Here is a 133,524-nt window from a genome sequence, read left to right on the forward strand (position 1 = left end):
AATATAGCCCTGACCTCGGGCATTGGAGCGCTGCGCTGCTTCAGCACGGTTAAGAGTGGTGGTTTGTAGCGGTGGACTCTGATCTGGAGATCCGGATTTGATTCCCCTCTCCTCCACATGAGCGGCGGAGGCTAATCTGGTGAACTGGATTTGTTTCCCCACTCCTACACATGAAGCCAGCTGTTGACCTCAGGCTAGTCACAGTTCTCTTGGAGTTCTCTCAGCCTCACCTACCTCATAGGGTGTCTGTTGTGGGAGGGGAAAGGAAGGTGATCGTAAGCCACTTTGATTCTTCTGTAAGTGGGAGAGAAAGTCGGCATATAAAAACCAACTCTTCTTCTTCATTGGAGAGGTTGCCATTTGGTCACTGTAATCCTTTGATCAAGCAAACTGAAAATAACTGTCAGACCTTTCTCACTTTGGCACGGCCAGACATTATGCTTACGGATGGTTTGTATAAACCACAGTTTGTGCCACAAACTGTGGTTAGTCTACCAGAAGGAGGCAACAAATCCCTGTTTGTACATAGTCCAGTTTTGTTTGCTTCTTGTCTCCTCCGGGGCTGCTTGATCACTTGTGGGTTCAGCTCACATCCAGCTCTCCTCTTAGGATCAGGAGTTTCTTATTGCGCAGAGTGGTGCCCCGAGCTTGTCCGAGCTTGGAAGCTAAGCAGGGTCGGCCACAGTTAGTATTTGGATGGAAGGTTATCAAGGAAGACCGGGGTTGCTACACAGAGGCAGGCAATGGCAAACTGCCTTTGCTCCTCTCTTACTTGGAAGGCCCTGAGTTGGCTACAACTTGAAGGCTTCTTCTTGGGGCACACCCAAAAGGTTGGGTATCCCTTATCTGGACTGCCTCAGCAGATGACCCCACGTTCTGCCCTGCCCTCGGCGATCCTAGAAGGCAGATTTAGGAGATTACCAAGGTCAGAATGGAGATGCCCCTGTAAATCAGGTGAAGCTGAATCTACTGTGCATGTCTTTTTCAGGTGCTCTTTCTACCAGGAAGTCCGATGCAAGCTAATTTCCCCTCTCCTTGATCTAATAAAGGATAGCTCTGAGGAAGAGAGGCTGAGGAGTCTCCTATGGTCAAACCAGAGGGTAAAGCAAGTAGCGAAATTCTGTGCCGCAATATATAAGATCCTCCAGACAAAGCCGGGGCTTGGTACTTTAACTTAAAATGGAGAATGTTTTATTAATTCAAGGTTTGTTTAGATTATATAAATTTAGGGTTGCCAGGTCCTTCTTTGCCACCGGTGGGAGGCTTTTGGGGCGGAGCCTGAGGAGGGCAGGGTTTGGGGAGGGGGAGGACTTCAATGCCAGAGTCCAACTGCTAAAGCGGCCATTTTCTCCAGGTGAACTGATCTCTATCGGCTGGAGATCAGTTGTAAAAGCAGGAGATCTCCAGTTAGTACCTGGAGGTTGGCAACCCTACATAAACAGTCTACGAATTGTATATCCTATAGTTTTAATTACTGTATATCCTCCAGTTTTAATTCTGTAAACAGGTTTGTTTAGATTATATAAATTTAGGGTTGCCAGGTCCCTGTTCGCCACCAGCTGGAGGTTTTTGGGGCGGAGCCTGAGGAGGGCAGGGTTTGGGGAGGGACTTCAGTGCCATAGAGTCCAATTGCCAAAGTAGCCCTTTTCCCCAGGGGACCTGATCTCTATTGGCTGGCGATCAGTTGTAAAAGCAGGGGATCTCCAGCTAGCACCTGGAGGCTGTAGGAAGAATAATACCAAGCTCAAAGTTATTTAAATTGAAATTTATATTCTAACAGTGCATAAGTGAAACCGATATAAACATCATACAAGGAACAAAATTCAAGGAACAAAATTAGCACAAAGTAGCTGTATACAAACGCTACAAATTTTGCAAGGTGACGATGTCACAGAGTAACAAGGTAAGAATAAATAACAATTGTATCAAAATCTTAATCTTATTGCTTTTCAGAGTCAATCAAACATGAAGGAGCAGGGATGTTTGATTGACTTTGAAAAGCAATAAGATTAAGATTTTGATACAATTGTTATTTATTCTTGTTACTCTGTGACATCGTCACCTTGCAAAATTTGTAGCGTTTGTATACAGCTACTTTGTGCTAATTTGTTCCTTGGATTTTGTTCCTTGTATGATGTTTATATTAGTAAGTTTCCTTTGAATTTCGGTTTTCCCTTACGCACTGTTAGAATATAAATTTCAGTTTGAATGACTTTGAGCTTGGTATCATTCTTCCTACAGCTAGTTGAACTAGTGCAGTTTTGGTTTAGCCCCTGGAGGCTGGCAACCCTACACAACCCTACACAAACTGTCTATGAATTGTATATCCTACAGTTTTAGTGACTGTGTATCCTCCAGTTTTAATTCTGTAACTGATACTTTTTTATATATAATTTTTTTATTGTTTTTTCATACATTCGATACAATCAATTAACATTACCTTTCAATCTTTTCTAATTCTCAATTAAGAGTAACATATAACATATAACATATAACAATTATCTTCCCCTGCTTTGACTTCCCCCCTTCCTTCTTCTATCTCTAACTTATCTTCGTAACCCTCTTAGCGATTATTTTCTACTTCTTTATAAAAAAATTTTTTTTTTGTAAAACCTTCTACGGTTATTAAAAAAGAAAGAAAAATAGAAACAAGAAAATTAACCTAGTCTAAGTTGTAACCTTTAACATTTTGCACATTAAGTTCATTTTTGCAATAAACAATCCACGCCTCCCACTCCTTAACAAATCCATCATTATCTTTTTGATTTATTAACTCAGTCAATGTTGCCATTTCTGCTCGTTCAAACATTTTATGAATCCAATCAGTCCTGCCCGGTATTAATTCTGCGACTGATACTTTGATGGCGCTTGCCGCACCCATGAATGAATCGGAATCGTCCTGGGGCAGGCAGTTCCGCAGTCGAACTCTGCACCGGCCTGTCCGGCGGCGGCAGGCTGGAGCGAGCATCGCAGGCCGTGCCAATCGCCGGGGAGAGACCCCCAGCTGCAATTTCTCTTCCCCCCCCCTGCCGCCGCCACCGAGGCTCAGGCTGGCTCCCCGGTCCTGCCCCTGCATTGACTTGGCCGGAGGGTAGGAGCGGGGAGAGAGCTGCGCCTTGCAGGCGGCGCCACCGCTGGATTTGCCCGGCTGGCACATCTGGTGCGCTGCCTCTCTCCCTCTCCCTGCCTGCCTGCCTCTTAATCCTGTATGTAAATGGCAGCCAATGGATGCGCCTCTTGAGCGGGGCTGGGATTAGAGCCGGGGCGAATGGCTGGCAATCTTACTGGGATTATAGAACAAAGAGCCTTCCCCCCCCCCCAGCCTCCCCTTTGGTTTCTCTGCAGCCCCCGGGAGCAGGGGGTGGCTACATGGGGCCCCCCTCCCTGGCCCGGCGCCCCCCTCCCTGTAGCATCCATCCCCCCTAGACAGCCAGGGTGGGAATTACCCCCTCTCCTTCCTCAATCCCCCCCTCTCCTCCTCCTTTCTCCTCTCCTTCCTTCCTCCTCCTCCTCCTCCTCCTAGCAGATTAATTCAACCCTGCAATCCGGGCGGAGCTGGAAGAGATCCCATCTCTGCGGTAAGAGAAACTTTCCACCGCCCCGTTGGCCCCCCCCAGGGGGAAAAAATCCCCTTATTTCAACAGAAGGGGGGGGAGAGATAAAAATGCCCCCATCCCAGCGTCGTATTGTAACTCTTCTAATTTTCATTGATCATTGTAGGGTGTATTTTTTTTTTTTTTTTGCAGGTGTGATGCGGGAGGGGGGGATGTTGGGATTATTCGAAATTAAATACATGGAGGGTGATGGGGAGCCAAAGAGCTTTTTTGGGGGGGGATCTTCCGACGAGGGGGTGGCCTGTTAGAACCCCATTGATAAATCTGAATGCCACAATCTAGATGTGTGTGTGTGTGTGGGGGGGTGTTCTGGTGTCTTGCATGGATTTTGCAGTATTTTTCCCCCTCTTCTCTCTCTCTCTCCCCCCCCCCTTTGACAGAGGGAAGGCAGTTTAATTCAAGTCGAGTCTGCAGGCAACCTTGCTGGTAGATTGGGAGGGTGTATAATTACACATACATCTATATTTTTCTTCTGCTGCAGTTGGGTAGCGAGCTCAGGGAGAGTCTGGCGGAGGAAAGTGAGTTGATCATTTATGAAATCTCTCCCTTTCCCTCGATTTTGCTTTCTTGTTTTCTCTCCTCCCCCCTCCATGACACTTCCCTGCTTTAAAACACTTTCTCTTTCCTCTGCAAGCAACCTTGTACAATATATAACACCCCCCCATAACTTCATCTTTTTAGTGCTTCTTGTAAATCACACATTTATCCTTTAACGTTAGGTTTTTGGTGTGGATTTGTAACGAATCGTGATGATTATTATTTTCATTGGATGTTTTTTTTTTTTACACCCTGAGGTTATTTTTTTAGCCCTTCACTAACAAGTTGAGTTTATTGTTAGGAGGATCCCCCGCCATGTGTACAACCGTAAAATAAGAAGACTCGAACCTTCCTAGAAGTCACTAGAGGTGTCCCCACCCCCGTGAGGGGCCTGCTTCTGCTTGAGGTGCAGAATGAGAAAAAGGCACTCTGCACATGCTTAGGGGCTGTGTTCTCTGGAGTTCAGTCCTGCGTCAGGGTTCTGGGGATCAGCATTGGATGAGTCTTGGCTCGGGTTAAGCACTCACCCCCCCCCCCGATGTTTTTTGGTGCAGAAAGATCTTGGTTTAGCTACAGAATGGCACTTCATGCAGAAGGTACCGCTGCTGGGGTTTTTAAAAAAATAAGCGGCGCTTTAAATGCTCAGAAGATTGTGCCTCGGGGTGCACGTGCGCGACTTTTCTTGCATGTGATCGCTTCTATCTTTCAAAAAACCCCGGAAAGGGTGCTTATTGCCTTGGCATGAATAGAGCATCCCTGGCTCCCCATGTCTAAATTGGCATTGGCGTGGGCAGCCTGCCGCGTGTGGGCTGCATCGTTCAGGTTTTTGACGCTTTGCGAGAAGATGAAGCTTAAAAAAAAACACACACACACACATTTATCCATGCGTAGGGAGAGGCTGGGGGGTGGGGAGGCGGGCGGTGGAGTGTAGAACCACAGAGGCATGCTTAAAAATAGAAACAAGTGGTTTAACTGGCCAGGCACTCCCTCATTTTTTTTTTTTTGGACAAAACCGCTAACCAGGCGCAGAGAAATGCATCTCTCATGCTGTCCCTTTCCGCAGGGAAATGACTGGTGTAGCCCTCGTGGAAAGGAGAGGAGATTCAGCTCTGGAGGGGGAGAGAGTTTCACTTGACAGAGTGCTTTTCTAATTTGGACCTAGCAAGGAATTTGGGCGCCCTGACCTGGATGGCCTGGCTATCCTGATCTCGTCAGATCTCAGAAGCTAAGCAGGGTCAGCCCTGGTTAGTATTTGGATGGGAGACCACCAAGGAAGTCCAGGGTTGCTATACAGAGGAAGGCACTGGCAAACCACCTCTGTTAGTCTCTTGCCTTGAAAACCCCATAAGGGGTCGCCATCAGTCGGCTGCGACTTGACGGCACTTTACACACACACACAAGGAATTTGGGCAGCAAGAGCAACGCATAGAAGAGTTTCTGTTGGATCCATTCCCTACGGTATGGCAAATGCACCAGCACGTTTCCGATACTGGTTTGACCTGTGATGGAAGTTTTAAATTCCCCTTTGCGTTATGATGGGTGGTGCATCTGTTCAGTAGGTCAGAAGGTTTGTTACCTTCCTGCTTGGCAAGAAGGATGAGTATGTTGCTTTTGTGTTCTCTGATGGGGAGAGTAACACCATTGATCAGTTAACGTTTAGACCAGACACTGTGGGCCTCCTGACTCTGCCATGGACTTGTTGGTTTCTGCTGCACCTTGTAAAATGGGAACAAGAAGTAGAAGAGTTGGTTTTTATACCCCACTTTCCTCTACCTCAAAGTGGATACAGTCCTTTCCCTCACAACAAACACCGTGCGATGTAGGTGGGGTTGAGAGAGTTCTGAGAGAACTGTGACTGGCCCAAGGTCACCCAGCTGGCTTCATGTGGAGGAATGGGAAATCGAACCTGGTTCTCCAGATTAGAGTCTGCCACTCATGTGGAGGAGTGGGGAATCAAACCAGGTTCTCCATATTAGAGTCTGTCACTCTTAACCGCTACACTTTTTTTTGGGGGGGGGGGAATATCGTATGTGGAATATAGTATTGTACAGCACCTAACCCTTTAAGTTACTTTTAAAATCACGTCTATCTAGTACAGGGGCCGGCAAACTCATTAGTCAAAAGAGCCAAATATCAACAGTACAACGATTGAGACTTCCCAGATACATCCAAAGCATGCTTATTGTTACTACTATTACTATTGGGGAGAGGCTGTGGCTCAGTTTGTAGAGCATCAGCTTGGCATGCAGAAGGTCCCAGGTTCAATCCCCGGCATCTCCAGTTAAAGGGACCAGGCGAGTAAGTGATGCAAAAGACCTCTGCCTGAGACCCTGGAGAGCCCCTGCCGGTCTGAGTAGAGACAGTACTGACTTCGATGGACCAAGGGTCTGATTCAGTAGAAGGCAGCTTCAGGTGTTCATATTATTACTTGTCTCAGACATATGAAGCTTCTGTTCTAAATCATTGGTCCATCTAACTCAGTCTTGTCTCCTATGACTAGCAGTGGAACTCCAGTGTCTCGGGCAGAGATAGGCCTTTCCCAACCCTGCTATCAGAGATTCTTTAACTCGTGTTGGCTGGGGATCTTCTGCATGTAAATCATGGGCCAAGTTAGGCCACTGATCCATCTAACTCAGCAGAAGAAGCGTAGGTTTTTATACCCGGCTTTTCTCTACCTTTAAGGAGTCTTGAAGTTGCCTACAATCCCCTCCCCACCACACAACAGGCATCTTATGAGGTAGGTGAGGCTGAGAGAGGACTGGGAGAACTGTGACTAGCCCAAGTTCACCCAGCAGGCTGCATGTGGAGGAGTGGGAAATCAAACCCAGTTGTCCACGATTAGAGTCCAGTGTGGTGCAGTGGTTAAGAGCGGTGGTTAGGAGCGGTGGACTGTAATCTGGAGAACCGGGTTGGTTTCCCCACTTCTCCATGAAGCCAGCTGGATGACCTTGGGCTAGTCACAGTTGTCTCTAAACTCTCTCAGCCTCACCTACCTCATAGGGTGTTTGTTGTGTGGAGGAGAAGGGAAGGTGATTGTAAGCTGGTTTGATTCTTCCTTAAGTGGTAGAGAAAGTCGGCATATAAAAACCAGCTCTTCTTTCTTGGCTGTTGGTTTTTGTGATGATATCACTCACTTTTGCAATCCTACTAATGTCCACCGTTGGCTGGGATATATATAATACACTAAAAACTCTCTGTCACCTCTGCCTGCAAGTACCACCACCAGGCCAACTGCCGGCTGAAGTCTTGCGTTGTCATGGAATACGCACAAACATTCAGGGTGAGTGTGTCAGCAAATAGTATTTTATTTTCTATTTTTGGTTTTTATTGTAAGCTTTCTGAAGAGCCAGGTTGGCTGACAAAACAGGTTATAAAATGATTTATCTGTCTAAAAATATCCCGTTCTTTCACCCAAGATTTCCCTACCTTGTCCATGCCTGTCTGTACAAGATGTCCTCTGCTCACGCAGAATGATCTACAGTTAGTATACACTGCCCTGGCCATAGTTTGCTGACAGGATTCTCACGATTGACTACAGTGACTAGACCTGGAAATGGGTTTATGTAGGGCTCACATCACCTACTTTCCTGGTCCCTTTAACTGGAGATGCCGGGGATTGAACCTGGGACCTTCTGCATGCCAAGCTGATGCTCTACAATCAGGAGTTCATATTGAGAGCCGGTAAAAAACTGGCTTGCTGGGGGTAAAGTGTGGACGAGTGGGGAAGGCAATGGCAAACCACCCCATAAACATAGTCAGCCTAGTAAACGTCGGGATGTGACGTCACCCCATGGGTCAGGAATGACCTGGTGCTTGAGCAGGGGACTACCTTTACCTTTTAGAAATCTAGCAGCTGAGGAGCCACAGCAGTTTAACCCAGTTGGTATCAGTTTAAGCGGTTGGTAAAGAGCGGCCAACTTTAGCCTGGAGAACCGGGTTCGATTCCCCACTCCTCCACATGAAGCCTGCTGGGTGACCCTGGGCCAGTCACAGTTCTCTCCGAACTCTCTCAGCCCACGCGGAGGCAGGCAATGGCAAACCGCCTCTGAATGCCTCGATGGCGCACGCGTGCACACATCTCGCGCAGGTGCAAAAAAAGACCCTGTGGTGGCCTCCCTCAAAACCAAACGTCTGAGAACTGAGCTTTTATAGCAGGCAGTGGTCCTGGGTTGGCCCTCCAGGACCACAAGGTGTCTGGGTGATGGCTGCGTCTTGATTTCAACAGCCTGCAGTTCTCCCCGGCGACTGGTGGCAGTCTGAGGAGCAGAGGCCTCTCTCTGACACGGAAGGTAGCCGGTTTGAACCCCGTGATGTGGAACACCTGAAGAAAATGTACTGCCTCCCCGCTAGCAGCGATGACAGGAAGAATCTGCAGGGACGTAGAGAACGAGGTTTTTTAAAAATGAAAACCATCCCTTGGCAGAAATAGAATGTGTAAATTAAGCCTTGTGCTAACTGGCAGAACTCTGGTTTCGAGCATAGGTTATTAATTGCTGGAGCCATTGCACGTGTTCCCTTTCCCTTTATTTACTGGCACCTGCCCTTATTAAACTGCGGTCCCTGTTTTTATTCCTACTTGAGGATGGTTTGTTACGATTCCCCCCCCCCCCCATGCAGATCCTAGAGCCAGCATGGTGTAGCGGTTAAGAGCGGTGGTTTGGAGCGGTGGACTCTGATCCGGAGAACCGGGCTTGATTCCCCGCTCCACCTCATGAGCGGCGGAGGCTAATCTGGTGAACTGGGTTGGTTTCCCCACTCCTACACATGAAGCCAGCTGCGTGACCTTGGGCTAGTCACAGCTCTTTTAGAGCTCTCTCAGCCTCACCTACCTCACAGGGTGTCTGTCGTGGGGAGGGGAAGGGAAGGTTTGAGTCTCCCTTAAGTGGTAGAGAAAGTTGGCATATAAAAACCAACTATTCTCCTCCTCCTCCTCCCTTCTTCAGAATCTGTAGAAGGGAAATCTTGGAGCCAGTTGCATCGATTTCTTGATCACAAATGCATGTAAATAAATGCTAACGCACCATGTAGTGTGCAATCTACCATTTCGCATGCTACAGCTGCTGAGTTATATTTGGACTGTTTTTAATCTATTTTAGGACAATTTTACGGCGCACCCTCCCTCAAGTGTATCTTTAACCCAATGAGTAAACCCCTTTCTGGCAGGTGGTTACCAAGTAAATTAATATAGCAGAACTGCAGGAAGAGTGGAGCCGTTTGAGATGCGTAGTAGCGTCTTGGGTAGGTAGGGCTTAAGCAGCGAACCTGGATATGAGAATTAGGGCGGTGTACAGGTGTGGTATAACTGAGCCCCGTGGCACAGAGCGGTACGCTGCAGTACTGCAGTCCAAGCTCTGCACATAACCTGAGTTCGATCCCGACGGAAGTTGGTTTCAGGTAGCTGGCTCAAGGTTGACTCAGCCTTCCATCCTTCCGAGGTCAGTAAAATGAGCACCCGAATTTCTGGGGGTAAAGTGTAGAAGGCAATGGCAAACCACCCTGTAAACATAGTCTGCCTAGTAAGCGTCGGGATGTGACGTCACCCCATGAGTCAGGAATGACCTGGTTCTTGCACACCTTTACCTTTACAGTGTGGTATAGTGGTGAGAGTGCTGGTCTAGGATCTGAGGGAGCGAGGTTGGAATCTCTACTCCCATGGAAGCTTGGTAGTTGACCTTGGGCAAGTCATATTCTCCATCTTAACCCACCTGTGAGGATAAAATGGAGAACGCTGTAAGCCACTTTGGATCCCCATTGGGGAGAAAGGAGGGGTATAAATGAAGTGAACAAATATTCCTGGATTCCTTTCTGAAATACTGGAGAGTAGGCCCACTCGTCTTGGCAAAGATCTTATTTTAGATGGTACTGAGGCATGACTCAAATAGGGTTGCATGTTGCCTCTCCCCCAATGGGCTAACCTTCTCTGTTTTTATTTGGGGACAGGGGCAGTTGCCAGAAATGCAAGGGGAGAGAACATTTCTTTCTTCCTACAATTTATTTTTTAAAAGAAAGCTTATTTGAGCTGGTAGATCTGGTACTGGGCTCTTAGAGAGCCATTGTTGTGTAGTTGTTAAGAGCAGTGGTTTGGAGCGGTGGAGTCTAATCTGTAGTACCAGGTTTGATTCCCCACTCCTCCACATGAGTGGGGGATGCTAATCTGGTGAACTGGGTTGGCTTCCCCACTCTTACACATGAAGCTAGCTGGGTGACCTTGGGCTAGTCACAGCTCTTTAGAAGTTTCTCAGCCCCACCTACCTCACAGGGTGTCTGCTGTGGGAAGGGGAAAAGAAGGTGATTGTAAGCCGGTTTGATTCTCCCGTAAGTGGTGGAGAAAGTCAGCATATAAAAACCAAGTCTTCTTCTTTCCTTGGGCCCATTTTAACACACTTGATGTTATGTCATCTTCTACTCTGGCATCTTTCCCCAGATTCCAGAATTTATGGTATGAAGAGGTAGCAAATCTATATTGAGCCACTGTGGTGTTGGTGAAGCTCACTAGGTAACCTTGAGCCAGTTACATGTTCTTCGCCTAATCTACCTCTTAGGGTTGTTGTGAGAATAAAAGGGGAGAACTCTGTGTATACTATCCTGAGATCCAGGGAAGTTTACAAATGTGATGGACTGTAATATTACTCAGGTAGCACTTCCAGCTTTTCGACTGATGTTGAAAAAGCTATTGTCTGGACGTAGGTTCCTCGTATGTTAAGGGGGGGGTACGTTAAGATCTGGACTTGGCTATTAGCCTTTGGCTCCATACTACAGCATCTGTAGGGCACACAGAAGGTACCATGTCCAATTCCTGGCATCTCCACTACAAAAGGATCCGGTAACGGAAGAAGAAGAAGAGTTGTTTTTTATATGCCAACTTTCTCTACCTTTTAAGAAGAATCAAAGAGGCTTACAATCGCCTTCCCTTTCTCTCCACACAACAGATACCCTGTGAGGTAGGTGGGGCTGAGAGAGTTCTGAGAGAGCTGTGACTAGCCCAAGGTCACCCAGCTGGCTTCATGGGGAGGAGTGGGGAAGCCAACCTGGTTCATCAGATTAGAGTCCGCCGCTCTTAACCACTACACTGCAGGTTATGTGAGAGGTCTCTGTCTGGGACCCTGGAGAGCCGCTGCCAGTCAGAGTGGACAGTAGTGACCTAAATAGACCAATGGTCAGACTCAGTGAAAGCCAACTTCCTGTACTCTTACGGCTTCCTTGCAAGTGAAACAGTGTTTGTGAGCATCATTGATGTGGCTGCAAAAAATTGAGTCTGTAGGCACAGGATAATTTTATTTGGAAATGTTACATGTCCCATTTTATTTACTGCTCAAAGACTAACAGGTCACAAGCAAAGAGAAAAATAGTATACAAATTAACCACTAAATAACTAAATTAATATGTAACATTTCATTTTAAATTTATTATTTTAACTGTGAGAAGAAGAATCTATATGTTGACTTGCTGTACCATTTAAGGGAGACTCAAACCAGCTTACAATCACCTTTCCTTCCCCTCCCCACAAAAAAACCTTGTGAGGTAGGTGGGGCTGAGAGAGCTGTGACTAGCCCAAGGTCACCCAGCTGGCTTCCTGGGTAGGAGCAAGGAAACAAATCCAGTTCACCAGATTAGCCTCCGCCGCTCATGTGGAGGAGTGGGGAATCGAACCTAGTTCTCCAGATCAGATTCCACCGCTCCAAACCACTGCTCTTAACCACTACACCCCGCTGGCTTTAACTTAATACAAGTTAAAATTTAAAAAGTAATACCATTTAATGCCACGGACAAGAATTTTGTCACCATCAAGGACACATTTGGATCAGCATCTGCTAGCAACTTGCCTACAAGCTCTTGCTTTGTATCGGGACTCCATTTTTGAATCTACCTATAGATCCATTTCTCACGGGCTGCAATTTTACATGTTGCTTTTCCAGAAACCTGCTTTAGGCGGCTGACAATTAGAACAATAAAACAAAGCCGTGAAAAACAAGCCAAGCCAATTACAACAAGCCACTAAAAAAACCAGCCTTGAGGAGAACCAGCTGTCTTCGGGGGTTTTCTTGGCTCCTCACTCGGCCTTTTAAAAAGTTTGTAAAGTCTGCTGCCTTTTATCGTTTACTTAGAATCATAGAGTTGGAAGGGACCACCAGGGTCATCTAGTCCAACCCCCTGCACAATGCAGGAAATTCACAGCTACCTCCCCCCCCCCCACATACCTCCAGGGACCAGAAGATGGCCAAGATGCCCTCCCTCTTATCATCTGCCTAAGGTCACAGAATCAGCATTGCTGACAGATGGCCTAAGCTCAGGAAAGTCTTTATGGAAGCTGAGGGGGAACCTATGATGGAATGATTTTGCAACTTGAAATAACCAACTTATGCTGACTTGAAACCTCTTGTGGAACTGGTACACTATACTTTTGAATGTCTTGTCAAACTTGCCTAAGCTGAAATGTGTAGCTAGAATAAGCTTTATTATTTTTGCTTGCTTGCTTTTCTGAACCTTTGCTGTGAAACTGCAATCTTCTTAATAAACTTGTTAGCCTTTAAATGGGCGTTAGTGACTTTTGTTTTTGGTGGTTCCAAGCTAAATCTAAGGCCTGAAGCCTTTGGCTTGCTACCGCATTTTGTAATCTCTTTTGAAGGTAAAGCCTCTCCCTGCAGGGTCTCTACCTTGCAGGGCAAGCTTGCTATTGTAGTGCTAAATAACTGGCAGAAGCTTTGCCCTTAGGCTCTGCTAAGTGTAATCCTTTTGAAGGGCTGGTGGCAGATCTACCCGCTAAACTCAGAAAGGATGCTCTCTGAGTGAAGCGTCTTGTGTGAGCAGAAACTTTTGTCCATTTGCCTGTTTGGGCCCCTTTGCCTGGCGAAGGCTGGCAAGGTACCCTGCAAGTGGCAAGGTTGTCTGCATTCTGACCCAGATAGGAGCCTCCCACTTCGGTGATCCTCCGTGGCAGATTCCTGAAAACACCTTACGCTGAAAGAGTCTGCAGATGTGGCGTAGGATGTCCTGACTCCCTGTCGCATATTCTTTTGGGCTGCCATCTTTATGATTCCCCAAGAGGAAACCTCATAAAACGTATAGTGTAGAACTTTTCCTCAAATAACACGAAAATAGCTGATAAAGATCCTGAGATAACCAAAAATGTGGCAAAATTTCTGACAATTACAGTCAACCAATGGGAATCTAGTCGAAAGTAGAATCACAACATTAAGGAATGATTTATATTAATTTTATTTTACTTTAACTTTTATCCTTTTATATACAGCACATTGTACTATGCCAATAAAGGTATTTGAAATTTGACAGATGGCCATCTAACCTTCAAAACCTCCAGGGAAGGAGCTCTTACCACCTCCCAAGGAAGCCTGTTCCACTGAGGAACTGCTCTAACTGTTAGAAAATTCTTCCTAATGTCTAGACAGAAACTCTTTTGATTGAATTTCAACCCGTTGGTTCTGGTCCAATCTTCTTGGTTTACTATATTTTGTTTTCTGGACAGGAAACACCCTCCTAAAACGCGCCCCGATTAGCGTAGAATAAAAGACATGCAATATAATAAAACAGAACAATGCAACGAGGAAGATCTTTAGATCGTAACTGGCTTTCCCGCTGCAAATTCCAAAGTAACCTGCAGCGTGAGAAGAGCCTGCGCCAGTAAATCTGATAAAGCATAAAAGCCTCCCTAAATAGGCTGACCTGGGTAACCCAGGCTACCCTGACCTGGGTAGTCCCATCTCAGGCTAGCCTGATCTCAGAAGCTAAGCAACCAGACCACCAAGGAAATCTGGGGTTGCTATGCAGAGGTAGGCGATGGCAAATCACCTCCGTTCGTCTCTTGCCTTGAGAGCCAGTGTGGTGTAGTGGTTAAGAGCAGCCAACTCTAATCTGGAGAACTGGGTTCTGTGTGAACCTCTGCCCCATTCAGTTTACTACTGTTTACCCAGGAATTTATTGCATACCTTCCTAACACTTTTCAGTGAAATCACCTTGGCTTTTAGGCACACACATTTCCACCCATTTTATATGGAGCTGGCAGCTATCCTTGCTAAGGTTTCACATATGCGTTGTGTGTTCTAATCTCTCTTTGCAAAGGGGGAAGATGCCCCTGCCCTCCGGGGGTGGGGAAGGCTCTTAGAAGCCAGTTTATTCTGTGGTCTGCAGCAGCATTGGATCTCTGTTTAGTTTGCAAAGAGAGAGCCAGCGTGGTGTAGTGGTTAAGAGCGGTGGTTTGGATCGGTGGACTCTGATCTGGGGAACCGGGTTTGATTCTCCCCTCCTCCACATGAGCGGCGGAGGCTAATCTGGTGAACTGGATTTTTTCCCTTGCTCCTACACAGGAAGCCAGCTGGATGAACTTGGGCTAGTCACAGCTCTCTCAGCCCCAACTACCTCACAAGGTGTCTGGTGTGGGGAGAGGAAGGGAAGGAGAACGTAAGCTGGTTTGATTCTCCCTTAAGTGGTACAGAAAGTCAGCATATAAAAACCAACTCTTCTTCTTCATCTTTATCTTCTTTGTGTCTTTACTCTGCCAGTTGACGGAGGCTTGTGAGGGTGACCTGGAATTTTTTGGAACTATGAAGCCGGATAGCAGGCGCATTGTCTAGGACAGGGGCCGTATGCGGCCCCAGAGGACATTTTCCGTGGCCCTCGGTAGCTCCTGGGCCAGGGGTGTGTGTGGGGGGGAGGCGTGGAGGCTGGGGCTGGTTGCGAGGGGCCGGCGTGAGTGTGTGTGTGTGTGGGGGAAGGCTTTTCTTTCTTCCTCTTTTTCCGTCACTCTCCTTTCTCTCCCTCTCTCCCTCTTTTTCTGTCTCTTTGTCGGTCTCCCTCCATCCTTTTTTCTTTCTTCCCCTCCCTCCATTTCTTTCTCCCTTTCTCTCTTTTCCCCTCCCTCTTCCTCTTTCTCTGTTTTCTTTCCTTCCTCCCTTCCTTCCCTGTGGATCGGCTGTGGGCTGGCGCCTCGTTTGCTTGGGCCCACCGCTGGCTGCCCTCCCACCTGGAAGGGGGGAGCGGGGCTGCCCTCCAGGCCTTCTCTGCGTGGCCTCCCCTGGGGTTGCCAACCTCCAGGTGGTGGCTGGAGACCTGGCAACCCTAGCCTCCCCCCCGCCGGGAGATCTACACCTGGTTATGGCCCCTGAATGATGTTATAAATGTGCAAATGGCCCTTGGCAGGAAAAAGGTTCCCCACCCCTGGTCTAGGATGACCTCCCCTTTGCAAAAGGAAAAACAATTTCGGCGCTTAGGGTGACGGCACGAGATACTAATCAGGATCCAAAGTGTATTGTGAAACCTCTTTGGCTTGAGCGGCCTTTTCTGATAAGGCTCCGGGTTTTAAATTCCACTTACTTTCCAGCACCGAAAACATAGATGCCTGTGGCTATATGTGGGTCACATGGAACTGGCTCCCTGATTTTAATCTAGATACTGGCCGGAGGAGCCCGCAATTGAGTTTCTATTGTCAGTCCTGGTCTGTTTCCTCCTCCCTCTCTGACTCTTCCCTTTCTCTGTTAGCGATGTCAGCGGTGGGGCGGCAATTTCTATTTGTTCATTAATTTATTATATGATTCTATTTGTCGCGACTACAGAATCCCATTTAAGCCATTTAATTAAGGCTCTGTCATACAAAATGCGACGCAGAATCTAAATATTAAAAGAAAGACCTTGAGTTAAATCCTTTTCAGTTATGGAAGAAGAAATGATCAGGGAGAAATAAGGCTTAATCCTGATGTCGGATGTCCCCAGTTCTGGCTGCCATTTGCCCTATTGTGGGGGTTAGAACAGGTTGAGGCTGCAATGGAAGACTCTAAACTAAAGTATACTGGAGATCCAGTCGTGAATCTTCTAGCAGCATGGTGTAGTGGTTAAGAGCGGTGGTTTGGAGCGGTGGACTCTGATCTGGAGAACTGGGTTTGATTCCCCACTCCTCCACATGAGCGGCGGAGGCTAATCTGGTGAACTGGATTTGTTTCCCCACTCCTACGCACAAAGCTAATTGGGTGACCTTGGGCTAGTCACAGCTCTTTTAGAGCTCTCTCAGCCCCACCTACCTCACAGGGTGTCTGTTGTGGGGAGGGGAAGGTGATTGTAAGCCGGTTTGATTCTTCCTTAAGTGGTAGAGAAAGTCGGCATATAAAAACCAACTCTTCTTCATCATCTTCTTCATCATCATCGTCTTCATCATCATCATCTCTGGTTTGACCCACAGTCTCTCCTAAATGCATTTACTTATGGCAGTCTTAACTCACCTTTCTCCCAAAGGGGAGTCAAGGCAGGTTGCAATATTAATTAAAAACCACAGTAAAACGTGATAGGATCTCAACCATAGCCCTAAAAAACAACAAAAGGTGAACACAGATCCCTGCTCCAAGCTACCTTCTGTGGAAGCTTTAATAGGCGTGTCCATCTGCATAATTCGCTTTTGCCACCCCTCTGGAAGGACATATATTGGTATAGTTACCTAGATGAACCAGAATTGCCAACAGGCTGCTGAATTCTATCCATCTATCCCTCTCCACTGTCCCAAACTGTCTGCAAAAGTTCAGTTTGCGTAGGAGTCCTGGGCAGCTTAACCATTTTTATATTAACCAACGTAATGAATGTTTAGAGCAGATTCCAAGTTTGCCTTTGCTACCCTATCTTTATCGTAGATCCAGAAGGACCCAGAAGTCAAGGCATATTTAGTTACGTTGCTTAGCAGATCCCTTGCTCTTTTCAACAGCTCTTGCATCTTACTTGGAGTGAATTCCAGAGGGACAGCTGGATTACTCTGCTTCAGCAAAAAGAGAGAGAAAGAGATTCCGTTGGGATCGAACTCAGGTCGTGAGCAGAGCTCGGACTGCAGTACTGCAGCTTAGCACTCTGCGCCACGGGGGAAACAAACCTGGTTCACCAGATTAGAGTCCTCCACTCAGGTGGAATAGTGGGGAATCAAACCCGGTTCTCCAGATTAGAGTCCACCGCTCCAAACCACCACTACACCATGCTGGCTGCTGTAATAAGCCTGTTAGTCTTTAAGATTACAAGAACCTTCGTTTTTAATAAAGCAGCGCTAATCGTTTGCATTAATGAGCCCACCGTTCCAGAAATAATTTATTTGTTTCATGTTTGCATTCGGCACTGGGGTGCTGAGGCAGAAGTAGAGTACCTGCTTCATGTGCAGGTCTCTGCTTAAATCCTCGGGCTTTCCAGTTAGAGAATTGCAGATAGTTGTCGTTCGGGAAAGACCTCTGCATGCCTGACCCCCACAGAGCCACCGCCCAGTCAGTGTAGACATTGCTGAACTAGATGGACCAATGCTGTGGCTTGATATAAGTCCCCTTCATATATATGAGACTAACCATGCAATCTTAGGCAGAGTTATTCCAGTCTAAGCCCATTGAGGAAAAGAGGAAGACCCAACAAGAGATGGATTGACTCTATAAAGGAAGCCACGGCCCTCAATTTGCAAGATCTGAGCATTACAGCGCTATTGGTCGAGGGCTTAATATTTGTTCAAGTTCATGTGTGTGTGTGTGAATTTCTCTCTCTCTCTCTCTCTCGTCTGTCTGTCTATCTTTTAATTGCCGGTATAAAAGGAATACAGTATTAGCATAGGTGATTGACACGATTAGAAATGAAAAGAAGAGGAAGGGTCATTCTAACTTTAATTCACCTTCCATAATCTTTGAAATGGCTTGGATGCATGTTGCATTTCTTTCTGGTTTGTGTATGAGATGAAATCATGCTACCTCCCATAAAAATCTGATATCTTAGCTCTGCCTTTGATAGCTCTAAGTGGACGTGTCAATTTTTCTGCCATAGCTATTTGCCACAATCCAGAATACCAAAAATGTAACGTTAAAAATTCTGCCGTGGCTCAGTGGTAGAGCATCTGCTTGGCATGCGAAAGATCCCAGGTTCAATCCCTGGCATCTCCAGTTAAAGGGACTGGGTAAGTAGGTGATGTGAAAGACCTTTGCCTGAGACCTTCGGGAGCCTCTTCCAGTCTTAGACAATACTGACTTTGATGGACCAAGGGTCTGATTCAGTATAAGGCAGCTTCATGTGTTCATGTATTTTTTATTGTATTATGTTAACAAAGCAGGGGCCCAAAGTCTGGAGTGGCTATTTTCCTTGGTTTAGTTTGCAGTGCCCCTAATTCTGTCGATATTTCAGCATGCTGTTCCCACAGGAAATAGTTAGGATTTTTGTTGCTGAAGTTCAGTTGTCCCTTATCAAAGCCCGGCGCTTCCTTTTTGGGAATCGAGCTTTCATGGAACCCCGACGGGCTAAAATGTGCATTTCGGGCACTGCTTTCGGATGGAATTTCCGCCGCGTCGGATTAAGCTTGCGGAGCTTCTGAAGGCCTGCTCGCTTGGCCTTGTGTTGAAATAACTGGATCGTGGAAATTGCTGGGATTTTAAACCGTGCTCCTGAGGCCTGTTTGTAGAAGTGGGACCGCAGCAATGAGTTGATTTTAATCACTTAGATGAACCCATGAAACATTTCTGCTAAAAAGCCCCGTCCTGAATCACTTGGCCGTCTTTTCAAGCATATTTTTTGCCATCAAATCACAGCTCTTATAGCAACCCCGTAGGGTTTTCAAGTAGTGTTACCAGGTTCCTCTTCGCCACTGGCGGGAGGTTTTGGGGGGCGGAGCCAGAGGAGGGCGGCGTTTGGGGAGGGGACTTCAACGCCATAGAGTCCAATTGCCAAAGCGGCTATTTTTTCCAGGGGAACTGATCCCTGTCGACTGGAGATCAGTTGTAACAGCAGGAGATCTCCCACTAGTACCTAGAGGTTGGCACCCCTAGTTTCAATGCAAAGTTCGCTTGTACTCAAAACAACCATTTATTTATTTAAGACTGCGTTTAATTGAAGCAGTCATAAATGGTGGTTTTTAAATTCTGGTTTTATGTTTTTCAGTGGGGTTTTTTTTTTTAAATATATTTCATGAATAGCGGAAGCTGCTTTGAGATCCATAGGGAGAAAGGTGGCTACCGCATCTTTTAGGTGAAATAAATAAATAAACAAGCACAGTGACTATTTGCCACAGGTTCGCGATGCTCAACAGTCCACACTGGAACCATTTTTGAATGTTGATGCTTTTGCAGAACAGACAAAGCCCTGGTTGTATCGTTTGGGCGCTTCGGCTGTGGTTTTAGGGAAGGCAAAACAGAGGCTTGTTTTATGATTATTGCGCATTTTAAGCAAGGCTCAGATCAGCAACGATGTGAGCTGCCGAACGCCGGCCCCAAGTGCTCCATCTTTCTCCCTCTGTCCGTGGTAATTTGTCTGTTTTTCTCTTCCCTTCCTCCTCTCTGGCCGCCTGCCACTGAGCTCCCTGACAGTTTATTACGGAGCCCACGGAGAGTGTTTCTTGTTCTAAATGCATCGCACGGGATGGGAGTCTGTGCCAAAGCTTTTGAAATCCTGGCAGAAGCCGTGCCGTTAAAAAAACCAAGCGCCCGGCGCGCTATTAATACAAATCTTGCGGCGGGAACAGGAGGCGGGCGACCTTTAGCGAGGCATTAAACATTTATTAAAACCATTAGAATTAGTGTCAGGTTGTATTGATTAAAAGGAAATAAAGGGAGGGCCGCACAGCTGGTGCAGAGGGAAAGCTGCAGTGAGAAGTGACACAGACAGGGGGAAAAGCACTCAACGTGCTCCCTATTCTCTTGTTTTCTTCTCCTTGACAGTGATTTATTCTGTGGTCCAGCAGTATCCTGAAGAGAGTTTCTCAAACTTGACAACAGTAAGCTTTCCAGTGGCTGGGAACAAATGCCTTATAAACAGGTATATGCCTGCTCTGGGTTGGGAAATACCTGGAGATTTGGGGGGTGGGATCTGGGGAAGGTGGGATTTGGGGAGGGGGCCTCAACAGGGTATAAGATCATTAGAGCCCACTCTCTAAAGCAGCCATTTTCTCCTGGGAAACTGATCTTGGTCATCTGGAGATCAGTTGTCATAGTGGGAGATCTCCAGGTGCCGCCTGGAGGTTGGCATCCTTATCCTGATCACCTGTGGTGAGTGAGAACTGCCTCCAGGTGAGCAAGTGTCCCAGGACAGGACCATGATTTATTTATTTATTTGGTTTATATCCCGCCCTTCTCCGACCAGGTTTACAACATATTCCAACAAATTAAAGCATAACAAGGTACAGTTAAACATTCTCCAACATCTATTAAAATTCTAATGACACCCTTAAACCATCACAATAGCGGGAGGGGCAGCTAACCAGAGGGGAAGGAATAGAAGAAGGGAAAAAAAACAGGCAATCTCGATAAAGAAAGGGATGGGGATTAAGAATAGGCACATGTAAATAATAATACTAATAATAGCTAAAAAAGCAGGGAGGGAGGCCAGAAAGATGGAAACTGTTGCTGTCCTCAGCCATAGACCTGGTGGAACATCTTGGTCTGTAAGGTCTAGAGATCAGTTTCCCTGGAGAAAATGGCCGCTTTGGCCATTGGACTCTATGGCATTGAAGTCCCTACCCAAACCCCACCCTCCTCTGGCCCCGCCCAAAAAACATCCTACCGGTGGAGAAGAGGGACCTGGCAACCCTACTTCCATGGGGTATAGAGCCCATCTTCCTAAGAGTCCATCTTCCAAAGTGGCCATTTTCTCCAGGTGAACTGATCTTTGTGTGCTGGAGATCAGTTGTAATCCCAGGAGATCTCCCGCTACCACCTGGCGGTTGGCAACCCTAGTCCCAATAGTGTTTGGGAGCTTCTCTGAGAGATACCGGTTCTCCTCTCTGGAGCTGGCTGGTGGTTTTTTCTGTTTCTCTAACTGCTATTTATTTTGGGAGCCTGAAGTTTTTTTGTCAACCTTAATCCGCTAAAGGAGATTTGAAAGGGGTTTGGCCTTAGGGCAAATGGCTTGTGTCCTTTCCTCCCTTTAAAAGCCTCCTTCCTTTTTATTCTTTAAAATGTTTTTTGTTTGTAATTCAGCAAGATTATGCTCTTGTAAAAAGGACAAGAGTCACTGGAAAAGTCAATAATGCTAGGAATAGTTGAAGGCAGCAGGAAAAGAAGAGGATCCTACATGAGATTGATTGACTCTATAAAAGAAGCCACAACCCTATAGTTTGAAAGATTCATAAGGGTGCTGTTAAGTTGGACAGCACTACACACACACACACACACACACACACACACACACACACACAGGTGGGGGTGGAGAAAAGCAGCCCCTTTTACTATGGTGTGTGAAGTGTATGGTTGTCAGCCTCCAGGTGGTGGCTGGAGATCTCCCGCTATTACAACTGATCTCCGGCCAACAGAGATCAGTTCCCCAGGAGAAAATGGCTGCTTTGGCAATTGGACTCTATGGCATTATACCCCTTTGAAGCCCCTCCTCTCTCCAAACCCTGCTCTCCTGCTCTCTCTCCACCCACCAATTCTCCAAGTATTTCCCAACCTGGAGCTGGAAACACGATTGCAGTGGCAATGCATGTACAAAGTTGCCGCTGCTTTAAAAAGACACTGTCTTTATCTCTGTGGGAATTACACCTGTATAAATCCCGCCCTACTAGCGGAGAGGTATGCAGACCCCTTCATGATGAAACCCACCTTTGTGTGTTATGTGCCATCAAGTTGCTTCCGAGTCTTATGGTGACCCTATGAATTTATGACCTCCAAAACATCGAAGACCTGAGCATTAACAGCCTTGCTCAGGTCTTGCAAACTGAGGGCCGTGGCTTCCTTTATTGAGTCAATCCATCTCAGCTTGGGTCTTCCTCTTTTCTTACTGCTTTCAACTTTTCCTAGCATCATTGTCTTTTCCAGTGACTCTTGTCTTCTCATAAATGCGACTAAAGTATGATCGCCTCAGTTTAGTCATTTCAGCTTCTAGGGAGAATTCAGGCTTGATTTGATCTAGAACCCACTTGTTATTCCGTTGTAAACTGCCTTGAGTTCCTGTCAGGTAGAAAGGTGGCTAATAAATGTTTTAAATAAATAAAAATAAATCAAGTATTTGTCTTTTTGGCAGTCCGTAAAACCCTCTTCCAACACCACATTTCAAATTAATCAACTTCCTTCTTATCAGCTTTCTTCATTGTCCAACTTTCACAGCCATACAATGTAATGGGGAATACCATAGTATGAATTATGGTATGGGGAATGGTAATGGTATGGGGAATACCATAGTATGAATTACCAAATGTTATCTTCAGCACCTCGAACTTCAATAAAGTCACTTTCTTTCTCAAGACTGTAATCTTTTCCCTCTCCGATATTCATTGATCTCTCCTGGTTTTAGCAAGCAGCCTCCAAGGATCACAGCCCTTTACAAATGTTTAGTTTTCCCCCACTTGTATTTTTTAAAGCACCCCCCCTTTCACCAACAACGTCTTTCAAAGAGCGCCACCCTGCAGTGTACCAAATTACATTTGGTAATGATAATGGTAATGGGGAATACCATAGTATGAATTATCTTGGTCCCCGGCGACACTTTCTTACACTTAAGGATATTTTCTTCGTCATGGCTGCCCTTCCAAGTCTCAATCTCCTCCTGATTTCTTGGGCCTTTTATGCATGGCTGTTTCCCTCGCCGTCACCCCTCCGACGACTTGGGGTCTTCGTTTTGATTATGCATGCCCTTTCTGACCATCAGAGGTCATCTTGCTCCTCCCTGGGTTTCCCCACGTTTTGCCCGCGTTTTCAAATTTGAGATAAAACAGGTCCCTGAAAACGCAGGTGAAGCACAGGGGGAGAGCATGATGACCTCTGATGGTCGGAAATGGCATGCATAATCAAAACGAAGACCTGAAGTCATTGGAGGGGTGACGGTGAGGATAAACGGCCATGCATAAAAGGCCTTGGTTTCATTCTCCCTTTTGGTTGATGATTGAGCCGAAACTCCAACAGTTTCAGTTTCTTCATTGTCATCCTTAAAGTTGCGCGGTTCCTCAGTAGTCATTACTTTTGTCTTGTTGTTCAGCTGCAGTCCTGCTTTGGCACTTTCTCCTTTAACCTTCATCAGGAGTCATTTCAAGTCTTTTATTGTAATGCCAGTATTACAGTGTCAATTGCATATCTCAGATTGTTAAAGTTCCTTCCACCATTTTTCACCCAACCGTCTAAATCTAATCCAGTTTTCCTTACGATGTGTTCTGCATATAGATTGAACAGATAAGGAGATAAAATACATATGCCACTATGCAAATCAAAGTTTGCTTAGGTCAGGGATGTAAAATTTCTGGAGCAAAACAGGATAGGGGGCAATAAGGGGCTTAGTGGTGTTGTTGTTTTTTACTTTCGAGGAAAAACTTTGAAAGAAAACAAATTCTTATTTGGAGTTTGGTATCCACAGTGGACCAGCAGAGTGAGAAAAGGATGCCGACAAAGATCTGAAGTGATTGAGGTCTGGTTCACACGTGCATGAGGAAAGAGGCAATGTTTAGGTTCCAGCCTTGAATCTCGCTTTTGCATTAAAAAACCCTGGTGAATAGAAAACTAACACAGGAGGGAGGCAGAGTCTGTGCCCCCCCTTGCTGTGCTGTTTTTCTGTTTTCAGGGACTTTTTGACATAGCAGAGCTTTCCAATATCTAGGGTTGCCAACCTCCAGGTACTAGCTGGAGATCTCCTGCTATTACAACTGATCTCCAGCCGATAGAGATCAGTTCACTTGGAGAAAATGGCTGCTTTGGCAATTGGACTCTATGGCATTGAAGCCCCTCCCCTTCCCAAACCCCTCCCTCCTCAGGCTCCGCCCCAGAAACCTCCCACCAGTGGCGAAGAGAGGCCTGGAGATCAGTTGTAATAGCGAGAGATCTTCAGCCACCGCCTGGAGGCTGGCAACCCTACACTTCAAACATCACAGTAAAAGGGACTGCTTTTCTCCACCCACACCTTTGTGTGTGTGTGTGTAGTGCTGTCCGACTTAACAGCACCCTTATGAATCTTGCAAACTAAGGCTTGTGGCTTCTTTTATAGAGTCAATCAATGTCATGTAGGATCTTCTTTTCCTGCTGCCTTCAACTATTCCTAGGATTATTGACTTTTCCAGTGACTCTTGTCCTTTTTACAAGAGCATAATCTTGGTGAATTACAAACAAAAATCATTTTAAAGAATAAAAAGAAAGGAGGCTTTTAAAGGGAGGGTAGGAGATCACCAGCCACCAGCTGGAGGTTGGCAACCCTAGTTCTTGGTGGCTTTGTGTGGTGGTGTGAAGCGATTTCATCTCTATCCTCCATTTGGGATCACTCCTGGCAGCTCTTTCCTGGCAGTCATCTTTCACACTGGGAACAGGATGCAATTGCTTTGCTGCTCATCTTCACCTTTTTATCAAGGGGAAAAAATGCCAAAACAACAACGTGGGAAACTGATTGAGAACAATCAAAACAAAACCACAATTTTGGGCTTACCCAGCTCTGGATCTCGAGGGCTTTGACCACAAGGACAGGTGTACTGGCCTAGATGTCCCTCTTTATCCTACTGAGCTGTAGCAAGAGATAATTAAGATGGTATCAAGGCTCCAGCGCCCTGCTTTATGCAGCGAGTCCTTTAGATCTTGGCCACCCACTGAACATGACTTCTTGGTGGTGGTGGAGAAGCAGTGAAAAGTTATGTTGTTGCATGCAGGTGGTTTTTTTGGCTACACCAGGTGTGAATTCGAGCCTCTTTGCACCGTTTTTTGCATGTATATATTCTCTCTGTTGCTGACATAAGAAGAGTCCTCCAGGATCATGCCAAAGAGCCCATCTAGTCCAGAATCCTCTTTCCAACAGTGGTCAGCCAGATGCCATCAGGAGGCCCACGAGTTGGGCACGAAGGTGACAACTCTCCCTGTTATTGTTCCCCTGTATCTGTTGGTTCAAAATATTTGGGTATCACCTCTCCGCAAAAGTGTTCCAAGCGGTTAGTGACGTAAGGCAATAGCAACCCAAAAATGCCAACTAAAAAAAAAACACAAGGCACCAAGAATTTTGACATATTATAAAACATTTCTCAGTGATAGTCATGCTTCTGTACACCGAAGTTCAGTTCCTAACTCGCATGGCTAATAAGGACATCTTAAGAACACAAGAAAAGCCCTGCTGAATCAGACCAAGGACCCTCAAGTCCAGCAGTCTGCTCACACAGTGGCCAACCAGGTGCCTCTAGGAAGCCCACAAACAAGACAACTGCAGCAGCTCCATCCTGCCTGTGTTCCACCGCACCCAAAATAATAGGCATGCTCCTCTGATACTAGAGAGAATAGGTATGCATCATGACTACTATCCATTTTAACTAGTAGCCATGGATACCTCACTCCTCCATGAACATGTCCACTCCCCTCTTAAAGCCTTCCAAGTTGGTAGCCATCACCACATCCTGGGGCAGGGAGTTCCACAATTTAACTATGCATTGCGTGAAGAAATACTTCCTTTTATCTGTTTTGAATCTCTCACCCTCCAGCTTTAGCAGATGACCCGTGTTCTAGTATTATGGGAGAGGGAGAAAAACTTCTCCCTGTCCACTCTCCAAACCGTGCATAATTTTATAGACCTCTAACATGTCTCCCCTTAGCCGCCTTCTTTCCAAGCTAAACAGCCCTAATCTTCCCTTGCTGGACTGGCTTAAAGTCTACCGAGTCCATCGTCCTGATTCCCAGATGCCTGCAGGGAGCCCAAAAGCAAGGCGTGAAGGCAACAGACCTCCCTTGCTTTTGCCACCTGGAGTTTTGAGGTACACTGCTTCTGAACATGGAGGTTCCCTTTCGCCATCATGCCTGGCAGCAACCAAAAGGAACCTTCCTTTTTCATGAATTTATGATACCCTTTTAAAGCCACCTAAGCCAGAGGTTGTTTTTGTACCTTGAGGCAGGAAATTCCACAAGTCAAATCCTTCTTATCACTTATCTGGGTGGACCATAAGTTAAATGTGAGCAGCCAGCGTGATGAAGCAACAAAAAAGGCTAACGCGATCTTGGGGTGTATCAACAGAGGAGCAGCATCCAAATCGCAAGATGTCATAGTCCCACTGTACACTGCGTTGGTCAGGCTGCAACTGGAGTACTGTGTGCAGTTCTGGAGGCCTCACTTCAAAAAGGATGTGGACAGAATCGAGCGGGTGCAGAGGAGAGCGACGAGGACGATCAGGGGCCTGGAGACCAAGCTCTAGGAGGAAAGGCTGAGGGTCTTGGGAATGTTTAGTCTGGAGAAGAGGCGGTTAAGGAAGAACATGATTGCTCTCTTTAAGTATTTGAAGGGCTGTCACTTAGAGGAGGGCAGGGAGCTGTTCCTGTTGGCAGCAGAGGAGAGGACCCACAATAATGGGTTTAAATTACTGGTGGAAAGGATACTAGGAATTTATTTATTTTTTTACAGTAAGACAATGGAATCGGCTCCCTAGGGAGGTGTTGAGCTCCCCTTCGCGGGCAGTCATTAAGCAGAGGCTGGACAGACACTTGTCAGGGATTCCCTAGACTGATTCTGCATTGAGCAGGGGGTTGGACTAGATGGCCTGTATGGCCCCTTCCGATTCTGTGATTCTAACCTACTTCACAGGTTTGTTGTGAGAATAAAATGGAGGGTAGGGGGTGAGGTATGCCACCCTGAGCTCCTTGGAGAATGGGTCAGGAGCCTGTGGATCAGACAGAGCACAAAAGAGGCCTTTAGAGTATAAACGGCATCCAATCCCGTTTGCATACGTCGCTTCTTTTTCTCCCTCCCCTTGCAAATCTGACGCACCGTTTTCAGCTTTCGGTTTATCAAAGGCTGCAATTTTCTGCTTAGAGCTGTGGGGTTCCCCTCCTCCCCATTTTTAGTTCTCAACCCCCCCCCCCCGCCTTCTAGGTCCCCAAATGCCACAAGGCAGGTTTGGTTTGCTGGATTAAAGGCAAATAAATATTTATGTGCTATGCAAATAGCTCTTGATAAGATACCAGCGCCGTTGAGAATTGGGAAGCCGTTGAAGTTGGGGATGAGATTAGGCAGTGTTTGTCAGCGTACCAAATTTCTTATTTTTTATAAGGTTTATTTCTCCTCCCCCCTCAAAAAAAATATTCCTAGAGGAATGAAAACGAAGGGAAAGTAAACAGTTGTGGGTCTTAAGTTGCTCAGGTATGCATCAGTTAAAGATGCATCTGTAAACAGTAGACTGATGGGGCTTGAGAGAGCAGGAAAGGTATTTCCCGGGAAACAGTTAGCACCCGAGGGCTGGCCTTTGGAACAGTTCCATAAGCAAAAGGAAACTTGTGCTCTTGGTGATGGGTGAAGAGAAAAAGATCATTGACAGTTGTGTTCCACTGCTGAGGTTTGCTTTCTGCCTTCTGATGATGAGGAAGAAGAGTTGGTTTTTATATGCCGACTTTCTCTACCACTTAAGGAAGAATCAAACTGGCTTACAATCACCTTCCCTTCTTCTCCCCACAACAGACACCCTGTGAGGTAGGTGGGGCTGAGAGTGTGTGACTAGCCCAAGGTCACCCTTGGAGAAGGAGAAGAGTTGGTTTTTATATGCCGACTTTCTCTACCACTTAAGGGAGAATCAAACTGGCTTATCAATCACCTTCCCCTTCCCCTCCCCACAATAGACACCCTGGGTCCTGGGAGGTAGGTGGGGCTGAGAGAGCAATAATAAAAGCTGTAATAATAAAAGCTGTAACTTGCCCAAGGTCACCCAGCTGGCTTCGTGTGTAGGAGTGGGGAAACAAATCCAGTTCACCAGATTAGCCTCCGCCACTCATGTGGAGGAGAGGGGAATCAAACCCAGTTCTCCAGATCAGAGTCCACCTCTCCAAACCACCGCTCTCAACAACTACACCACACTGGCTCTCACACCATGCCGGTGTAGCCTTGGGAATGAGGTTGAATGAGAGCCAGCATTTTATAATGGTTACAGTCTCAGGCTAAGATCTGGGGAACTCAGGTTGCAATTCCCACCCAACTCTGCCGTGGAAGGTGGCTGGGTTACGTTGGGCCATTCTTAGCTTAACGTACCACAATTGTTGCGAGGGTATGATGAAGGAAGGGAGAACAATGTGCCAAGTCTCTTTGCCTTCCCTTCAGGGAGAAAAGCAGGGTATAAATATCTAGAGAACCAGCATGGTGTAGTGGTTAAGAGGGGTGGACTCTAATCTGGAGAACTGGGTTTGATTTCCCACTCCTCCACATGAGCGGTGGAGGCTAATCTGGTGAAATGCGTTTGTTTCCTCCACATGAAGCCTGGCGGGTGAACTTGGGCTAGTCTCAGTTCTCTGAACTCTCTCAGCCCCACCTACCTCACAAGGTGTCTGTTGTGGGGAGAGGAAGGGAAGGTGATTGCAAGCCGCTTTGAGATTCCTTAAAGGCAGAAAAAAGTGGGGTATAAAAACCAACTCTTCTTCTAAATTACTGGATCTCACATCTAGATAGCAACTGCTGATCTGGGAGGGAGAGGAGAACTGTGTTGTAGGCTGGGTTTAATCCTCATTATGGAGAAAAGTGGGGTATAAATAATAAAACCTTTTTGTGTGTGTGCTGACAAGTCACAGCTGACTTACGGCGACCCCATAGGGTTTTCAAGGCAAGAGATGTTCGGAAGTGGTCTGCCATTGCCTTCCTCTGCACAGCAACCCTGGTTTCCTTGGAGGTTTCCCTCCAAATACTAACCAGGGCTGACCCTGCTTAGCAGTGAGATCTGATGAGATCAGGATAGCCTGGGGCTCTCCAGGTCAGGGCAAATAAATCCTAGCCCTGTGTTATAGTCCAATTGTCTGCATGGTGTAGAGGAGCCAGCATGGTGTGGTGGTTTGGAGCGCTGGACTCTGATCTGGAGAACCGGGTTCGATTCCCCACTCCTCCACTGGAACAGCAAACGCTAATCTAGTGAACTGTGGGTTGGTTTCCCCACTCCTACACATGAAGCCAGCTGGGTGATCTTGGGCTAGTCACAGCTCTCTTAGAGCTCGCTCAGCTCCACCTACCTCGCAGGGTGTCTGTTGTGGGGAGGGGAAAGGAAGGTGATTGTAAACCAGTTTGATTCTTCCTTAAGTGGTAGAGAAAGTTGGCAGATAAGAACCAACACTACTTCTTCTTCATTTTGAGCATGCCACCCAGTACCTGTTTGTGCCATTTGCTGGCTGTGGTTTTCTTTCTCTTTTGTGTCTCTTCTCGTCTCACATGAACACATGAAGCTGCCTTATGCTGAGTCAGACCCTTGGGCCATCAAAGTCAGTACTGTCTACTCAGACAGGCAGCGGCTGTCCAGGGTCTCAGGCTGAGGTCTTTCACATCACCTCCTTGCCTAGTCCCTTTAACTGGAGATGCCGGGGATTGAACCTGGGACCTTCTGCGTGCCAAGCAGATGCTCTACCACTGAGCCTCAGCCGCTCTCGTTTTGAAGCAAGCTTCTAGTCCTTGTTGATCCAGAGATAGGAGGCCAAATGCATGTAGGCTGCGTCCAGACCCGTCACTTAATAGAAAGCAAGCCGGCTCCTACCTTCCTTCCATTGTTCCAGCCGAAAAGGGAACTGCGATTGACAGGCTTCCTTCTACCTCCCCTCCTGCCGGAGCTTTGTTGTCGTCTAAGGGAAGAAAACCTTGCATGAGCTGAGTGAAAAACAGAGATGGGTTAGGAAAAGCAAATATGTTTCCTCTGATGTTTCTCCCCCAACTTCTTGCATTCGTTGCCAGCAGCAGGCACAAAGCCAGTGGCGGAGGATGAAACGTGAAATGTGCACAATTTGCATAATTAGCGATTGGGTTTGCAGAATATGTAAATGAGGCTGCCTAAGAGATGGGGAATTGTACAGGGCCATCATAGAATCATGCCCTGACCTGGATGGCCCAGGCTAGCCTGATCTCATCAGATCTCAGAAGCTAAGCAGGGTCAGCCCTGGTTAGTATTTGGATGGGAGACCACCAAGGAATACCAGGGTTGCTGTGCAGAGGAAGGCACTGGCAAACCACCTCTGTTAGTCTCTTACCTTGAAAACCCCATAAGGGGTTGCCAGAAGTCGGCTGCGACTTGACTGCACTTCACACACACACACACACACACACACACACACACACACACACACACACACACACACACACACACACATCATAGAGTCATAGAGTTGGAAGGGACCACCAGGGTCATCTAGTCCAACCCCCTGCACAATACAGGAAATTCACAACTACCTCCCCCACCCCACTCCCAGGGACCCTTAATCCATGCCCAGAAGATGGCCAGGATGCCCTCTTTCTCGTGATCTGCCCAAGGTCATAGAATCAGCATTGCTGACAGGTGGCCATCTAGCCTCTGCTTAAAAACCTCCAGGGAAGGTGAGCTCACCACCTCCCGAGGAAGCCTGTTCCACTGAGGGAACATCCTAGCCACACGCTGGAATAGTGTGCCCATGGATTGGGTGGATTTGGCACAGCACATACTGCCCTGCTTGGACAGCTGGCGGTGGAGTTGGAGTGTGGCTTGATCCTGCTGTTGCATTGGACAAACAAGTGACAAATGCAACCCTCTACCTTTCCTTTCCTTCTTTGCTCCTATGACCCATAGGTCCTGGGCAGTTATTTCTTAGAGGGAAATACGATTGCGAGATATTTTGCCATGGCCAATGTTATATTTGGATCTCTATCCATCAGCAAAAAGGGGACTGTTTTGTCTCTTGTTATGGGGGCAGGAATTCTCGCCAATATGGGGGTGATCCATTTATCTTGGTGGCGTTTAAAGAGGGGGCATTCCATCATCTGATGAGATAACGTGTCAGTTTTCTTTGAATTGCATGAGACAAGTCTGTCAGAATATGGTAGATTTCCATATCTTCCATTTAATATTGCTGAGGGTGCAGCATTTAAACGGGCGAGCATAAAGGCTCTTTGGAAGGAAGGGACTGTCAGATTGTAAAAGTATAGTAGAGTTATCAAAGGGGGAGGAATGCCAAAGAACTGAGTTGAACATACTCTCCGGGCATGCATTGTGGAATTATGGTGCTCTAATTCTTTTATGCATCTCTTAATAGTTAATATAGAGTATCGTTCTACCATTGACACCGAGCCCCCCAATTGGTTCCCTATTTGTCCCATTTGGACTTTGCCACTGTGATCCGTATGATGGTCATCTCCAGTTTAGACTACTGTAACATGCTCTATGTAGGGCTACCCTTGAAGACACTTTGGAAACGACTATTAGTCCAGAACACAGCAGCCAGATTGATGACCGGGTCTTCCTGTTCGGCTCATGTATCTTCGATCCTGCAGCAGCAGCGCTGGCTCCCAGTTGGTTTCTGGTACCAATTCAAGGTGACCTGTAAAGCCCTAAAAGGTCTGAGACCCTCATAACTTTGGGTTATAAATTGAACAAACAAACAAACAAATCTGGTCCTCCTTCAAAAATCTCTACATGGCACCTGTTGGGTCCAGGGTACCCTAGAAAAATACAATTGTCCTAAAACTAGGACTGCTCGCCTGCCCACAGGTGAAACGTGTGTGTCATGGATGTGTTGACATCACTTCTGGTCTCTGTGTTTGCAATTGTTAGGGAATTTCCCCCAAATCTCTGTCGTCTTTATTGTGTCAGTGATGCTTCCCCTCTGCATATTCCTCCCCCACCCCCTGTGCACTAGTGAATGGCTTACTCCCACCCTGGCTTCTTAAACCCACAGCACAAGTGATTCGATTTAATTTGCTAGCCTGGAATTTCATAAGTCTTAATTCTGACAGTGGGCTGTAGCAGTGCTTAGGTCTTGGTAAATATTTTTTTTCCCCCATTGTTAATTGTTCTTTCCCCCACCACTCCTAATGAATTAAATCCTATTGTTCAGTGGTAGCATGCAGAGTCAGTACCAAGGCTTCCCTGAATCCTTCCTAAATCCTAGCTGGTCACAGCCGTTTATTCCAAAAATCCCTTTTCCAGGTCCAATAGGTTACCGCGTTTTCATTTTCCTGCAACGCCGTTAAAGTGTGGAGACCCTTCACATTGCTTCTGTTTGTAATGCCACACGGTCTACAGGAGACAAAATAATTTCCCAGCAGCATACAAATTAATTTTCCTTCTCTGTGCCATGTTTCTTTTTTCTTTTTTGTAGAACAGTTTTTGGTATGAGGTGGGCTTCAATCATAAAGTGGCTTCAGATAATTTTCTCTCTCTTTCCTCTTCCCGTTATACCTATTTATTTAAAAATTGGTGGCGTTCTGTTACTTGTATTGGTATCCTACCTTTTAAATATCTATTTGCCCCTTCTCATGCCATTGTTCATGGGTATTGTGGTCTATTGATTTAGGGTTAGAGTTGCCAATCTCCAGGGGATGCAAAAACAATCCACACAAGGCTCAGTTCTATACATATATTCAAAAGGAGATAGTCCAACAAGAGAACATTATACAAAAATATCAAAAGACAAGTCAAAGAACAATATATACAACAAATCTATGTCTAATGTTTCTCTTTGAGTCTTAAAGACTTTCCAGTATAATTTCAGTCTTTGTAAGAGCTGGTCCCTCTTGTTTGACTGTCGCTCACCTATAGAGATATAGCTTGCACCACGTTTTGTATTGACTATCTCCTTTTGAAATTATGTATAGAACTGAGCCTTGTGTGGATTGTTTTTGCATAGCCTATTAGCATCGCACTGTGAATTGTTTTGATATACCTAGAATCTCCAGGGGATAGCTGGAGATCTTATGGGATTACATCTGATTTCCAGGCGACAGAGATCAGTTCACCTGGAGAAAATGGCTGCTTTGAAAGGTGGACTCTATGCTATTATACCCCATGGAAGTCTTTCCCCTCTCCAAATCCCGCACTCCTCAGGCTCCATCCCCCCAAAGTCCAGGTATTTTACAACCCAGAGCAGGAAACCCTATTTAGGGTGAAGTAGTGTGGTGTAGTGGTTAGAGGGTTGGACTAGGATCTGGGAGACCCAATTCAAATCCCTACTCTGGCCCAAAACGCACCAGGTGAACTTGGGCCAGTCAGTGTCTTGCAACCCAATCGACATCATAGGGTTGTTGTAAGAATTAAGTGAAGAAGAGCCAACTATGTATGCTGTCCAAAGCTCCTTGGGTCTGGTTGCCAGTTCTGGATTGGGAAATACCTGGTGATTTTGGGGGGTGGAGCCTGGGGAAGGCAGGGGAGGGACTTCAGTAGGGTATAATGCCATACAGTCCACCTTCCAAAGCGGCCATATTCTGCAGCTGAACTGATCTCTGTTGCCTGGCGATCAGTTGTAACCCGGGAGATCTCCAGCTACCACCTGGAGGTTGGCAGCCCTATCCTTGGGAGAAGAGCAGGATGTTGTGTATAGATTCAGATGATCTACGGCTAGAATTAAAGATGGAAGCAGGCACACTGGCACAATGTTTACTCATATGCAGAGCTGGCATCTTGCTTTTTCTGCCGGTGATCTAATTGATGGCAGTCGAAGGCATGAAGGGGCTGGATTCAGGCATCCGGTGGTCACCTTGATGGCTACTTTCTATACTTGTACCTCATTTACTGAACTCTGCTAATCTCCTAGCGAGGCCTGGAGTTCTCTTGGAATTACAATGGATTTCCAGACTACAGAGATCGGTTCCCCTAGAGAAAAATGTCTACTTTGGAGGGTGGACTCTGGAATGTATACCCCGCTGAGGTCTCCCCAAACTGTGCTGTCCCTATGCTGTACCCTAAATCTCCAAGAATTTCCCAAGCCACCGTTGGCAGCCCTGACAGATTTAGATTTAACTGGAACCTTATCTGTTGGAGATCCCGTTTCGGATTGCCACTCTGCCTGTGGATAACCTTGGGCCAGTCTTTCGGCCTGACTAGGGTTGCCAACCTCCAGGTAGTAGCTGGAGATCTGCTATTACAACTGATCTCCAGCTGATAAAGATCAGTTCGCCTGGAGAAAATGGCCGCTTTGACAATTGGACTCTATGGCATTGAAGTCCCTCCCCTTCCTAAACCCTGCCCTCCTCAGGCTCCGCCCCAAAAACCTCCCGTCGGTTGTGAAGAGGGACCTGGCAACCGTAAGCCTGACCTACTTCAGAAGGTGGTTTTGTGATGATAAAATGGAGAAGAGAACAATGTTGTAAACCCTTTTAAGTCCCCATTGGGGAATAAAGTGGAGTATAAACATTTTGCTGGACCCGCAAAAAGGCTATTAGTATATAAACTATTGAATAAAAGGGTAAAGGTAAAAGTAGTCCCCTGTGCAAGTACTGGGTCATTCCTGACCCATGGGGTGACGTCACATCCCGACGTTTACTAGGCAGACTATGTTTATGGGGTGGTTTGCCATTGCCTTCCCCAGTCGTCTACAATGTACCCCCAGCAAGTTAGGTACTCATTTTACCGACCACGGAAGGACGGCAGGCTGAGTCAACCTGAAACTGACTTCCACTGGGATTGAACTCACATCCGAATTCAGGTCGTGAGCAGAGCTTTTGGCTGCAGTACTGCAGCTTATCACTCTGTGCCACGGGGCTCTATAAACTGATTAAACTATTATTGAAATGCATCTCCCCCCGCCCCCGACCTCCCCAAACGAAATGAAGTGAAATACCATGCTGTCGTATATGAACCAGCTCCTTAGTAGCTTTTTCTGTGCAGCCTTTCCAAAAACCCAGCCAGGTTTGATTGTGCTTTTGCTTAGTGTATTTTTTTTAAATTTTACGTGAGTTATTTTATTTTATTTTTATTAATTTTTATTAATGTTTATAACATAAAACAAAACAAACAAATACAATAATAATAATATAAAAAAAATTAAAAGAAAACACAAAAGAGTATCTATATATACTTATTGGTACATTCGTGGTTGCAATATTATAAGATCCAAAAAGATACCCCGTCGACCCTCCACCCACCTTAAAAAAGTGACCCATCCCCCGACTTCTGAAGAAGTGTCTTAACAGTTTTAAACATTACAAAAGAGTATCTATATAAGAGTTTTAACAGTTTTAAAAATTACAAGAGAGTATCTATATAAGAGTTTTAAGTTTTAAAAATTACAAAAGAGTATCTATATAAGAGTTTAAACAGTTTTAAAAATTACAAGAGAGTATCTATATAAGAGTTTTAACAGTTTTAAAAATTACAAAAGAGTATCTATATATACTTATTGGTACATTCGTGGTTGCAAAACTATAAGATCCCAAAAGATACCCCTTCGACCCTCCACCCACCTTAAAAAAGTGACCCATCCCCCGACTTCTGAAGAAGTGTCTTAACAGTTTTAAAAATTACAAAAGAGTATCTATATAAGAGTTTTAACAGTTTTAAAAATTACAAAAGAGTACCTATATAAGAGTTTTAACAGTTTTAAAAATTACAAGAGAGTATCTATATAAGAGTTTTAAGAGTTTTAAAAATTACAAAAGAGTATCTATATATACTTATTGGTACATTCGTGGTTGCAAAATTATAAGATCCAAAAAGATACCCCTTCGACCCTCCACCCACCTTGAAAAAGTGACCCATCACCCCACTTCCGAAGAAGTGTCTTAACAGTTTTAAAAAGACCTATTAACAGTAAAATATAAAAATATTAAAACTAGTTTCTATAACTCACTAATTAAAGGAGTAAAATCCATTTTTGCCCGTTTATCCCAATATGCGACGGCCTTTGCCCAAGTTTTTTTTTTAAATGCTTCCGTATCTTTTCCGTGTAGGAATTCAGTTAATGTGGCCATCCTCATATACATCCATCATTTCTCTCTCCAGTCACGGACTGAAGGTTAACGTGAGCTATTTTAAAAGGTGCGTTATATGTCGTGCCTAATTATTTCTTTTGCTATTTTCTTTCTGTGGGGAGAGTGGTAGAAATGGGCACGGCGGGGCTCCCCCGGTAACTCTGGCTCCCGTGTCCCTTAACCCTTCAGGGAACCCACTTCTCCCCATCACGAAACAGGACTCATTATTTCCTTGCAGGGCGGCCTCGGGTACAGATATACGTATAAAAACCCTGCTTGCGGGAGCTCTCCGACTAGGTGGAAAACAACGGCCTTTTCATTCTGCCTCTCGTGGTCCTAGCCAAGCGGGCGAGAATAAAGATTTACAGTGTTTTGGGAGATTAAAGGCCCTGGTTACATTGTTCAAATACCACGAGATTAGTTTCCAAGGCGACGGATGCCAGTTGCCATAGGCACCATGGGGCCTGGAATTAAGATTGCGGGTTTTTCCACCCAGGTCACGCAAGCGGTAGCTGAGCAGCCCAGTTGTTGGTTTTGTTTTTTTTTAAAGAGAAAACTGTGACCGAAATAACGAGAGTTTCGTCTTTGCGATCTCAAGAAACCCGACGTTGGGGATTGCATTTCTTGGCCCTCGTCTTTTATTTGGATGGAGGCTGCGATGTCTTTCCAAGGAATCTTGGTGGGAGCTCCGATTTGTGGATTCATTTATATATATATATATATATATATATATATATATATATATATATATATATATATATATATATATATATATATATATATATATATTCCAGTTAATTTGGCCATCCTCATATACATCCATAATTTCTCTCTCCAGTCACAAATTGAAAGTTAACGTGAGCTATTTTAAAAGGTGTGTGTGTGTGTGTGTATATGTGTGTGTGTATATATATGTATATATATGTGTGTGTGTGTATATATGTATATATGTGTGTGTGTGTGTGTGTGTGTGTGTATGGAGAGAGAAATTATGGATGTATATGAGGATGGCCAAATTAACTGAATATATATATATATATATATATATATATATATAACTGAATATATATATATATAACGAATCCACGAATTGGAGCTCCCGCCAAGTTTCCTTGGAAAGACATCGCAGCCTCCATCCATATATATATGGATTATATATATATATATATTATATGGATTATTATAATATATATATATTATAATTATATATTATAATATAATAACAATTATTAATAATAATAATTAATATTATCAATTATTAATTATCATTCAATTATTAATAATATATATAATGACAACCGTGAGAAAATTAATAACGCCCGTTGCCACCGCAGCCTCTCTGGGAGAGCCACGTTTGCAAGGCTCTGCCTTGGTCCTGTTGAAATTTTGGGGGGAAGATTCTCCTCTTTTTCCTTTATGTGGGACTGTCCCCGTTCCGTCTCTCAGATTTTCCTCCCTCCGTCCCTCTGTCTTGCCTCATTCGGGCAATGCCGAAGCTCCCCCCCCTCCACCTTGGGAAGTTTGTTCTTCCTGCCAAGTGGAAGGGGAAGACATCAGTAGCAACGGGATCACCACTTAGGCATTTGGAGCTGTCAAAATTTGTTCCTACGGGACACGTGGTTGTAAGAGCAGGGCCCGTCATTTGCTTCGTCCTGTTCCACTTCGGGATGGCACCCCAGTCGATCTGACTGGGCAAATGTTGGGTAAGTGACCGCCTTTCACTAGCGAATGTTGCCGAGCCTGTCATGAGCCCCAAAACGCCGCTGGGTAGCCAGCAGCTTGCAATTTATTTCGTTCCAATTGCGAGCACATGGGGCAAAGCAGCCCCCCCCCCACCTGCTACAGCCTCAGGTATCTCCGACATAAACAGGCACCTGTGGCAAAGGTCACTTCCTAAACAGTTTTAAAAGTTAATTTCTCTGTTTCAAAGTAGCAGTTATTTTGTTTCTGCAATTGGCACAGGCCCCTCTTTTTGTTTTGTTTGTTTTTTGTTCTAATAAAGGCTTTTAAAAAGACTTCCCTGTTATCTAACAATTGATCAATGGAACAGTTTTTCCTCTGTTTGGATTGGGAAGCCTGTTTTGTAAGCAGGGTTGCCAGCCTCCAGGCGGTGGCTGGAGATCTCCCGCTATTACAGCTGACCTCCAGGCGACGGAGATCAGTTCCAATGGAGAAAATGGCCGCTTGGGCAATTGGACTCTATGGCATTGAAGTCCCTCCCCTCTCCAGACCCCACCCTCCTCAGGCTCCGCCCCCAAAATCTCCAGGTATTTCCCCACCCGGCGCTGGCAGCCCTAACTGTATGGCATATGTATCTGCAAGTTTAAAGCATGAATGCCTACAAGAAAAATTGTGAGTATACTAAAGACAGAGCCTGCTGCAAACTGCTGCACTCTATGCTACCTTAGCAAATGTATTCTACTTTTTGTCGTCTTGAGAAGTATGAAAAAAAAAGTTGGAAACAGAAAAACCAAATGTTGTATTTAAGAAAAGCAAGCGCTATAATCTGCACAGGAAACGTCTCATACAGTCATAATAGGGCATTGAAGTCCCTCCCCTCTCCAAACCCCGCCCTCCTCAGGCTCCGCCCCCAAAATCTCCAGGTATTTCCCAACCCGGAGTTGGCAACCCTGTTTGTAAAGAAGAGCCACCGTTTATAGTTTGGTGTTAATTTGGAAGTCCATACTAACCAAGTTTTGTGTGACGGGAGCGGAGTGCACATGCCTGAGGCTCATTCTACTAATGGCCAAACTGGGGTTCGATGTTTTTAGCCATCTAGTGTGAACATAGTTGATTCTGGCTGGGATGGATTTATGAGAGGTGTCATCTTGGAGGTTGGCGTCTACCATGGTAGATTCCGTTTCAGTCACCTTTGTTGGCATGGTAGATTACCGGCTGAGGGCCACAGGCCAGCACTGACCCACCACCAACCAGTGGTTAAGAGCGGCAGACTCTATAGTCTTTGATCTAAATCCTTATTTACATTTTATACTAATGTTGTATTTAGGCATAGTTTTAAAAAGTTGGATAGGACAGGACAAACTATATTATTTAACATGATGGGGGGATTAGTTCCGCTAGCAGAAGTTTATACAATGTATTTTTTGATGGAAGCGGGTGAGGGGGAAGTCACTTTAGTGTTAAACTAGCAATATCATTAGAACCTTTTATTATTACTGACGTTCTTTTTGTATGAGATATTGTTTCATATACTGATATGATATTAAGAAAAAAAAACTTTTATTAAGAGCGGCAGACTCTAGTCTGGAGAACCGGGTTTGTTTCCCCGCTCTTCTATGGGAAGCCTGCTGGGTGACCTTGGGCCAGTCACTGTTCTCTCCAAACTCTCTCAGCCCCACCTGCCTCACAAGGTGCCTGTTGTGGGGGGGGGGAAGGGAAGGTGGTTGTAAGCCTTTTTGAGACTCCTTAAATATAGATAAAAGCGGGGTATAAAAACCAACTCTTCTTCCCCCTCTTCTTCTTAATCATCTGCTTGCACTGGGGCATGGGCTTGCCCCAGAGGCCCTTGTGACGTTGGAGGCAATTTTGGGGCAGGCTCCCATTTCCTGCTGGGGGAGATGCAGAGTTTGATTCTTTTGCCAGTGTTGCTAGAAGCTTACAGGGGCCTGAATGAGTTGAGCACTGCTTCCTTTTCCAGAGTGTGTGTGGGCTAGGGTTGCCAGCCTTCAGGTGGTAGCTGGAGATCTCCCGCTATTGCAACTGATCTCCAGGCGACGGAGATCAGGTCACCTGGAGAAAATGGCCACTTTGGAAGGTGGACTGTGTGGCATTATACCGCACTGAAGTCCCTCCCCTCCCTAACCCTGCCCTCCTCAGGCTCCACCCCCAGAATCACCAGGTATTTCCCAGTCTGGAGCTGGCAACCCTAGTGTGGGCACATATGCCAAGGAATAGCGTGCTTAATTTTGGGGACCTTGAAGGGATCTTGGCCAGGCCTCCCCAAAATCTGGAGCTGTCCTTGAATGTCCTATTTTGCTCTATCTTTGGCTTTAATTATTATGATTGATGTCCTTGCCATGTTGTTGGAAAAAGTAGGCTATAAAATACTTTGAAGTTGGCTGTGATTCTGTGGGAGGAGAAAGGGGATCCGTGGTTCACAGTTTAAAAGTTGAGAGTTTCCTCTGTGATATTCCCCCTGCTGCTTTCTTCTCAGAAACGGTTAGAAATGCAGTTGAGTTTGTAGTCTCAAACATGAACAGCAACCCAGATAAGAATACTGATCTTTCCCTCCCATCACATGTGTACTGTTTCTTAATATTCTGTTGCAGGCAATTTCTCTCTGAGCTCTTAGTTAATGAACATCCTGTGACATCACAGAAGCTCAAAGGGCTCACAGAGGAATGACATCCAGTTTTAAAACCTATATATAAATGATTCCTTATGTGGGGCATGCTGTTTTCTATATGCCAGTATACAGCTTTTACTAATAATGTATAGAACAATTTTAATTTATAAAATGCTTCTTTATTTCTTTGTTTAACCCTACAAAAAGCTTGTGGGATAGGTCAGAATTATTCCCTTTTCATAGACAGAAAATGAATCTACTGTAGAGGGGAGTTTTTGACTTATCTTTAAGATGGATTTTTTAATTCATGAAATCTAACTGCCATTACATGTATGTTTATAAAATACAATCAGATAATAATTCTAGTAACTCCCCCTTTTTAGGATATTAATATGCAGTTTCTAAGAACCAGACTCTTCTGCTTAGGTATTCTTGAAAAGCCGCAAAATGATATTTGAATCCGCAAATGTTTCTCTCTCTCACCCACCCTTTTCATAAATACCCTGCTTAGGAGTTTGGTGTAACTCAGAAGCTTGCATCCTGCATTTGAAACTCTAGCTGGTCCAAATAATAATAATAAATATTTCATTACCTGTGACTTCAGAAGGTATGCTTTGATTGGAAAGGAATTTAACAACCTCTCCTGGGAATGCAGAAAGCAATTTTTGTGATTAGCAAGGTGCGGGTGAGGAAAGAGGGAATAGGCTGCTGTTGATGAACAGAAACGGGCTTCGTTCACTAACAGACCCTGCTAATTTTAGTCTTTTGAAGCTGTCTGCTCTAAGGCGTCTGTTTCTAAGAATTGGGGAAAAGGTTCTTGGTTTGCCATTCAAGTTCCAGGGTGAAATAGAGTTGTCAAACATGACTGGTTTGGTAACCAGTATTGGTCTGGTAACCAGTCAAAGGACTTGTAACATCGGTAAATTCTAGATTCTGCCAGGTTCCACCTGTAACCTTCAGTCATTCTAGCACTATACATGTTGCCATGTTTTCCTAAACTGAAATGTCCCCTGTAGAGGAAGGTAGCAATATGCTATTTGTAATTTTTCTTTTGGGGCAATATCTTTGACAATTTGCAGAGCGTCAGTGGTACTGCGTGACATTTTGCATCACCATGATAGCTTGCTAGAGGAGGAAGCTGCTGTTCTGCTTTTGGATTAGGGTCGCCAACTTCCAGGTGATAGCTGGAGATCTCCCGCTATTACAACTGATCTCCAGGTGACAGAGATCGCTTTAGAAGGCATTATACCCCATTGAAGTCCCTCGCCTCCCCAAACCCCGCCCCCCTCAGGCTCCACCCCCAAAATCTCCAGGTATTTCCCAAACCAGAGCTGGCAACTCTATTTAGGGTGTGCTGTAACACCATCACCATAGATGGCTAGGGGATGGTATTACAGCTGTGAGATCATTTGGGCAGGTGACACATTGTTTATGATTTGAAAAGGTGTGTTTTGCATTATCCAAAGTGGCTTATAATCAGCCAAAGGTAAAACCAATACAAAACACAGAAGTACAATTATACTGACAACAAGGAAAACATGCACAAGCCCGATAAAAACAGCTAGCAGTTACATTTGCCATGCAGTTGGATGACTGTCTGAATTACTAGTCTGTAGAGTTAATATTGGTTATGGAGGTAGGGTTGCCAGGTCCCTCTTTGCCACCGGTGGGAGGTTTTTGGGGCAGAGCCTGAGGAGGGCGGTGTTTGGGGAGGGGACTTCAGTGCCATAGAGTCCAATGGCCAAAGCAGCCATTTTCTCCAGGGGAACTGATCTCTATCGGCTGGATATCAGTTGTAATAGTGGGAGATCTCCAGCTAGTAACTGGAGGTTGGCAATCCTATATGGAGGTATTCTACCAAGCCATAGAGATTCATGTCCAGAGTCTTCCTTTTGGATTCCATGTTTATTCTCCATGATTTTCAACTTTCATTACAATACTAAATGGTGTTTATAAATTTTCAAAGCTTTAAATAGCTATTTCCAAGGGGTTTCTGTTTGTTTTTCGTTCACACATGGCATGGTTGTAGGGCAAGGTGTGCATATATATGTATATACAGACTTTTGGGGTTCTTTTTTCTCCATTCTTGAAAAAAATCATGGGACCAGTGCTTATGCGCAAAATGGAGGCAACATAAAACAAAACAGAACAAAAGATGTGTATGTAAAGAATGCATGCAGAGAATATGAAGATAATTTAAATGTATCCACATTTAAAGGATTGTTTGCATGGAGGGATTTGGTAGGCTTCTGTCTATAGAAACAGAACAAGTCAGTAACTGGGGCGAAGCTAGGGTTGCCAACCTCCAGGTGGTGGCTGGAGATCTCCCACTATTACAACTGATCTCCAGGTGACAGAGATCAGATCCTCTGGAGAATATGGCCGCTTTGGCAATTGGACTCTATGGCATTGAAGTCCCTCCCCTCTCCAAACCCCGCCCTCCTCAGGCTCCACCTCCAAAAGCTCCAGGTATTTCCCTACCTGGGACTGGCAACCCTAGGCGAAGCAGCAGCAAGCATAGAATATTTCCAAATGACGCACTGTTAGCTGTATTTATGGCTTCTGGGACTAAGGTTTTTTGCCGTGAAGATTTGGGACCCATTCTCAGAGAGACAGGTTGAACCCAAAGGGCTTGCGCTCGCACTTCCTGACTTCTTGAAATAATTCTGCACATGTCTGCTTGTGGTAACTTCTTGTTATAAGTATATCTGAGAGGGAAGGTCATAATCTGACACTAACAGCTTGGCTATGTCTTGCATTTAAGTGCATACTTAATCTTCATGTGTGTGTGTGGGGGTAGGATTGCCAGGACCCTCTTTGCCACCGGCGGGAGGTTTTTGGGGTGGAGCCTGAGGAAGGCGGGGCTTGGGGAGGGGAGGGACTTCAATGCCATAGAGTCCAATTGCCAAAGCTGTCATTTTCTCCGGGGGAACTGATGTCTATCGGCTGGAGATCCATTGTAATAGCAGCAGATCTCCAGCTAGTACCTGGAGGTTGGCAACCCTTGTGTGAGGGGAATAGTCCCCCTCTTTCAAGTCCCACAATTTTGCCTTAATACGTTCAGGTCAGAGAGCCAGTGTGGTGTAGTGGTTAAGAGTGGTGGACTGTAATCTGGAGAACTGGGTTTGATTCCCCACTCCCCCACATGAGCGTCGGACTCCAGTCTGGTGAACCGAGTGGGTTTCTCCACTCCTGCATATGAAGCCTGCTGGGTGACCCTGGGCTAGTCACAGTTCTCTTCGAGCTCTCTCAGCCTCACTTACCTCTCAAGGTGTCTGTTGTGGGGAAAGGGAGGGAAGGTGATTGTAGGCCGGTTTGCAACTCCTTAAAGGTAGAGAAAACCAGGGTATAAAAACCAAGTCTTCTCCTCCTCCTCCTTCTCTTCCTCCTCAGACACCATGTGATACAATTCACATGGAGGTTTTCCTGGTGCTGAATTGCAACATTCCCCCCACCCCCATTTGTGGCATCATCAGTCCCCACACTGTGAGTTGTAGGATTTAGGACACTGAGGATGCAGGAACCCGTCAGCACAAATTTAAGAAGTGAACAAACTTCCCTAGGCTGCCCCCAAGCATTTCGCCTCAGCTCGAATCAAGCTCATTACAATATGCACTATCCCTCTACATCCTTTGCAAGCAGTCTTTACAACACCAACTGACTGGATTATAAAGACTCAGATTTCCATTCTTTACTCATATCTGACGTTGGGAGCTTTGATGCTTGAAAGCTTACACCTTATGTAGGGGAGGGGCAATGGCTCAGAGGTAGAGCATCTGCTTGGCATGCAGAAAGCCCCAGGTTCAATCCCCGGCATCTCCAGTTAAAGGAACTAGGCAAGTAGGTGGTGTGAAGGACCTCTGCCTGAGACCCTGGAGAGCCGCTGCCGGTCTGAATAGACAGTACTGACTTTGATGGACCAAGGGTCTGATTCAGTATAAAGGCAGCTTCATGTGTTCATGTGTTCACCTTGAAAATCTTGTTGGCCTCTAAGGCAGTGGTCAGCAAATTCATTAGTCAACAGAGCCAAATATCAACAGTACAATGATTGAGATTTCTTTTGAGAGCCAAAACGCCTTTTAACAACCATTCATGCACAGGAGGTTTTGCCTTGGATTTGCCACTCTCTAGATGCACATTTTTCCCATCTGCATTCTCAAAACTCTGCAGGGGGGCTTATTGTTGAGTTTTGAGAATCTGGATGGGGAAAATGTGCACCTGATTGGCAAATCCAAGGCAAAACCTCCCATTCATAAATGGCCAATAACCCCCCATGCAGAGTTTTGAGAATCTGGATGGGGAAAATATGCATGTGAGTGGCAAATCCAAGGCAAAACCTCCCATTCATAAATGGCCAATAACCCCCCCATGCAGTTTTGAGAATCTGGATGGGGAAAATGTGCATCTGAGTGGCAAATCCAAGGCAAAACCTCCCATTCATAAATGGCCAATAACCCCCCATGCAGAGTTTTGAGAATCTGGATGGGGAAAATATGCATCTGAGTGGCAAATCCAAGGCAAAACCTCCCATTCATAAATGGCCAATAACCCCCCATGCAGAGTTTTGAGAATCTGGATGGGGAAAATGTGCATCTGAGTGGCAAATCCAAGGCAAAACCTCCCATTCATAAATGGCCAATAACCCCCCATGCAGAGTTTTGAGAATCTGGATGGGGAAAATGTGCATGTAGAGAGTACAAATCCCAAAAAGAGAGTACAAATGAATCAAACATGGCTTTGCCCCCCGGGCCCTGACGTCCTCCTCCTCCTCCTCACCGCCGCCGCCTGGGCTCCTTCCTTCTTTCCCTCCCTGGCCGGCGTGCCGTCCGCCCGTCCTCAGCGCCTCGGCCTCCTCTGCCAGCCAAAACCAGCGCGAAAAATCCCACCTCCTGATTGGCTGCCGCTGCCCGCCTTGATTCCGCTGGCCCTTGAGCGCCGCGTGCAAAACCCGGCCGCACTGTGAGGGGAGGGAAAGGGGGGGAGGAGGAGGAGGAGGGTGCTTTCCAGAGCCACACTCAAGGGGCCAGAGAGCCATATGTGGCTCGCGAGCCGTGGTTTGCCAACCACTGCTCTAAGGTACTACTGGACTCGAATCTAACTGTTCTGCTACAGACTACCCTGTGAAAATAACTTCCCCATACGTTTCCCTTGTGGTGATCTGTCCTGTATGTACCCTAAGCGTAGACGAATTCAGCACATATATTTGCAGTATGAACTGTGCCGATATGTCTTCATTAGGGTACGTGCACAAGAGGAAAGGCCTCTAAATAATTATTGCTCTCATCCTTATTCCTTCAAGATAGGTTTGAAATCAGGGACCGGGCAGCAATGACGGGGATATGTGACTGGGACTGCTTTGCCTCTGCATGGGGGGAGGGTGGCTTTGCCTTTGATGTCTCTCTAGCCTATCACGGAAGGGGAAAAGATCCCAAGGGAGATTTATTTATCCCTTTGAATTGGAAGCAGGAGTGTATCCCCTCCAGATCTTCTAGAAAGCCTGCTGGAACTTGCCTTTTCCCCATCTGCAAAAGTATCCGCCTTTTGAATTTTTGAGCCGCACAGAGCGAGAAGAAGAAGAGTTGGTTTTTATATGCCGTTTTTCTCTACCTTTTAAGGAAAATCAGACCAGCTTACAATCTCCTTCCCTTCCTCTCCCCACAACAGACACCTTGTGAGGTAGGTGAGGCTGAGAGAGCTCGACGAGAACTGTGACTAGCCCAAGGTCACCCAGCAGGCTTCATGTGGAGGAGTGGGGAAACAAATTCAGTTCCCCAGATTAGAGTCCGCCGCTCATGTGGAGGAGTGGGGAATCAAACCCAGTTCTCCAGATTAGAGTCCACTGCTCTTAACCACTACACCACACTGGCTTGAGAAGAGACCTGAAGCCAGATATCGCTGGATAGTGTAATGCTGGTCCCCTTGTTGGTTCAAGCACTTGAGCTTTTCCTTGGATGGAAAGTGCTCCAACCCATTGACAGTTATAGTATCCATTATATTATTTATATATTGAAGATGTTTTTATCCTGTCATTCCTCCAAGGAATGCAGAATAGCGTAGATTCTTTTCCTGGCTACCATTTTATTCTCACAAAGCCTTACCTTGTGAGTAGGGACTTCAATGCCATAGAATCCAGTTACCAAAGTGGCCATTTTCTCTAGGGAAACTGATTGGGGAGGGGCCGTAGCTCAGTGGTAGAGCATCTGCTTGGCATGCAGAAGGTCCCAGGTTCAATCCCCGGCATCTCCAGTTAAATGGACCAGGCAAGTAGGGGATGTGAAAGACTTCTGCCTGAGACCCTGGAGAGCTGCTGCCGGTCTGAGTAGACAATACTGACTTTGATGGACCAAGGGTCTGATTCAGTAGAAGGCAGCTTCAAGTGTCCATAACCTTATAAAAGAGGGGCTGTGGCTCAGTGGCAGAGCATCTGCTTGGCATGCAGAAGGCCCCAGGTTCAATCCCCGGCATCTCCAATTAAAGGGACCAGGCAAGTAGGTGATGTGAAAGACCTCTGCCTGAGACCCTGGAGAGCCGCTGCCGGTCTGAGTAGACAATACTGACTTTGATGGACCAAGTGCCTGATTCAGTATAAGGCAGCTTCATGTGTTCATCTCTGGATCAGTTGTAACAGCAGATCTCCAGCTGCCACCTGAAGGCTGGCAACCCTACTTGTGAGGTAGCTCAGAGAGACTGCAATTGGCCCAGATGGGCACAGGGCATTTTATGGCAATTGGGGATTTGAACTTGGGTCTCCCAGTCCCAGTTAAACTTTCTAATGTTGTATCACTGGATCTCTGACTGGCTCACTCTACAACGAGGTGACCCAACTGCAAACACTGTCCCAAAAGCAGCCACCCTCTGTGTGCCACGTATCACTGTGTCCTGCTTAATTTGGCCAGAGCAACCTGCCCTTCCTGACTTTCCCTACGTTCTCTCCCACCATTTACCTGTGCAGTTTGGCTGGCTTGCTTCCTGTCAGTAGCGAAGTACCAACGTTTGCCTAAGTGACTAGCAAAAGCACAGGTGAAACCCAAATCTGGTCTACAAAACTTTGCTTGTCATTGTTCTGTTTTTTAAAAAAATGTGGTTTCCACAGTATTTCCCCCTTCAATTTTGTTTGACTGTTTGTGGTAATGAGCCAGCAGGTCTCCGCGTAGAAGCCATTTTCGCTGGTGGTCTTGGAAATTTCTGAGGCAATGTTGGGATGTCAACTGTGGCCTCCATCTGAAATAACAAGGCTCTAGCAACAACGTTTGCCCTGACCTGGATGGCCCAGGCTAGCCTGATCTTGTCAGACCTCAGAAGCTCAGCAGGGTCAGCCCTGGTTAGTATTTGGATGGGAGACCACCAAGGAAGATCAGGGTTGCTGTGCAGAGGAAGGCACTGGCAAACCACCTCTGTTAGTCACTTGCCATGAAAACCCCAAAAAGGGGTCGCCATAAGTCGACTGCGACTTGAAGGCACTTTACACACACACACACACAGAGAGAGAGCAACGACGTGGAGGTTGTGGTCGGCTTGCATGCCAGATACTATTCAGGTCCCACAAACTTGACAGACCAGGTGCCATGTATGGACTTAGGGAATCTGCCTGTGACAGTGAGGAGGGATGAAAGTGTTTTTTGGGGGGGTGAGTGCTGGCCAGCTGTACAACCTGTTGGCCCTGGCAACCGAAAATGGGGGGATCCCAGAAAAGGAACCAGCAGGGGTCTAACTTTACTAGCCTCAAAGTGAGGTAGGGTTGCCAGGCTGAGGGCTTGGGGAATGGGGATATGAGATTCTGGCAATACCTAGGGTGATGTGATGTCACATCTGGGTTTCCCTGGGAGTGATGTCACACCACACGTGCAATGCTGGCGGTTATTTTTATTTTATTTTTCTCCTGCTGCCGCTTGGAGTGGCGGTGGGCGACAAGGGTTGCCGGTGGGAGGTCTCCTGCTGCAGCGGGAAACATGGCAACCCTAAGATGGGTAGGGTTGCCAGGTCCCTCTTCGCCACTGGCATGAGGTTTTTGGGGTAGGACCTGAGGAAGGCAGGGTTTGGGGAGGGGAGGGACTTCAATGCCATAGAGTCCAATTGCCAAAAGCCATTTTCTCCAGGGGAACTGATCTCTGTCGGCTGGCGATCAGTTGTAATAGCAGGAGATCTCCACCTAGTACCTGGAGGTTGGCAGCCCTCATGATGGGGCCAAGAGTTGTGATCTCCCCTCTACAGAGATAAGTTCCATTGGAGAAATGGCAGCTTTGGAGGGCGCATTATGTGGCCTCAAATCCTGGATGAACACTCTGTCCTCCCCAGGAATTGCCTCCAAATATCTAGGAATTTCTGAACCCAGAGTTGGCAACGCTACGATGGAGAAGGGGTCAGTATCCCCCACACCGAGAGGCAGTCTCGCCCTGAGGTTCACAGAGGGTTGCCAGCTCCAGGTAGGGAAATACCTCTAGATTTTGGGGTGGAGCCTGAGGAGGGTGGGGTTTGGGGAGGAGAGGGACTTCAGTGGGGTATAATACCACGTTCATCTTCCGAAGTGGCCATTTTCTCCAGGGGAACTGATCTCTGTCGCCTGGATATCAATTGTAATAGCAGGAGATCTCCAGCCACCACCTGGAATAATGCAATAATGTGATCCTTTCCTCATACGAATATCGGAACTCTCAGTTTTAATAGATCATCTTGATTGAAACCGGGAGACTTTTTTAAAAAGACATGCCTGTCAAACAATTAAAGACATCTTCACTTGTTAACTGTGCAGATATTAATAGATTAATTAAATAGAAGCAATCTGCATACATTTGCGTGTGAAAACATTCCTTCTTAAGGGAAAGGGTTCCATACTTTGTTTTAAGGTGAGGCGCTCATGTCTCACCCCAGTGCCTGACAGTTAGAGCGGTTCCTCAGTGGAACAGGCTTCCTCGGGAGGTGGTGGGCTCTCCTTTGGAGGTTTTTAAGCCGAGGCTAGATGGCTAGATCATGAGAGGGAGGGCAGAAAGGGTTGCGTCAGCACATGGCTCTCGCGACCCTTACTTACAAGCCGATTGCCACTTTGGGGTCAGGAAGCAATTTTCCTCCTGGCCAGTTTGGCCAGGGATTCCAGAGGGTATTTTTTTGTCATCTGCTGGGCATGGAGCAGGGGTCACTGGAGGTGTGGGGTTGGAGGTAGTTGTGAATTCCCTGCATTGTGCAGGGGGTTGGACTAGATGATCCTGGTCGCACTATATTTCCCCCCTTTTAATATACAAATCCAATGCCTCTGTGACTGACATAATGCCTTTTTTACTAAGTGATAGGGACCCCAAGGCTACATTGTCAGTGGCAAGATTTGTTTCAGTCCTTATATCCCTCCAACACTAGATATATGCTGCTCAAGATCAATTGATCAAGGAGCTTCTAAGGGATGAAAGGAAAGGAAAGGAAGATGATCCTGGAGGCCCCTTCCGACTCTGTGATTCTAAGCTACTGACTTTAGAGAGTTATGCCACCCTGAGAGTGCGAGATAAATGAGGATGCCGCTGATAAAATGGCCGCTTTAGTTTAATAATAAATCTGCAAAAAAGTGTGTTAATAAAATCTGTAGTTTCTTGGGGTTTCTCCCTATGATTTGATGTGCTTCTTTTAAAAAATGCTCTTGATCAGCGGGTAGAGCCCAGAAGTTGGGGTTACCAACCTCCAAGTACTAGCTGGAGATCTCCTGCTATTAGAACTGATCTCCAGCTGATTGAGATCAGTTCACCTGGAGGAAATGGCCGCTTTGGCAATTGGACTCTATGGCATTAAAGTCCCTCCCCAAAGCCCGCCCTCCCCAGGCTCCTCCCAAAAAACCTCCTGCTAGTTTTGAAGAGGGACCTGGCAACCCTAGCTCTGGTCATAGTATGGTATGTCAGTCACCTTAATTTTTCTCTTACCAAGGGAAGGGGGGTTTGCATGAATTGAAATACATGCAATATTTTCTTTCTTATCAAGCCTAAACATGTTTTACTAGTTTAACAAGAAGAAGATGAAAAGTTGTTTTTTATACCCTGCTTTTATCGACCAAAAGGAGTCTCAAAGCGGCTTATGATCACTTCCCCCCCCCAACAGGCATCTTGTGAAGTAGGTGGGGCTGAGAGTTCTGAAAGAAGTGTGACTAGCCCAAGGTCACCAAGCAGGTTTCGTGTGGAGAGGCGGGGAATCTAATCTGGTTCTCCAGATTAGAGTCCATCACTCACGTGGAGGAGCGGGGAATCAACCCCGGTTCTCCAGATTAGAGTCCGCCGCTCATTACCACTACACCACAAAAACGACACTATTTACAAGTTAGCATATAACATTGTACTATATGTAGGGTTGCCAACCTCCAGGTGGTGGCTGGAGATCTCCCGCTATTACAACTGATCTCCAGGCGACAGAGATCAGTTCCCTGGCCACTTTGGCAATTGGACTCTATGGCATTGAAGTCCCTCCCCTCTCCAAACCCCACCCTCCTCAGACTCCACCCCCAAAATCTCCAGGTATTTCCCCACCCGGAGCTGGCAACTCTAACTGTGTGGCATATGTATATGCAAGTTTAAAGCATGAATGCCTACAAGAAAAATTGTGAGTATACTAAAGACAGAGACTGCTGCAAACTGCTGCACTCTATGCTACCTTAGCAAATGTATTCTACTTTTTGTCGTCTTGAGAAGTATGAAAAAAAAAGTTGGAAACAGAAAAGCCAAATGTTGTATTTAAGAAAAGCAAGCACTATAATCTGCACAGGAAACGTCTCATACAGTCATCATAGGGCTAGCAGCCATATTTGAATATCAAACTTAACGTCATAATACTGAAAACATTGAACTTTTCAGTAGGATGCTATCAACATGCAAATTTATAGCCTATTATTTATGGACAAAATAAGTCACATTTAAACACATATATGCTTGCAAATACATTGTATATGTTTACGTTATGCACAGGAATGATTAGCTAATGCTGTAGATTTACATTAAAAATATTCACGTGTTCTGAGTAGCTAAAACCTTTTATTTGAAAACTTTTCACTCATTGCAGAACAAATATTTCATAGGAGCGATTTCATTTATTTATTACAGCCAAAGGCCAGCATGAAATATTAAATATAAGGTTTGGATAAATGCTATCATAGGAGTGATTTGAAAGTTCTTCCTTCACATTTTTCCTGGACACATTGCTTTGAGACTCCTTAAAGGTAAAGCAGGGTAAGGAGCCCCATGGCGCAGAGTGGTAAACTGCAGTACTGCAGTCCAAGCTCTGCTCACGACCTGAGTTCGATCCTGATGGAAGTCGGTTTCAGGTCGCCGGCTCAAGGTCGACTCAGCCTTCCATCCTTCCGAGGTTGGTCAAATAAGTACCCAGCTTGCTGCAGGTAAAGGGAAGATGACTGGGGAAGGCACTGGCAAACCACCCCATAAAACAAAAAGTCCGCCTAGTAAATGTCGGGATGTGACATCATCCCATGGGTCAGGAATGACCCGGTGCTTGCGCAGGGGACCTTTAACTTTTTAAAGTAGGGTATAAAAATCAATTCCTCCTCCTCCTTCGCATTTGAATTATAATCTGTAATTCTGGTTTCACCAACTAACCATGGTTACAATCATAGCCCATGGTTTATTCAGTTTGAACGGAGCTGGTGAATAACTACTAGGCATCCTGGTGTGTTTTTTAAGCGCTACCCTTTTTTAGGAGATTCATACCCTGCCTTGCAGCGTCCAAGCACTGTGGAAACCAAGAAGGACCAATCCCAGTGCAGTCCTTCTTGCCATTTCCAATCTAAAATAGAACTGGGTTGCTGCGCCTTTTTTTGGCAATACATAGGGTTGCCAACCTCCAGGTACTAGCTGGAGATCTCCTGCTAATTCAACTGCTCTCCAGCCGATAGAGATCAGTTCCCCTGGAGAAAAAGGCCGCTTTGGCAATTGGACTCTATGGCATGAAGTCCCTCTCCTCCCCAAACCCCACCCTCCTTTGGCTCCGCCCCCAAAACCTCCTGCCAGTGGCGAAGAAGGACCTGGCAACCCTAGCAATACAATACCTTGGGCATGATTTTGTTGTTTTTAAAGTGGTTGCAGTCCTGTGGGTTTATTTCGTCAGGGTTTCCCCCCCCCTTCCTGGTGATTCTGGAGTAAGTCTGCCAGGAAGGTCAAATCCTGCCCTCTTTGCAATCAATAGGCACTTTGTTACTGACTTGGGGGTTGGAGCAATGTGTGTGTATTGGGGGGGGGGGGTTAGAAAGAGAGAGAGATTAATCTTTAATTGCTTCTTGGCTGCACTTCAAACGGGCTTTTTTTGTAATAAGATTTTCCATTGTGACCAGAGTTGCTAGAGGATATAGGTCATTTTTTCTCAGCTTTTTGTCAAAGTTGCTATTCTCTCCCTCCCACCCACCTCCCGGTCCCCTTTTTATAAAACCTGCAGTGGAGCCTTTTGGGGTTGAAAATATACAGGTAGTTAAAACATGCGCTTGAATGACGTCTTTTTCTTCACCTGATGGATTGTTCTTCCTCCCTCCTTCCCGGATCTGGCTTTGGTGCTTTTAATAGGCACATGGGACCAATTATTTATTTCCTGAAGAAATGAAATTTTCGGTTGGGTTGGGATCTGCTTTGAATTAGCGCAGAAAGAACCCTTTGGTTTTTAAAAGGGGGCAGTCAATAAACATTGATGCAGTTTTGAATGGCAGTTAGAAGACCCCCAATTTTTTAAAAAAGGGAAAAAATCAGATCGAAGTATTCATAAGAGATGAGCTTTGTAAAATCCTTCTATGCCTCTGGATTAGGGAAAAGCCGATGCCGCCATTTTTGTTTTGTCTCAGTATGTAACTGCTGTCGCTCCTTTTATTTATTTAGATATTTGTATCCTGCTTTGTATTTGTATCCTCCCCAAATTTGGGTGGGGGGAACCAAAGCAGATTACAAGTAATTCTCCTCTCCTTCGTTTGATCCTCACAACAGCCCTCTGAGGAAGTTTAGGCTGAGTCTGTGTGACTGGCCCAGGTAGGGTTGCCAACCTCCAGGTAATAGCAGAAGATCTCCTGCTATTACAACTGATCTCCAGCCGATAGAGATCAGTTCACCTGGAGATAATGGCCGCTTTGGCCATTGGACTCTATGGCATTGAAGTCCCTCCCCTCTCCAAACCCCGCCCTCCTCAGGCTCCGCCCCAAAAACCTCTCGCCAATGACAAAGAGGGACCTGGCAACCCTAGGGTCACCCAGCAAGCCGCCATAGCTGAGTGGGGATTTGAACCTGAATCTCCCACTTACTAGTCTGGCAACTAACTAGGGTTGTCAACCTCCAGGTAATAGCTGGAGATCTCCTGCTATTATAACTGATCTCCTGCTGACAGCGATCAGTTCACCTGGAGAAAATTGTCGCTTTGGCAATTGGACTCTATGGCATTGAAGTCCCTCCCCTCCCCAAATCCTGCCCTCCTTAGGCTCCACCCCAAAAACCTCCTGCCAGTAGCAAAGAGGGACCCAGGGGTAACTGGGGGTGTGGGGGGGAGGTAGTTGTGAATTTCCTGCATTGTGCAGGGGTTGGACTAGATGACCCTGGTAGTCCCTTCCAACACTATGATTCTGTGATTGCAAGTAAGAAGTGTTGGGGAAGACCCTTGCTGTGCCCAAAACCCTGGTGAGGGGCTGCCAGTCAGAAGACTCAGCGCTGAGCTAGATGGGCCCATGGTCTGACTCAGTATAAGGCAGCTGTATCTGTAGATTACATATATCTAAAGATGCTTCTTATTGTGCTGTGAAGGCTCCCCTCCCCCTCATTCCAGATGCTTCCTCCCTCACTTCCGTCGGCTGCTGCCGGAAACCTGCCTCTAACCGTTAAAACCGGGTCACGTCGCTTTTGCTCCACTTTTTTTTTTCCATCCCAGCGTCTCTGTTCTTTTGTAATCCTTTGTCTCTGGCTGCTAGAGAAAGTGATTCCGAGCCTTGGCAGAGACGAAAGGCTTTGTATCTCCGAGAGGTCCAGACAAGATCTGTGTGTCTGCTAGCAGCGATCAGAAAGAGGCAGATACCAGACTGCAGCCCTTTCTTTGAATCTTCACCCCCCCCCCAAAAAAAACCCCCATCTAAATCAGGGGTGTTGAACTCATTTGTTACAAGGGCTGGATATGACATAAATGCCACTTGACCGGGGCATGCTTTGCCAGCCCAGATAGGGAGTGGTGGGGGGCTGCCCTGGTTGGCTTGCGGGCCAGATAAGAGCTGTCAAGGGGCCGTATTTGGCCCATGTGCTGTATGTTTGACAGACCTGGTCTAAATTATTCTCTAGCTCTGGAGTTTTGCAAAAGTTTTCTAAGCTAGCCAGGAGGGCTAGAAGCTTGAGGGGACTTTTTATACTTCAATGAAAGTTATGGTTTGGGTGGGGTAGAATCTCCTGTTCAGACTTTTTTCTCACTTCACGTCTGGCTTGTTATATAGTCTTGGATGTCTCGATGCAATGCTCAGATGTGTATATCAACAGAAGTATAGTGTCCAGATCACGCGAAGTCATGGTATCACTTTACTCGGCTCTGGTTAGACCTCACCTAGGCTGACCATACGTACCATTTTGAGCGGGACAGTCCCGTTTTTATCATGTTTCCCTGGGTCCTGTCCTTTTAATTAAAATGTCAATTTTGTCCCGTTTTGCACCTCATTACACTTCCAACGTTTGTTTCCTTCAGTTTTGACATTTGTTTTACTGCACGCAGGCATGGCTGGGTAAATTCGCATAGAAAAAGTGATAAGATCGGTTTGCACTCATATTACATAACCCCTGTCCCGTTTTTGCCATCCCAATGTCCCGTTTTTGTCTCAAGGAAATATGGTCAGCCTACTCTCACCTAGAGTATTGTGTTCAGTTTTGGGCACCACAATTTAAGAAAGATGTAGATAAGCTGGAACGTGTCCAGAGTAGAGCAACAAAGATGGTGAGGGGTCTGGAGACCAAGTCCTATGAGGAAAGGTTGAAGAGGGGATATGATAACCATCTTCAAGTACTTGAAGGGCTGTCATATAGAGGAGGGTGCCGAGTTGTTTTCTGTTGCTCCAGAAGATTGGACCAGAACCAGCGGGTTAAAATTAAATCAAAAGAGTTTCCGTCTAGACATTAGGAAGAATTTTCTAACAGTTAGAGCGGTTCCTCAGTGGAACAGGCTTCCTCGGGAGGTGGTAAGCTCTCCTTCCCTGGAGGTTTTTAAGAAGAGGCTAGATGGCATCTGTCAGCAGTGCTGATTCTATGACCTTAAGCTGTTCATGAGAGGGAGGGCATCTTGGCCATCTTCTGGGCATGAAGTATGGGTCACTGGGTGTGTGTGTGTGTGGGGGAGGTAGTTTGGAATGTCCTGCATTGTGCAGAGGGTTGGACTAGATGACCCTGGTGGTCCCTTCCAACATGAAACCAGCTGGGTGACCTTGGGCTAGTCACACTCTCTCAGCCCCACCTACCACACAGGGTGCCTGTTGTGGGGGAGGGGAAGGTGACTGTAAGCTGGTTTGATTCTTCCTTAAGTGGTAGAGAAAGTCGGCATATAAAAACCTCCTCCTCCTCCTCCTCCTCCTCCTTCTATCGGACAGAGCAGGCTTTGGGTGGGCTCTTAGTGGTTTTAGCAGCAACAGGCTAGCATAGCTTTCGGGATTTGCACATTTCAAGACAAGGTTTTCCTGTGATGAACCAAGAGAGATCAGGAAATATTTGGTCTAAGTGCAACTGAACGTGCCGTGGAGACTTGGCGGTTTGCAAGTCTGGCCCAGAAATACAGGCTTGTTCTTAAAAGACAATGGCAATAGGTTTATTGAATGGTAGAGCCACGTAGAGCAGCTAGAAACAAATACATATATCCATTAAGATTTCAGTTAAGGGAGGTCTTGGACGTGAAGAAAGTATGCCTGGCGGCTGCCCCTTCTCCCTCTCCCCTCAATGGCCAGAGTTTGCTGCTGGAGGGAGAGGCTCTCTCTGCTGACGTTGGATCCAGGCATGAGGAGGAGGCATCTGGCAGACGCTACTCTGGAGAACCAAGTTTGATTCCCCACTCCTCCGTGTGTACAGTGGACTTTACTCTGGAGAACCAGGTTCAATTGCCCACTCTTCCACATGAAGCCAGCATGGTATAGTGGTTAAGAGCCAGCATGGTGTTGTGGTTAACAGCAGTGGTTTGGAGTGGTGGACTCTATTCTGGAGAACCAGGTTTGACTCCCCCACTCCTCCACATGAGCGGTGGAGGCTAATCTGGTGAACTGGATTTGTTTCCTTGCTCCTACACATGAAGCCAGCTGGCTGACCTTGGGCTAGTCACAGTTCTATTAAGAGCTCTCTCAGCCCCACCTATCTCATGGGGTATCTGTTGTGCGGAGGGGAAGGGAAGGTGACTGTAAGCTGCTTTGATTCTTCCTTAAATGGTAGAGAAAGTTGGCATATAAACACAAACTCTTCTTCCTCTTTTTCCTCCTGCGCCCCCGCTGGGTGACCTTGGGCCAGTCACAGTTCTCTCTGAACTCTCTCAGCCCCTTCCTCACAAGGTGCCTGTTGTGAGGAGGGGAAGGCGATTGCAAGCCGCTTTGAGACTCCTTAAGGGTAGAGAAAAGCAGGGTATAAAAACCAACTCTTCTTCTTCTTTGAAACAAACAGTAAAGGGATGGGGCCATATGCAGAGGAGGGTTGATGCCCAATTGCAGTGGTTGACTGTTTCCTGGCTGTTGTCTGTGCAGACGCTAGATGCCTCCTGCAGGTTAATTCAGCGTACTGATCCGTAGTAGGATTGCATGTAGATAAGACGGCAGGCAAGGGTGCATTCTGCTTTTCAGAACAAGTTGGGGGAGGGGATGCCATTTCCCCCCACCAAGTAACATAATCTGATTCTTGGGTTCTCAGTTTATGGAGGACGTACGTAGGCTCTAAGGCACGTCTGCTGCTTAGCTTGCTTCTCTGCTCCACGCGCTTCCTTTTGTCCGCTGCATCCTAATCTCCTTGCCCTGCGGACCGTTCGATCTCAGGCCCCTGCGGCGCCTGGAGCCCTCTCTTCCAGTTGCGGCCTCGTTAGCAGATTGAGTTAAGCGGAGCTGGCTTCATTCTGATTCTCCAAGCAGCCGCCCCGAGTCTCAACAAAGCCCCCCTCCTCCATTTTGCTTCTTTAGAGATTTACCTGTCTCTCTTCCACGTCCGCAAGCTATTTGCTTCCCACGCACACTTTGATCTGTTTTGCAGCATGGGTCGCGTGGTTCGCTCGGGTCGGCGTTGAGTGACTGCTGGACGAAATGCCGTGCCCGTTTGAACTGGGATGCCCAAAGCCTGGCAGCAGGGTGTTTTGCCCCTTTTCTGAAAGGTACGCCCCCCAGCCTTGACCTCTTCAGGCCGGACCTAGAGTAATATCCTGGCTTTGATCTGGGCTTGGCTGGGGGTGATTGAAGAAGAAGAAGAAGAAGAGTTGTTTTTTATATGCTGACTTTCTCTACTGCTTAAGGAAGAATCAAACCAGCTTACAATCGCCTTCCCTTCCCCTCCCCACAGCAGACACCCTGTGAGGTAGGTGGGGCTGGGAGAGCTGTGACTAGCCCAAGGTCACCCAGCTGGCTTCATGTGTAGGAGTGGGGAAACAAATCCAGTTCACCAGATTAGCGTCCGCCGCTCATGTGGAGGAGTGGGGAATCAAACCCGCTTCTCCAGATCAGAGTCCACTGCTCCAAACCTCCGCTCTTAACCACTACATCACACTGGCTTTGATTGCTGATTTAAATTCTTATGTTTGCAACAAATTCACCCTGGAGCCTTAAGTGAGCTGTTTTCTTATCGTCTCAGTCTCCATGTCTGCAATATGGAGGGAATAACGCTGACCCGCTTTGCCGGACCGTTGGAACACATTCCTGTGATTGCGTGTGCAAATACTAAATATTATTGCCTTAGCTCTGTATTTTTATTTTTTATTTTTTTTTGCTGTTGGAAGTTTTGGAGGTATTGCTGTATGGACAGATCACACAACTGCTGTACAAAAGAAGTCTAGCAGTCCTGTTCCTGGGTCACAACACTTCGAACCAGGGGAGAGGGGGACTGTCTTCATTGGATGCTCTCCCGTTAATAAAAATAATTCCCTGTACAGAAAAGTAGCAGGTCCCCCCAAAGAATATATTTTTTGTGTTCAACAGCTGTGTTTAAGTGCCATCAAGCCACTTCCGACTTAAGGAGACCCTATGAATTAATGGCCCTGACCTGGCTGGCCCAGGCTTGCCTGATCTCGTCAGATCTCAGAAACTAAGCTGGGTCGGTCCTGGCTAGTGCTTGGATGGGAGACCACCAAGGAATACCAGAGTCACTATGCAGAGGACAGCAAGGGCAAACCACCTCTGTTAGTCACTTGCCTTGAGAACCTTACTGGGTTGCTATAAGTTGGCTGCAACATGAAGGCACTTTACACACACACAACTGTGTACCCTGATCTTGATAGCCCAGAAACTAAGCAGGGTCGGTCTTGGCTAGTTATTTGGATGGCAGACCACCAAGGAATACCAGGGTGGCTACGCAGAAGAAGGGAATGGCCAACCACCTCTAATCGTCTCTTGCCTTGAAAATCCTACTGGGTTGCTAGTCAGTTGTGACTTGATGGCGCTTTACATACATGAATTCATGACCTCCCAAAGGTCCTGTCATTAACAGCCTTGCTCAGGTCTTGCAAACTGGCTTCCTTTATAGAGTCGGTCCATCTCTTGTTGGGTCTTCCTCTTTCCCTGCAACTTTTTCTAGCATAATTGTCTTTTCCAGTTACGGTTGACTTCTCATAATGTGACCAAAATACGATAGCCTCAGTTTAGACCGCTACTGCACTCCAGCAACTAAGCAAGGAAGAATGCAAACTGGGCTTTACTGGTTCAAGCCCAGGGTGCAGCATTTAAATTGTTGGGTGAGAACTGGGCAGACGCGGGTTCAACCTTGCGGTGCCAGCCACGCATTTTGTGATCCAGTTTTTATGTATGTTGGTTTTAGTACCATGTATGCTTCATATTGTTCCTATTGCATCAGTTTTAATGTGTGTAATCCGCCTCTCCTGGTAGGTTCCCTGGAGGACTCTTCGTTCAGCTAGTACCAATCTTTTGGTGGTCCTTGGTCCGAGGAGTGTCCAGCTGGCTTCAACAAGGGCCAGGGCTTTTTCTGCCCTGGCCCCTGCCTGGTGGACTAGCCTCTCTAGTGAGACCAGGGCCCTGCGGGACCTCAAAGAGTTCCACAGGGCCTGAAAAACAGAGGTATTCCGCCAGGCTTATGGTTGAGGCCAGCTAGGGTTCCCTATATGTAGATGCTGGCTTCCCTAACCTCCCCACTGTGGTAATACCTTTTCTATTCAATCTGGTATTATCCCACCTGCTCGCCCAGCCGAAGTTTGTGTTTTGTGAGTCATACTTTAAAGGGGCCTTAGGTAATCTAGGATAATGTTTATATCGGCGGTTCCCAAACTGTGCGCCACGGAGCACTTGGTGCTCCAAGAAACATCTCCTAGTGCTCCGTGAAGAGATTGGAAAGAAAAACACTACTGTCGTTCGGTTTAGTAGATGGGTGCTAGGTGAAAATTAGTTCTCCATGATGAATTTCTCTCCTGAAAAGTGCTCCATGACTCAAAAAGTTTTGGAACCGCTGGTTTATATATTTTGTAGGGCTATTTTTTTTTTTTAGTGCCATGATAACTTTATTGCCATTGAGACTGGTGTGTTATGTGTGTTTTTCAGTAATAGAACACTGCTGTCCATTTGTATTTCCACAATGCACACCTCAGTAAATCGGTAGCATACATTTCCATTTGTCATCAATAGATGTGCTAATTTTTCCTCATTTGACAATTGGAAAATCACATCTGAAGACCTGACTGCTGTCAACAACGTAACTACAAGGTTGAGCAGAGAGAGTAAAAACATGTTTTTGTTTTTTTAATTATAAATATTTACTGATTTTGTAGGGCTATTTTAAAATGTTTTAATGCTTTTACTGATTTAATAGGATTTTTATGTTCTGTAAGCCGCTCTGAGCCTGGTTTTGGCTGGGGAGAGCGGGGTAATAAGTGGAAATAATAAATAAAAAAGTAAAGTCTCAGCAAGGAAGGCAGACTAAATGAAGCAAATAAAACAAACGTGCCCAAACTTGAGCTTCTGGTATTGCTTTATTTCAGGTGGCGATGGCACTGTTGGGGAAGCTCTCCGACGGGCCACTGAACAACTCCAGACCCGACCAGTGGCACTTGGTGTTCTCTCAGAAAGACGAAGTCATCACCAGTTTAGTATCTGCCTTAGATTCTATGGTGAGTCTTTTTGAATATTATTTGTTTATTTCTACCCCCCTTCTCCCCCCCAACAGGGACCCAAGGTGGATTTCAATGTTGTTCTCCGTCATCACCACAAGAGTAGGTTAAACTGATAGGGGAGGAGACGAGATCGGGGTTTGCCTGAGGCACTTCGTTTGTTTATTGCTCATTAGCAAAACCATGAGCAAATACATAAGCAAATACGCATAAACGTATAAAATACCTAAAATTCATAAATACGTAAAATACATATAATAAAGTTATACCAGTTCAACATTACCTCTTGGAGCAAAATACCTGTATCATTTAGCAGGACAATTTTAAAGCCATTACTTGAGTTAAGTATTTTGCCACCTGATAAATTGTCTCGGTATCTATCTCTAGATCTGATAAGAGAAAAGGGACGATCCAGAGTTCTAAAGGAAGATTATACTTTGTTAGAATGGGTATGATCCAGCTGGTTCTCTCCTTATTCCAATTCTTACAAAAAAGAAGGTTATGAGGAAAGGCTGAAGGAGCTGGGTATGTTTAACCTGAAGAGGAGAAGACTGAGAGGTGACATGATAATCATCTTCAAATACTTGAAGGGCTGTCATATAGAGGATGGTGCCGAGTTGTTTTCTGTTGCCCCAGAAGGTCGGACCAGATCCAACGGGTTGAAATTAAATCAAGAGTTTCCATCTAGACATTAGGAAGAATTTTCTAACAGTTAGAGCGGTTCCTCAGAGGAACAGGCTTCCTCAGGAGGTGGTAAGCTCTCCTTCCCTGGAGGCTTTTAAGAAGAGGTTAGATGGCCATCTGTCAGCAATGCTGATTCTGTGACCTTAGGCAGATGATGAGAGGGAGGGCATCTTGGCCATCTTCTGGTCACTAGGGATGTGGGGGGAGGTAGTTTGGAATTTCCTGCATTGTGCAGGGGGTTGGACTAGATGACCCTGGTGGTCCCTTCCAACTCTATGATTCTATGAGTTCTAAGAAGTGGATAACCTAGGGTTTCATTTTCACCAACTCCACAGTCACACAGGCCTCACTAAATGGGATTTTTAGAAAGCAGCCATTTAAAACCTGTATGGGGACTGCATTTAGTCTTGCTAGGGTGAAAGCACATCTTTGAGTTGGGGAAGTTAAGAGATTAGGGTATATGGGAAGAACTTCTGGTGGTGAGGCACTTAAAGTGGAAGCGAAGTGGAATAGGCAAGGGGAGGGTCTGCCGTTGTTTTCATCATGGGTGGAAGCTGGTTGGGCCAAAGGAGCAGGCGAGGCTGGAAGAGAGATTAGCCGGCTAAGTTGGTGTGGATGGGTGGTGGGCTATGGTGGTGCCGTTGCTGGGCGTGCTCTGGGCTGAGACCCCGCTGGAGATGCAGATCTTTGGCTCAGTGCCGCTCTTCTCTTGGGCCGTCTACCTGTGGAAGGTGCTGCTCACCTAGCGGCAGAGGTCTGTGTACAAGACAACAACCCATGTGACATTGGAGCTGGGACAGGTAATGGATGTGGAAATGTTTGAAAAATCTCGCCTTTGTCAGTTGGATAAAAGTGCTTTCAGCTTTTGGTCAGGTCTCTACTCAGAGGTCGAGGGCACTGTGATTCTTCTGTGTGGAGGAATTCATTTCCTTTGGTCTGTACCTGGAGAGATCTCTGAATACGCTGGGTTCCCCAACTGTGTCCCTTTTACAGTAAGGCATAATGTAAAAGACAAGATGTTGCAGAACAAACGTTCCCAAGCAAGCCAGGGTGCAATTCGGCTCAAGATCCTGTCGTGAGGCAGAAGAGGTTTCAACCTTCGCACCCCCCTTGCTGTTTTCATGAGCTAAAATGCTCCCTGTGTCATGTTAGATACCATATTTCTGCCTTGGGGATCATATTTGGGTGGAAAGGTGGCATATAAATGTTTTAAATAAATAACGTTTGATTTGGGCCTGGTGCTTGCTTTGGAGGGGAAGGCCCTGCTGGGAGAAGTGTTGTGGTTTAAAGAGGCCCTTCTTGCAAGAGCAACTGCCCTATGAGGAGTGGTTAAAAGGCTTAGGGCTGTTTTGCTTGGAAAGAAGGCAGTTAAGGGGAGACATGATAGAGGTCTATAAATTATGCATGTTAGGGAGAGAGTGGACAAGGAGAAACTTTTCTCCCTCTCTCATAATACCAGAATGTCTGCTGAAGCTGGAGGGTGAGAGATTCAAAACAGATAAAAGGAAGTATTTCTTCACACAATGCATTGTTAAATTGTGGAACTCCCTGCCCCAGGATGTGGTGATGACTGCCAACTTGGAAGGCTTCAAGAGGGGAGTGGACATGTTCATGGAGGAGAGGGCTATCCATGGCTACTAGTCAAAATGAATACTAGTCATGATGCATGCGTATTCTCTCCAGTATCAGAGGAGCATGCCTATTATCTTAGGTGCTGTGGAACACAGGCAGGACAATGCTGCTGCAGTCATCTTGTTTGGGGGCTTCCTAGAGGTACCTGGTTGGCCACTGTGTGAACAGACTGCTGGACTTGATGGGCCTTGGTCTGATCAAGCAGGGCTTTTCTTACGTTCTTATGTTCCAAGTTACTGTCTTGCTGGATCAGGCCAGGTGGTCCATCCTGTTGGAGGAGTATTCTGCTCCTATCAGTATCCTACCAGTACTAAATTGCATTGGGATAGTGCCGGCCCCCACCTCCCTGCATCCTCAGAACACCTTCTAGTTGGCCGTCAGGTCTGAATTGAGCCCCATGAGCCTAGGACCTATGTGTATTGTCACACAAAGCAGAGTTTGTACACGGCAATTCTGTGATGCCCAGAGTATTTAGGGAGCAAGGCTGGTAGGTACTATTATGATTACACTGCTACTGTATGAGCACCTATGCAGGGCTCTGGTAATCCTCGTGCGAATCAAATTACATCCCTCTTTTTTTTGTCTGTACTAGCTTCCCTTTTGGACCTCAAAACCACCTCCCTCCTGTTCTCTAATTACACAGATGATTTTTAAAAATCATATGTTTATGAGAGCCAGCATGGGGTAGTGGTTAAGAGCGGTGGTTTGGAGCGGTGGAGTCTGATCTGGAGAACCGGGTTTGATTCCCCACTCCTCCACATGAGCGGCGGAGGCTAATCTGATGAACTGGATTTGTTTGTTTCCTCGCTCCTACACATGAAGCCAGCTGGGTGACCTTGGGCTAGTCACAGCTCTCTTAGAGCTCTCTCAGCCCCACCTACCTCCCAGGGTGTCTGTTGTGGGGTGGGGAAGGGAAGGCGATTGTAAGCCGGTTTGATTCTTCCTTAAGCGGTAGAGAAAGTCAGCATATAAAAACCAGCTCCTCTTCTTCTTATAAAAATGGTCTTTGCCTCCCATTCGCTGAGCTATTGTGACATCATGGCATGTCTGAAAACATGCTAAACGCTGCAGTAGGTTGGCCCATCATGGCATGAGGCAAATCAGTGCTGTTGCTATGAAGCGGATGGAGCTTGGTTACAGGAAACATTTTGCCCGAAAGGCCCAAGGACAGGAGGGGAGACGTGATTTTGTTCGAAAGCATTCTAGCGGTGGTGAGAGTTGTCGCATTCTTTTCTCTGGGCTGCTGTTACGGAGAATCACTTCAATGCTTTGGGTTCTGAAGTGAAATCGCTTCCTCTCATCCACCGTCAGAAGAGGTTGTTTTTTTAAAAAGTCAATCTTTAAAAACACATATTATGTTTTTCTGTTAACCTTTATGCTGGAATCTGCTGTTTTGATAGTCCCATATGTTTTACCACTCTCTCTGTGTGCTTTCCAGAACAAGATGTTAAAGGCTTTTTTCCCCCTATGACAAAGACAATAATTTGCATGAATGTCTTCCTCCCCTTCCCCCTTAAAAAAAAAACATATCTGTGTAGAACTCTTACATAAGGCAGCCTTGTTTCCATAAACAAGATATCTGCCTGGCTATGTCTCTTGCAGAAGGCTGTGGCTTATTTTTAGTGTGAATGAAATCAGGCAAGGAAGTGTATGTGTGTAATGTCTTTGCAGCATTAGATCTCAAGAATAAAAATTGGGTCTGTCAGTCCCTTAAAAAACAACCCTAGTCAATTAAATCACATGAGTTGTAGGCTGTGGCTTAATTAAGCAGTTACATTTGCATACATTTGCCTGTGAAAATGTGACATTGCCTTATGCTGAGTCAGTTCAATGGTCAACAGAGCCGAAGATGACTTATTTCAACTGGCAGCTGCTCTCCAGGGGGCTTGGGCAGAGAAAGGTCTTTCCCGGCAACTGATGCTTGAAATCCTTTCACTAGCAATGCCAAGGATTGAACCAGGGACCTTCTGCATGCCAAGCAAATGCTTGGCTGAGTAAAAATAATAGTACTAAAGGGAACAGCCTACTTCCCTCTCTTTTAGAGAATGCATGTATGTATCAGATTATGATGGGTAGCCGTGTTAGTCTGTCTGCAGCAGTAGAAAAGAGCAAGAGTCCAGTAGCACCTTAAAGACTAACAAAATTTCTGGCAGGGTATGAGCTTTTGTGAGTCACAGCTCTTCAGATACAGCTAGCTGAAGAAGGGGGCTGTGACTCACGAAAGCTCATACCCTGCCAGATATTTTGTTAGTCTGTAAGGTGTCACTGGACTTTTGCTGTTTTCTACTGCATATATGTATCAGGCATCATCTTAGAAGAGGTACTACTTCCTGTGTGATGTGGCTTGGCCGTATATATCACAGGTAGACAGTGTAAAAATTAACTAAATAATACTAAGGTGGTAAAAACCTCTGTGTGGATTCCGTGGAGCTGAATCAAGAGCGAAACTTGCGGGACAAATGAATGTAAGCAACATTTCTGTTTCGCGAAACCCTCCGCCATAGAAAAAAGTACTACACAGTCTCTCAAAGCTGAACACGTAGGTAGAACAGTGACCAGGCAATGGTTAGTCTCTTTGAGTTCAGTTAAACAACAGATTTTTGCTTGCAGAACCTCTGTGGTGAGCCAAGTTCTCCAGTCCCTCAATCAAAGGGCTGGGTTCTTCCAATGCAGGGGGGAGGGATTCATTTCCACCAAATTGGACACACTCCAAGCTGCAGTTTGAAAGACAGTCTTGAAATAACAACAAATTACAACAGTAATACCAGTTATAATCCCCCTGTTACTAACTAAGTTCTTACATACATAATTTGCCTGTTACCTTGCATGAAGTGGTAAGCACCTGGAAAATCTTAAGTCAGCTCCTCTAGCAAAGCAGACTCTCCCTCTTCCATGCACTGACTCGGCCCCTGCTTGCCTAAGGGAGCAATCCTAAGCAATCTACTCAGAAGTAAAGTCCCATGTTTTTATTAAGGCTTATTCCCAGGAAAGGGTCTTTAGGATGGTATTATAGAGCACCCAACTTCTGGGCATCTACGATGGCATCTGCCATCTGTGGATTAGAGCTTGCGACAAAAATAATATATTTAAATCTGAACCTTTTTAGTTAATCAAAAGCAATTTAATCGATTAAACAATTTAAACTTTACAACCCTATTCTTGGAGACATATTTATACAATAATGTGAACTTGTTTCTTTGTGGAATAAAATCTGTGTCTTCGCATTCTTGGCATTTTTGCAAAATTTCAAGGTCAAGATCTCTAGTTCTTCGCTGACCAATAAGGGCGTGTACCTCAACATTTTTTTGGTATTTTTCAGATCTGGTTATCAGGGAGCCGAAAAATAGTGGTATTCCTGGTTATCTTGATTCCTAACCAGTTTGGTATTTGGATCTGGTCTTTTTTTTTCTGGATTCCAATATTATTCGGCTCTGTTATTCCCTATGGGAAATCTTTCTGGAGGGCTGGAAGAACTGTTTTTTGAGAAAATTGCACCAGAATTATAGCAGAGCTGCTGGTGCTTCTCCTTTAAATAACCTCCAAGTTCCATCCTCCATTGTTTCTTATGGGGGAGGGGAATTCCATGTTTTTTTCCTGGGCAAAGAATATCCAAAGACGCAAGAGCAAGCAAAGCAACCCCAGCCCAAAGTCTCTTAAAGCGGACTAAACCAACAAGCCCAAAGGACCAGTGCAGAACCAGAGAATCCTGGCAGAACTGTGGAACAATGTGGCAACAAATGCACAACTTGAGAATCCAACCCAATGTCAAACCAGAGAATCATCCAAGTGAAACCAAGCGGGAATTCTGTTGCAAACCCAAGATATGTAAAATCAGAGAATCTGAGCCAATGTACGACCCCCCCCAAATTGAAGGCAATGTCAAACTCTAGAATCCACTGCAAATAATACAATGTTGCAAGACCAACAAAACCAATTTCAAAGGACAGAATCAAAGCCACAAAACATGGCAAACCAATATCAAGTCCCAGAAAGACACATACACACAGTAAAAGTAAACAATAAACAGTCTTGAGAGTCTTAAAGTGATGGCAACGCCTAACTATTCTTCAAAGGCAGACCCACATAGAGGGTGTTGCAGTAGTCCATTTTAGAGAAGACTGATGGATGTGATCTCTCTTTTGGTGTTCCCAACCATTCTTCTTTCTCTCCTCTTCCCAGTGTTCAGCACTTTCTAAACTCAACACAGAGGTTGCCTGCATTGCGGTTCATGATGAAAACACCTTTGTTGTCGGGACGGAGAAGGGGAGGGTCTTCATGAACACACGGAAGGAGGTCCAGGCGGATTTCAAGAAGTTCTGCAGTGAGTGTTGCCGTGGATTTCTGTAGAGAACTGTTGACCTATTTTTTTTAAAATGCAAAAATCCTCAGTGTGAAGAGTGAGAGTTTTAATACCAAAAAGCAATATGAAACCAACATGTTGGGTTTTGCTCTTCTGTCTTTTTGCCGCGATGGTATATTTTTAACCCCTCCCCCCCAGTTACTGTGAACTTGTTTCATTCATGATTATTGTATTGATGTGTGTGTGAGTTTTGGATTTTAGTGTTTGTTCGTTCCTATCATAAGTGCTCCTTCGCTGGAGGTTTGTAAGCAGAGGCTAGATGGCCATCTGTCAGCAATGCTGATTCTATGACCTTAGGCAGTTCATGAGAGGGAGGGCATCTTGCACATCTTCTGGGCATGGAGTAGGGGTCACTGGGTGTGTGTGTGGGAGGTAGTTGTGAATGTCCTGCATTGTGCAGGGGATTGGACTAGATGACCCTGGTGGTACCTTCCAACTCTATGATTCTATGATTCATATGGAGCTATGGCAAGTAAATGCTCTAAATGAATAAGGATCCTGAATGTGGCACATTGAAGAGCATAGCTGGTTTTGTAATTTGAGAGGCAGTAACTGAAATTCCTGTTTAGTGGTGACCACCAATCTAATAAACATGGGCTTGGATCCACTAGAGCATTTCTACGGATGGAAGGATTTCCACCTGCAGTGTGACTTTCTTAGCTTCCTTCTCCTGCTGCAGGCCAGAATGTCCACCCCCCATACTATTCCCTGGGGTCCCTTCAGAAACAGCAGTTCAGATAAGCTGGAATGTGTCCAGAGTAGAGCAACAAAGATGGTGAGGGGTCTGGAGACCAAGTCCTATGAGGGTTGAAGGAGCTGGGTATGTTTAGCCTGAAGAGGAGAAGACTGAGAGGGGATATGATAACCATGTTCAAGTACTTGAAGGGCTGTCATATAGAGGAGGGTGCCGAGTTGTTTTCTGTTGCCCCAGAAGGTCGGACCAGAACCAACGGGTTGAAATTAAATCAAAAGAGTTTCTGTTTAGACATTAGGAAGAATTTTCTAACAGTTAGAGCGGTTCCTCAGTGGAACAAGCTTTCTCAGGATGTGGTAAGCTCTCCTTCCCTGGAGGTTTTTAAGATTGTTCCTTGGAGTTATGTATGAGTTTTTCATCCATTAGAGATGAACTCACTACCAGCCCTCACAAATCCCAGGACTTCCCATTGCTCTGTTAACCTGATTCTTCCATCTTCCCTGAGCTCAGCTCGAGTAAAATCCCTGTGCGTAAGGCAAAGTGCGGGACACGCAAGCTTGGTTTCTCTCTCAGCCAATTACAAAGTAGCGTGTAAATAGGTGGGGATTCAAATGCTTCCTGCTTCCTGGGAGCTCTTTCTGAGCAGAAGAAAGGCTTTTAAAAACTGAGGCTTAGATTTGTCCCCCCCTTTCAGATTGCTCTGTTTTTTGTTCTTAGATTGCTTTTTAATGCAGCAATTGTGTTTTTGGGGGATTTTCTCTCACAGTAAGCGCTATAAAGTAAGTCCATTAGAAAGCAGCATTTCAAGGGGTAGGGACTTGATTGGAGCTTGTAGACTGCTGGTGCATAGATCCCCAACAGGAAAGTGTGGGTCCAGCGAGCAACGAACCTCAGGTAAAACTCCCATGCATAAACGACCTGAGATACCTATCTATTCCACACACATACACACACCAGTAGAAGTAAAAGCAGATTGAGGTGGTGGAAAAATGGCTGTGGAGGAAAGTGTTAACCCCTTCCCCCAGTACCATTCACCATGATAAAGCAAACCAGGCAGCCCTAGTTGCAAACGAAAACAAAAGCATTTAAAAGAAGCTTGGGAAGAAATTGTGCAGTGTAGCTGGCTCTTCAATCTTCTCTTGTTGATTTGGATTCACAGTGCGTGTGTGTGTGTGTGGGGGGGGGAGGTAGTTGCTAGCGAACTGGGCCTGAGCCCCAGGATGCGGGAGAGAAAGAACATATTTGTTTAGTTATAATCCGGAGGGTTTTATTGCAGTAGGGAGAAAAAACCCAGGCAACGGAGGGTGCCAGCGTGCTGGATGCTGGTGGAAAGCGCATTTGCGTTCGCGTTTAATCCCCTCTGTGGAACTGCTCAAGAACAGTTCATTCTCGTGCAAATATTAGCCCAGATCGCCTGTCAAGGTCACTGCTTGCATGGGATTATCTGCTGAGTGGGTGCCAGCTGTAAAATTCGCCCCAGGTCTAATCCATCATGAGCATTCGCCATTTGGCAAGGATATCTTTTTGCTGGTCTGCTGTATACCTTACCTGTTTGTGTGGCCCAGAAGTTACCGTACAGTGGTTCGACTTCTTTTAATTAAAAAAAAGTAATTGTGTTATCACTGTGTGTAATAGTAAAGAGCCGGCGTGGTGGTTAAGAGCAGAGGTTTGGAGTTTGGAGAACCGGGTTTAATTCCCCACTCCTTCACATGTGCAGCAGAGGCTAATCTGGTGAACTGGATTTGTTTCCTCACTCCTGTGCATGAAGCCAGCTGGGTGACCTTGGGCTAGTCACACTCTCAGCCCTACCTACCTCACAGGGTGTCTGTTGTGGGGAGGGGAAGGGAAGGTGATTGTAAGCTGATTTGATACTCCCTTAAGTGGTAGAGAAAATCAGCATATAAAAACCAACTCTTCTTCTTCTACTAGTAAAATGGATACTAGTCATGATGCATACCTATTCTCTCCAGGCTCAGATGGACATGCCTATTATATTAGGTGCTGTGGAACACAGGCAGGATTCTGCTGCAGTCGTCTTGTTTGTGGGCTTCCTGGAGGCTCTTGGTTTACCACTATGTGAATAGACTGCTGGACTTGATGGACCTTGGTCTGATCCAGCAGGGCTTGTCTTATGTTCTTAACAGTAAAGTGGCTGGCCCTTTTTGTGACTGACAAAATCCACACCATCATTTTCAAATCTCTGAAGAACTATAATCTTTTATATTAATTCATAAAGTGCAGAGCCCCTTTAAAAATGAATTGCAGTTTTTAAACCTATTGTAGTTGGGCTTTCCATATCGGGAAATCAAGTACAAAGCCGCTGAAAGCTGGTGGCGAGAATTCAGTGAGTGTACAGACTTCTGCTGGACACATTTTTATCCCACCGTTCCTACAGGGAACTCAGGGCTGCATATATAGGATTCCAGGGACCTTTTCTCCCTTTTATCCATCAACCATGTTATGAGGCAGGTCAGGATGAAAAATAAAGACTGGCCCAAGATTATCCAGAGAACTTCATGGCTGAATAGAAATTTGAACACAGATCTTTCCAGTTTAGCTCTAGCACATGTCCCAAGAGAATCCAATTCCACCCTGTCCAGTGCCGAGAATAGTTTTTTCAAGCTGGAGAAAACCTTGCTGTATATGCTCCCCATCCCCCCCAAAAAATCCCGCACTGGCTTTTGTAGGCATGTCTGCACAAAATAAAAATTAATTATTAACTTCACATATAGTCCCCCTTTTTCACTGAGTCACAAGGCGGATTAATTGGCATAGCAAAATGAAAGAGAGTCTAGCAGCACCCCCTGGTGATGAGGTTACAGGCTCAAGGCAAGAGGATCCCACATTATGCCCCAGATACCAGAGTACTTGTTGGCATGGAATGGGTGGATAGAACACACATAGGCTGCTTCAAATGCTAAAGGATCCAGGACGCAATACTGAGATGCTTTGCTCCTCCTCTCTGTTCTTCTCTTTCTCTTGCTCCCCCACCATGTCGGCAGGAATCCAACAGAGGAAAGAACAAGATCTGGACAGCCAGAAGAAAGCCAAGGACTTCGGCCGGAGCATTCCACGGATCTCCCCGGATCAGGGATCAGATGTTTACCTTCTCAGGAAGATGGTGGAAGAAGTCTTCGATGTGCTTTATAGTAAGAAACAATCCTGATCTGTTTTCACTTCCCTTCGCCTGAGGTTGCTGTCTGCTGCGGTGTGTGCTTGGTTTGCCTTTGAGGGTGTTCTAAAGTCAAGTCTCAAGTGTCAAGTCTGGGGCTGGAGGTGGGCAACAGAGGTGAAATTAGGAAGAGAGGGAGGGAAACAGGTTGGAATGGACTACTCAGAATGAACAGCAGACAAGGGTAGCTTTAGAGGACATTGTGGAACTTTTGTGGTTCCGTTTGTCAGTTGACCCCCTACTCTTTGAGTAGCTGCAGTACTGTGTTCTGGCCATCTGCCGTGGTGGTGCGCAAGCACTGAGTATCATTTATTATGTTTTTATTTTATGTTTCATCCAAGATGCTCCCATCCTCACAACAAAAGCATGAGGCTGGGGAGGCTGAGGGAGAAAGTGACAAGTCCATGGTCTCCCATTAGCCCTTTCAGCTGAGAAGGAATTGGAATCTTGGTTTCCCCAGTCCCACACTCTAACCAACATGCCACACTGGCAGAACAGGAACCACTTCAATCAATCAATCAATCAATCAATCAACCAACCAACCAACCAACCAATCAATCAGTTGACCTTTATAGGCATATTGGAACCACTTCTAGTAAACTGAGCTGATGAAGAAAAAAACTCCTGGCTCTTAAACTGTGTCGTACTGTTATTCATTTCTGTTGTACTTAAGACTTTATACAAGTTCTTTAGTATTCAAAATGCTTCCGGTACTTTACCAGAGCGTACCACCCTATCAAGGGGAACAACAAAGAGTTCTGTGCCATCTTAAAGGCTAGTTAGGTTTTTGTTATCTTATTTATTATCTTATTATCTTAAAGTCTATTTATTGTGGCAAAAGCTTTCGCGTTATCCATGTCTTGGTGCCTGACAAACACGGGTCCCGGCCCTCAAAGATTTGTGCACCATTAAACCTGTTAACCTTCAAAGCACCAAAAGAGTCTTTGTTGCTTAGCCACAATAGAAATTTAATGCCACTAGTCTTGTGGTACCACTAAGGAAGATTGCTCTTATAATTCCCCGTATTTCAGATGGGGGTGGGGTGCTGAAGCTGAGGGCAAGCGACTTGCCTAAAGACACCATTTGGGTTTTCGGCCAAGGGGAGATTGGAATCACATTGTGGCTTGTGCTCACGTTCTAACTCATCGCTTCTGTCCCCAGGCGAGGCCTTAGGGAAGAGCAGCATAGTGCCACTACCGTACGAGAAGTTCTTAAAAGAGCCCGGATCGCTAGCGGTTGCTGGATTGCCTGATGGGCTCACCTTCCGGAAGCCCACTGAGTACGATGCGAAATCTCTGATGGCCATCTTAGAACATAGCCACAGTATGCGGTTCAGGCTGAAAAGGTAAGAGGGAAGTTGGGTAGGGGTATAACACAAGCTTAGTATGAAGACGTTCTCTGGTTCAGTTCCCAGCATCTCTGCAGAATGCAATGTAAACAGGGCAGAGCTAGATGAATAGTGGTCTGACTCAGTACAAGGATACCTCAGAGATATTGTGAGTTCGGTTCCAGACCACCGCAATAAAGCAAGTCACATGACATTTTTGGTTTCCCAGTGCATATAAAAGTTATGTTTACACTGTATTGTAGTCTAAGTTTTGAAAGATTGCGAGAATGACCAAAATGTGACATGGAGACATGAAGTGAGCACTTGCTGTTGGAAAAATGGCGCCTATAGACTTTCTCAAAAGCACAAAGTCTGCAATAAAGCAAGACACAATAAAACAAGGTATGCCTGTATTAGGCAGTTCCATTTTCTTGTGTTTAGGTAGTTTCATATGTTTGAGTTTATGTTCAAGTCCTTGCTGAGATTCACCGAATATGCTTAGCCAAAGGTTTGAGCATCAAAGTTGGCTGTGGAGTTTAGATATACAATGATAAGGCACTGACTTCGAATGAGTCAGCTCAGTGGGTAGAGGCGCAATGTTTCTTTCTTTACGGACACAGCTTCCATGCCTTTAACAACTGCATTGCTGGCGGAAATCACTAAAGTTTGTTTTGTGCCACCTGATCTCCGCTCTGGGAAATGCTTCCGTTTGTTGATTTTTGCCTGTTATGCAACTGTTAAGGCAAAGAGTCTCCGCTCTCCTGTCTCAGTGATTTTGAGGGTCAGACAATAAGCAAGAAGAGGAGAGATTGGCCAACAAATCTCCTGCTCTTGGTGTAACTGTAAATAACCGTTGTGGACTTTCTGATCTGGTTGGAGGATGTGGCGCGGGGCATTGAGGTTAAAAAAACACATTTCTCCTCGCGCCATTTTTTGCGACCTCAGGTGCTCTTATATATATTTGTCCCTCAGAGATAACTGGTGAGCTGGGGGATGATTGCGATCACAAAAATGGTGTGGGGTGAAGAAGTTAAAATTCCTGCTCGCAAATGCCACAGCCCCAGTCTGAATGCCCACACAACTGCTACATACAGGGTTTTTTTTAAAGTGGCAGAGCTATTTATAGATCTCTCATTTGGCATTGGGTGATGCATTTATCAGTTTTCCCAACCTTTTTAAGGCCCCAAGCAGCCATGAGGTTATGACCCAACGTTGATAGCGGGGCTGAAGTGGATGAGTTTCGCCCTCCAACCCCTGTATTTTGAAATGTACATAGTTTAAAGCACAAAGCAAAATCTGACAAACTGTTACCCTTTATAAAAATGCTCCGCATTATGAAAACCAGAGAAACTCAATGCATGAGATTTATCTGAGGTGCAAGGGTTACACACAGCTTCAAAAAAAAAAGTGGATCTCCTTCAGCAGCACTCAAGTTATGCAAAAATATAGTTTATGCTGGATATTTGTCCTATGATCATTCTAAGAAAAATATGGGGGATGGAAGGGGGATGAAATAGGGCATACTTACAACTGCCAGAAACCAAGATCATGGGCATCCCTTCCAATTATGTGATCCGAGTGGCAGTGCTGAACCATTCCTCCGACATCGCGGTGGACTGAAAGTTACCTGCCGTTTCCTCCTCCTTTCAGACTCCCCGAGGACTCTCTTAGAGAGATTAACCCTGGCTCCGAAATGAACTCCTCCCCCCTGATGTCAAAGGGCGGTCGAGATCCTGGCCTCAACAACACGCACGCTAAACCAGTCAATCAAGATGCTCTTTCTGGGATCGCCGCCAACAGTTTCCTGTACGGTGTGTCGCTGCCTGCGCAGATCGCTATGGAGATAAAGCAGGAGGGCCCTGCCGGTCGGCATGGCGTGAACACAACCAACGAGAACCCGAGGCCCCGGCCGACCGGAGAACCGAAGGTGCCTTCGCCACAGGAGTTCGGTGACTGCTGTGGTAATGGCCTTAATGTTTGCTGTCCAAGGAATGGCTTTGAAAAGACCCCCGAGGTTCCTTGGATTAGAAATTTGGAGGGCAGGAGCAGGAAATGTGCCGCTATGGCTTTGATAAGGTCATAGATCAGCCGCTCTTATATCAAAGCCAGTAAGAACATTGGAAGACAACTGCTGGATCAGAACAAAGGTCCATGTTGTCCCTTGTCCCATATTTGGTGGCTCGCCAAGTGCCCCCAACAAGGCTTACAAACATAGAGCTTGAAGCATCTCCCTGTTGTTGCCACCTGGCTATAGGGATACCATCCCTGTCATCGCTAACAGCACCATGTCGGCGGTCACGGACCTAGAGAGTTCATGGACGAGGAGAGATTTGATCCCAATCTAATTTTCTTGGCTACCACGCTACACCAGCACTCTGTGTGGGTCAGACTTGGGAGCTGGTTCTGGGACCGGGTTGGGGGGCTAATAACAAAGGTAGAGTCAAACCGGGCAAGGGTCAAGTCCAAGTGAGCATTCATGGGCCAGCAAGAGACCAGGGTTTGGTTAGACAAGATCCTCAGCTCATCCCCTTAGAAGAGCTGTACGGACAGAGGACCAGGGCCCAAGGGCAGAGCTTTGCGCAGCCAGCTGGGTAGGGCTTGGCCTCAGGCTAGTTAGAGTCAGGGTCAGATCTAGGTACAGCTTTGCTGGACTTGTAAAATGTCCAGAAATTTTGAAGCTGTAGGGGGAGAAAAAAGTTTGTTTCCCCACCCAGGAAAATAACGGAAATTTCAGGGGAAACTGAAACTAAATTTCAGTGCAATTCTTACTTTCCTATCAAACCTAAACCTGTTTTGTTACTTGAATGACATGAAACACATCATGTATCATTTAGTAAGTTTAAAGTATTGGAGCCTCGTGGTGCAGAGTGGTAAGCTACAGTACCGCAGTCAAAGCTCTGCTCACTACCTGAGTTCGATCCTGATGGAAGTTAGTTTCAGGTAGCCCACTTAAGGTTGACTCAGCCTTCCATCCTTCCAAGGTCGGTAAAATGAGTACTCAGCTTGCTGGGGGTAAAGTGTAGGCGACTGGGGAAGGCAATGGCAAACCAGCCCGTAAACATAGTCTGCCTAGTAAACGTTGGGATGTGACGTCACCCCATGGGTCAGTAATGACCCAGTGCTTGCACAGGGGACTACCTTTACCTTAGGTTAAAAGTATAAATGCTTTCATTTTTGCCAGAGTGCAAATATTCCCAATACTAAAATGAGAGCAAACGAGCTGCAAACTACTGCACTGTATGCTATTTTATCACATTTTACTCACTAGTGAGGGTACAGTCCAAATGAAGAAGAAAAAGAGTTGGTTTTTATATGCTGACTTTCTCTACCATTTAAGGAAGAATCAAACTGGCTTACAATCACCTTCCCTTCCCCTCCCCACAACAGACACCCTGTGAGGTAGGTGGGGCTGAGAGAGCTGTGACTAGCCCAAGGTCACCCAGCTGGCTTCCTGTGTAGGAGTGGGGAAACAAACCCAGTTCACCAGATTAGCCTCCGCCGCTCATGTGGAGGAGTGGGGGAATCAAACCTGGTTCTCCAGATCAGAGTCCACCGCTCCAAACCAACGCTCTTAACCACTACACCACGCTGGCTACACCAAATGGCATGCTTCAAGCCTAGATCTCAGTTGAGTACCGGATACGGAGTCTAGCTGCTGGGAATCCTGATTTGAGACCCTGCCTTGGAGCTTTTCAAACCAGCTCCCGGGGTATATCTGTAAGGTTGATAATGATGAAGCTAAGCAGGTCTGAGCCTAGCCAGTGCCTGGCTGGGATACCTCCTGGTAACACCAGGGATTCGGCCTTGGATGAGGGAAGCAAGCGGTTGCATGTCTGTCTAATAATTAATACAATTAAGACAAGGACAGGCTCTGGGGCCAGGGCTTTATGGGTCAAGGTAGAAGGGGGTTGGCCCTTAGGATCAGGTGACTGAATGCCCTGCCAGGGGGTGTGACTGGTACTGCAAACTAGGTGGTGCTCTTGTGGAACGCGGCTCATTGTGCAAAGCTGGTGGCAGAAACTCAGCTCTAGTGGTGCAGGAGATCAGGTGCTGGAGATTGGGTTCTGGAGGCCCTGTTTTAAGACCCTCTCTCCTGATGACTTCTGCATGAAGCCTGCTGAGTGACCTTGGGCCAGTCACAGTTCTCTCGGAACTCTCTCAGCCCACGCGGAGGCAGGCAGTGGCAAACCAGCTCTGAAAGTCTCTTGCCTTGAAAAACCTACGGGGTCGCCATTATGTCAGCTGTGACTTGGCAGCACTTTCCACCCCCTAATAACTTACACTGCTGAGCAGAACGCAGTAGATCCTCATCCTTGTGGAATTAGGCAATGCATGGGTGAAGGCATGATTTCCAAGTGGCTGCAGGATCTATTTTGTTAATTTAATCTCTGTAATCTCAGACTATGTCTGAGTCCTTATTTCCTTTGTTGTTATCATTCTGACCTCTCTCTCATTTTGTTTCATTTCTTTCTTTATCAGGTCCAAGTCAGAAGTCTGCTCTTTCCGGCGGTCCTCTCATCCAGAATGTGCATTCCTCCAAACGCATCCTTTTCTCTATAGTCCATGACAAGTCAGGTATGGCTATGCTCGTGGGTAGGGGAACCCTGGAAAGTGCAAAGAAAGGAATAGTGTGTGGATTTCAGTTGTGTAGCCTTTCCAAATTAGGTTTAGTGATAAATTAGTGATAAGTCATTAGTGATAAGTCTTAACATCATTTGAATATAGATCATGCTGGGTAGCCATGGGGGGGGACGGGACATTTTAACCTTCCAGTTGCTGATTTTAAGAGTAGTAGTTCTCTTACAAAGGGATTTCAAAGGGAGGTTAGAGAGACTGCTGAATTACAATTAATTATGAAGTTTAAGACAGTGCGTTCTCCTGAACTGAACAGAGATCTGGGATTCCTGTCTCATTACCAATGCCAATTTCTCCATGCCAACTACCCTTCTGCATATCACACCTAATCCAATCTAATTCACTCTTCTCTACTTAAGGATAGATGGATCCACACTCTAGCTGTTATCTGAAGAAGTGATCTGTAGTTCACGAAAGCTCATACCCTGCCAGAAATTGTGTTAGTCTTTAAGGTGCTACTGGGCTCTTGCTCTTTTCTACTATCATTTGAATATATAAAGCTGTCTTATATACTGTTAGGCCAGTGGTCCATTTTGCTCTGTATCTTCTTAGGCTGGCTGTGGTTCTCCATAGTCTCAGGCAGAAAAATTGTGTTTCCCAACTTCTGCTCCCAGAGATCTTTTTAACTTGAATTGTCAGGGACTGGACCTGGGATCTTCTACATATAAAACTATTAACCCTTCCAGAAAGGATCTGCCTTATGCAGTCAGATTATCGGTCCATTTTATTCCGGTGGTTTTCAACCTCTCTAGGCCTGGGACCCACTGAGCTACGATAGGAAGTCATGTAACAGGAAGAAGAGGAGCCAAAGGTTTGACCTCACCAGCATCAAGTCCAGGATCATGGGCAAGAGACCAGAACAGCTGGGGACAGGAAGCACAAGCAATGCATTAAGAGGGGTGCTGGAGTGAGAAACGATCGGAGGGTCAGAGCCATGATGGAATCCCCTCTGCCACTGAGTGACCTCTCCTGCTGGTACCTTTGCTCTTGATGCAGCAGGTCCTCCTAAAATTCAGCCAAAACTGTCTGCCCTGTGGGGGCTTGTGACCTGGCAGAAGGGGCTGCCTGACCCACCTGAGGGTCTGTGACTCATGGGTTGAGAGATGTGTGCTTATTAACCAGTGGTCTGTTTTGGTCTCAACCAAAATATGCTGACTCAAATCAAGACCAGTACTTCTTTTTTAAAGCTTGCTTCTGGCATTGCCTTGCTCCCAAATGGTTGCTCTTGCAAGGGGGAAAGTCCTGTGCGTTCCTTCCTACCCTACCGACATCGGCAGAAAGCTGAGCTCATTCTTTAGCATTATACAGTTTACCCATCTGTCCCTGGAACAGTGGTGAACCAGAAACACTGGGACATTTCCTTCTCAGTAAGTACTATAAGGAGGATAGGGAGAAGATTCTTGGCCCTCTTAAGGATGAGTTTGCTCAGGTAGCAAAGTTAGAGAGGGGAGTCTTTTTGAATTTTCCTTCTAATGCTGCAGAGGGCAGAGCCGAACTTCGAGCCAAAATGACTGGCACCCACCCTGTCTTCACAAGTCTTTTGCGGGGGGACACTGTTGGTTCCAAGCCAGGTGGGGCAAGAGAGACGGGGGGAGTCAATCTGCCGTTGTGGAGCCGCGCAGAATCATTTTTTTTTTGTTTTGTGTTCTGCTAGATAAATGGGACAGTTTCATCAAAGAAACCGAAGACATCAACACCCTGAGGGAATGTGTACAAATTCTGTTTAACAGCAGATATGGTGAGTGGGAGGAAAACTCCCGTTTTTCATCTGCGGTGCTTATGGCTCGCCTGTCGTCAGGGAAGCCGTCTCGTTTTGCTTTTGTGGTGGATTTTATTTTTAAACTTATTTTTATTTCCCAGCAGCGGCCTAGCAGTTGGAGCCATATGCTACGTGTCCTATATCTTAGCTGCTCTTTTAGTACGGTAGATTCTATCTACCCAACTTCTAATTTATGCTGTTTTCCATTAATCAGGGTATGAATAGAGAAGGGAAATTTCTCCACCGCTGTGGGCTTTAAATTAGCTTAACAGCAATATTATTACTAGGCAGAACAGCTGTGCCCTTACCTGGGTGGCCTGGGTTAGCTCGCACTTTTTTTTTTATAATACATTTTTATTAAGTTTTATCACTTAACATACACACAACATACACTTTATACATATCCATTCACATACAGATTGGGCTTCTTTCAGGGTTCGCTCTACGTAGGGCTGCCCCTGAGACTGACTCGAAGACTCCAGCTGGTACAGAATGCTTCTTACTGGTACCTCGCCGCGGGCACATATCACACCAGTGCTCCGTCAACTGCACTGGCTCCAGCTGGAATATCGGGTCAGGTTCAAGGTGTTGGTTATGACCTTTGAAGCCTTACACAGTCTGGGACCGTCGTATCCTACGGGACCGCCTCTCCTGGTATGTTCCCCAGAGAAGCTTACGTTCATGTAATTCCAACTTGCTGGTGATCCCTGGCCCAAGGAGTATCCGGCTGGCCTCGACCAGGGCCATGGCTTTTTCGGCCCTGGCCCCTGCCTGGTGGAATAGCCTCCCTAATGAGACCAGGGCCCTGAAGGACCTTCAGGAGTTCCACAGGGCCTGCAAGACGGAGCTATTCCGCCGGGCTTATGGTTGAGGCCAGCGACGGTTCTCATTATAATTACTGGCCTCCCTAGTCCTTTTCCCCCTTTCCTCCTTTTCCTTGGATGGGAAGCCCAAGGTCTCTACACAAAGGCAGGCAATGGCAAAGCACCTCTGTTTGTCTTGGAAACTAAGCAGCATCAGCCCTGGTTAATATTTGGATGGGGGACCACCAAGGAAGTCCAGGGTCTACACAAAGGCAGGCAATGGCAAAGCACCTCTGTTTGTCTTGGAAGCTAAGCAGCATCAGCCTTGGTTAATATTTGGATGGGGGACCGCCAAGGAAGTCCAGGGTCTACACAAAGGCAGGCAATGGCAAAGCACCTCTGTTGGTCTTTTGCCTTAGAAATCCTGAGCAGTCACCATAAGTTGGGTGTGACTAGATGGCTGTGAATGGTCATGGTGCTTATCTTATATGCTTGCATTGAGCACACATGAAGCTGCCTTCTACTGAATCCGACCCTTGGTCCATCAAAGTCAGTATTGTCTACTCAGACAGGCAGTGGCTCTGCAGGGTCTCAGGTCTTTCACATCACCTACTTGCCTAGTCCCTTTAACTGGAGATGCCGGGGATTGAACCTGGGACCTTCTGCATGCCAAGCAGGTGCTCTACCACTGAGCCACAGCTTTTTCGGCAGTTCCTCCCCCTACACTTTGGAATAGCTTCCCAGGAGAAACAAGGGGGCTTTGTCTTTGAGGGTATTTCACAAGGGTTGCAAACCTTCTCAAGGACTGAAGAGGTTCTATGGATCCTCTGATAATGGAGATGGTCTAAAGACTTGCAGGCTGTCAGGATACCTTGTGCATTGTTCAATGACGAGGGTATTTTTTGCTGCTGTTTCGTGAAGAGTGTGTTATTGCTACTTTTTTGGTGCTTTCCCCCCCGTTGATTTATTTTTTGTTACCTGCCTTGGGTCCCAGTTGTCTGAGAGGAAACTGGGAGTATGAATATTTTAAATAAATCAATATGGAGGTTTCCTTCTGCCTTTCATGCCCTTTGTAACCCTACTGTGTTTTCTCATAAGTATTGTGTGGACGTCTGTTAAATGTTTGTGCCCGTTGGTATAAATCAATTTTCAAAGCAGTTAAATAGTGCTGCAAGCTGGTAGATTCTGGAAGGACATATGTAAATAAAATAAAATAAAATGGCAGTCAGCAGCACCCCTAAGGTGAACAAAATTTATTACTGCATAAGCTTTTGTGAGTCAGAGACAAAACAGAGAAGTTTAAAAGTCTTTAGTTAAACATTTCGGCTTCTGTCAAAGGCTTTCACGGTCAGAGTTCATTGGTTCTTGTAGGTTATCCGGGCTGTGTGACCGTGGTCTTGGTATTTTCTTTCCTGACGTTTCGCCAGCAGCTCTGGCAGGCATCTTCAGAGGAGTAACACTGAAGGACAATGTCTCTCAGTGTCAAGTGTGTAGGAAGAGTAATATATAGTCAGAAAGGTAGATTCTGAAGATGCTTGCCACAGCTGCTGGCGAAACGTCAGGAAAGAAAATACCAAGACCACGGTCACACAGCCCAGATAACCTACAAGAACCGATTTCGGCTTCTGCCGAACAGTTGCTTTTTTAGTGACCTGGGATCCAAACGTAACATAAGAACATAAGAAAAGCCCTGCTGGATCAGACCCAGGCCCATCAAGTCCAGCATTCTGTTCACACAGTGGCCAACCAGGTGCCTCTAGAAAGCCCCCAAACAAGACGACTATGTTAAGAGTTCTTCTGGAAACTGGCTTTGCTAGAGACAGTAGCTGTCAAATTCAGACTGAAAATCCAGGAAGAATCTCCTTTAAGAGGAGCCTTTTCCATGGAGGGTGTATTGATATAGTTGGGTAGGTTTTGGAAACAGTCAGGATAGCATTCACTGAAGACACCAGTAAGAGAGGAATCTGTGGATTAGAATAACGATTGCTTCGCCTCCAAATTAAGGCCATGTATAATTAAGTCTGTAAATTCTGCCATGGCTGGCAAAGGATCAATGACCTGATTCATTATAATACATGCTTCACCGCAGGTTGTTTGAGCTTCATTGTCATGATTTGCGGACTCTCGGTTTCTATTATCTCGTATATAAGTCTGTTTTGTGGGGTTTCCAGACATTCGAGGTGCTTGCGTTCAATATTGCAGTAATGGACTTGTGATTTGTTTGATCAAATAGGCCTTGGGCGTAGTAGTGCTTTCAAAGGCAGCCATTTCCCTAAGACATGAGCAACTGATACAAGTGACTGGATTCACAGTTGGGGGATCTAGGATTGCTGATGGGTGGCTTTATTACAAGTTCACTTAGATTTGGCAGAAGGTAACAGAAGGAAGCTTATTGGCGGCTTCTGTAAGGTGCTGTGCTGGTAGGGTTGCCGGTCTCCAAGTGGTCCCTACTCACAAGAAATAACAGCACGTGGCCCAAACCTATCTCTATATTTCACAAAGTAGACATGCAATATATACAAGATAATCAAAAGCACCTCACTATAACTATCTAATGACACGATACAAAAACAAATGTACAAACACGACCATACAATGTGCACTGTGAGTCACACCCCTTTAGAAATCCAAGGCAAACAAGACGCCGATGATGGCTGTTATTGAAGAGCACAATCCTTCATACCAAGTGAGAAAACTCCTCTGTGTTTTCTGTGCCGCATGAGAAAACCAGCTGGCGAAGGATACTTCTGGCTCCTAACCATTGCACAGTTCAGGGACTTAATAAAGTAGACGTGCTGTCTGTCCAATCTGTACTTATCTTGCCGGGGTAATGAAATGTTAGCCACAAGATGATAAAGGCAAAGAAACGCGTATCCCAGGTATTTGGTCACGTTTCACCATAAGGCTTCTTCAGCCTAAAAATGTTCTGTAGACCACCGAGGGTTCTCTCAATGAACTGGAAGCTTCTGTTATTTCTTGTGAGTATTTCTCATTACAGCATTGGGTTTTGTTTGTATTTAGTCTCCAGGTGGTGGCTGGAGATCTCCCAGAATTATAACTGGTCTATAGGTTACAGAGATCAGTTCTCCTGGAGAAAATGGCTGCTCTGGAAGGTGGACTCTATGGCACTCTGTAACTCTGTACGCCACTGAGGTCCCTTCCCAAACCCCACCCTCCCCAGGCTCCACCCCCAAAATCTCCAGGTATTTCCCAACCCAAAGTTGGCCACCCTATGTGTGAGTTACCAACAGTAGCTTGATTGGTAGGTTAGGGGATGCCGGACGGATGGAAGTCAACCACCGAACAGAGATGTTGTTTCCTTGATATTGTTGTCCTTGTACTTGTGGAGGATTCCCTAGAAAAGACCAACTGTTCTAAAGGAATTAATGTTGCGCCTGCGAATTGTTTTCAGCTGAAGCTTTGGGGCTGGATCACATGGTTCCCGTCCCTTACCGGAAGATCGCTTGTGACCCAGAGGCCGTGGAAATCATCGGCATCCCGGACAAAATCCCGTTCAAGCGTCCTTGCACATATGGTGTCCCAAAACTCAAACGGATTTTGGAGGAAAGGCATCGCATCCACTTTGTGATCAAAAGGTACTTGGGCAGTTCGGCTTAAAGGAGTCGCAGGTAGCCATTTCCAACCACACCTGGACAAGTTACCATTCCTGAGAGGCTGCTGAAGCTCCTGTTAGCCATAAGGCTGAGAGTTGGTAACATTTTGGATACTGACTTGTAAAGTTGCCTCACTTTTTTGTGCAATCCAAGGGCTCCAGCACATGGGAGAGTGGGTTGGGACGATGTACCGAGACAGCAGGGATGACTGAATTTCTTAGAGAGCTAGCAAGGTGTAGTGGTTAAAAGCGGTGGTTAGGAGCGGCGGACTCTAATCTGGAGAACGGGGTTTGATTCCCCACTCCTTCACATGAATGGCAGATGCCGATCTGGTGAACCGGGTTGGTTTCCTCACTCCTGCACATGATGCCAGCTGGGTGACCTTGGGCTGGTCACAGTTCTCCTAGAGCTCTCTCAGCCCCACTTACCTCATAGGGTGTATGTTGTGGGGAGGGGAAGAGAAGGCAATTCTAAGCCGGTTTGATTCTTCCTTAAGTGGTAGAGAAAGTCGGCATATAAAAACCAACTCTCCCTCTCCCTCCTCCTCCTCCTCCTCCTCCTCTTTCTTCTTCTTCTTCTTCTTCTTCTTCTTCTTCTTCTTCTTCTTCTTCTTCTTCCTCTTCCTCTTCTTCCTCTTCCTCTTCTTCCTCCTCCTGCTCCCACCTTGAAAATCATTTTTTAGATTTGTAGTTGTTTATGTATTTACTTATTTCTATCCTGCTTCTCTCTGAAAAGGAACCAAAGTGGCATGCAACAGGGAAAACTATATACATACCCAAATAAACCAGTGTACAGCTAGAGTTAGCAGCCAGGTAAGGTTGCTCATGACCTGCTGGTTCGTGAGCATAAAGAACAGAAATAAAGGCAATTCAGCCAAGTAAAGCGAGGCCCGGAGAGCTCCTGGAATTACAACTGATCTCCAGACTTCAAAGATCAGTTCCCCCAGAGAAAGGGGCAGTTTTGGAGGGTGGGGCTCTACGGCATCTCATCCTTGCTAAGCTCCCTCTTCAAACTTGTAGGTTCTTTAGTGGACAGGCAGCACAGGGCTCCTGCCATTTTGGTGTCGTGTAGTTGAAAAACAGTCACTCCAGCCCCCTGTCCACCTTTTTCCTTCCTGACATTAGCCCCACACTTGGTAAGTGTTGTGTGGGGACCTGTGTTTTGAGGCCCAGGTCTTCCACTGTCACATCTAGTTCCCCTTTTATCTCCTTGTGTGAAATGCCAAATGCAAACAGAACATATAAATGAGTTCAATGTTGAGAGTCACAGTGAGTGCTAATAATGTTGAGGGCCTGAGTCTTGTACCGGGGCTGTCCTGGGCAACCTCTCCACTCAGATTCAGCTTTGCAGAGCATTAAATAACAATAAATTATTAGCCAGCGTGGTGTAGTGGTTAAGAGCTGTGGTTTGGAGAGGTGGACTCTGATCTGGAGAACCGGGCTTGATTCTTCAGTCTTCCACATGAGTGGTGGACACTAATCTGGTGAACCAGGTTGGTTTCCCCACTCCTACACATGAAGCCAGCTGGGTGACCTTGCACTAGTCACATCTCTCAGCCCCACCTACCTCACAGGGTGTCTGTTGTGGGAGGGAGAGAGAAGGTGATTGTAAGCCAGTTTGATTCTGCCTTAAGTGGTGGAGAAAGTCGGCATATAAAAACCAACTCTTCTTCTTCTTCTTCTAAATAATAATTAAATAATAAATAATTAAACCACATCAGCTCTCCATCATGCAGATTGCTTTAAGGTCACACTATATTGCAAACCAAAAGTTGATATATTCTTTTCTCCTTCCTTTACAGGATGTTTGATGAAAGAATTTTTACAGGTAAGCGGCACTCCGTCTTTAATTCTCTTGTCTCCCTGGACAAATTGCTCTCAGGTACTCCTAGATAAAAGTTGTTCAGAGGCATGTGTGTGCTGTGGGCGGTGGTTAAATCCTTTTTTTAAAGTCTGTTTTGCATCTTATTCCATTCTGTCGCTTAGCCAGGGCCTTGGGTAACTATACCTTTGGGTTCACGTGCGCCAGTCACATGCGTCATTGGAAACTCGAGTGCGCCTGCTACTCCTGGCCAACCTAAATGAGATGTTTCGAGATCTGTGAATGGATCTCCAGAGTCTCTAATTAGGAAATAATAGCCATATGGACTAGGGCTATGCACCATTCCCCCCCCTGGTATTTTTCGGGTTCGTTTTTAATAGACTCGGAATTTTTCAAAAAATCGGAAAAAGCCAAATTGCCCTGGCTTTTCCTGGATTTTCTTTGAATTTTTTTGGGTTTAGTAAACCCAAACCTGACAAATTCCAGGAGCCTCCAATCTCAGAGGTGGCAGGTGACGCAGGGCTGACTCTGCGCCGCCTGCCACCTCCAAGACCCAAGTGGACATCGGAGGTGGCAACACTAGCAGGTAAGGGAGGGAGGCTTAAAAAAATGGCAGTGGGGCCAAAGCAGCCCCGAATAATGCCAAAATAATAATGCCTCCAGTGTCATCTAGTCCAACCCCCTGCACAATGCAGGAAATTCATAACTACATCCCCCCCCCCCACACATCCCCAGTGATCCCTGCTCCATGTCCTGAAGAGGGCAAAAAAACCCCTCCAGGATCCCTGGCCAAACTGGCTTGGAGGAAATTTTCTTCCTGACCCCAAATTTTCTTCCTGACCCCAAAGTGCCGATTAGCATTTCCACGAGAGCCAAGTACTGACGCAACCCTTCCTGCCCTCCCTCTCATGATCTGCCTAAGTCCACAGAAGCAACATATCCATCAGATGGCTATCTGGCCTCTGCTTAAAAACCTCCAAAGGAGGAGAGCCCACCACCTCCCGGGGAAGCCTGTTCCACCGAGGAACCGCTCTAACTGTGAGGATGTTCTTCCTCATGTTTAGCCGAAAACTCTTTTGATTTAATTTCAACCCATTGGTTCTGGTCCAGTTATTTTGCTGGTGAATGGGACCTACACGGCCCTGCGTTCTAAATATATCAAAAGGAGGAGGGTCTTTTTCATTTCGCTCAGAATTTGATGCCCAGACTTCTTCTGTCTGTAACATTTTTCAAAAAACCGTTAGTTAAAGAAAAAAGCGGAAATCATGCCTGGAATTTGGTGATCAAAAGTTCTAAATTTTGCCTCTGGAAACCTTTTTTAAAAAATCCTTCCTGTTTCTCTCTACCTTTCAACGTCTTGGCGTCGTTTCTTTACCTCTTGCTGGCAAAACCTGGTGTCTCTCGACTGCAACCAGGAAGTAAATTTACCAAAGATTCAACGAAGATTGAGCCATCCAGTCCCTCGGGGGAAATTTCTCCTGAACCGCACAGAATGGCGTTTCTTGATCTGGGAGGGACTTCACAGGCTAATCACAGGTACACTTGTTTTGTTCTGTGAAGAATTTGAGAGGCAGAGTGGTGCAGTGGTTAGAGTGTTGGACTAGGATCGCGGAGACCCAGGTTCTAGTTCCCACTCTGCCATGAATGCTTGCTGGGTATCCTTGGGCCAGTCACTTTCTCATACCTTGCAGGGTTGTTTTGAGGGTAAAATGGAGAACAATGCTGTAAGCTGCTTTGGATTCCCCAAAGGGGGAAAGTGGGGTATAAATATCTAAATAAATAACTCTGATACATAGCACCTTTTGAAAGCTGTGTCTGGAGCAGACCTTGGAAACGTAAAGGGACAAAATTCTTTGCCCAGCTGAAGTCATTGTTCCCCGAAACGTCCCCTTGAACTTTGATGCTAGGGCATTATTTGGTCATAGCAACAAACCATGGTTTGACCCTTACATGAAGAATCTTGGGGGAGTCCTCAGAGCCTTGGTTTGTTTGGTAACCAAAATACGACATTTTTTCTTTGTCAGGTCTGAGAAGTCTTCCATTTCAGGAGACTGTGAACCAGGTAAGCCCAAACGAGTGTGGCTCTCTTGTCAGAAACTCCAAGCAGAAGCAAAGAAGACAGTCTGGGTTGCTTGTTCTATTGTTGTGCAATTAAACAATGATCAGGTTTTGCTTAGAAAGAAGGTTTCTAGTCCTCATGGTCTTTGTTGAGAATAATGAGAAAGCTGGGTGTGAGAGAAGCACTTAGGTTTGAAATATAGTATAATGTCAAAAATATAATTTTGGCTGACTTTGGCATAATTAAACAGTGATCGGGTTTTGCTTAAAAAGAGGGTTTCTACTATTGAACTAGGATCTGAGAAACCCAGGTTCAGATCTCTTCTCAGCCATGAAGCTAACTGGGTGATTTTGGGCCAGTTACCCTCTCTCAGCCTAGCCTGCCTCACAGGGTTGTTGTGAGAATGAAAAAATTAAAAGAGGGCAGAGCAATGTTTCCCGCTCTGAGCTCTTTGGTACATTTTTATTCTGCTGTTCCTCAAAACAACCCCCCCAAACAAAAAGGCTATGATCATGAAAGTGCTTCATTGTCCAGCCTCCTCCTCTTCGTCTCTTCCTGCCTTGTTTCCCATTTTTGTCCCCTCCCCTTTTTTAGGCACCTCAGGAGAGCTGGGAGGGATAAAACGCATCAAGATTGAGCCAGATGAAGTGGACATCATTCAAATCACTGTTCCAGGTATGATAAACAACATCTCCCAGGGGTAATCCTGATGGTGTTTGATAACGTCCATTGACAATTGGGGAAGGCACTGGCAAACCACCCCGTGAACATAGTCTGCCTAGTAAACGGCGGGATGTGACGTCACCCCATGGGTCAGTTATGACCCAGTGCTTGCACAGGGGACGACTTTTACCTAAAGCAAGTTGTGGCATGCACGTGGGGTAGGATTGGGTCCGTTGTAGCCTCTGCTGCCTGAGAAGCCCCTTGCTCCAAACTTCCAGGAGAGGGCTACGCGTGAGCCTGCTGTGTGTTCCAAACTTATTTATTTCCTTTATTATTCTCCAGTTTTCTCCCCAGCGGGGGACCCTAAGTGGCTTACAACATTGTCCCCTTCTCCATTTTATCCTCACAACACAACCCCATGAAGTAGTTTAGGCTGAGAGTGTGTGAATGGCCCTGGGTCATCCAGCAAGCTCCCATGGCAGAGCAGGGATTTGAACCTGGGCCTCCCAGATCCCAGGCTGAAACTGTTAAGCTCTGCGCCATGCTGGCTGTCTTGGTGTGACTTCTTTATTTTTTGTTTATTTACATTATTCATGTTCAGGGTTTAGTTTCACTTTGTTCAGCCTAAGCCAATTAGCCACAACCAGGCAACTATTCAGGACCTCTAAGTGCATCTCTGGGACATTTGGATAAGGATTTATTGAGCTGGGTATGATCCACATATTGATCACAATCAACCCTCCAAATGGGAGCTGGTAATTCAGAGGGACTAGTAGTTCATGAATGAGCCCCGTGGCACAGAGTGGTAAGCTGCAGGACTGCAGTCCAAGCTCTGCTCACGACCTGAGTTCGATCCCGACGGAAGTTGGGTTCAGGTAGCCAGCTCCAGGTTGACTCAGCCTTCCATCCTTCCGAGGTCGGTAAAACGAGTACCCAGCTTGCTGGGGGTAAAGGGAAGATGACTGGGGAAGGCACTGGCAAACCACCCCATAAACAAAGCCTGCCTAGTAAACGTCAGGATGTGATGTCACCCCATGAATCAAGAATGACCCAGAGCTTGCACAGGGGACCTTTACCTTTTTAAAAAAATATCTGGTTGGGTATCATCCACATATTGATCACAATCAACCCTCCAAATGGGAGCTGGGCTAGTAGATCATGGCAATAGCTTCTTATAGCATTATTGCCCTGTAGCAATCTAGCAGTTGTGACTCAGAGCAGATCAGGGGAGGGGGAATGACAGTTGAGGGGCGTTGAGGCAAGGTAGGTGCAGGGATAACTTCTGGGCAGACACTCCATTGCCACTGCAGATACTTCTGCATTCTCCGTGGCAGCAAGCCCTACAATGGAGGATCAACGTCATGCAGAAGAAGCAAGTGACTTTTAACGCTTCTGCTAATCATCCCAAGGTTATTATTGCTGTATTTTCTCTTCTCAACAGACCGATCGCCCGGTTCTGACGAATTACACGACGCGGCAGCTAATCACGTCACCTCGGAAGATCCCGGCTACGTGCGTGAAAGGCTGTCAGGTGATTGCAAATCTTGTGGTTCATGCTACTGTCTGCTAACGCTCTGTAGCGTTACATATGTTAACTGCAGCTAGAATGGTCTTTGCTAGGCAGTGGAACCAGAAAACCTCCGCTAAGATATGTGATTGGTTGTCAAAAATAAAAGAGGTTTATATTTTAGTGAAGCTAACCGCTTACCAAAAAAAATGATGATATTAATAGTGTAGATCTGTTATGGATGAGAACCATTCAAAGAATGGAAATGTTCATTTTATAATAAGATATAGTTTTGGATAAGCGAGAAAGCTATGGATGCAGGGTTGTAAAGTATTTTATGTAACTTTATGTGATTATGTGACTATTTGTTTTTAGTTTATGTATTTATTTACTGTTGACTGTCCATTTTTATTAATAAAACTTTTTTTAAAAAAATCATGAGATTTAGTAACCTGAGCCCTGGAAAGCTGGGTCCCGAATGGGCCCCACTGTATGTGTTTTATATTTGTGCTGTGTTTTATATTTGTGCTGTGTGTTTATGTATACAGCTGGGAAAATTCGCTGGTTAACCAAAACTGGTGGCATCACACAAAAGCCGATTTGAAGTCATGTCCCCAGCTTTTAAGGAACTTTGTCAGAGAAACTGCAGAATGAATAACTTCATGGATGTTTAACTATAGGCCTCTACAACCATTTGCTTTTTGTGGTTTATGTACTACATGTTTGGATGTATTTATGGTCATTTATGCATGGGTACCTTCACTCACGTTTGCCCACGGTCTGTCTCGGTTGTTCCTTGGAGTTATGCATGAGTTTTCCCTTCATTAGAGATTGCCTCGCTGCCAGCCCTCACAAATCCTGGGATTTCCCGTTCCTCTGTTAACCTGATTCTTCCCTCTCCCTTGAGCTCAGCCTGGGTGAAATTCCCATGCATAAGGCAAAGCATGGGACACACAAGCTTGGTTTCTCTTACAGCCAGTTACAAAGCAGCATGTAAAGAGGCGGAGATTCAAATGCTTCCTGCTTCTTTGGAGCCCTCTCAGATTGCTCCGTTTTTTTGTTTTTGGTTCTTAAAATGCTTTTTTATGCAGCAATTGGGTTTTGGGGGAGGGAATTTTCTTTCACAGTAAGCTCTACAAAGTAAGCCAATTACAAAGTAGCATTTAAACGGGCGGCGACTTGATTTGAGCTTGGAGACAGCTGGTGCATAGACTCATGGCTTTATGGCTGCCCTTCCCAGTATCAATCTCCTTCTGATTCTTTGGTTGCAGTCTCCTTTTTGGTTGATGATAGAACTAAGGAATAGAAAACCTTGAACAATTTCAATTCTTCATTGTCATCCTTGAAGTTGTAGTCTTTACTTTTGTCGTCTTGGTGTTCAGCTGTAATCCTGCTTGGGCACTTTCTGCTTTAACCTTCATCAGTAGTCATTTCAAGTCTTTACTATTTTCTGCCAGTAATACGGTTTCATCTGCATATCTCAAATTGTTAATGTTCCTTCTGCCAATTTCACCTTCATCTACATCTAATCCATCTTTCCTTATGATATGTTCTAAGAGTTGTTTTCTGTTGCCCAAGAAGGTCGGACCAGAACCAACGGGTTGAAATTAAATCAAAAGAGTTTCCGTCTAGACATTAGGAAGAATTTTCTAACAGTTAGAGCTGTTCCTCAGTGGAACAGGCTTCCTCGGGAGGTGGTAAGCTCCCCTTCCCTGGAGGTTTTTAAGAAGAGGTTAGATGGCCATCTGTCAACAATGCTGATTCTGTGACCTTAGGCAGATGTTGAGAGGGAGGGCATCTTGGCCATCTTCTGGTGTGTGTGGGGGGGAGGTGTGGGGGGGAGGTAGTTGTGAATTTCCTGCATTGTGCAGGGGGTTGGACTTGATGACCCTGGTGGTCCCTTCCAACTCTATAATTCTGAGAACAAAAGACAGGCCCTGCTGGATCTGACCAAGGCCCATCAAGTCCAACCAGGTGCCTCTAGGAAGCCCACAAACAAGACGACTGCAGCAGCACCATCCTGCCTGTGTTCCACAGCACCTAAGATAATAGGCATGCTCCTCTGATACTAGAGAGAATAGGTATGCAGCATGACTAGTATCCATTCTAACTAATAGCCATGAATACCCCTTTCCTCCATGAATACTCCCCTCTTAAAGCCCTCCAAGCTGCATATAAATTGAAGAGATAGGGAGATAAAATGCATCCTGGTCTGACATCTTTGCCAATTGGAAACCATTCTGTTTCTCCATATTCTGCCCTAATAGTACAGGTTGTGCATCAAAACAATCAGATGCTGTGGCACACCCATTTCATCCCATAACCTTTCATGATGCACACAGTCCAAAGCTTTGCTATAATCTATGAAACACAAGCTGATTTTCTTCTGAAAATTTCTCATATACTCCAGTAACCAATGTAAATTAGCAATATGATCTCTAGTGCCTCTTTCTTTCCTGACTCCAGGTATTCTTGCTAAGATTTTGATGGACTGTTTCTGTGGCTTGAAATAGCTCTATTGATATCCCATCTGCTCCTGGTGATTTGCTTCTCCCAATTGCTTTGAGTGCAGCTTTCACTTCACTTTCTAAAATGCCAGGTTTTTCTTCAAAGGATTCTTGGAAGGAATCGATCATCCTTTCATCTCTTTGGTATAGTTCTTCATTGTATTGTTACCATCTTTTCTTTATTTTGTGCTGTTCAGTTAATGTTTTCCTGTGTTGATTTCTTAGATCTCATGGAACCAGGTCTCTTGTTCTTCCTTTTTTATTGTTCTCTTCTATTTCTTTAGGTAAAGGTAATGGTAGTCCTCTGTGCAAGCACCAGGTCATTACTGACCCATGGGGTGGCATCACATTATGACGTTTACTAGGCAGACTATGTTTACGAGGTAGTTTGCCATTGCCTTCCCCAGTTGTCTACACTTTACCACCAGCAAACTGGATACTCATTTTACCAATCTCAGAAGAATGGAAGGCTGAGTCAACCGTGAGCCAGCTACCTGAAACTAACTTCCATTGGGATCAAACTCAGGTTGTGAGCAGAGCTCAGTACTGCAGCTTACCATTCTGCGCCCCGGGGCCAGCCTTCTATTTCTTTACGCTGGTTATTATAATCTCTTCGTCTCTACGTGCAAGTAGCTGGAATGCTGCATTTAGACTTCTGATTCTATTTCTGTCACCTTTTACTTTTGCTTCTTATCTGTCTTTAGCCATTTTAAATTTCATCAGTCATCCATCAAGGTTTTTTGTTTCTTTTGGCTACTGGAATAATCTTTGCTCATTCTTCCTTGATAATGTCTCTGGTTTCAGCCCATAGTTGTTCTGGTTCCTGTTCACTTGAACTTTGTAACACAACTCTGTTCTTTACATGGTCTTTAAACTCTTCAGGGATGTTGTTTAGATTGTATTTTGGCACTGTGAATGTTTTAGTGTTTTTCTTCAGTTTTATTCTAATTTTCGATATTAACATTCATGGTCTGTACCACAATCAGCTCCTGGTAATGTTTTCGCCGAGAGAACAGAGCTTCTCCATCTTCTACTTCGATTATATAATCTATTTGATTTCTTTATTGACAATCTGGTGATGTCCACGTATACACTCTTCTGTTTGGTTGACTGAAACGTGTTCGCAATGAACAAACTGTTGTCTTCACAGAATTCTATGATTCAGCATGTATTGTTATTAATGAAGATCATCTTTAAATACTGTATCCTAGATATGTGACACTAAATATGTGACATTTTGTATTGACAATATTGGGAGCAAAAGACTCCAGACTATGTTTGCTCCTGGTCATCCCCCTGTGGTTGACACTCTAATATGACCATATATATTCTATCCTAAAAATGAAACAGAAGAAATAGAAATAACCACTTGTGCTTGGGCTGTACCACTATATAAGTAAGGGGCTATGACTCGGTGGTAGAGCACATGCTCTGAAGGTAGAATGTCCCAAGTTCAATTTCTGTCATCTCCAGTTAAAAAGAAATTCAGGTCACAGGTAAAGTTTCTTCTTTGGCTAGGATCCTGGAGAGCCACTGCCAGTTTTAATAGGAATATGGGTGGCAGCGATTTTACAAGGCAGTTTTAAGAAGATTCCAATAACAGAATGGGTATGCCCTTGTAAGTCGGGGGAATTGGAGTCTATAGAGCATGTTTTGATCAGGTGCTCCTTCTACAAGGAAGCTCATCGTAAGCTAATCATTTCCCTGCTCAGCCAAATCGCAGTCAGCTCAGATGAAGGGAGAATTAAGAGTCTCCTCTGGGAAGGGAATGCCCAGATGGCAAAACAGGTAGCCAAATATTGTGCAATAGCATATAAAGTTTGACCCCTAATGTTGGGCAACTGCAATTAGATCAATCATAATTTGGTCAATTTTAGTCTATTATAAATTATTTGGGAATTTTAATTAGGAATGTCATTTCTGCTGAATTTTTTACCTTTTGTATAAATGACACGTGTTTTTACTGGCTTATGCTATATTAATAAACCTGAATCTGAATATGGGTGGATCAATGGATAGCCAGCGTGATGTAGTGGTTAAGAGCAGCGGACTCTAATCTGGTGAACTGGGTTCGATTCCCCACTCCTCCACATGAAGCCTGCTGGGTGACCTTGGGCTAGTCACCGTTCTCTCTGAACTCTCTCAGCCCCACCCACCTCACAAGGTGTCTGTTGTGGGGAGGGGAAGGGAAGGTGATTGTAAGCCGCTTCGAGACTCCTTAAAGGTAGAGAAAAGTGGGGCATAAAAACCAACTCTTCTTCTAAGGCAGCTTCATGTGTTCGTTTCAGAAGGCAGGAAGGGCTGACAGGATGGGATCCTTCTGTATACCCTCCTTCCCAAAATCTGTGTGTAGAAAAATTAGCACATGGTGGAACTCTTCTCTGTAAAAAACAAACACAAGAACAAACAAAAACACACACAAAAACCCTTGCACCTAGACAATTAGCATATCAACATAATAATGCCTATATCGGGATCCAATGCACAATGCAGCATGCAAACTTTCGATTTACACAGAACTCTTCCTCTGTGATGGCAGTCAAACTATTCTCTCCGGCTAAACTTCTGTCTTTGTGCTTTCAGATAAAGGGCCCAGCAGTGATTTGCAACACGATGAGAAACCACTGGAGGGCAAAGGTGCGTTTATCATCAAATTAGTCTGATTTCTAAATATGTTTGCTGTGGAGTCTGAAACTGTGTAACATCTGTCTCTGTAAGTCTTTCAAAGTGGGGGTTGCAAGGAATGTGTGGGTTTTTACTTATGGGGAAAGCAAATGGAATTGGGTGGCAGGTGGCTCCTGGAATAGGGATTTCCTTTGAATAAGGCCTTCGGAGGCAAAACTGGAGGCTTTCCCCCCCCTGATCGTTTTATTAAATTTATTGTAACAATATCGCAATAAACAAAACAAAGAAAAAGGGAAAGATGAAAAACAAATACACAGAGAGACAAAAAGATACTTCCGTTTTCGTTTGTATCGAATATAAATATAATTAGGAAATTACAACCTGTTCTCTAGCAACATGTACAAAATTATTTTTTAAATTATTCTTACAACTAAAAAATTAAATTTTTCTCTATCATACCTACATACTTATTCTTCTACTCTTCTTTTTTGGAGGCAAAACTTGGAGGCTTTGAGTTGTGGCCCCTTTCATTCTCTCACTTTTTTTTGCCATCAAGTCTCAGCTGACTTATGGCGACCCCGTAGGGTTTTCAAGGCAAGAGACATTTGGACCCCCGTAGGGTTTTCAAGGCAAGAGACGTTTGGAGATGGTTTGCCATTGCCTGCTTCTGCCTCCCTGGTGTTCCTGCCACATTACTCCTGTTTGGTTTTGCTGCATTGGACAAACACAACTACGCTTTCGCTCCTTTTTCTGATGTGATTGTTGTTGTTGTTGTTGTTCTTGTGGTTGGAATTTCATTACTGGGCTTGTCGTTTCTCATTTTCCAGATGGCATTAGTGATGTTTTAAGTCACTTGAGGAAGCAAGTTGAAATTTTGTTTAATACAAGATATGGTAAGTTGTGCATCTTACTTTATTTTCTTCAGCTTCTCGGAGCCAAGCACAAGGTGTCCATGTTTTAACAAGTGACCATGCCTATACCTCTGGGAAACTCACAAGTGGGCCTTCCCTTGTGATTCTCCTCAGTGACAGCTGACATTCAAAGGTAGCTTGCCTCTGAGCATGGAGGCTCTATATCCAACTGTCTTGGCTAATCAGAATATAAGACGAGCCCTGCTAGATCAGATCAGTGGCCCAGCTAATCCAGCACCCTGTTCCGCACAGTGGCCAACTGGTAGCCGAATCATATTCCTCCAACTGGATAGACGTGTAATTTTTCAGAGCCATTGTCTTCCTTGTTGTTCCCTCGGGATATAAGGAGGCGGAGGCAAGGTGCTTCCAAGGTGAGCTCCTGTAGCCCCAGATCAGGCTCAGATTTGGTTCTGACAGTTGGCTGCAGCCAGGCCTTTCCTAAAGAGAGAGGAGCCAAAATGGTGGCCAGACAATTTTTTTAAAATATTTTTTTTCATTTTCTTCATTTAATATATCAACAAAAACAGTATGATGGTAATAATAAAAAGAAAAACAAGTGATATATCTAATTTAACAATAAAATGACTTCCCCCTCTCCCTCTTCCATCTGAAAATGAATTGTATAAACTTTTGCTAATGGAACAAATCCCAATATTATTTTAATTAACCTGTTCTTATGCTATCCAACATTATTAAATCAATACCTAATATAAAAATTAATACAAAGTATAAATAAGGGAGTGGCCAGACAATTTTGACAGCGTGGTAGAGGGCTTACGATCACCCAGTCCTTCAGCAGCGTCAGAGAAGGAAGAGGAGCAGTTGGGGCTGCTTTAAGAACTGCAGACTGGGAGAGATGAAAGTCCCCTCTGCTTCACGGGCCTGGAGACCTACAAGGAAAGGCTGAGGGAGTTGGGAATGTTTAGTCTGGAGAAGAGGAGGTTGAGGGGGGACAAGTTGCCCTCTTTAAGTATTTGAAGGGCTGTCACTTAAGAGGAGGGCACGGAACCGTTCCTGTTGGCAGCAGAGGATAGGACTCGCAACAATGGGTTTAATTTGCAGGTGGAAAGGTACCAGCTGGATATTAGGGGGAACATTTTTCACAGTAAGAGTTGTTTGACCTAGTGGGATCAGCTACCTAGAAAGGTGGTGAGCTCCCCCTCACTGGCAGTCTTTAAGCAGAGGCTGGACAAGCACTTGTCAGGGATGCTCTAGGTCCTAGAGTCTAGGCTGATCCTGCATTAAGCAGGGGGTTGGACTAGATGGCTTGTATGGCCCCTTTCAACTCTGTGATTCTATGATTCCATGATTCTTGGCAGCCACATCCTGGTTGGGGGACTATATCTGCCAGGCTCACAACCCCTGTGGAGAAAATAGCCACAGTGGCATTAGATGCTTTTGACGGGTCCCCCACTCACCTCAGGGATCTTCCAGCAACGCTATGAGAAGGAAGGGGTTCGGGCTTGCTGGTGCTCCAGCTTTCATTTTTTGAAGTTTCCCCATTATCCTTTTCCTTTGAGCCACTTGGATTTGGGTTATAAGCTCTGTAAGCCATTTTAGGATGCCAATATGGGGATTAAAGCTCTAAATAAATATTAAATGAGGAATCAGTCTCCAAATCCTCCTCTCACATTACCTCTCTGTACTCATGTGTTGACTTCCCTCGCCGTAATATATGGAATATTTTTAGCACGCTCGCGGCATTTTCATATTTGTGCCCAATGACGGTTCTTGCAGAGATGCAGATCAACAGCCCTTTTCTGAGCTCCCACTCTTCAATGTTATTTCATTTTGCTCCCCGAGGGCCACTAAAGCAGCTAACAAATTAAAACATGCAAAAGAAAACCACATTTTAAAACCATTTAAAACCAACCAACAACCCCCGCCCCCGCACATCATTAGGACAATTAAAAACAGAGCTGTTTAAGCTATTTATTTATTGCTATATTTGTAATTTTAAAATGATTCATGAATCCCAAGATTTTTAAGTCGTATTGTCTACAATATTTTAACCTTCTATAATGTTGTAAATTTTGTTTTTATCTTATGTATGTTGCACTCAAGATCTTTGGTCAAAGGAGCTTGAAATAAAAGGAAGGGAAAGGAAAAACAGAGCTAACATATACACAAAAGACATAAAAACAACAATTGAAACGTTTTATGTTTGCAGCTAAAGCCATAGGAATTTCTGAGCCTGTCAAAGTCCCCTATTCCAAGTTCCTGATGTACCCTGAAGACCTCTTTGTCGTGGGCTTGCCTGACGGCATCTTGCTCAGGCGACCCAACTGCTTTGGGATCGCCAAGCTTAAAAAGATCCTCCAGGCGAGCGGCAGCATCCAGTTTGTCATCAAAAGGTAAGGTGGGAAGCTGCCGGCTTTGTTTCTTGCTTCTGTTCGGTCTGCGATACCGTCATTTTGCCTCTCCATCAAGGGTCCCCAACCTTTTTTGAGCCTATGGGATCTTTGGCATTCTGAGAGGGGGTGGTGAGCGCTAGCCAAAAATGGCCACCACAGGAGGTCGAGCCAAACCCAGAATGGCTCCCACGTAGGGTTGCCAACCTCCAGTTACTGGGGGAGAAATAGACACCGCTGTACTGATATCGGGAGGATAAGGAACTCAGTACAGGAGCAAAGTGTATACAAAGTGCAAAAAACTTTATGATCTACCAAAATGGCATAACAATACAGCTATACACACTATATACACTACTAAGCTGAAACATACAAGCTAAGACAAACAACGTGACTGTACAAGGTGGAAAAAGTGTCAAAATGACACAGCTAATGTTCATAGAGTCTCTCTCAATTGTAGGGGAAGATCTGTTCATTGTGAACTCGAAACGATCGTCTCCTCATTGGGAACCTCGTTGAAAATCCTTTGGCTACCACTTCTCCTACAATTGAGGGAGACTCTATGAACATTAGCAGTGTTTGTCTTAGCTTGTATGTTTCAGCTTAGTAGTGTATATAGTGTGTATAGCTGATTTGTTATGTCGTTTTGGTAGCTTATAAAGTTTTTTGCACTTTGTATACACTTCGCTCCTGTACTGAGTTCCTTAACCTCCAGGTACTAGCTGGAGATCTCCCACTGTTACAACTGATCTCCAGGTGACAGCGATCAGTTCCCCTGGAGAAAATGGCCACTTTGGTCATTGGACTCTATTCGGGATATAAATGTTTTAAATAAATAAAGTGGGGATAGTTTTTTGTTTTTTTAATCATCATGATTATTGCTTTTCAGACCAGAACTTCTTACAGATGTAGTGAAGGATCCAGCCTCTGACAGCCCGGCAGCGATAGGTATATGTATGTCTTGATTCCAGGACTTTATGAAATGGACAAATTATTTCGATGGAAAATGGATCTTCCAGTTCTCTCTCCCTGCCCCGGTTACCAGTATTTAGACTGTAAACTTCCCGGACAGTGACTTGGCTAGTTCCGTCTGTAAAAGTTCAGGTCAGGCAATACTTTCCCCAGTTGGGGTAAAGTACAAAAGGGGGGCGTTCCCGGGGTGAAAGGGCTTAGGGAGCTGAGTAAAGGCAGCCCTGCCCTGCCCTGCCCCTGGGAACACCCCCTTTGGCACCAGCATGAGCTCTTGCTTCGGAGATACGCTGCCGCAACCGCTTCTCTGGCACCCAAACAGGGCGCTGCTGCGCTGCTCTCTGGCGCCGGCGTTAGTGCCAGTTTAGCCAGCATAAGCGGCACTAACGGCGGCGCAGGGGTCATGCCGGCTCCTGAGAGCATTCGCCGCCCCCTTGTGGATTGCTCTTCCTGCCTCTTAGCTATCTCATGAAACACTTTTTTCATTTTCATTCTCCACCTGCGGAAGGGATAGGCATAAATTACTGTATTTAAGTGGTGGGGTTTGGGACATCCATCTGATCCTTATTAAAAGAAGAAATCAGGGTCAGGGTGTTTCGAGGAGAGTTGGTGGCTAAGAGCAACGGACTCTAATCTGGAGAACCGGGTTCGATTCCCCGCTCTTCCACATAAAGCGTGCTGGGTGACTTTGGGCCAGTCACAGTTCTCTCTGAACTCTCTCAGCCCACGTGGAGGAAGGCAATGGCAACCTCCCTCCGAATGTCTCTTGCTTTGAAAACCCTACCGGGGAAGAAGGGGGGAGTTGCCATCAGTCAGCTGTGATTTGATGGCACTTTGCACCACCAGATAAAATAAAATAAAATAAATCTTTCTCCTGTGCATTTCTTCTTCTTTTCTTGCCGGCAGCGAACGAGAGAGACTCCAGTGATCGTCTTATAGAAGAACCTATGAAAAGACCTGGATTTCATGGTGAGAACTGGGGGACCAATTGGATCTTCCAGTTCCTTTGATTTTTAGTATTGGCTTTGGATTCTTTTTTCTCCTGTCGAAAGGAACACAACCGAGCCACCTACAGACAAGGCAGGGCTTTTTGTACCCTTGGGGAATGCCCCAGTGATGCAGAAAAATCGGAGGACCGGCAAAAGGCCTGGCGAGTCCCGAGCATGCTCTCGGTGGCACAAAACGTTGAGTATGGTTTAGAGTCAGTTAAAGGAAGAAAAAAAAACCAGAAGGTAATGAGGAATTTGGCCTGGTCAAGAGCCTATAGAAATGTGGAGCGGATGAATGTGAAATTTTCCCTCCCACTCCATGCACGATCCTTTGCAAGCCCCAGTTTGTTTTTACCTAACAGTGAAAATAAGATTGCACGGATAATAGAATGCTATTATTCTATTATGGGAGCCAGCATGGTGTAGTGGTTAAGAGCGGTGGTTTGGAGCAGTGGACTTTGATCTGGAGAACGGGGTTTGATTCCCCACTCCTCCACGTGAGCGGCGGAGGCTCATCTGGTGAACCCCACTCCTACACATGAAGCCAGCTGGGTGACCTTGGGCTAGTCACACTCTCTCAGCCCCACCTACCTCACAGGGTGTCTGTTGTGGGGAGGGGAAGGGAAGGTGATTGTAAGCTGGTTTGATTCTTCCTTAAGTGGTGGAGAAAGTCAGCATATAAAAACCAACTCTTCTTCTTCTTCTAGTATGTTTTATTCCATTTTTAACAAAGGATTTTGATTCAGCTACTAAGCTAACTTAAAAGGCAGATACTGGTTTTCCTTCCTATTGGCTGAAGCATGTTGTTTGAAAATGGTGACATGCTTTTATTTTTCTGCAAATGTAACACTAAGCACTCTATGTTGGTTTCTCTGTCTTTACAGAAAACTATGACACTCGGCTTTCCCGGATTGATATCGCAAACACGCTAAGGGAACAAGTGCAGGATCTGTTCAACAAGAAATACGGTGAGCCAGAACACTAGACGCTGATCTGAGGGTATTGTTCTGGGTTTACCTCTTTTTTCTTCACAACAACCCTGCGAGGTGGGCTAGGCTTGTGGATGAGTTTAAGGGTCCTTCCAGGCATAGGAATTGTCAGCACAATGTTCCCAAGGGCAAGGGGTTTGGTTGTTGTTGTTTCATCTGGGTGTTTCAGTACAGACCAATAAGCTGAAGTATCGGGCACATTTGATTAATCAACAACACTCATTCCCCGTGATATATATATATATATATTTGCTGTCAAGTCACTGCTAACTTATGATGACCCTGCAGGGTTCTCAAGGCAAGAGACATTCAGAGGTGGTTTGCCATTGCCTTCCTTCACATCACGCCCCTGGTATTCCTTGGTGGTCTCCTATCCAAATATTTGCCAGGGTCGAGGCTGAGTGTGTGACTGGCCCAAGGTCACCCGGCAGACTGGAGATTCGAACCTGGGTTCCCAGATCCTAGTTCGACACCTTAACCACGCTGGCTCTTTCCCCATGAATACCAGATAACACTTTTTCCCTGTACTTAGGAATTAAGCCTTCAAGCTTAGAGGCAGTCTACCTCTGAATTCTAAGGGTGAGGACATGCAATGGGGAAAGCGTGTTACTTCCTTCATGCTCTTGGAAGCATCTTGCTGTCCGTTGTGGGGAACAGGATGCCGCATGTGATGAATCCTTGGTCTGATCCAGGAAGAGGTCTCTTGCGTGTTCTTTTAAAAAATTCCTCTGCCTGCCTGCCTTTCAGGTGAGGCCTTGGGCATCAAATACCCAGTCCAAGTGCCCTACAAACGCATCAAAAGCAACCCAGGCTCGGTGATCATAGAAGGACTACCCCCGGGAATCCCGTTCCGGAAACCGTGCACCTTCGGATCCCAGAACCTGGAGAGGATATTAGCTGTAGCAGACAAAATCAAGTTCACGGTAACAAGGTATTTTGCCAGGTTGTGGATGTGGGAGGGCCATGTCATTCTGTTCTACGACCTGTATTTTTAGACCCTCTGACTGAAATGCGTAGCCTTTATTTAAGTGGTAGAAAAGAGCAAGAGTCCAGTGGCACCTTAAAGACTAACAAAATTTCTGGCAGTCTATGAGCTTTCGTGAGTCACAGCTCACTTCTTCAGCTAGCTGTATCTGAAGAAGTGACTCACAAAAGCTCATATCCTGCCAGAAATTTTGTTAGTCTTTAAGGTGCTACTGGACCCTTGCTCTTTTCTACTGCTACGGACAGACTAACACGGCTACGCATCATGATTGATTTAAGAAGGTTAGCATACCTTCTCAGCATGCATGAAGCATGGGTGGGGATGTGGCTCAGTGGTAGAGCATCTGCTTGGCACGCAGAAGGTCCCAGGTTCAATCCCCGGCATCTCCAGTTAAAGGGACTAGGCGAGGAGGTGATGTGAAAGACCCCAGCCTGAGATCCTGGAGAGCCGCTGCCGGTCTGAGTAGACAATACTGACTTTGATGGACCCAAGGGTCTGATTCAGCATAAGGCAGCTTCATGTGTTCATGTGTCATACGACTGGGGCCACGTCACATGGTGAACATATGAAACTGCCTTATATCAAGTCAGGTTGTTGGTTTTCCCAGCTTGGGAAAGATTCGGCTGACTGGCAGTGAGTCACCAGGGTCTTGGGCAGGGAAGCGTCTTTTCTAACACATCCTACTTAAGCTTCCTTAATTGGAGCTGCTTGGAATGGAGCCCAGACTGGCATATACCAAGCTGGTTCTTTCCCGCTATAGACCCTCCTCTGTAACCTGTATAGCTGCTGACCCCTGGTCTGTCTTGCCGAGTAGAATCTGCTCTTATTGGCAGTGGCTCTCCAAGGCCTTGAGCAGAGAAAGACCTTCCCCAACAACTGATTCCTGACATCCTTTTAACTGCACCTGTAGGTTTGCCAGCTCTGGGTTAGGAAATACCTGGATATTTTGGGGGTGGAAGAAAAAAAGGAGGGGAATAAAACCCAACCTGAAAACAAAAGCTGTTTTTAGTACCCAAGGTTGGGTGAAAAGACAATATATACAAGTCTATGTATAAATACTGAAAGTATAATTTATTAGAAGCGCTATGTAAAAGTTAAAATTATTTAAAAGCATTAAAATAGCACAATGGCATTTCCTGAGGTTGATAACCGTACCCACATACCAAACGTGTTTCGGCTTATGGGGCCTTCATCAGTGGTTAATTAAAACCTTTTCTTAAGCCTGCACACATTTACAGAAATACATTAATGAATACAAATACAAACAGTTCAAACCCAACCAGGCATGCGTATATGTTTTAAATTCTATTCACAATTACTCAAGCATCTGGTATAATAGGTTCTTGTTGTAATACTGGTTAGTATAAGTCTCTCATATACTATGTGTGCAGGTATCAACCTAGTAAAGCAGTGCGGAGGTGGAGCCAGAGGAAGATAGGGTTTGGGGAGGGGGTTTCATTGGGGTATAATGTTATTGAGTTCACTTTCCAAAGCAGCCATTTTCTCCAGGTGAACTGATCTCTGTTGCCTAGAGATCAGTTGTAATCCCAGGATTAATCTCCAGCCACCACTTGGAGGTTAGCAACCCTATGCACTGGACACTTCATGTGCAAAGCAAGTTCTTTGCTGTGGCTTACCATTCTAGTGCAGCTTGTAGCCCGGCGAGTGAAGCATACCTGCAGCAATCATTTATTTTTTTGTTTGTTACATGATTTATAGTCTGCCTTTCTCACACAATGATTGATTGAAAGCTGTCTGGGATTAGTTCGGTTTCCTGATAGATATTGTGTTGTTCTGTTTTCCAGACCTTTCCAAGGCCTCATCCCTAAACCTGGTAAGTATGGAATCCTTTAAGTAGCTCATGTGTGATATAGTTTGCTCTTCCAGAAACGTTAAGGCCCCAATAATATGGCTGTGCTTCCTATCTGGGAGACTCGAGCCTACATTTCTGCTAGCCAGACAAGAGCCATCTCCTCATTGTCACCCGTGAGAATGATCATACATTTGAAATTACTCATGACATAAAATGTCACTTGATTTCATGGAGGAGACATCCCCCAACCCAATCTCCCAATCTGAGTCTCATGCCTTTCAAACATGCTTTTTCAGCCAAACAATCAGATGCTGAAGCCCTTGCAAATGACAATTGAATACGGATGTTAAAAGAACTTGGCAACATCATAAGTATGTCCATTTTACAGATGACTGGGAGTTAAGGCTGAGAGCCATTCTAATAATTTGTGTCTAGGGCACCAAGAGCTCTGTCCATCATAAGGAGAAAGAAAATAGATGGAGTTTACCCAGATATTTTTTTGGGGGGGGGGAGGCCAAATAAATTGTGTGTCTGAGCCAAACGTCAGTCTATTCCGCCTTTCGGATTCACATCTGTGTGAGAAAACAGAGCTTCTGAAGGGAGCAAAAAACCAACAACGTCAAGCTGAATTGGGGAGGGTCTGTAGCGCAAAGGGAGAGTGTCTGTTTTTGCAGGCAAAAGGTCCCAGGTACAGGCCCCGGCATCAACAATTAAAAGGGTCCAGTAGTGGGTGATATGAACAACCTCAATCTGACGCCCTGGAGAATTGCTGCCAGTCAGAGTAAACAATACTGACCTTGTTAAACTTAAGGGTGTGACTCAGGAAAAGGCAGCTTCATGTCAAAAAGACTTCAAAGTCAGAAGCCAGAGCCAGAAGCCAAAATAAGCCAAAATAATCAACCAGACAAGACACACATTAATTTCCAGCAGTTGCCAGCTCTACCTCGAGTCCTTTTTGAGAGGAGCCAGAAGTTTATTCCATTCCATTTATTTACTAGCTCCTTTGACCAAAGGTCTTGAGCTTAACCATAACCATAATACATAATACAATACCAAATAATCAATTTACAATACCCAACATATACTTAAGGTTAAAACACAGCAGAATATAATTACTAAACATGGCAACACTAATACCATAACAATCAATATATTCCCCTGAACCAGCCTCATTGAACTGAAATCATTCAAATCACAAAATTTGATCCAACATTCAACTTGCAGCCTACGTGCTTATTTTATTTTGACGTTTAAACGACATCACCTCCGCCAAAAATCTTGCAACAGAACTAGTGATATCAGGGTGAATATCTCCCATTATGTGGGATATCACCCAGGACTCTAAAGGAAGTTTGTATTTAGACAATATTGGAGTGATCCAACGCAACCTAGGAGCTGACCAGTGCTGACAGAACAATAAGAGATGGTGCAGAGTCCCAATATCTCCAGATTTACATTCACAAACTCTGTCTGAGTAGGGAATTTTCACAAAACTAACATCTCTGCAGTTGGATAAGCATTTAGTCTGGCAAGCATAAAAGCACGTCTATGGCCTGGTATCCAGCCAGAAGTTTATCTAGCTGTAATTCATTTATTAGTGAAGCACGAGGCTCAAGAAAAGCACTCATGACCGGCAGCCGCCATCTTCTCCTGCAGCTTCATGTGTTCTTGTCTTCTTAAGGAAGAGGGGCCATGGCTTGGTGGTAGAGCATCTGCTTTGCATGCAGACGGTCCTAGGTTTAAACCTGGCATCTCCCATTAGAAGGAATAGGTAGCAGGTGATGTGGAAGTCCTCAGCCTGACACCCTGGAGAGTCACTGCTCGTCAGAGTAGGCAATAATGACCTTGATTGACCAATGGTCCAACTCAGTATGAGGCAGCTTCATGACTTCATTTTTAACAAGAATGGGCTACAGCTCAGTGGTAGATTTCAATCCCCATCATCTCCCATATCAAGGATTTCAGAAGGTATTGGGAAATATCTATGCCAGAGAGCCTCTGCCAATCAGACTACACAGTGTTGAGCTTGGTGAACGCATGGCTTGACTCAACTAAAGATGGGCTCGCCTGTAGGTCCCTGTAGGACCAAGTAAAGATGTGCTCACGTGTAGGTGAACGCATGGCTTGACTCAACTCAAGACGTGCTCAACCTGAAGGTTCCTCACTGCCTCTGTAGATCGTGCCATAATTTGTCGGAGAGAAAGGGAGCTGCTGTTGTATACCGAGAAGACTCTGCCTGTACACAGGGTGCTCTTCTTGCACTCCAGAGCCATTGGTTCACAGTGGGGAATGTGCCAACTGATGCGCTAGTGTAGAAATGTATTTTGTGGCCTTACGCCAGTGTAGCAGGCCACGCCCATCAGTGCAAGGGCTTGCAAACTAGATTGCTGATTGCCATTTTGGGTACTTCAGCGGGTTTTTTGCCTGATTTCTGTTTCCTTTTTCTCCCCCCCCCCACCTGTTTATTTTCAACTGCAGCATCTTCCCAGGTATCGGAAGGTAATCGTTGGGTACCAACTCCCTCTTCCTTTCTGTAGATTTCTTTCCCCCTCCCAAACCATGTGTGTCGTGGTGAACTCCCCTGTTTCCCAGAGATGTTTGTTGTTTCGTATCACTCAGAATAATCACCAGCTATGGATAGCTTCCAGAGTTAGGTGTATTATTACTACCCTGGCAGGGTTCAGTTGATTGATTAGATTAGAAATCTGTGGCTTGATTAAACAGGTTTCCCCCTTCCTTCTGAGACAGAAAAGCATCTTTCCTTCTTTTACTGCAGAAGAAGGAAAAGCTCTTTTGGTTTGTGCTGTGTGCCATCAGGAAACGCCGAGTGGGATTTTTAAAAAATAAGTTTTTATTTAAATTTTCCAATAAAATACAAACAGGCAAACATCACATCCATTCATAAACTTACAGAATCAGACTTCATTTGTAGTCATAGACCATCAAATATCCCAAAAAACATACAATATTTGCTGTCTTTCAGGGAGTATATTTTATATTATTTGCTAAAATCTTACTAATCATTTATTTATTCAAAATTCCGCTTAACTCCTTTATTATTATTCCCACTGCTTCTCAGGCTGTACTCAAAGTTAATGCTTAATACTTTCCAGGCTATTTAGTAAAACATTAATAATACTTAGTACTTAATACAAATCTTCTTACCCTACTATCCTTTGCTTTTCTACCTTCTTTACCACTCTAATGTGATTATCCCATAGATACAATAATGCTGCTACGTTGATGTTCTTGTTACTTTTATATTTATTAACAGGCCTCCCCCCTTATTCACTAGACTCTACTTTAACTTAATATAATCAAAGTAAAATGCCCATTTCTTCTGAAATTAGGAAACGCAGAGTGGGACTTTAAATTGGTGGCTCCGGATGCTTTTTGATTCTGTGGCTGGCTTGCTGTGCTGATTTGTTATTTGCCTGTTCCCACTGTCCTCGGTCCTCGGTCCCATAACATTTTGGATTGTTCTATACAGTTTTGGCATTTGTTTTCGAATGGAATTGTTTGTTGGCCACCTTGTGGCTCGATAGATTGAAAGTATTTGAAATAAATCCATAGGAAAAAAAGGATGCGGTTTTGCTCTCTGCCGTTATAGCCTGGCCGGTGCTCAGCCTTTCAAGAATTTAAAAGTGTAACTAAAACACACTCTTTTTAGAAGTTTGCAAGGCGATGTGAGCGCAGGGACTGTGGAGAGGTGTGCTGTTTGTCGGGAGGGGCTGTAGCTCAGTGGTAGGGCATTTGCTTGGCATGTTGAAGGTCCAAGGTTCAATCCCCGGCATTTCCAGTTAAAGGGACCAGGCAAGAAGGTGATGTGAAAGACCTCTGCCTGAGACCCTGGAGAACCACTGCTGGTCTGAGTAGACAAAACTCTCTTTGATGGACCAAGGGTCTGATTCAATGTAAGGCAGCTTCATGTGTTCAAATATCTTCTTAGGGGAGGGGCTGTGGCTCATTGATAGAGCCTCTGCTTTGCATACAGAAGGTCCCAGGTTCAATCCCCGGCATCTCCAGTTAAAGGGACTAGGCAAGTAGGTGATGTGAAAGACCTCTGCCTGAGACCCTGGAGAGCCACTGCTGGTCTGAGTAGACAATACTCACTTCGATGGACCAAGGGTCTGATTCAGTATAAGGCAGCTTCATGTGTTCATGTGTTTTCACAGGTGCTAGCCAATATCTACCCTTTTCAGTTGTACAATTGAGTTCCACACAGCCCTTACCTATAGCAGCTGGCTTGCTCTTCCACAGGGCATCTGGGGGAAATCTTATTTTTTCTGGGAGAAAGTTATATCGCTTGAGTGGCTCAGAAAATGATGTTTCCCTATATCAGAGAGAGGCTGGCGTAAGCTTGGGAAATTAAAAAAAAAATGGTCAGCTTGGAAATTCATGTGCCAGGTAGAAGCAGAATATAACAATACAATACAATCTCCTTTATTGGCATAAAATCAAAGCATGGGGTGTCTAGATAGTAACATAGAATTGTTGCAGTTGAGCATTTCTGACAAGGTTAGAACATAGATAGATAAAAGGATGCTAAAATTAGTAAAAGTCCTCTAATTAACTTGCTGGCGAACATTCATAGCAAATCTCAGAAATTGTGCCACTTTCTACAATGTAACAGGAGAGTGGTTATTCAGTAAGAAAAGAGCTTTAAGAAAATCAGGAGAATTTGACTTTTTTTGTCAAAATAGGGCCTAAAAATTTGCTGCGAATTTCTGCGTAAAATCTACAGTGGAATAAGACATGTACAATTGATTCAGTGCAGCTGTTACCACAGGGCCAAAATCTCTCTGAAAGGGGGATTTTCTGAAATCTTCCTTCCAAAATTGCAGATGGCATGACATTAAATCTGGCCAGGGAAAACGCTCTGCATTGCTGAGGGTTGTAAAGATAGTACAAATATGGCGTTGGCTCATATATATTAAAGGGAATCCCTAAACTTAATGGGGAGCAAGTCCTGTTAGCAGCACTATTGAGATTTTGAAATCCAATCTCTAATAGTTTGCGTTTTATTGTTTGAAATGCTAGAAGCAGAATATGTAAACAGAGGAAGAAATACATGCTGATGTGCTTCATCTGCATAATTTTTGGAGAACTCAGCTTGAATCTTACTTTAAAAAAAACACACACCAAGAATTTGTATTAAAGTTTCTAAGCAACATTGTACATAAGACGGATGCAGTCATTTGCTTTGCATGAGAAAGCACACCAAGAAGGAAGACTTAAATGGGCCCAGATATGCAAGGGGGGAGGCACAATAACCTAAAAGGCACAAAATACAGAAGTGTATGGATAAAGAAATACAGCAGCAAATACATAAAAAAATTTCTTGAAAGATTCTGTGAGAAGGAAGCAACCAGATCCCTGGTGGTAATAGTAACACAGCAGTAGTAGCAAAAGATGAGAGAATCCCCGAATATCAACTGCTACCGCCACTAGGAAAAGCTTCACATTTTGTGTGAATGAAATTGGGGAGAAGGCATCAACAGAACACATTGAGATTCTTACGATGGGCTATTGTTTCTGTTTTTCCTTTTCCTTTTGTATTTGGAACCTGTGGGAGGACAGCGGCTTAACATGCCACGATTACATTAAATAAATAGGCAGTGTTGGTTCTGCTTTAGCGAACTGCCCTCATGTGAGAGCCAGCATGGTGTAGTGGTTAAGAGCAGTGATTTGGAGTGGTGGACTCTTATCTGGAGAACCGGGTTTGATTCCCCACTCCTTCACATGAGCGGCGGATGCTAATCTAGTGAACCAGGTTGGCTTCCTCCCTCCTCTATATGAAGCCTGCTGGGTGACCTTGGGCTAGTCACAGCTCTCTTAGACCTCACCTACCTCATAGGGTGTCTGTTGTGGGGAGGGGAAGGGAAGGTGATTGTAAGCCGGTTTGAATCTTCCTTAAGTGGTAGAGAAAGTTGGCATATAAAAACCAACTCTTCTTCTTCTTCCATGTTGCACAATACTACGGTAGAATTCACTGTCATCTGCATATCAGCTTTGCTCAGTATTTAAGACCTGCAGGTAGAGAGTTGACAGAGAGCTAGAGGAGATAGGATACAGAAATGGGGAGTCCATTCATCCCGCAGTTGTCTTCGATCAACAGCTTTTGCAAGGGCGGGGGGGTTGTGAACACTCGAATGTATGAAGCTGCCTTGTACCATCAGGTCCATTCATCAGTACCTGCCCTCTTGGGTCTCAGGAAGAGGGGTCTTCCCTGCCCCTTCTACTTGAGATCATTTTGAACAGGTTAGCCAGCCAGAACAAAACACTTGTTTTACCATGGAGCTTTGTGGCTCTTTCTAACACACAAACCTGCCTCATAGGGACCGCCTACACCCATATGAACCTACCCAACCACTGAAGTCATCATTAAAGGCCTGTTTCAGGTGCCCTCACCATCTGAGGCTAGATGGGTGGCAACCCAAGAAGGATCGTGGCACCAAAACTGAGCGATTCCCTCCCCAGGGCGATTCATATGTCCCCTTCTATCATCCCCTTCCGCCAGGGGGTGAAGACCTTTTTGTTTTGTCTGCTGTTCCCTAACTGATTTTCATTGACTCTCCTTCCTGTGTGTTTATATGTTTTATTGTAGTTGTTTTTCATTGTTTTACGTATATATATGTGTGTGTTTTTATGCTGGTTTTAATCATTTTATTATCTGCTGCCTTGGGGGATCCTAAGTTGGAGGGGAAAGCAGCTTAAAAATGCTTTAAATGAATAAAATACCAAATCGCACCAGAGATCTCTCTAGTTCAGTATTGTCTGTTCTGACTGGCAGTGTCTCTCCGAGTCTCAGGCACAGAAAGGTCCTTCCCATCACCTGCAACTGAAATCCTTTAACTGAAAATGCTGTGGGTCAAATCTGAGAGCCCTTCTCCATGCAGGGCGGTGGTTTGCCACTGCTGGTTTTTGATGTCGCCGGCAATGCACTGATGTCACTTCCGGCATGACATCACCCGCAACACTAGAGCATTGCTGTTGACGCGCTGGCGTCACTTCCTGTTGTACCAGAAAGCTGATGATCGCCCCACATTTTTCTCCTGCCCCCCCAGCTGAGTGATGGCAGGAAGGGCCTGTGGGGAAATGGTGACCCTATGGGGAGGTGTTATTTCTTTAGACAGATATGGTGCATATGAAAGCATCTGTAATGATCAGTCCATTAAGCTCACTGCTGTATACGCTGAAGGGTAGTGGCTCTCTGGGGTCTCAGGAACAGGAGAGTTATTCCGAACAGTGAGTACTTGAGATCATTGAGTACAAGAGGCCTCGGGGATCGAACCGGGGACCCTTCAGCACAACCCGCATGTGGTGTAGTTCCAAACCTCCCTCCCTCCCCAAGTACTGTCCATTCTAGCAGGTAGCAGTTCTCCAAGGTCTCTGGCAGAAGTCTTTTTTGCCTTCTATACCACTTGAACCCTTCCCAATTCGTAAAGCTGCCTTACACTAAGCCACACCATTGGTTCGTTGACCGCAGTGTGGTCACTTCTGATTGACTGCAGAGCCCAGGTTTTGGGCATCTGTCTTTCCTAACCCAGTTCTCTGAGATCCGTGGACCTGGAGATGCAAGGGGAATGAACCTGGGACATTCTGGGCTGCAAAGCAAGAGTCTCTAATCAGAGGCTGCGGTGGGCCCCAAGAAATGTGTACACCACGGACATCGACGTCCCTGCCGTGTCACCCTTGAGGTCATTTCAAAAGTATTGTCCGACTTTCCTGTTGTAGGATCCCCAGACTGCGGAAGGGTCTGTTCTTCAGGACATCGTGCCCAGATTTCTACTGCGTTTGACTTGTGCAGTGAACTGAACCCCTCTCACCATTTTCTCCCTCTCTCTCTCTCTTTCCCTGAACGCATTCTGTAGCCCCTAGGCGGATATCCACCTTGGAAAAAGCTTATGCTGCTTTGCACGGTACGTTGCTCAGTTGCTGTGTTGTAGATGGTAGCAGACAAGGAACATGTCCCTAAAAAGCAACACGGTGTCTCCAAAAGAAGAAAATAAAAACACGAAGAGGGGTATAAATTTCAGAGTGGGTGGGGAGAATAACAAGAAGAAGAGTTGGTTTTTAGATGCCGACTTTCTTTACCACTTAAGGAAGAATCAAACTGGCTGCCTTATACTGAATCAGACCCTTGGTCCATCGAAGTGAGTATTGTCTGCTCAGACCGGCAGTGGCTGTCCCGGGTCTCAGGCAGAGGTCTTTCACATCACCTACTTGCCTAGTCCCTTTAACTGGAGATGCCGGGGATTGAACCTGGGACCTTCTGCATGCCAAGCAGATGCTCTACCACTGAGCTACACCACACACCCCCGAGTGTCTCCTTCTACAAGGGATCTCAGGTAGCAGGGCTAGGAAAGACACCTGCCTGGGAATGCTGCTTAATAGTTCCTGATTTGGACCAGAGAATTCCAGGGACCTCACTTGGCCACGAAGCTCCCCTGATGATGCCGGGTCAGCTGTGTTCTTTCCAAACCTAACCTACCTTGCAGGATGGTTGTGAGGATAAAAGGGAAAAGGGAAGGAGCATGTATGCTGCTAGTGGGGAGAGTGTTGGGCTTAAAATGGGGAGACTGGAGTCTCTCTGTGTCTGCTTCACAGGGTTGTTGTGAGGACAAAAAGGGATAGCCCCCTCCCTGGCATACTGCCCTGAGGGGATACAAGCATGAAAAAAAAATCTTAATATTGTAAGAGCATTTTACTCCTCGTACAGTTACAAGGGTAACTTACAGCCCTTTTGAAACCTATTGGTGCCATTACAACTTAGGGTTGTCAGGTCCCTCTTTGCCACCAGTGGGAGGTTTTTGGGGCGGAGCCTGAGGAGGGCAGGGTTTGGGGAGGGACTTCAATGCCATAGAGTCCAATGGCCAAAGCGGCCGTTTTCTCCAGGGGAACTGATCTCTATCGGCTGGAGATCAGTGTTAATAGCAGGAGATCTCCAGCTAATACCTGGAGGTTGGCAACCCTATCCCAACTCAAATGCAACAAAACGGCAGGAAAAACATCAAAGCCGCTAAAACAACTTTTTTTAAAAATAAATAAATAAATAAATAGTCATTATCCACTGATTGGTGGCATTTTGCTAACCAGAGGACCTCAAACCTGTATGATGCTATGTGCTTTAGTATTTGGTGGCTACCAATATGTTCCTGGGTCACATTCAAAGTGCTAGCTTTGATTTTTAAGCCCCAGAATGCTCTAGGGAGCAGCTACTGCTCAACAATTTGCTTTTGAGGCCTGCAGTTGGGGTCTTGCTGAGGGCGCTGTCTGTGGTATATTCAAGACTGGCCCGACCTCCACAGGGCAGGGCCTTTTTATTGGTTCGCCCACCTCTAAAGGCTCATTTGTAGGGTTGCCAGGTCTCTCTTCACCACTGGCGAGAGGTTTTGGGGTGGAGCCTGGGGCGGGGAGGGACTTCAATGCCATAGAGTTCAATTGCCAAAGCAGCCATTTTCTCCAGGTGAACTGATCTCTATCGGATGGAGATCAGTTGTAAGAGCAGGAGATCTCCAGCTAATACCTGGAGGTTGGCGACCCTACTCATTTGGCCACATCATTTTGAAGACAAGTTTAAAAAGGAGGGAAAAAATATATCCAGGGCATCTCTTGCAGAGCCCACGCTGTGGTATAGATTCGTTTTATCCTGCAGCCAATTTTCTGCCGGATTGAGGTGGCTTTCTGATTTTGGGAACATGTTATATGTGGCTATAAGTTGAGGGTTCTGGTATTTTGTGAACCGCTTTGTATCTTTTAAAAATGGTGATATAAAAAAATGCTGCAAATAAATACATATAAAATATGACTCTTTCAAACAAAGCAAATGTATGCTTCTTCCCCCAAACCTATCTTTTAACCCTTTCTTTGTCTGCTACCATCTACACACCCATATGTACCCAACTGAGCATCAGCAGTGAGAGGAGGGGAGGGGGATGGTGACCCCCTTCCTCTTCATCAGCTCCCCCCCCCCCAGCTTTCAGGCTAGGGTTGCCAGGTCCCTCTTCGCCACTGGCGGGAGGTTTTGGGGGCAGAGCCTGAGGAGGGCGAGGGGAGAGACTTCAATGCCATAGAGTCCAAATGCCAAAGCGGCCATTTTCTCCAGGTGAACTGATCTCTATCGGCTGGAGAGGAGTTGTAATATAGGGAGATCTCCAGCCACCACCTGGAGGTTGGCAACCCTACCTGCATGGTAGGTTAGGTTTGGAAAGAACGCAGCTGACCCGGCATCCTGGGGGGAGCTTCGTGGCCAAGGGAGGAACCTGGATAAATAATGCCCTCCCAGGCTGTTTTGAAGAGCTGCAGTACTGCAGTCCTAGCTCTGCTCACGACCTGAGTTCGATCCCGACAGAAGCCAGGTTCAGGTAGCCGGCTCAAGGTTGACTCAGCCTTCCATCTTTCCAAGGGCGGTAAAACGAGTACCTGGCTTGCTGGGGGTAAAGGGAAGATGATTGGGGAAGGCGCTGGCAAACCACCCCGTGAACAAAGTCTGCCTAGGAAACGTCGGGATGTGACGTCACCCCATGGGTCAGGAATGACCCGGTGCTTGCACAGGGGATGACCTTTACCTTTAGGCTGTTTTGGCTCGGGAACACAGCTCAGGAAGGAAGGCAAGAGTTCGCTGCACACCGGGGTCCTGATCTGAATCGGTGCCCTTGCAGCAATTTTGCAGGGAGTTTCCACCGGGTACTCACAGCAGCAATATGGCTGCCAGTTCCCCATTGGGAACATGTAGGTTGGCCTTGAGACAACGGCAGTGGAAACAAACTGGAGTCCTGGGGACCATCACTTCCTGAGTTATGGTGGAAGGCTTTAAGAGGGGAGTGGACATGTTGATGGAGGAGAGGGCTATCCATGGCTACTAGTAAAAAATGGAGGATGACATCACTTCCTGAGTTATGGTGGAAGGCTTTAAGAGGGGAGTGGACATGTTGATGGAGGAGAGGGCTATCCATGGCTACTAGTAAAAAATGGATACTAGTTGTGATGCATACCTGTTCTCTCCAGGATCAGAGGAGCATGCCTATTATCTTAGGTGCTGTGGAACACAGGCAGGATGGTGCTGCTGCAGTCGTCTTGCTTGTGGGCTTCGTAGAGGCCCCTGGTTGGCCGCTGTGTGAACAGACTGCTGGACTTGATGGGCCTTGGTCTGATCCAGCATGGCCTCTCTTATGTTGTTATGTTCTTAAGACTAGTGTAATGACATTGGTAGGAGACACCCAGGAAACCATGTTAATTTCGCAGTTCTGTTTCTGTTTCCTTGCAGATGAGGATGACGCCAACAGGTTGGGCGAGAAGGTGATTCTCCGAGAGCAAGTGAAGGAGCTGTTCAACGAAAAATACGGTGAGGAGCCACGCCCCTGGGCAATCCTGGCTGGATTCTTTGTGGGTTCGAATGTGGGCTGGATTCTGACTGTCCCCTGTTCCCTCTCCGCTCCTCTCGTCGCTGATGCTCAGTTTGCTGTGGTTAAAGCGTTGGGTTTTGACCAGAGAGACCTGGGATCAAATCCCTGCTCAGCCATGAAGCTTGCTGCGGACTTCAAGCCTATCATCCTCTCTCTCTCTCTGCTTAACCTCCCCCACAAGGCTGGTGCGAGGGGGAGGGGAACCGCATTCGTCACCCTGAAGCCCTTGGCAGGAATGGAGGGCTGAAAAACCCGCTAACTGATTAAATAAATGCGTCCCTAATGATATAGCCTTGTCAAATCAATATGGTGACTGGAAGACAGTGAGGAGGCGGGAGAGCATGGTTGCTTTTCGTGCCCTCTTTGTGGGCGTTCCAGAAGTATCTTCGTGTCAGCTGCAGGAAGCAGGGCCCTGGACAAGATGAATGTTTAATCTGATGCAGCAGGGGTCTTATGTATCCATTAGCCATGGCAGTTAGCAACAGAACCTCCATATGCAGGGATAATATATCATTGACAACTAGATGTTGGGATAAACTACAGAAAGGTGGATGTCAGTTCCTTGCTCTCTGGGGTTTTTTTCTGGTCACTGTTGGAAACAGGATGCCAGACTTAGACAGACCTTCAGTCTGATCCAGCAGGTGCTTTTCTTATGTAGGATAATGTGGGGACTAACCGTAATAACCCAAGTTGCTTTGGGTGGGAGAAGCAGGCATTTCCCCTCCCCAAACAGAGTTGAGTTGGTTTTTGGCCAGTAGTACCCAACGGAGAGAGCTCTGGAGAGCCAGCGTGGTGTAGTGGTTAAGAGTGGTGGTTTCGAGTGGTGGAGAGCTGGGTTTGATTCCCTTCTCCTATGCATGAAGCCAGCTGGGTGACCTTGGGCTAGTCACACTCTCTCAGCCCCACCTATCTCACAGGGTGTCCGTTGTGGGGAGGGGAAGGGAAGGTGATTGCAAGCTGGTTTGAGTCTTCCTTTAGTGGTTGAGAAAGTCAGCATATAAACACCAACTCTTCTTCTTCCTCCTTCTTCATAAATGTGCATGTGATGCATCTATTATTTTGAGATTTTTGAAAAAACTCCAGTGTATTTTTATTTTTGATTTCAGTTTTTTTCTGCAAAACTGAGGCTTTTTAAAGTTTATTGAAACATCTGTCTTGTCAGATCATGGCTCCAGTCTCCTGATTTAAGTATCCACAGATGGGCTCATGCTGAGATTCATGTGTATAGATGAAGAGAATTTCAACACTTGGTTTTGAGAGCTTCTGCTTTCAAGAACTGTGGAGCTCTCTGGCTGGAATGATGCTGCGTCCTTGCATAACCCTTCTGGCCTTGCCTTGGCTGTTGTTACAGGAGAAGCTTTGGGACTCAACCGGCCAGTCCTGGTGCCATATAAACTGATCAGGGACAGTCCCGATGCCATCGAAGTTACCGGCCTGCCAGACGACATCCCTTTTCGGAACCCCAACACCTATGACATCCACCGGTTGGAGAAGATCCTCAAAGCGCGAGACCGTATCCGGATGGCCATCGTCAACCAGCTCCAGTAAGTTAGGCTGCTTTGGTGTTTGATCCATGCAGCGTCAGTGCCCTCTGCTGGCATGAAGTCAGAACAGCCTTTTCCTTTCGCAGAAAAAAAAACCCGTTCAGACATATTGGGCCATAATAAAAGGTAAAGGTCCCCTGTGCAAGCGCTGGGTCATTCCTGACCCATGGGGTGACGTCTCATCCCGACATTTACTAGGCAGACTATGTTCACGGGTTGGTTTGCCAGTGCCTTCCCCAGTCATCTTCCCTTTACCCCCAGCATCGAACTCAGGTCGTGAGCAGAGCTTTTGACTGCAGTACTGCAGCTTACCACTCTGCGCCATGGGGCTCCTACATTGGGCCATATTGGGCCTACTAAATTAGCACAAAGTACGAAAGCAGGACTACAACTGAACATCAAGAAGACAAAAGTAATGACTACAGTTGAAGGTTTTAAAGTTTATTCCTTACCAGCTTTTAAACTAAATTCGAGGGGTCGATTGCCCAAGGTCATGATCGTAGCATTTCTTTTCCGGTCCGGAATTCAAGATTGTCTTCATTCAGACATCCTATGCAGTGAAGCAATTCTAGCCAGTGGCAGCTCAGATGAATTTTTGAGAGGGCTTGGGCTGGATCAGTTCATATCTAAATGGTGGAAGCACTCCGTTGAAAAAATAGAAAGACTAGGCTTCTCTCCACAATCCCTTTTAGAGCTGAGGCGAGAGCAAGCAAAGACCTCAGTGAAGCAAAGGATATTTGACATTGAGAGACAAACAGATCTTAGGAGCTCCCCTGCTTATCTAGCTCCTTCCAGTATACGCTACCATCTGGTCCCTGCTATGTATTTATTTACACTAGAATCAAATAAGTATAGGTGAGCTCTAACCCTCGCACGAGGATCTGCTCTACCCTCAGCTTTATTGGAGGGGAAATTTAGGAAGCGGCCAAGAGCACAGTGGGAGTGCCCGCTTGGTGCGGGAGAAATGGAAAACACAAACCATGTGCTCCTGAGATGTGGTTATTACGAGGGTATTTGGCGGAACCTGATCCATCCACTTATTAATTTAATGGAATCAGAGGAAAGAGGTAATGAAACTTCTTCTTTGGGACGGGGACTCTTTTTGTCTCTCTCAAGTTGCCAAATTTTGCTCTGCTGCAGTTAAGGTCCGTTCGGGAAAGGTAATCACTGGGACTGGCTAATTTTTATCTGGTAAATTACTGGTTTTAACTGTTTTTAAATTGTGATATTTTAAACAGGAGAGATCTTAGTCTCTCACATGTCGTAGTTGGACTTTTATTCTGGCTTTTGCCCTAAATGAATGTATTTGAGTTTGAGAGGGGCTCGGGACGGCCACTAATCTAACCCATGCATTTTTGTTCGTGTTTTGAAATGCAGGCCATTTGCAGACGTGGGTCTGGAGGCCAAACAGCCAGGTAGGTTGAAAAATGAAGAAGGGCGGGGAGGGAAGGGGGGAAGGTCCAAAGCATCAGTGTGGAGAGAATCTGTCTGTGCTTAGAGCCAGCGTGGCGTAGTGGTTAAGAGCGGCGGACTCCAATCTAGATAACCGGGTTCGATTCCCCACTCCTCCACATGAAGCCTGCTGGGTGACCTTGGGCTAGTCACAGTTCTCCCAGAGCTCTCTCAGCCCCACCTGCCTCACAAGGTGCCTGTTGTGTGAAGAGGAAGGGACGGTGATTGTAAGCCGCTTTGAGACTCCTTAAAGGGAGAGAAAAAGCGGGGTATAAAAACCAACTCTTCTTTTTCTTCTAAGCCCCACTGAGCTCAGTCAGACTTACTTCTCAGTAAACGTGTGGTTTGGGGGCTGTGTTTTAAATTAAGTTTAAATGGGGTTATGTTTTAAATGAAGGATTGTGGGTTTTTTTAAATTTTAGAATTACTGCGTTTGTATGCTGATTTAATGTTGTCACTCGCCCTGAGCCCAGCCTTGGCTGGGAAGGGCAAGTCAGAAATAATACAAACAAACAAATAAATAATAAAAAGAAGTCTCTATCTGAAATAGAAATTCAGTGGAGGCCAAGATCTAAGTAGTTCAGTCTTTGCTAAGCAGCTACAGAACAACAGGGTGAGGGTGGGAATTGAGATGGAAGGGGTAGGGGGCTGAGGTTTAAACTGCGGAAACAGCAGATGGGAAGCTTTCTTCAAACCCCTCTACCACCAGCGTGGTGTAGTGGTTAAGAGCAGTGGTTTGGAGCGGTGGACTCTGATCTGGAGAACTGGGTTCGATTCCCCACTCCTCCACATGAGCAGCGGAGGCTAATCTGGTGAACTGGATTTGTTTCCCCACTCCTACACAGGAAGCCAGCTGGGTGACCTTGGGCTAGTCACAGTTCTCTTAGAGCTCTCAGCCCCACCTACCTCAGAGGGTGTCTGTTGTGGGGAGGGGAAGGGAAGGTGATTGTAAGCCGGTTTGCTTCTTCCTTAAGTGGTAGAGAAAGTCGGCATATAAAAGCCAACTCTTCTTCTTCTTCAATGTACTGTGGGGCCGCATCCAGGATTCCAGGTGTGTGTTTATCACACTAGATGGAAGGCCTCTGGAGAGAAGGCCGCATGGGAGAAAGGCCGTTAAAATGAAAACGCATTCCTTCCTTTGAATTCTCCTAGAAACCGACGGCAGCGTTCCCAAACGGAAGCGGAAGCGGATCTCCGAAGGGAACTCTGTATCTTCCTCTTCGTCGTCATCGTCCTCCTCCTCTTCCAACCTGGAGTCCACGTCATCAGCCAATCAGATCTCGCTTGTGGTAAATGTATTAACAGCTATCGTAGTTCTCGCGGAGCCGGTCCACCTCGGACTAGGTTGTACCACTTCCTCCTGCAGTTGGAAGCCGGTCCCCTACTTGAGAGGGGACGCGACTCAGTGATAGAGCATGTTCGCATGCAGAAGGCCCCATGTTTAAATGGTATGTCTGGTTAAAGGTCCTCAAGTAGGAGATATTAGGCTCTCCGTATGAGACTTGGGAGAGCCATAGAATAGATAACAATGAGGTAGCTGGACCACAACGCCGACTGGGGTACAGGTAGGGTTGCCAGCTCCGGGTTGGGAAATACCTGGAGATTTTTGGGGTGGAGCTCAGGAAGACAGGGGTTGGGGAGGGGAGGGACTTCAATGCCATAGAGACCAATTGCCAAAGCAGCCAAAGCTCAGTGCCAAAGGGGCTGTGGCTCAGTGGTAGAGCATCTGCTTGGCATGTAGAAGATCCCAGGTTCAATCCCTGGCATCTCCAGTTAAGAGACTAGGCAGGTAGGTGATGTGAAAGACCTCTGCCTGAGACCCTGGAGAGCCGCTGCCGGTCTGAGTGGACAATACTGACTTTGATGGACCAAGGGTCTGATTCAGTAGAAGGCAGCTTCATGTGTCCAAGGGAACTGATCGCTTATCGGCTGGAGATCAGTTGTAATAGCAGGAAATCTCCCGCCACCACCTGGAGGCTGGCAACCCTAGGTACAAGGCAGCCGAGAGCGTTTTGGGGTCTTGAGCCAGCTGTCTGTCATGCACCATTTGTGACTTCCTAATTCATCTTTTCCAGCAATGGCCCATGTACATGTTGGACTACGGCGGGCTCAATGTTCAAATCCCAGGACCTATCAACTATTAAGATCACAGCTGCTGAACCGGAACCTCAGATTAATGAATCACAGACAATGACGACCTGTAATTTTTTTTTATGTACAAAATGTATATTCCAATATGTATCGATGCCTTTTAGTTTTTCCAATGATTTTTACACTATATTCCCGCCTCCAGGGCCTTTTTGAATAAAAAAAAAATAAGGAGGTGTTGCCTTGCTATGAAAAGCGCTTCTAGTTATTGTGGAATAAGAAAGCGCCCTTTCTGGGCAGAGAAGGGCGACCGAGATTATTTAAGGGGTTGGAGCACCTTACTTGGGAGGAAAGGTTCAAGACTATGGGACTTGTCAGTCTAGAAAAAAGACCACTAAGTGGGGACACGATAGAGGCTTATAAAATTATGCATGGGGTGGAGAAAGTAGACAAAGGCCATTTTTGCATGGTCAATTTTGATGTTTGCTCAAAGCTCTTTTTAAAATGCGACTTTAAAAATGCCTTTTCACGGTCCTGACACAAAAGGAGAAGTTCCTCTCCCCCCACTCGCCTGCTCCTTTGTTCCTGTTTGCAGAGCTATTAGTATATGTATAGCTATCGCGCCTCTGTTGTTTTGCATTGTTCCTTGAGGGAGATTCTTTGTGGCAAACACCAAAGGTCGCGTTAAATGGCCTCTTTAGTAATGCGAAGGTTGAAAAGCACCGGTCCCAACACAGATCCTTGAGGCACCCCACTGCTCACATTCCGCCATTGTGAGAACTGACCATTGATTCCTACTCTCTGCTTCCTATTTTTCAGCCAGCTCTCAATCCATAAGAGGACTTGTCCTCTTATCCCGTGACTATGAAGTTTGCTTAGCAATCTTTGGTGGGGGACTTTGTCAAAGGCTTTTTGGAAATCCAAATACACAATATCCACAGGCTCATTCCTGTCCACATGCTTACTGACGCTTTCAAAAAACTCTAATAGGTTAGTGAGACAGGACCTAGCCATGTTGGGTTTTCCCCAGCAGACCTTGCCCTTCTATATCCTTGACAGTTCTATGTTTAATAATGCTTTCCATCAATTTACCCGGAACAGACGTTAAGCTAACTGGCCTGTAATTTCCTGGGTCCCCCCTGGAACCTTTTTTATAAATGGGTGTTACATTGGCCATTCTCCAGTCCTCTGGTACAGAGGCTGATCGAAGGGACATATTACATATCTGTTAGAAGTTCAGCAGTTTCCCATTTGAGTTCTTGAAGAACTCTAGGATGAATACCATCTGGTCCCTGTGACTTTTTACTTTGCAGTTTGTCTAGACGTGCTAGGACTTCCTGCCTTGTTACCACTATTTGCCTCAATTCCTCATTCTCCCCTCTCCAAAATCTCTGTTCAGGAGAAGGAATCTGTCCTGTATCTTCAACAGTGAAGACAGATGAGAAGAATTCATTTAGTTTTTCAGCAATCGTTTTATCCTCACTCAGAGTTCCTTTACTCCCATTGTCATCCAATGGTCCAACCGCTTCCCTCGCTGTTTCCTACTCCTAATATACTTAAAGAATTTCTTACTGTTTGTTTTGATGTGTTTAGCAATATGCCCCTCAAAATCTTTTTTTTGCATCTCTCATTATCTGCTTGCATTTCCTTTGTGCAAGTTTGTGTTTGCTTCTGTTCGCCTCGTCTGGGCAAACCTTCCAGTCTCTGAAGGAAGACTTTTTTTTCTCTAATTGCTTCCTTCACTTTACTTGTTAGCCATGGTGGTGATCTCTTAGACTTATTACTACCTTTCCTGACCTGCAGTATACAATCTAGCTGAGCCTCTAGTAATGTGGACTTGAGTAACCCCCGCCTTTTCCAGAGATTTAAGCCTCCTAACTGTTCCTTTCAACTTCCTCTTTACCAGTTTTCTCATTTTAGAGAAGTTCCCTCTTAACGTCAAAGGTAATTGTGTGAGATTTCCCAGTCATAATATTGTCAAAGGCTTTCACGGTCAGAGTTCGTTGGTTCTTGTAGGTTATCTGGGCTGTGTAACCGTGGTCTTGGTATTTTCATTCCTGACGTTTCGCCAGCAGCTGTGGTAGGCATCTTCAGAGGAGTAACACTGAAGGACAGTCCTTCAGTGTTACTCCTCTGAAGATGCCTGCCACAGCTGCTGGCGAAACGTCAGGAATGAAAATACCAAGACCACAGTTACACAGCCCGGATAACCTACAAGAACCAATTTCCCAGTCACTTTCCTACTTACATATAAATTAAATTTGATGCCATTGTGATCACTATTGCCAACTGGCTCAACTACATACACATCCCGCACCAAGTCACTGGCAGCACCACAGAGTATTAAATCCAGGATTGCCTCCCCTCTGGTTGGGTCTATGACCAACTGTTTGAGGGCACAGTCATTTAGGATGTCTAAAAATTTTATCTCTTTGGCTTGACTGGAGCATACATTTATCCAGTTGATATGAGGGAAGTTGAAGTCTCCCATTATTACTACTTTATTACCTTTACATGTTTCCCTAATTTCATTCTCCATCTCAAGATCACCCTGAGCCATTTGGTCAGGGGGCCGATAGAATGTCCCCAGTACTAAATCACCTTGGGGCCCCGGAATTGTCACCCGTAAGGATTCTGTGGACGAGTCTGCCCTTTTTGTGGTCTCTAGCTTATTAGACACTATGCCTTCCTTGATATACATAGCAACACCCCCTTCAATACGCCCTTCCCTGTCATTTCTATACAGTTTGTAACCAGGGATGACTGTATCCCCTGGTTCTCTCCCCTCCACCAGGTTTTGTAATGCTCACTATATCTATGTTTTCTCTTAAAACCATGCACTCTAACTCCCCCATTTTTGCTTGGAGGCTTCTATCATTAGCATAGAAACATCTCCACACTGTTTCTCTCTTTCGACTTGCCTGGCAAGTGCCTTTGGTCATCTTTAAGTGGCTATCTAGCATTGTTTCCCCATCCCCTTTCATGTCAAAGTAATTCCCATGTGGGAAATCTGAAGCAATTTTCCCTTTGTGCATTGAGTTTGCCCGAACCGGATGCTTCTCAGCTCTTGTTGGCTTTCCCCCCAACTTCTGGAATGACGGTTCAGAGTGCATAATAAGCGGGGCAATTCAGCCTGGAACGCTCTGCTAATTACCATGAAAAAATGTGGAAAGATAACTTTTTCTTCCTTTCCCATAAACTCTGGGGCAACCAGTAAAATTGCTGGGCAATAGATTCAAGACGGGCAGAAGGAAATACCTCTTTACACAAAGAGTGATTAAAGTGTGGTCTTCACTGCCTGAGGATGTAGTGATGGCCACAAGCAGCGACTGCTTTGAAAAGAGACCGCACAAATTCATGGAGGAGAGGTCCATCAGTGGTTACTAGTCAAGGTTACTAAAGGGAACCTCCAAATCCAGAGGCAGTCAACCTCTGAATGCCAGTGCAAGGAGGCAACATCAGGGGAAGCCCTTGGCTTCTGTGGTCTGTCTGTTGGCCCTCTGGGTTGGCCACTGTGTGAGACCCCTGGTCTGATCCCACAAGTCTCTTTTATGTTTTTATCTCATTGAAATGGACAGAATTAGATTCAGAGTAAACACGTTTAGGATTGGGTGTGTAAATTGTTTTGTTGGGCGAGAACCGATATTTGACAATCAGACATGGTCTCAAAATTGTCACCCCTTTTGTTTCTATGCAGAAATCCTGTGTTCGCTTCTCCCTTGTTCAACGCAAACCTGTGATGCTTAAATTTTGCAGTTTTTCTGTTTCCTCGGGTAGAATTTTCCTCACATGCCTTTTTTCAACGATAAGCCAGCACTGCACATTTAACTCTCTACACTGTATCTATAAACTGCATTTGAAAACGTACAGTGCAAAGAAATCTACAGAACCAACCATGGAAGGTGGAGAACCACAATGAACGCATGAAGCTGCCTGATACTGAATCAGGCCCTTGGTCCATCAAAGTCAGCATTGTCTACTCAGACTGGCAGCAGCTCTCCAGGGTCTCAGGCAGAGGTCTTTCACACCACCTACTTGCCTAGTCCTTTTAATTGGAGATGCCGGGGATTGAACCTGAGATCTTCTGCATGCCAAGCAAATGCTCTACCACTGAGCCACAGCGATGAACTAAGATGGAACTTTGGCTGCTGTCTAGCAATAGTTAAGTGTGGTCTTCCCAGCAAGCGACATGCACGGTCTCCAGGGGTTCTGAATTCTTGGTCCTGATCCCTGGTGGCCTGATTTTTGTCCCGATTGTTTTCTTTCAGGGCACACCTTCTTTTTTGGGGGGGAAGGTTTAATGTGAGGCGTTAGAGTGGTCGTTCTTCAGGGTTCCGCTTCTTTCACAAAGACTCTAGAAGTTAACTCTGTGTGTGGAGCGCATGCATCTTGCTTCTGTACATGCCCCGTCACTCCACATGCATGACCGATACGGCACCATGCAGTATGCAGACTGCAGTTTCACCTGCCGAGGAGCATTTTGAATTGTCAGTCACCTTTTGCTGGACAGTTCCTGTTTTTTAGGACGTCTTCAGCATGACCTCTGCCTGAGACCCTGGAGAGCCGCTGCCGGTCTGAGTAGGCAATACTGACTTTGATGGACCGAAGGTCTGATTCAGTATAAGGCAGGTTCATGTGTTCAAGTGTTCAACAAGCACTCTTCCTGCTTTTGAATCAGAGACAAGCAGTTTTATTTGTTCGCTTTATTTACTGTAAGCCTCTTAATCTCACGTTTCCTAGAGTTCAAAGTAGCTCAGACCTGCATTCAAACAACTTCATGAAAGAGATCCACATTAACAGCAACAGCTGTTTAAGTAAATTTTATCTCCAGTGTTCAAATATAGATCAATGTCTCAATGTGGAAACCTAGAAGAAGAAGAAAAGAGTTGCTTTTTATATCCCACTTTTTTCTACCTTTAAGGAATTTCAAACTGGCTTACAATCTCCTTCCCTTCCTCTCCCCACAACAGACACCTTGTGAGGTAAATGAGGCTGAGAGAGTTCTGAGAGAACGGTGACTAGCCCAAGGTCACCCAGCAAGATTCATGTGGAGGAGTGGGAAATCAAAAACTGGGTTAGAGTCCGCCGCTCTTCACCACTACACCATGCTGGTTTTCTTACCTAGAGGGGTGGGGTAGATCCTTTAGGGTTGGGGGTTTGGGCAGTGATGCTTAGTATTTATTTATTTAAAACATTTATAAGCCAGCCTTTCTCCCAGGCAACAGGGACCCAAGGTCGGTTACCAATTAAAAACAACGTAAATTACAAAAAAAAGTTAAAACATCAAGTTATTAAAATGGCCAATAGAAGCCTTATAAATAACATCCCCACAAGATCCCTGCCACTAAGAACCAACAGACTGAAGAAACTATCAAGGGATACCAAAGGCTCTCTTTAAAAGAAGAAGAGTTGGTTTTTATATGTCGACTTTCTCTACCACTTAAGGCAGAATCAAACCAGCTTATAATCACCTTCCCTTCCCCACAACAGACACCCTGTGAGGTTGGTGGGGCTGAGAGAGCTCTTAAGAGCTGTGACTAACCCAAGCTCACCCAGCTGGCTTCATGTGTAGAAGAGGGGAAACATCTAGTTCACCAGAATAGCGTCCGCCGTTCATGCGGAGGAGTGGGGAGTCAAACCCGCTTCCCCAGATCAGAGACCACCACTCCAAACCACCGCTCGTAACCACTACACCATGTAGAAAGTTCTGCTCTACGGCCCTTGTGAAATTGCAAGAGAGATGGGGCCTTCTGAATGACTTCTGAAAGGCTGTTCTGCAGGGATGGAGTGGCTACGGAGAAACCCTGCAAGTAGGCAGAAATGAACACACCCTCAGTGGCTTTAGAATAACCAACAGGTACTTCTGTGCTGAGGGATGTTTCCACCTGGGCTCCTATCGGGAAAGATGGTCTTCAGGTATGAAAGCCCTAGGTCATGGAAGAGTTTTAAAGGTAAGGAGCGACACGGTGAGTTGGGCTTGGAAACTGATAGGCAACCAATGCAAAGATTGCAACATTAGCATAGTATGATCCTTGTAGCCTGCCCGTTAGCAGGTGGGCAGCCGCATTTTTCCCCAATTGCCACTTCCGAATCACAAGGTTGGGGTGGGTGGGGGGGTAACCAGTTGACTAGCAGTTATAACACAAGGCAAACATACAATTCCAAAATGCGAGCGGACAAAACGGAAGTTAAAACTACAATGGGGGAGGGCCTGAGTTACAGCAGATAGAGCTGCCAACCTCCGGGTACTAGATGGAGATCTCCTGCTGTTACAACTGATATCCAGCCAATAGAGATCAGTTCCCCTGGAGGAAATGGCTGCTTTGGCAATTGGACGCTATGGCATTGAAGTCCCTCCCCTCCCCAACCCCCCCTCAGGCTCCGCCTCTAAAATCTCCAGGTGTTTCCCAACCCAGAGCTGGCAACCCTACCAGCAGATGATACTGAGCTAGATAGACCAATGGCAGTTTCTTGTGTTCACATTGGGGGTTACCGCACTTGTATTCCCAGCGATGTATTAAGAGTTTGAAAATGTTATAAAAAATACTGTTCGCACTTTCTATGTATTCCCACCGATGTATTAAGAGTTTGAAAACATTATAAAAAATACTGTTCACACTTTGTTTGGCCCCTTTAGCTGTGAAGACATCTTCCAACCATTTATAAGCCGTGGTATCCAAAAATCCTTTTAAAGCGATGTTTTTTATAACATTTTCACACTCTTAATACATTACTGGGAATCAAAGTGTGGTAACCCTCTAAGTTGCCCCAGATGATCAGTCGGGCTGTGGTTAGAGTTGCCAGCTTCAGGTTGGGAGGTATCTGGAGATTTTGGGGTTGGAGCCTGAGAAGGGTGGGGTTTGGGGAGGGGAGGGACTGCAATGGGGTATAATGCCATACAGCCCACCTTCCAAATCGGCCATTTTCTCCAATGGAACTGTCCCTGTCGCCTAGAGATCAGTTGTAATAGCGGGAGATCTCCAGCCACCACCTGGAGTCTGGCAACCTTAGCTGGGGTTGATCGTCAAGTTGGGGATATCCTCCAGCGAGGCATCGCAAAAACCCAATCTGCCTCTTTGCTTGATTGCGAGAGAAGTTCCTGATTGCTTTATTACTGTTTTCGGTCTGCCGCTAATTCTTGCTATTTTCTGCAATTGTCCGTCTTTTCAAGCGGGGCCTGTTCTTCGCGTGCGGTTTCTGTATATAAAATGATTATCTGCAGAAGGGACTTTTGTTCCATCGCAATTAAGATCCCGCAGACACGATCCTCCTACCTCTCCTTTATTATGACATTTGAAGGAGTTCTGGTGATGGGGGGGAGGGTGTCTGTGTAGGCGCTCATGCGTTCTAAATTCAATAACTATCCTCGTTAAAAGTGGCAAAACATGGAACGGGCTTATAGTTTTTTTGTTTTTTTAAATCCCAAGCAGATGGCATTTCAATGGAGTTTAATTAAAGAATGACAGCTTTGATTAAAATCATTTCTTTGAAACGTGATGACGCCAGGATGCTTGGCGAATTTGGAGCAAACAGCATCTGTAATTCTTAGGCTGATCTTGCGATGTTGCCACGCCTTTTCCCCCCAGAGCATTCCAAGTCATACCAGGAACCCACAGCGTCAAAAGGCCAGAGGTGAGAAGCGTCGTATCCTTACCAGTTTAGCAGCAAAGTATGCCATCAATATACTTTGTAGGTAGGGTTACCAACCTCCAGGTACTAGCTGGAGATTTCCTGCTATTGCAACTGATCTCCAGCCGACAGAGATCAGTTCACCTGGAGAAAATGGCTGCTTTGGCAGTTGGACTCTATGGCACTGAAGTCCCTCCCCTCCCCAAGCCACGCCCTCCTCAGGCTCTGCCCCAGAAACCTATTTGTAGATTACAGTCAATCCACCCTGCATGATCTGTACCACTGTGGATTGCAAGTGGGAGAGATGGATGAATGCCATTCCCAATGAAAAGCCATTTCCTGCACTTAGAAAGCTAGCTTGTCTGTCTTTAGAACCCTTCTCCCTGACATACTCATTTTCTACGTGCACTGATTTGTGTATGGAAGAACATTTCGTCATGTGAACCTCCAGCTGTGGTCTGAAGTGTTACTGTCACAGGTTCATTATTATTGGATCAAACCAGACACACTGGAAAATATGTGAACAGATCCCAGGATGGGGGGATTGAATCAGGGCCACGATGCCAGGGGGTGGGGTGGGCGGAACTTACCTCTCCCTCCCGTTGTTGTTTGACCTCAGTTGGTTCCCTGGAGCTATTTGCTCCATATAAGGGCAATCTGCCCCCAAAAGGGACTTGAACCAGAGTAGTTAAAAATCCAGACATACATAATGTAGCCATGGTGGAAGTCTGCCTCTTAAATCCACAGCTAGCATTTACAGTGGAGCCGCTAAAATAAACTTTCTGTGCAAATTCAAAATAGTAGGAAATTCTTTGCAATTTAAATTTGGCCTCTAGAATTTTTGAGAAATGCTCCTTTTAAAAAGGGTTTGAAGAGATTTTTTAAAATAAATAAATAAGCACCATTCTTTATTCCTGGTTGATTTAATTTCAAGGCCCAATTCACTGTTGGGTGAAAATGGAGAACCTCTGACGGAGAGAAAGCCGAAAGGCTCAATGCCTATTTTGCCACAGTTTTCCCCTCTGAAGAACAGGCTCATCTAGAGATGGTGGTAGGCGAGGCATGGCATCTGGGCTGCTGGTGGATATGGATGGAGAAGTTGTTGAGAAGCACCTGGCTGCGCTGGATGAATACAAAATTTGTAATCCCCCGAGCCAGATGGTACGCACCCAAGAGCGCTCAAAGAACTTTCTTGAGAGCTTGCAGAGCCTTTGTCCATCATCTTCCAGACCTCTTGGAGGATGGGAGATGTGCCACAAGATTGGAGGAGGACGAATGTTATCCCCGTTTTCAAAAAAGGGAGGAGGGATGACCCATGAAACTACAGGCCAGTCAGTCTGACCTCTGTCCCAGGGAAGATACTGGAGCACATTTTAAATGGATCAATCTCGAGCATCTGAAGGGCAACTTGGTGATCCGGGAAGTCAACGCGGATTTGTCCCCAACAGGTCCTGCCCAAACAACCTCGTTTCCTTCTGTAATCGCATTACTCGATCGAGGGAACGCCATTGATGTTTACCTGGATTTCAGTAAAGCTTTTAACAGGGTTCCCAATGATGTTCTGATGTGTTGTGGACTGGACTCTAGGATAGTTAAGTGGATAGGGAACTGGTTAGAGAACCGCACTCAAAGAGTAGTTGTCAATAGCATTTCATCTGAATGGAGGAAGGTACCCAGTGGGGTGCCACCGGGCTTGGTTCTGGGCCCAGTACTTTTCAATATTTTTATAAATGATCTGGATGAAGGGGTGGAGGGACAACTCATTAAATTTGGAGAAGGCCCCCAAGCGGGAGGACCAGTGAACATACCCCTGTGATTGCTCTCTTAGGGTATTTGAAAAGCTGTCACTTAGAGGAGGGCAAGGAGAAGAAGAGTTGGTTTTTAATACCCCGATTTTCTCTAAGGAGTCTGAAACCGGTTTACAATTGCCTTCCTTTCCTCTCCCCACAACAGACACTTTGTGAGGTAGGTGGGGTTGAGAGAGTTCGGAGAGAACTGTGACTGGCCCAAGGTCACCCAGCTGGCTTCATGTGGAGGAGTGGGGAAACCAAGCCGGTTCTCCAGATTAGAGTCCACCACTTTAAACCACTACACCATGCTGGCAGCAGAAGATAGGGCTCGCAATAATGGGTATAAATTAAAAGGGGAAAGGTACCGGCTGGATATTAGGATGTTGTTGTTTTTACAATAAGAGTTGTTCAACAGTGGAATTGGCTACCTGGGGAGGTGGTGAGCTCTCCCTCACCGGCAGCCTTCAAACAGCATCTGGATGAACACTTGTCAGGGATGCTTTAGGATGATCCTGCATTGAGCAGGGGGTTGGACTAAATGTTGGACTTCCAACTCTGTGATTCTGTGAATTCTTTTTGCACTCTGCAGTGATGCCGTTATGTCAATTGCGACGTGAAAGGGTATCTCTACAAGCTTTAGCTCCTGGTGTTTCCCCTGGCGGGATAAGAACCTACGCCTTGTTCGGGGACGGTTGTACCTAAAATTAGCAGCAATTGCATAGCAACTGGAGGACGACGGAGGAACGGGCTGTTGGGTTGCGAAAAGAAGCTGGAAGAAGGGCTGTCTGGTTTTCAGCATGGCTGCCGTCTCAGTTGCCTGCTGTTTCCACAGTGTGGTACAGCACCGTCCACTCACCTCACCAAGGCCGTTTTGTTGAGAAACAGCCAAGATCCCAGAGCTACAGGAGGGCCAGACACCAACTCCTGGCAGCCTGGTAGAGTAGCAGCCTCTGTCGTTTGCCCTCTTTCTCTGGGAAAGCAGTGGGACTGGGCCCCCGCCAGGCCTGCCCCATCCATCCTACCACCTATGGGGTCGGCAATAACTCCTCTTCCTTTCCCCCATTCAGAAGACAGAAACACCCGAAGCAGCCTTCTAGCCAGTCAGATTCTTGCTCAGTATTGTCTACTCTGAATGGCAGTGACTCTCTGGGTGAGGCTGCCAACCTCCAGGTACTAGCTGGAGATCTCCTGCTATTACAACTGATCTCCAGCCGACAGAGATCAGTTCACCGGCGGGTGGTTTTTGGGGCGGAGCCTGAGGAGGGTGGGATTTGGGGAGTCCAGTTGACAAAGTGGCCATTTTCTCCATGGTGAGTTCTTAGCCAGTGTGTCCTCATTTCATCCCTGCAGGCGGAGGCAGCAGGAGCCGGTGGTAGAATCTGGCCCCGACCATACAGAGCAGGAGCAACTCCGGCGTGCGGCTGGACTGCTACTCCCAGCTGGTGCAACAGACCATCCTGTGACACCAGGTGGGCAAGTGCACCACCGGTTGGATGCCTTCCCGCCTTCCCGTGGGGGCGGTCATCTGGGGCAGCTGCCTGCTTGGGGCTTGGTCGGCTAATTTTTAAGTTGATAATTTTGTATGGTCCGTGAATGATGTTATAAATATCCAAATGGCCCTTGGCAGAAAAAAAGTTCCCCACCCCTGACCTAGACAGTGCTAGTTAGGGGCTGAATTCATGGCAGGCACAGTTATCACCTTGGGGTCTCCTTTAACCTTCCACTTGTGTTAGGTTCTCAGTATGTAACTTTTTTTTTTTTTTTGCACATAGCAGCACACAATAGAGATTTTTATAAAATGAAACGTCACACATCTTTTTTATTTTTACAGGAAAAATATAATATACTCGCCCTTCAGACTTACAGGGTTATGGGCTCTGCATATAGTTCTCGTTTTGTGTTTGCGGCACATTTTGCTAGTTTGCATTATGGTAGATTGATCGCACCCCATCACAAAGATTACTTGTTTGCCTTAAAACAACAAGCAGTGTTGCGAGGCATTCTGCATTTGGAGAGCCGGTAGCATTTAACATAGTGGCTGGCGGAATAGGCACTTTTTGGCGTATGCTCAGAATTTATTGGCTCACGTGGATTATTTGTGCCCTGGAGTCACTGCATATGCATATCATTTAAAATCAACTGGAGCTGGTTTTACACTGATGCATATTAGAATTTACTGGGTCAACCGTACAGCTCCCAGGGGGCAGTGCAGGAACACATTAAGTATTTGTGAGCCAATTTAGAACAGTGGAGTACCCTTGGCTGTGGGAATTAGGTAAATAAAATGGATTACGCTGGAGTACGAGACGGGGCCACACTGCTCCTTCCCCACCTCCTGTGTACATCCCAACGGGATCCCGACCACCAAGCAAAACTAAGTTAGTTTTTTGGTCTCTCGGGCAGATGGCCCAGAAGGATGGGGCAGCCCCAGCAAAACAGTGCAAGAGAGTAAGTGTTCAAAATGATTGCGGTGTGATTTAGAACAAATTTGGGTGCTCGGTTAAACGGGAGCATTGTTCCAAATTATGTGGGTCCTGCCCACAGTTTGTGAATTCAAACGAGGAGCGATCGGATTGGCTGCAAGCTTCCTGCCATCAATTGCTCCATCTGTCTTTGATGAATGGAGATACAACAGAAACATCAGTACGGTGCTGTTGCCATGGCCACCATCAAACCGGAACCAAAACTAATGAAACGAAGACAGGGAAATCCCGGCATATACTATGTCATCGTCCTTTTAAAAAAAGACTTCATTTTAATCTCATAACAACTCCTAAGCAAATATACACCTGAAAACAAAACAACACAAATAATAAAAAAAATGAGTTACAAAAGATCTATATACCCTCAAATCCAGTTCACAATACTCCGTATTTAATTTGCTCAGAGGATTCTACCATTAGTGAGAAATTTCTTGACTGCTCCTTAATGTAATATACCAGAGAATTTAGCCACTTTTGGCAATTTTCCAGTTCTTTATCTATGCAAACAAAGTTGGAGTATCAGGAGAACGCCGGTGTTTAGCGACTAATAGCTTCCCAGCCTCTAACAAATTCCCAGTGTGTTTCTAATGGTGAGAACGTACATACTTAGGTAACCAACTTCAGTACCACTTTGAGCTTATGACAGGAAAGCAGCTTATAAATATTTTAAGTTAATTAAGTGAACAAGATATTAAAAGTATCTCTGCATTTTATGACCAATCATTTCCCCCCCAGTAGTTTAGACCCTGAAGGAACAAGGGAGGGACACCTGAGTTCCCCTGCTAGAGTTTAGGGCAGCAGTTAATAGTTAGTTGTTCTGGATATGGGATTCGAATCCTAGGAGGCTGATGATGAGGTAATCCTTTGGATGTAGCTGAGAGACGAACAGTGTAACCTGAAGCACAGCAGCACCTTCTAAGTCCATTGAAGTCAATGGGCTTATAAGTAGGCTTACCAGGTCCCTCTTCTTCTTTGGTGGGAGGTTCTTGGAGTGGAGGTGGTGGTGGTGGGGGGGTCGCAAGCTCCCAGAAGTGCTGCATTGCAAAGGGCCGGTTGCGATGCGGCACTTCCGGGTGTAAAATGCACCACGAGGGGCTGTTTTCCGCTCAAATGGCCCCTTGTTATGCGTTTTACACCCTGAAGTGCCGCATCGCAACAGGCCTTTACCACTCAAACTGGGAGTTTGGGTAGAAACCGGCCCTTTGCAATGCAGCACTTCCGAATGTGAACCGGAAGTGACCTGTCTCTGCCTGCACAGATTGCCCGCAGACCCTCAGCTGGTCAGCGGGCGGCCAGGTGGATTGGCAGCGGTTTGCCCGCCACCACCTGGCACTTGGCAACCCTACTTATAAGGGCATATGTCTACTTAAGATTGCACTGAGAGGGCAACTAGTACACAGTATCCAAAGCTGGGGCTGTTCCTTTTGAGGCCCCGCACAGGTAGGGTTACCATCTCCAGGTTGGGAAATACCTGGAGATTTGGGTGTGTGTGTGCCTGAGGAGGGCAGAGGCTGGGGAGGGGAGGGACTTCAATGGGGTATAATGCCACAGTGTCCACCTTCCAAAGCGGCCATTTTCTCCAGGTGACCTGATCTCTGTCGCCTGGAGATCAGTTGTAATAGCAGGAAATCTCCAGCCACCACCTGGAGGCTGGCAGCCCTAGTCAATGGCTTAGAAGGGCATACATCTACTTAGGATTGTGCTGTGAGGGCAACCAGTGGCCACTCTTCAAAGCTGGGGCTGTGCCTTTTGAGGCCACCGCACAGGACCAGGGACAGTCACACAATGGTGTAGCTGCATTTGGAATGCTGTGTACGCTTTTGGCCACCCAGTTTCAAAAAAGGTATCCTGGAGTTGTAAAAGCTGCAGAAAAGGGCAACCGAGATGGCCAAGGGGTTGGAGCACATTCCCTGTGATGAAAGAATAGAGAATTGGGGACTAAAATTTTGCTTTAGAGAAAAGATGATGGGGAAACATGATAATGATGCACAAATTCG

General features: G+C 45.8%; 1 protein-coding gene across 4 annotated transcripts; it reads left to right on the top strand.

Annotated features, from left to right (window-relative positions):
- The first annotated feature begins 3,496 nt into the window (after window positions 1-3,496).
- On the top strand, window positions 3,497-119,875 carry GTF2IRD1 (GTF2I repeat domain containing 1). 4 transcript variants are annotated; one of them, XM_056865122.1, is made up of 29 exons: window positions 3,497-3,578; window positions 60,136-60,264; window positions 66,760-66,901; window positions 70,637-70,783; window positions 71,968-72,151; window positions 73,784-74,094; window positions 76,613-76,708; window positions 78,423-78,506; window positions 82,743-82,926; window positions 84,746-84,771; window positions 86,181-86,301; window positions 86,790-86,827; window positions 87,419-87,499; window positions 88,929-89,018; window positions 94,085-94,138; window positions 94,954-95,019; window positions 97,208-97,391; window positions 98,278-98,336; window positions 99,264-99,326; window positions 100,231-100,314; window positions 101,083-101,266; window positions 103,126-103,154; window positions 105,612-105,632; window positions 111,008-111,055; window positions 114,403-114,480; window positions 115,893-116,085; window positions 117,463-117,500; window positions 118,690-118,826; window positions 119,613-119,875. In XM_056865122.1, exons 2-29 carry the CDS (start codon window positions 60,142-60,144, stop codon window positions 119,679-119,681), a joined length of 2,934 nt encoding a protein of 977 aa, XP_056721100.1. In that variant the 5' UTR covers window positions 3,497-3,578; window positions 60,136-60,141; the 3' UTR covers window positions 119,682-119,875. The 4 variants fall into 4 exon arrangements, with proteins under 4 accessions (XP_056721100.1, XP_056721103.1, XP_056721102.1 ...); XM_056865125.1 differs by lacking the exon at window positions 111,008-111,055; XM_056865124.1 differs by lacking the exon at window positions 105,612-105,632.
- The last annotated feature ends 13,649 nt before the right edge of the window (window positions 119,876-133,524 follow it).

The sequence above is a fragment of the Euleptes europaea genome, chromosome 19 (assembly GCF_029931775.1).
Source record: "Euleptes europaea isolate rEulEur1 chromosome 19, rEulEur1.hap1, whole genome shotgun sequence".
In the NCBI taxonomy this organism is placed as follows: domain Eukaryota; kingdom Metazoa; phylum Chordata; class Lepidosauria; order Squamata; family Sphaerodactylidae; genus Euleptes; species Euleptes europaea.

Bases quoted from the DNA above. Each gene is read 5' to 3' on its own strand.
- GTF2IRD1 (XM_056865122.1), top strand. From the start codon at position 60,142: ATGGCACTGTTGGGGAAGCTCTCCGACGGGCCACTGAACAACTCCAGA. The intron at 72,152-73,783 runs GTAAGAGGGAAG...TCCTCCTTTCAG, and splicing joins ATGCGGTTCAGGCTGAAAAG to ACTCCCCGAGGACTCTCTTA. The intron at 82,927-84,745 runs GTACTTGGGCAG...CTTCCTTTACAG, and splicing joins ATCCACTTTGTGATCAAAAG to GATGTTTGATGAAAGAATTT.